The sequence below is a fragment of the Ursus arctos genome, unplaced genomic scaffold (genome assembly GCF_023065955.2).
Source record: "Ursus arctos isolate Adak ecotype North America unplaced genomic scaffold, UrsArc2.0 scaffold_25, whole genome shotgun sequence".
Lineage (NCBI taxonomy): Eukaryota > Metazoa > Chordata > Mammalia > Carnivora > Ursidae > Ursus > Ursus arctos.
In genome coordinates, this window is record NW_026622930.1 from 17,054,685 (window position 1) to 17,198,863 (window position 144,179).

At 40.5% G+C, this 144,179-nt stretch overlaps 1 protein-coding gene across 2 annotated transcripts; it reads right to left on the minus strand.

The window, feature by feature from the left end:
* Positions 1 to 7,803: 7,803 nt before the first annotated feature.
* On the minus strand, positions 7,804 to 105,266 carry FLRT2 (fibronectin leucine rich transmembrane protein 2). Of its 2 annotated transcripts, none has more exons than XM_057318507.1 (2): positions 105,177 to 105,266; positions 7,804 to 15,329 (listed from the first exon to the last, which is right to left on the minus strand). In XM_057318507.1, the coding sequence occupies exon 2, from the start codon at positions 14,910 to 14,912 to the stop codon at positions 12,930 to 12,932; it is 1,983 nt and encodes a 660-aa protein (XP_057174490.1). In that variant the 5' UTR covers positions 14,913 to 15,329; positions 105,177 to 105,266; the 3' UTR covers positions 7,804 to 12,929. The 2 variants fall into 2 exon arrangements, with proteins under 2 accessions (XP_057174490.1, XP_026342958.3); XM_026487173.4 differs by lacking the exon at positions 105,177 to 105,266 and adding an exon at positions 101,753 to 102,933.
* Positions 105,267 to 144,179: the final 38,913 nt, after the last annotated feature.

A 144,179-nucleotide genomic window follows, 5' to 3' on the forward strand; every position in this document is an offset into this window, starting at 1 on the left:
TTCTACCAGGGATGATAGAAAAGGAAAGACACAGGAAATGACAGGAAGGAGTTGGATGGAGTTAACACAGCTAAGAAACCACTATGTACTGGGTGCTGTGCTGGTAACTTTTTTAAAAAATATTTTATTTATTTATGAGAGAGAAAGAGAGAGAGCATGAGTGGGAGGAGGAGCAGGGAGAGAGGGAGGGGGACAAGCAGGCTCTGAGTGTGAAGCCTGAGATATGGGGGGCCTTGATCCCAGGACCCTGAGATCATGACCTGAGCTGAAATCAAGAGTCGGATGCTTCTTAATGGGCTGAGCCACCCAGGCGCCCCTGCGCTGATAACTTTAAATGAATTCTCACACCAACACTATGGTAGGGGTTTTTATTATACCACTTTCAAGATAAGAAACCAAATATTAAAGAGGTTAGTTATTCAGCTAGGGACACAGCTGGCAAGTGAATGAATCAATATTTGACCTCCAAAGCCAATGTAATTTTCACCCTTTCATATGCCATGGATTCTTGAATAACTTTTAATAAAAGCCGTTCAAATTTCTAGTACTTGCATGATTAATATTTTGAACTACTTGCTAATTCTTTTGATAACTTCTTGGTCTAGCTATTTTTTTATTATTATATTTTCTAAACTAAACCTGATTAACTTGTACCCATGCCACAAATGATTTGCATATTTAAGTGTGTTTATTCATATCTCCACAAAACACGTTGCTTATTTTTCTGTAAAAAAGTACGTCACACCAAAGCGTATTTGCCCATCCTTTGATCACTCTTTCGTCAAACATATTTTCAATGTGTTTTTCGTTTGTTTTTTGTTCGCTTTTTGTTGTTGTTGTCATCGTTACTGCTGTTAACATGTTGGTAATCTTACATACACATTTTATTTATTTATTTATTATTTATTATTTTTTTTCTTATGCTGGTTTGTTTGTTGTTTACTTTTCAGGTTGCACTGGCTTTTTGAAACTGATTCACTTTATAGTAATTCTTTCATTAGTGAAACCTATCTTTGTTAAAATAAATTATTTCAAAAACATGCCTCTGAGGTTTTAAATTTCCTTCACTATTCAAAATTAGTTAAGATTAACAACAATGTGCTTTTCCCTCCAGATAACTTCATCTTTGATTTACTCGTAAGTTCCTAAACTGCCAGGTAGAATTTTAAAGTTTGGAAAAAAAAGTATTGTTAAATAATTTTGTAATATTTGCTTTGATAAATTCCTTTTAAAATGCTATTTCGGTAACTAACTTTTGAAAATAATTATTTTACTAACTTGGTTACATTTTATTCAATTCTCTTTATAGAATTAATAAACTTAAAAATTTCATAAAAAGGACCTGATGAATGAATGAGATTGTAAAATAAGTGAGTAGATAATGATACCTCAATTTACGTCCCAAGGATCACTTTCTATCGACACAGCTAAAACCATTCATTTAAAGTATCCATCACTAGACTGGAAAGTCTGAATTATATAAATACCTTTAATAAAGAAATGTTTCATTATTAAATTCAGGTGTATGATGTCATCAACTGAAGCTATTACGTTCTGGTAGGGATTCTTGGGCAACGACTCCAAGGCCAAATATTTAACATCCAGTGCTACCTGGTAAGCAGCAGTTTTATAAATGTATTGAATGTTCTGGAAAGAAGTATTTTCTGATTATTCTAAAAATTCATTCTTTATTTTTAAGGTCATAGTTGTATACTTTTTCAAGGTTCAAAGATAAGAAGTGGCACAGTCAGTGTTAAAATCTGTTCTATTTCATCAAAAATAAAGCACATTTATCATTCAACATTTTCCTGGGTATTCTTCTCATAATTTCTTTTCTGTTGAATATTTAAAGTTTAATAGCTATTACATAAAAGGCTTACAAAGATAGAAGATGCACTCAATATTTTAAGAAACAATCTTGCTTCATACAAGTTTTATTGTAGGGAAATCTATCTTTAATAATTTTTTATTGAAATAAAGTATTTTATAAATGTGTCTACTTAGTAACATAGTTTGAACTTCCCTCTTTTGAGGGAAAGACAATTGAGTTAATAAGAATGAGTTTTGTTTCCACTTGCTTCTCTTTCTATTCATTTGCAATTTTTCAGCCATGATGAGTTTGAAAGAATCCATCACTGCACCGAACACTTGACATAAGTTCTCGTGTTGACTCTTCACAAGTACTGTTACCCCATTTCACATATAAGGAGAGTGAGACTTAGAAACATTAAATGATAACACACAGGTACAAAGTGACAGTTCTTTGTGATTCCACGGCTCTTTTCGTAATTGTGCATCATGCTTCCCAAACATATTGACCTTACCGTTGCTCTCACTGATGGGGGCATGCTAGTCTTTGTAATAAAGTCAATGAAACCGAGTGTTTGCATGCTCCCTCTTTTCTCTCCTATACACATCTTCCTGAAATTTATAAAAAACATATGACAAAAATCAGCCCAACTCACTACAGCTAAAGTTCATGGAAAATTGATAAGGATGAAATGGAATTTAAGTCCAAAAAAAAAAATTAAGAAATCAACAAAAGTCTTCTGCTCTCAGACTAGAAGAAACAAGCCAGAGAGGAATGGTCTCATCCGTGACCCAAGGGAGAGCCAAGCCATGTAACCCAACTTTCTGGACATGAAGTCCGTGTATTTTCAGAAAGTACCCGGCACTGAGTGTGTGTTAGGCACTGTGCCGGATGGTTGCTGGTGAGGTAAGTATTGAAATTACCCCATGGACAAAAAAGGAAACTGAAGCATAAATGTGCTCAAGGCCCAAGGTTAGTATGGACTGGAGCAAAGGTAACTCTCGCTGTGGACAGCTTTGAACTCAGACTCGGAGGCATCCCTCATGTTCAGTAATTTAGCCCCCTTACAATAGTCTGTATAGAAACCGCTCTTCTCTATCAGAGGTGATGGGCCTCCATCGCAAAGCACTGGTTCCTGCTTAATCCAGATACACTAGCGGAGTGCCCTGTATTCCAAGTAATGACGGCCAATACGTAAAATATTTAACAACAGAAAGAGCTGGGGGGAAATCTAGCAAAACAGACACCGGCCCAAAGAGAAGAGAAATTGGCTCTAGACCATGGGAATGCCAGGATTGATTTATACTTGCCGAACAACTGCCCTGAAAACCGATTAAACTCAGCAGCCAAGAACTAGAAGAGAAAGTGTTTTTCCCCCTAGCATCTGAATATCTCACCTCCTGCATTTATTAAACGAGGACAGGCAGGATGAAAAGGAAAATAACGCTAATATGGACCCCAGTGAGTGAGCTGCTTTGAGACTATTTTCACTACCATTGACAGAAAGTGTACAGAAGGAACAAACATGATCTATCTGCAGAGGATGCATGACTGTTAATTACAAGTGGATTACAAAATTAAGAACGGCATTGATTAGGAAAAGTTAGCCGGGTGACTGCTGGTGGGCAATCGCATCTGCGTTGTAAAACCATTAAAATGCCCTTCCGGTTGGTTGCTACCCGCCCCGCTAGCGGCCAACCACGTGCAGCTGTAGATCCTATGGTTGGTCACAGATTAAAGGAGACGGAACTATGCCATTTAATGTTATAGATTCCTGAACAGAACGTTATTATCTTGGTTTTTTAGTGTTTCAATTTCCCCATGTTTTCGGAGCACTCCCTTCTAGAGCGCATTTGAGACTCCTGAATTAACTTTCAGCAATAATCTCGCGTACGTGTGTTCTAAAGATCAGAAAGGAAACGTGCTAGCGGCACTACAAAGAAGCCTATTCTTTTTTCCATTCAACAGCGCTGCTCAGTGGTCCCACCCACCATAGGACAGAGGATCTGGTAGGGTTCGGTGCTACCTGATGGCACCTTCCTTTCCCCAACTTTTCCAGGGAAAAGAAAAAAAGAATAGGAAAATGGAAAAACCCTTGTCAGACTTGTATTGATGGTTGTACGCAGTTACATGGAATTTGGGGTGCTAATTACTTTTGAGTAGATGACTCTTCTGTATAATTCTGATCTTAATTCTCGTGAAGTTTGGTTTCTTTATATAAAATTGGCAATATGTCACCCTGCGCTCGCAAATGAGGTTTGCCTGGAAAATACGTGGTGCTCGATGCCATGTATTCAGTGCTTGCCTGAGTCTGAGACACGGCCAACTGCTCTCTGTACCTGCAGTTCTGACATCCTCCACACGCGTCTGGCTTCACTGTCTCTATTTCAGGTCAAAGAAACTGATGACCATAAAGCATAAGTTATAAACAAGGCCAACGGGCAGAGACAGGTTTCGAAAATAAGTCAGCCTGTTTCAAGTCTGAGTTCTTAATAACTACCACCTCCCCTGCCTCCTTCTTTATGGGAATATCATTTCTAGAAGAGAACTATTTATTCTCGTAGCAAATAACCAAGATAATATGATGTGAACCTCTCAATAATATATGCCACATTTTAGATATAGGATATGACACAATGAATAATGAGTGTCTCATTTGATATTGTTGATGGAAAAAAAAATAATCTACTTCTGCTTTTTCCATGTGAAAAATTCATCTTGACTAGCAAACTGTCAAAATGTTTTACTCTGATTTTACACCTGCCCATACTTTGGGTACTTCTCACGACGATGACGTTTTGTTGTAAGACAGTTCTTTAAGATATCTCTTTATATGCCTTTCTGCAAGTTGGTTCAGAGCTTTTAGGTTATCTATAACATATAAAAAATATGTTCTTCAAATCATTTAAATAGTTCTCTCAGCCCTCCTTATGGGTGTAGACATATCCTGATTTTGTAATAAAGCTTTCAAATCAGATAAATGTGTAGTCATGAAATAATGATGAAAACAATTTCTGTAGAAATTGTCATGGGTAAACAAGAGATTTTTTTCCTTTTTAGAAAATGTATGTTTTGCTTATTCTCGTAAAGTGCATATTGTGGCATTTGAACAAGGCTAATTCTACATATCCAGAATTCCACAGAACATTCTGAGGCTTTTTAAAAAGGCATCCAGCCATAGAAGATTGACAAGGTAGCTATTATTTGAGCTGCTGCTGTTCAGGGAAGCCTGGCCCCACAGGGAGCCTGATATCATGGCAGGTTCCCATGTGTTCTGTCCACATTTTACCCAAAAGCATGTACTGAACACCTGCCAAGGGCTGGACGCTATACTCAGCACTGGATGAGATGCAACGGACAGAGTATGTCTTCTGCCTCCAGGGGGCTCAGAGCATCAGCATGACACAGACCCATGAAAACTGCAACGTATAGATGCCATAAATAAAAGTATTCTAAAGTTATATTAGCTGCACAGAGGGGTCAGATAATTGACAGATGAGATTTGAGAAGCTTCCTGAAGATGAGGACACTTGAGTTGTATCTTGAGGAAGGAACAGGTCACTAAGCAAAGGAGAAAGTGAAAGTCATAGGATAAAGGACCTTGAGCAAAACTATAGCTGTCTGAAGGAGCTGGAGGTTCCTTGGAGATAGACTCTGTTCATGTCAAATATGGATCTAGTCTAGAGCACATAATGAATGAGGAGGACATACTGGTAAGGAATGTCAGAGAGCAATGTATATATGACATATACGTCATACAAAGAGTTTGAATTCTCTCTTAAAGTCATGGCAACGGAATATTTTGAAACCAAGACAGTGTCACAATCAGGCATTCTTTACAGATCATTGTCCTTTGTCCCATGGTGTGTAGGAAAGGTGGAAGTGGACTAGAGACTACGGGAAGGGTCTTAACCATGTCAAAGTTTGGAAACTGAGAGAAGAAAATACATTCACGAAATCTTACAAGTATCGGAAGTAGAAATGTTGCCAGATTATTGAAATGTAAGAGTGTGAGCACTTAAAGAAAGCAAATAAGTGGGAAAAACCTAGCCCATGTATTGAATACCAGTAACCTCCAAGGAAGATTTCAGTGATGCAAAGTATACTGTCCTAGAAAACTGGACAGCTTCAAAACTTACCAGGCCTCAGCAAATATTTGTGGAATGAAAACAAAATGAAACTAACAAAGGCCCTACAACCCAAATCAGGGAGTTTAGCAGACTCAACCAGCACAATTTTATATTTGGTTAGGAATAGATTGACCCAATATAGAAGTTGATTATGTCATTGAAATGATCAGAATCTCCTTAAGGATGGAATGAAATTTTCATCTAGTTTAAACTTCATACCAAGAAAATGGGTAAATGGGTTCATCAGTTGGTGTGTGTGCTAAAAGGGAATGTTTTATAGTGCACCATCACAAATTCTTTATCCTTAACTTTCAGTATAACTAATGAAAACAAAGCTCCTATAATATCCTCTAAAGCATACATTTTCTATTTGTGCTGTGAAAGGAAAAAAAAAAAAGCGTAAATCCAGAAGCCAGTTTGCTGAGGCCCTAATAGATTCTGACATATGAGCATCTTCAGCAAGATCTACAAAATACTTCGAGCAACCTCTCAAGTATGAAACAAATTCATTACTAAAAATAACCTGACTCAAGTCCTTTTAATACTTCTTTCAGCTCACCCTGTGGGTTTAGGCATATCTCGATTCCGTCTGAAGCTTTCAAATCAGATAAATGTGCAGCCACCCAATAATAATAAACACAGAATTTCTATTAAAAAAAAACAGGGATGGGTAACGAAGGGATTTAAAAGACAGATATTTTTAGGTTTTTAGAATGCTCCCTTGATTTGTCATGAACGATAATTAATAGATGTATCCGCTGGGTGAAGTCGTGATATCTCCATCATCACAAATTTTAACCTTTGACAAAGAAGTTGTCCTGAAGCCTAGTCAGTCTTAAAGCTAGTCAATTTATTAAGAGACAGGAAATAGTTAAAGAGCCTAAGAGTCATGTTTAGGGTTAATTCCGACTCTTGTTATTTACAGGTTTTGTGATCATGGACCAATCACTGTACTTCTCAGGAAGCTGAGTTTTACAATCTGAAAAATGACGATAAAGTACCTTACATGGTTTAAGACAAAATGTGACCACATGTATCAAAGCATTCTAAATATGGACTTACATAGGTGCTCAATGATTGTAAGGTGCCATTTTTCTTGTTTTAGATGAATTTATATTCAGGTGCCCAACGGAAAATTAAGGTTGCAAGTCTAATTACCAAACACAATTCCTAAATGTTCAATCACGTAGTATATGTTTGAAAATTTAATTCAAATCCAATTCTAATTTTATCAATGCACTATCACTTTGTGTCCTCTATTAAACACCAAGATCATCTAATATATACAGCAAATGCATCATCAAATTTACCAAAAAGTACATAAGTTTCTTTTGTCATCTTAGACACTCTGTTAGGTTTGAGAAAATGTAAAGTTATTACACGGTCTCTGAGGCTCTGGAATGTGTTAGAAAATGAGCTTATTGCATGATCTATGAGCTCCTTAGCAGCAGTCATATTTTTCTCCGAAACCCCAGAAGAATCTAACATAGTACTCTGTAGAAAGTAGATGAAGGGTAAATACTTCGGATGGACAGATTTCTTTAGGAACACAGGGAAGTAGAAGATATGATTGGTTTGCCTAAGACTGTATTTTATTCTTCTATGAAACTTCTGAACTCAGCCAGGTGCCTGGAACAAAGTAGAGGGAATTTAATAATTTTTTTTTTTTTTAATGAATTGTATTCCTTGACTAAGGATCAGTCTTCACAGAATAAGGTCTGTAATTCTGGGTAAAAGTAACTAAGAGTTGCCTGGACATTACTTGACATAAAATCTCCCAAGTATAATATCAATCACCCGTTACCATTGTCTTTCATACTTAATTTTCCAACAGAGAGTCTACAAATAATTAACACTACTTAACTGGAATGTCATGATTTTATTTCCTGATTTAATCTCTGTCAAATACATTATTAGTGAAGTGGCCAAGAAGAGTTAGAGAAAGGGCTCTGGCAAACCGTGAGACTAATTTGTTGAACTGGAGCATATGAATAGATACATTTTTATGAGCGCTCACGGGAAGTATGGGTGGATGAGCTCTAAACAAATCTGAAGTAGAAATGAACCATGAGACTTCGTAAGGAAAATTGACATTTAAAACCAATAGCTTATGTTTTGAAATAGGGAAAAAGACTATTCTGATTGGATAACTACATTGGTATTTATCTCTATCCTAAACACCACAGATTTCACAAATACAAAACAATACGTTTGATGTATGTGTGTATACTAAAAAGATATTCATAGAAACACACAATCTAGTTGGGAAATAGAAAAGAACATGAAGATGTCCTGTAAACCCGTCACACAAAAAGGGTCAAATGGCCTTAAAAAAACACAAGTTGTCTTCAAGGTAGGAGAAAAGGAAAAAGCCTATTACTTTCTTCATCCCTGCCACCCTCCTGCGTCATCAGGAAGCGTCCCGCACTTCTTTTTAACATTAACAACGCAAGTATTGGCTGTAACCCAATGAACTTACTCACATAAACACAATGTGGTTTTCTTTTAAAATAAGCCTTTACTGAATATATCAACAAGGTACTGTATAGTGTAGAGTGAAGTTTGGCGTCAACAAAGTGTGCGACATGGTAGGTCTCAGAGGATGTGTAATGCAGAATCTTCCAGCCCCTTGCAGTCCCTTGTCAGTGAGGACACACTAAACATAAACCAGAAGCAAATCAACATACGGTTCGAACAATAACAAATCATCAGGATTAACTTTCAGTGAATATATACGGGTCCTAGGAGGGACAGACAGTGGCAACACCTTCACCTTACATCCCATGGATATCTTTATAAATGTGTGTGTTTGTGTGTGTGCACACACGTGTGTGTTTCCTACTAGCTTAAAAGCGTCTGTTGCGATGGCCTTGCTTTGTGCTCTTCTGGTGGGTGTGCCGCTAGAAAAAGAAAAATGAAAACTCTAGCACAAGAATCTGATCCGTTTGTTATAACAACAGTATCATACACGTACAAATCTTTCTCCCCACAATCTGTGGCCAGCATCCCCATTGCCAGCAATTGTCTTTGGACCCTGCTGAAGAAATCAGAGAAGGATGTAAGCTACAGCTTTCTTCAGTAGTATTTTGACTTAAGAAAAAAACAAAACAAAACAAAACAAAAAAAACCCCGAAAAAACAAAACAAAACAAAAAAAAACCACATCAGGTCAGTTTTGACAAAGATTAAGAACCAGGAGAGAGTTTTGTTTTGTGTATCTCTTTCCCTTTGGGGCACAAAGAAACTGCTTTGCTTTCCCATGAACCTGGAAAATCATGGGCAAAACCATTCTCCTCATAGTCTAAAGTAATGTCTCCTTGTAGTACCTTCAAGAAAAATGCTAAAAACAAAGATGCCAATGGAAGTTAACCACTTCATAGTCAAAAGTTGCACCGAGCTCTCTAGCTGAGGTTCCCCGAACTAGAACAGCAACTGTTCTCTGTAACTTCCGTTTGGACTGGGTGTCCTGCTGGCCACCTGCAGAGCTGGTTCTCCCCAGAGGGGAAGGAAGTTGTGATCTTGTGAAATGACTAAGACCATCGGGATCTGCACTGATAGGAATTGGAGCCTTAGAATTAGCTACTTCATTAATAATTTTGCCAGACTCGTCACATTACGGAGTTTTTTTGGTGGTTGCTTTTGTTTTTACTTCAGGGAACATATCTAATATATTTTCAAGAAACATCCATATAATTAGAAATTGCATTATTTCTCATGCGATAGAGTGTTTTCCACGTCTCACACAGGGAAACTAGGCAGGGAAACACACTTTTTGTCTCTGCCTGTGGTTGTCTTTTGCGATGAGCTGTTAATGCGTTTGACAGTTTTGAGGGAAACCCGGTGGCTCTCTCTGTTCAAGCACACATCCCCAAACAAATAGGTATTAATGACAACCCATCGTATGAAGAACAATCAATAATATTGTGTGATCATGGCTATACCTTTTCCTTTTAGAATTGTCTCTGCACGGTGACACTTCCCTAGCTCTGAAAGTGGCTGTGTATGATCCGATCACCTTGTCTGGCCAAACGGCATCAAGCTCTTTATAAACCAGTCACTTATGTATGGCTTTGTTCACAGACTTGGTCTACACCTTTAACTGTGACTCTTGACTAATCTCAAAATACAAAACAATGACAGCAAAAGAGGCTCAAATACAGAGTAGAACACATTCCCGTGACTGAAAATGCCAATCAAAGCCTAATCCAACACCGATGGTTGGTTATTCAGCAGTTTTCCTAAGACATATCAGACATTACAAATTCCATGATGTGCTTTCTATCCTGGTGTAAGTGCGAGCCCCAGGTATGCTATGATGAATGGGAGATTGATCTCAGTTTTAGCAGTCTCTGCCTCATTGTGTGCAAGACCAAAGTGAAACCTATAACTACATTCTATCTCTTCAGGAACATCTTCTAGCAAAGGAACCACTTCAGGTGACTAGGTCTTCATTGTAGCAGTTAAGCCCCCAATTATTCTATGAATCCCATAAGACATCATAGAAACCTCTCCAACATTGGTATTCTTGACCCAAAGCAAAAACGTTTCAGCAGCCAAATATCGTGCTGGGGTTATACACACAACAGAAACAAATGAGAATGATTATTTTGTGGATAAGAGAGAAAAAAATCCTCAAAAGTCAAAGTACCATCATTTGAACACATAGTTTTATCTACACAGCCAAGGGGAAGAGGACAGTGGAAGGGAATTATCCAGTTAAGTACAGAAAACCCCATGTCATTGTCCTGAATGTTAATGGCTTACTGTTACACGGATCACCTTCGCAGACTGTCTTGTCCCTTCGCTGTGTGGAATTAGCTTTAAAAAAGCAACAGCCAAAATTTGCTAGCTAATAGACTAAAATGGAAACCTAAGTCACTTTAGAATTAATTCAAATTAATTCGTAGCTAATTTCAGCTCAACTGACTGCAGTTTTGATTCTTGCTTCTACAGCATTATAACTTCAGTTATATTTTCGGCTTACTCTGAGGGACAAAGGAGATTAAAACATATAAGTTGGGGGGTACATTATTAAAGAAAATAAAGCTCTTACTATAAAGAAAAACTTGCATAGCATTTTATACCTAAACTTTTACAAAGAAGACACATCACAGTTCTATTCTGTTAAAAGTGAGGAAGAGAGAGAGAAAGCAAAAATGATTGTGACATTAACTTCATAGTTCCCTAAAAAATGGCCACTGGTAAAGGAAATATGCAAAACAGGGCAAAATTTGATTTTAAAAGGAATTTTCCAAGGGTGTGTGTTTCTTAGACAATGTATGCGATCGATAGCCCTTCTACATCTCAGGGATGAAGAGGAGTAAATTATACGTACTTTGTGAAGACGGGCATTGCTTCGAAAATATCTAGAGTTAAGCACAGACATCCCTCCCTTCTCTATGCCCTCTGCTCTATGCCCCACTCTGCCAAGATTAGGGGAACAAGCCTGTGCTCCCTGACTTGTTCATTTTTCACTTATCCTGTTAATAAAAGGTTGATCATCCCTCCAAGATTCCCAAAGAAGAGGGATATCCGAGGCTGAAAAGGAATAAATGAAATTTCAAAAATGGAACAGGATCCAAGTCAGTCCAAGGTGGAGACTCAATATTGCTTTAAAAACAAATACATTATTTCAGCCAGCTTCGATGTGTCCTCATAGAATTATTAGCACTGAAAATTAGTATACATTTTAAAGTGTAGAAGTATATATGGATATTTTGTGCAACCAAGACTGGCATCTAAACTTTTCTTTCCAATTTTAAGCAGAGTGGGGAAAAAAAACAACCCAAACAAATGTAGCATAAACAGCTAATTACGAAAATATATGTGAGGTGATTGGAAGACAAATTTGCAAGGGGGTAAAGGTATTAATTCAAGCTATTTCAACATGATACTAACACAGTCATTGATAAAGTAAAGCAGAACCTCTGATCACTTGTTTTTGTCTAAATGGTATCAATAGTTTTTTAAATAACAAGTTCAGCATATTCCAAACACTAATCTCTTGTTGGTCTAAATATCATGTTGACATAGCTGCAGTGAATCTACCCAAATAATTCTCATTATCAAAAATAATTCCATTCAATATAATTCTTCCCGTTATTTTATTAGCCTCTTCTAAAAAAGTATTCTAGAATATATCTCTGTTGAATGTGATCAACCTGACATATAATTTGAATAGTAACACTTTTAAAGGGAGTTTTCTTACTGGAACATCCTATCTGTCCCTGAAGATGACCGAAATCAGACTAAAGTCTCTAACTCTGTTATCTCGTAGGGTCAGAGAAGCATGAGGAGGGATTTTTAAGCTCCCGGTCAGAAAGCCAACGCCCGGGTTTGAAGTTCTTTTCCAAACATGTCATTTGCTGGATTCCCCGGGTTGGGTTAACTTATCTTACAGGAACGGGCTTCCTCGTGATGCTTTTCTATATTTCCTGCTTTGGGTCAAATCAGGGTAACTATCTCCTTTCTTATATTTCAAGATTTTTAACTTCTCTTCCAGACCAGGAAATGCAGAAATAGCGTGAAGGTATCTGGGCCATTTCTTGTTTTACCCACAGCACTTAGCCTACCCTGATGAGTTCATTTGAATCTGCCCTTTCATCTGACCACGACTGTAAGAAAGGAATTTATTCTGACAGCTTCCACAGCAAAACGGTTAATGTGCGTCATGAGGAAGAATCACTCCGTCTTTTGCCTTGCGTTGGGTTCTCCTTGTACAACCCTGTACAGTACTTCAGCGACTATTTTTTTTTAAGATTTAAAAAGCAAAGAGTTACAAAACTGTTTGTAATTAACTTGAAATAGAAAAGATAGCACTTTTTTTTTAAATCCCATTATATAGTACACCGTATAAATTACAGAGTATTCAAATGCACAAATGCATCTGGGTAACATTTATCAAATGTAATTCGCGTGTCTCTATGTGCACACACGTGTGTGTTCTCGAGCGTCTTACTGTCCGCCTTCCTAACGCCGGGCCTCTGGCTGTCACGTGTGGCAGTGCTCCAGATCCGGCACGCTGCTGTTGCAGTATCGCATGTTGTTGGAGATATGGCAGTCTGTGTAATTAATGCCCCCATTTGGGGTGTAAATGGGCTGCAGTCTGAAATCTCCTTTAAGGAGCTGATCGTTATTTAAGGAGACGATCTGAAAGCTGGTTTCGGTCATCTCCAGGATGGAATTGTCCTTCTTGGTGCCCGCCTCGCAATAGTCATCTTTCCGCCGGCCCCGGTTGTACTTCCACTTCTGGGACGTGTAGCGCCCCTTTTTGTGCATGTGCCAGCAAAAGACACTGAGCAAGACCACGAGCACGAATATCACCGCGCCCCCGATCAGGCCCGCCAGCAGAAAAGGGGAGCCCATGCTGTGGGAAGTCGTCTGCTCGTGGCTGGAAGCAGTGTTGCTGCCATTGTTCAAATAGGAGGCGTGCGTGGTGGCCTCAGAACAGACGGTCTCTTCCACAGCTCGGTAGTTAAAAGCATCCAGTGGCACCAAACAAATCCGATAGGTGGATCTGGGCTCCAAGTTAACCAGGCTCAAGTGCTGCTTCTCGCCGCTGACTATGCGTTCCTGAACGATGCCGCCGACTAAACTGTGGCCCATTTTCACCCACGTGAGTTTGTACGCCATCACGGTAAAGAGAGAGAGCCAGCTGACTTGAATGGACGTGTCATTCACGAAATGGATGGAGAGTTGGATCCGTTCCGCGGTAGGCGGGGTCCCCCTTTCTCTGCCATCCCAGTCAGGAATCGTGGGCAGTCTGGCGGTGGTGGGAGTCAGGGGTGTATAGCTTCTGCTGGGGCTTGGGACAGAGAGGGTTGGAGGCTGCGTGGTTGGAGAGGCTGTACTTGGGGCCGGGGTAAAGACAGGCAGCCCGGGGGTGGTGGTGGGGCACGACAACAGATTCATATTCAGCTCCCTGACAGCCATCCCCCGGACTTGCTCGGGCCCTTGGCACATGAAACCTCGCACGTTGAGAGATGAAGGGATGTACTTGAGCCATTCCGTGACCCACTTAATGCTGCAGTCACAAAACCAGGGGTTATTCCGAGCAGTGAGCTGCTTCAGGTTGGAGAGATTATCAAAGACCCCTTGAGTCAACATGCGCAGTTGGTTGTTGGAGATGTCCAGCCGTTCCAGCTTGCGCAGATTGGAGAAGGCTGTCAAAGGGATGTGGTTGATCTGGTTGTCCTGCAGGTAGAGCCTGATCAGATGTGTACCTGGGAGATCGGGAGGGGGGCGGGAGAGTGAATTCCGAACAATGGAAAACTCCTTGAGCTTGGTGAGATGGCTGAAGGTGCCCTCGGCGATGCCCTTGTTGGTCAGGAGGTTGCCGTCCACGATCAGACGCTCCAAGCTCGTGAGGTTCTGAAAGGCCATGTCTGATATGACAGCAATTCGATTTTCATCCACTCTCAGCTCTTGCAAATCCATAGGAAGCCCCACAGGCACACTGCTCAGGTGATTCTTGGATAGAAACAACAGTTTGAGGCTAATAGCCTCCCGGAAGGCCCCGTCTTCCACCCCCACTGTGGATATCGAGTTGTCATCCAGGTGAAGCTCCTCGAGCTTCAAGAGCTGGGCCAGAGCAGCCCGGGAAATGGTCTGAATGTTGTTTTCCTGCAAATGGAGAACTCTGACGTTCTTGGGAAGGTTCATGGGGAATTCATCCAGTTGGTTGCCGTAAAGGTAGACCGTGTGCACGGACCGGACGTTGTGCAGTTCTGCAGGAAATCCAGCATTATTAATTTGGTTGTTGTGGAGGTAGAGTACGGTTACGCCCTCCGGGATCCCAAGAGGCACTGAGGTCAAGCTTCGTTCATTACAGTAGACAAAGTTCCTATCGCAGCGGCACACGCTAGGGCACGCCAAGATTTTTGACACTTGTGAGTACAGCCCCAGGGAGATGAGAAGCCAAGATTTCAGGAAAAAAGCCCCATGGCTGGGCCACTGTGTGGTCTGCAGGCCCATTTCTGAAGCACAGAAACAAAATACAAGGTGGTGGGGAAAGTAAAAAGAGAAAAAAAATAATATATATATATATATATATATATATATATAGCAAAACCAAAATGACTGGACAGGGTTCTGTTAAAGTCCAGAACTCCAACTAGAGGAAAAGTCTCGAAGGCCTGTGGTCTCTGGTCTTATCAACCTGTGTTGTCTTCTTTGTTACTGTCCTCCATGTGCAAAAAAAAAAAAAAAAAAAAAAAAAAAAAAAAAAATCAATAGGGAGATTTTTTTCTACACAGGCAATGAGTGAAGCCAAGTTATCAGCGGTCACCAGGGGCCCAAGTGGGCAGGCAGAACTAGAACTCCCTTCTCGTGTTGTAGATCAGGTCGGTGGTGATCAGACTCTGAACTTCTTGGTTAAGCTCAATCTGCAATCTGTTGTAGGAAAGCAAAGAGAAAAAAGTCAGTTAAGGGTTGGAATGGATGAAGTGCTGACCTGACTCTTCACCCTTCAAGAACAATGTGTCTGGGACCAAATGACCAGACGCAAGGAGTTGGTGTGAAGTGATGTTTTAAGTAACAATAATTTAGTTGAAAAGGTATTCAAGAAAGGAATATGATTCTATTATCTGATCTTCAAAGGAAAACCATACTGTTGCCTCTCACCCTCAGTGACCCTACTGAGACTTTTACATCCCAAGCAGTACCTTCTCTTAAATATCCATTTGCATATCCAAATAGAAAGTTGCAAGGCACACTGTTGAGTCCACTGAATCCATAATGATAATCACCTACAACTCCAACCGATCACATCTTGTCTCAAGATGACACAAGTGACTGAGTAAGAAATACAATTTGAGGGCACACTTGTGAAACCCTTTCTAGTTATAAATAAACAAATGCAAGATAGGGACTGATAAAGTCGTTTAAAAAGATATGTCCTTTTGGTACGATGCTAAGCGAAATTCAGTCAGTCAGAGAAAGAGAAATACCATACGATTTCACTCACATGTGGAACTTAAGAAACAAAATAGATGAACATTGGGGAAGCGAAGGAAAAATAAAACAAGAGGAAAATTGAGAAGGAGGCAAAGAATAAGAGATGCTGAACTCTAGGAAACAAACAAGGGTGCTGGAGGGGAGGTGGGTAGGGGGATGGGGTAACTGGGGGATGGCATTAAGGAGGGCATGTGAAGGAATGGGCACTGGGTGTTGTATGCAACTGATGAATCACTAAATTCTACCTCTGAAACTAACCAAAAAATAAATAAAATTTTTAAAAAAAGATGTGTCCTTTTGATCTGACACTGTGAGGAAGACGAATAAAAGTAATGCCCAGAAGCATGCATGAAGGCAGACAGAGGATTTCTCTTCCCCACTTTTCACCTCTATCTCATCTTTGTCTTTCTCCAAAATAGCTTATGCTCGATTTACCAAGGAGAACGACTAAACTCCAGTCCATGATACGTTTCTGTTTATTCCCTCGTTCGGGACCTCCAGGTACACATGAGATACACTCTTCTGACCCCCTTGAGAGCTGCCAAGCTCATGATTTGGAATCAGTTGTTTCTCAACTCTATTACCTTCCTCCCATCTGTGAGGATTTTTTTTTTTTTTCTTATTTTTCAAGAAGGACCTTCAGCAGACTGAAATGACAGAAGACCCAGTTAGGGAAGTAAAGGCAATCCACAGAGAGTAATCATGCCTCCTGTTCCAGAACGTGTCTGTCTGTTTTTAGATCAGAGAGGTAAAACAGTTAATTGAAAGGTGCCAGATTTGATTTCCTTACAAAATAAGCTAACATGACAGGACATGGCAAGCTATGAGTTTCTTAATTCTCACCAACAGACAGAAACTCAAAACAACTTATATCTAGAAGCACAGAGGAACTATTTGAAATTGTTCCCTTAGCTATCTTTAGAAACATAATTAAAAAAAGAAAAAAAAAACACTATAAATGCTTTTTAAGTGTCAAGGACATTGTAAATTTGTTCTACAACTTAAAAAAAAAAAAGTGAACCAACTAAAAAAATGCCTCTCATGACCTGAAACAGTAAAACGCATGTTTTATTGTCCAAAAACTTTAAAACGAAGGAGCAGGGATAGGGAATCTTTGTCTAGGAAAAAACAGACTGAGCTATGATATTTATTTATTAAGAATGAAACATTAATTTGTTAAAACTTACAAATATACATTTTAACACTAGACAGGAGCCATCTCCCCACTCCAGCAAAAATCCCCATATCTGCTTAAAAATAATTTATAATACAACTGAGATAGTATAGGAAAAATGAGTTTAATGTCATCAGCCTGATGTCATCCTTAGCTCAGATTTCAAATTTTTAAACCATCTCAGTGTTCCCTAACAGCTTCCTACTCAAGGGTCATCCTGGTCCAGGAGAGAGAGCTTGACCTGAGAAGTTGTTGGAAAGGTGGAATTTGCATGTTAGCAAGAACCTAGGGTGTGCGTGTGAAAATTTGAGAGGCATTGCCCTAAACACTGTAACATCTTATTGAATCATTCAGACGTTTTCCTTTATTAAATATAAAACAAATGCAAGAGCATGTCAGATGTCTCCTTAGGAAGAGTAAAAGCATAAGGCATACTGACCACTTTAGTCCCCGGGAGATAGTCTTAAATTACATCTTAGACATAAATGACATCTTGTAGGTGGAGTAGTGCGATGACTATACCACCCACTTGGCCTCAACAGATCCTTGAAAATGTATGCCTGAGTGACAAGCACTAATGCCCAGTAGGAGCTTAGAAAGTTATTTGTCACCAGGGGAGCCCACTTGATAAAGCAGGATTTATTTAAGAACAAACATTTGTTTGGTGCTATCCGCATTTACTCTCCACAGGAGGTAGGAAAGTGAGACCGAAGGAATAGAACGTAACACAGTTTCAGTATTCCACAGGCATCTTCAGCATGTGATACCAGCACACAATAAATAGAATTTCTGAAGAGAGAAAAACAGCTGCTCCAGGGTTCTCAGTTCCTAAATAAAAAGAATAGATGTTTCTTAACTGCGCTTTACAAGCCAAGTTTTAAGGCCCTGGAAACAATGAGCTAATACTTGAGGATGACAGAATTTACTTAGAAAGTTCATCAACTAACAACCTCAAAGCAATAATCGCTGGGAGCTAACAAAGTACTCAGGTGTTGGACCTGGAGACTGTCATGCTTCCAGGATACACATTTTCCATTTGCCTGCCCTGCCCTCTGTAAGGAGGAGAAAAGCCCCATCAGCCCATCCGTTGCCCCAGGCCTTGCTCTCTTGCTGATGTACCCTACTTAGGAGTGCTGTCCGTAATCATCTACGAAGAGGATGTGGTCCTGAAGAAATCCTCTAATAGGATTACATGGGACAAACTGTCACTGTTTATCCACCTTAACAGAAGAAAAGTCCCATTGAGATCACAATGTGCTGATCAGCTATGACAACGTCAATTCTGAATGAAAACAAACTCTCAGGGTTTGCTTTGAACTTCTTGAGAATGCCACAAAATGACAGCAAATAGCAGATTCGTTGTAATCCTTGGATCAACGACGGCCTATATGTGTCAGCCAATATACTGCGTCTTTATGCAAATTAGCGTAAGTGTAAAATCACAAACATGTAGGCAATAGTGACTCTATTTTTTTCATTTAAGCAGGCTAAAATTTCCTCTATATTTTCAGTGCTAATTCCTACTGAATACCGAGAGCAGAAATGCTTTCAGACCTTAAGCCGGAGACTCTATTCAGAAAGAAACCGATAGAGTGGAATGCTCAAAAGCATAGCCCCCGAGGTCTCCTCCTACCTCGGACATGGAGTAGCCACAGGATCTTGACCTTTCATACCTTCCTTCCCTCGCCTGAAAAATTAGGATAATAATAGTTCAACTCACAGTATTCATAAGAAAATTCAATAAGGTAGTATTTCTCATGATGCTTGACACAGGCAAGAACATAATAAATATAAACTGTTATTCTCTCCCTAATTATTTTTATGTTATCCAAAGAGGTAAACTCCAACGTGTACTCAAAAAAACCCACCAAGTTCTATACCTTTCCATATACTCCAGAATTTCTCAACCTCATCACTATTGACATTTTGGGCTGGATAATTCTGTGTGGGGCTGCCATAAGCATCCAAAAATGTTTTCAGACATTGTCATACATATGTCCTCTGGGGTGACAAAATCACCCCACGAACCACTGACCCACACCATTTTATGAGTACCTTAGAAGATTAGCATTATTATTCTAATTTTTTTTTAAATTATTTATTTATTTATTTACTTATTTATTTGACAGAGAGAGAGAGAGCCAGTGAGAGAGGGAACACAAGCAGGGGGAGTGGGAGAGGAAGAAGCAGGCTCCCAGCAGAGCAAGGAGCCCAATGTGGGGCTAGATCCCAGGACCCTGGGATCACGCCCTGAGCCGAAGGCAGATGTCCAATGACTGAGCCACCCAGGCGCCCCTATTATTCTAATTTTATAGAAGAAATTGAACATCGGTTTCTAATAAGCAGAACCTAAAAATGTTTCTTGCCACGGACACCAAAAAAGCATGAAAATGTAACATGTTTTTCATTCATTTATTCAACCAATATTTGTTGGGCACTAGAATGAGGATACAGTCTGAGGTAGAACTGATGTGGGTTTGGCTTCATGAGCTTGACGAAAGTCAGTGAGGGGAGAGAAATGAATAAGCAGGGAATTATGGTACTATGTAAAATGTTCTGATCTTAGGGTATCAGAGAATTACGTTACTGAGTGAGGAGCTCTAACCTAGTCCCTGGCGTATCAGGAAAAACACTGCAGGACAAAGATTGTCTATGTGATGATCTGAAGGGTAAAAAGGTGCAAGCAAGGGAAGAAATTCCAGAAGTGTTGCACACGGACCCAAGCTGGTTGTGATATGGATCAAGAGGTGAAACCCAGCCCTGCTGAGAGAAGAAATGAAACTTTGACAGCATAGCACATTCTCCCAACTCTGCCTGCTTCTCACTCAGGGAGTCCGGTTTCCAGAAGATAATAAACAAACCCATGTTTCAAGGTCACTAGCCATTTCCATTTGTAAGTCTCTAAATATTGCAAATAAAACATTTTGCTTTACAAGATGAGTTTCAAATATTGAGAGCAAAAGGTTTTCGTCCCCCCCCCCCCCTTTCCTAACTGTTTGAGTACTGCACTGAATATGCTTCCTTTCCGGGAAACTAGAGATTGTGAAGAATGGTTTAATGGAAGGTGCTACAGAAAAACAGGAATTTTCACTGAAAGTAGAAAACACAGTTTCCAGAGGCTGAGTATAAATCAACACGGAACAAATGCTCTTTGGAGACACCAAGAACCTGGCCCTGCCAGTCTGTGCAAGCGACTGTAAGGGCAGCAGCTATTCCGGGCTACTTTACTCTAATTTAACTCTTTTCATAGGAATGGAGACTCAGAGCATATAAATCATGTAAAAACTTTCAGCAAAGTGTTTCTGTCCCAGTGCCGTCTAAGAAGATTTTTTAAAAAATTAATTCCAGGAGCCTATATTTCAGGAGCGCTTAATAAACACGGACTATAAAAATCATAGTACAGAAAATAAGAATTGTCAATAAGCACCACCGATTGCATAATATAATGACCCCAGGACAAACCCAACAAAATCTTAATGGTCTCAGCATTGGCTGGATCGTCACAAGACAGCGCAGGGCATGAAATGCTATGAATGAGAAAGCTAACGCGAAGACGGATTCTCCACAAAAGCGTCCCTGGGTACCTGGGACTTAGCACTTCTGGAGTTAGACAATTTGTGCTTGAAATCAGACACATGGGTGCAGAATCCATAGGCCTAACTACACTACAAATGTCTCTGTTACAATCTGGAAACACTAAAACAATTTATAGATTGTGTGCACATTTCCACATTCCTGAAGACAGGTTATAAATACTGTTCTTACAACAGTCAGAAGAGTTCTATAGTTAGCGGGCCAAGATGGGGGGATTAGCAGAGGAATTTGGGGAAAAATAAAACAATAGCCACCCCCTAACTTGAAGCCATTTTTCCATCTCATTCACTGACCCTCAACCAAGCCCCTTGAAGTTTCTCATTAGACACATATTTTTCTTTGCTAAAACAAAGAGAAAGAAAGAAGGGAAGAGGGAGAGAAGGAGGAAAAGAGGGAAGGAAGGAAAGGAAACACTTTATATAAACAGTTGACAATTCCCCGGCTCCAGTCAGTCTAGAATTGAAAACACTAAAATTGGACCCCCCCCCAAAAGAAAGAGTTATTCTCCTGGCAAGCATAAAATTCTCTAACACATTTGAAGAGTTGTTCCCACAAGGTTTCCAATGCAGTTGGTTCAAATAATAATTTCAGACCAAGCAACCAATGTTAAAAATGCAAGTGCATAAACTTTGAGGACACACTCATGACTGTCACTGGCTGCTCTTCACCCATTAGGGAGCTCCCACTGACCACTCCGAGGTCCCATTAAAAATCTGCATACCTGGATGCAAGACTGGGCCTTCATGGTGTTTAAACTCGGGAGTGAGCAGACACTAATAGAGAAGAATTTTACTGAGATAGCACCAACAGGATTAAAGAAAAGAAATAAGTATACGGTCCACAAAGGATGGAAAAGGTAGTTCACTCAATTCTACATCCATTCATTTGGTCAAACAAACATATATTGAGCACCTCTTGTTTCAGGCATAGAAAATAGCTGGTTTCTCAGGCTCTTATCTCTGAGAGGGACTTTTTCCCATGATCTGATTCAGAGATTCTTCAACTCCAAGGGTCATCAAAAACACTAGGGGAAGAGGATGAGAAAAGAGGGTTTCTAGGTAGCACCCCACAGATTTTTGGTTTTACAGGTCATTGAAGGAGGCTGTGCACATGCATTCTGTCAACATTCCCCAGGCGGATCTGATGATCAACCCCTTCAGGGTTCAACTACATTGACACCCACTATAAGGGCACAGAGGCAACCGTTTTTTTGTGTTGTTTTTTTTTTTCTTTTTTTGGATCAAATTGACTTGTGAGAGGTGGAGCAATAGATGTGGCAAGAGCAAAGGGTTTAGGGTAACTTAGAGTTTGGTTTTGACCTCAGCTCAGCCACTCTTCAAAAGCATGACAATGGGCATTGGACTTAACCTCCCTCAGTCTCCTGGTTCATCTCAAGAGGGGATAATAAGCCATGCTCACAAAATTGTGGGGAAGACTAGAGGTAATGCATGTGAAGTAACTAAAAATACCAAATAGGCACTCAAGAAACTGGACTCTGGCGACAGGTGACCTGGATAGTTTTCTGATTTGCCAGTGGTGTTCACTTGGGCATATCACTTCCCCTCCCTTGGCCCCAGTTAACTGATTTGTCAAATGGAGAAAATGGTAGTATTAATCTCTCACAGTTGTTGTACGGCTGTAAATCATTTCGAGTGTTATCGAACATGTGGAAAACATCCACTCATGATGTGTTGGCCATTCCCATTTTTAGCTTTAAAAACCAGCAACAATAACAAAGAGCCTCAGGGAGCACAGGGAGCTTTTGTCCTGAATTTAGTAGAGAGTTGGTCCTTTTGAATCCATCAAATTTTACTTTCCTCTTTTGTTCATTGGTCACAGTTCTTTCCTTTGGAGATAGACACACACATCTTCCTATCCATCAACACTGCGAATATGTGGAGACATTCACTGGGTCTCTCAGATCTTCTCCTTTCCTATGTAAATGTCCCATTTCTTTCATTTGCTTCAGAATCTTAGTGATGCTGATGCCTCCATTTCTTGATATGTGCTGCCCAGAGTGGAAAACAAGACTCACATGGGGTGACCAGCACCATGTATAGCCTAGCAAACACGTGGGGAGTGCCCAGTCCCTGCCAGGTACAGACCTGGTTACTAGAAAGATATCTATGGCACAAGCCCCTTATTTGAGTATCAGTTCACGTCAGATCAAATAACTCTTTGCATAAAGCTCTTTACAATTCTAAAAGCATTTTAATATGTTTCATTTCATGTAATCCCACAACAACCCATAGGAGATACGTATGTCAACCTCAGACGGAGTCTACAGAGATGAAGTAATTTGCCTGAAGCCATACTGATGGTATGAACAGAGGATGGCATTATCAATTTTCCATAAGAAAATACTAGCTACTGGTATGATTTTATGAATGGTGTTAGTTATGATGGCATTAAAACCAACACGCATTTCCCTGCAAAAATGAAAGCCTCTCCCTACTGATTAAATCTACAAAACTATCAGTAGCCTGGCATCTGAAGTGAGTAAAACTTCCAAGATGGACTGGTGTATAAATAAAGGGTAATTATGCCAGAGAACCCATTGTCTGTTCTTCCCTGTGACTCCAGGGCTCAGCAGGAGTGGGAACCCGGGCTGCAGTTCAGCACAGGGGCAGCGTCAAGGTGCCAAGGATTGGAGGAGTCTGAAGGACTCGAGGCTACTGGTAGGCTGCTAGCAAAGCAGACAGCAGAGCTTCCTTGCCTACTTCATCTCCAAGAAGCCCAAGTTGGCCTCCACCAAATTCTACAGCTTGGGGAGGTCTTCATGTGGGGCCGCTGCAGCAAAAGCTGTTGAAGAAGTAAAGCCAGTCACCAATTGCCCAACACACGGCCAGCTTCTGTATATTAATAGCTTGAGATGAGATGTTGTAGGTATCAAGAATTTCTTGAATTCCAAGGGAAAAAAAACTATAGAAAGTGGGATCAGTAATCTAACAAAGAGTAATTTTAAGAAAGATCTTGCTAGATCTTTTTTTTTTTTCTTTTTCCTTCTGCAAGGGATCATTTCTAACTAATCCCATAAGAACACTTGACACCAAAAAGTCTGAAAGATTTCTTCTTCTATCTTCTCTACGAACCAAACATGCAGTGCTCACTCAATACTTGCGTCCCTCTCCATGCTGTCCGCCAGTCTGCCATGCCCCCAAGCATTCACCTAGAGTGGGGGGTGGGAGGAGAATGAAAAGTCATCTTCTTTTCTTCCCTTCTTCCCTCTCTCTCTTTTTTTTTTTTTTAGAGGCAAGCTATGTTGGGACAGGACAAGAAATTTGAGCTTGCTGCTTACACTGCCCTTAAAAACTCAACAGAAGAGGGGCACCTGTGTGGCTGAGTCATTAAGCGTCTGCCTTCGGCTCAGAGCGTGATCCCAGGGTCCTGGGATCGAGCCCCGCATCAGGCTCCCTGCTCCACTGGAGCTTGCTTCTGCCTCTCCCACCCACCCTGCTGTGTTCCCTCTCTTGCTGGCTGTCTCTCTCTGTCAAATAAATAAATAAAATCTTTAAAAAAATAAAAAGAAGAAAAAGGAAAAAAAAAGAGAAAACTCAACAAAAGAAATAAGCAAATTACTATAATCACATTATGCACCCCTAGGCTCTGGTGCATTTCCAAATTGAGTTCAAATTCAGCTAAATATTCAAATACCTATTAAATGCTAACCACTGCTAATATGGTACAATACGCACAGAGCCATGAGAAATAAGTCATTATTATACCAAATTTGCAAATGAGGAGACAAGCTTGGAGAAATCTGTGAACTTACTCAGGTTCAACTAGTAGCAATGCTTAGCCATAGAATCCCAGCTCAATTTTTCTGATAAAAAAGAAAAGAAAAAGTAAAAAACAATTTGGTGGTCTTCCCACCACATTCTCCTCCTATCTTATTAGTTTAGGGTGTACAATCTATTATTTCAAAAATTATTCTGCCCTCTGTTCTTTCATTGCACCTTAAATCAAGCAAACAAACCCACCCAGTCACAAGCCCAATCTCCTCTGCGAGTTTCAGATTCTCACCAGAGAAAGTCACGTAATAGCACAGATGAGGCCTACCTTAAATAAGAAATCACCAACCTACAGGGAGACCGCACTCCACCTAGCAACCCTGTTCTACTTCTCTGGAAAACTCCTCCCTCACTGTCCTCAAAGACGGAGTCAGTCTTCACTCTCCTTAGATTCCCTAACTTTTCCTCTCACTTTCAGTAGACAACCTGACTTTAATCTGAAGATCAGCAGAAGGCATCAGACAGGATCTCCCATGTCTTTCTGTTGCCAAACATTTGAGTCCATCTGCATCTGCACCCACTTTCTTTTCCTTAAAGGTTGACCACTCCATCCCTCCTGTGGAGCCCTTGCCCTACAGGGCTCTCTAGAATATACTTCTCTATGTTCTCCTCCCCCGTATATGCAACCTCTCTGTCTCAGACTGGATCTATTTTAAAAATTCTCTGGGGGTGCCTGGGTGCTTCTGTCAGTTGGGTGTCTGACTCTTGATTTCAGCTCAGGTCATGATCTCAGGGTCAGTGATCCAGTCCCGCGTGCAACTCTGTGCTCAGCGCAGAGTCTGCTTGTCCCTCTCTCTCTGCGCCTCCCCTGCTCACACTCTCTCTTGAAAATAAACACACAAATAACTAAATAAATATCTTTTTTCAAAAATTAACATTCTCTGGTATTTTCCACTTACAAAATAATCCCCCCCTCCAGCTGTTGCCCCATTTCTCTCCTGACATTTAGCCAAACTTCTAGAAAGAATGGTTCATAATCTGTTCAAAATCTGTTTTCTCACCTCCCACCCATCTCCCACCATCACTCTCCACACTGGTTCCTGTCCTTACTTTCACACCAGCATGTCTCACTGACGTCAACAATCAGCCCTGGGTTGGTAAATCCAAAGGGCTCTTGCCTCTCTTCTTTTTTCTTTATCTGGCAGCATCATTTCGACCTGCTGTGCATGCCCTTCCTGAAACATTCTCATTCTCTGGTCGCTATGACATCATAGTCTGCTGGTTTTCCTCCTGCTCCTCCTGTTTCCTATCTTGCAGGCTTCCCCTCCTCAGTCTAGGCATTCAGTGTGAGTCCAGTAAGCTTGAATCCAGGTGCTCTTCTTCTTCTCTTTCTGTAGGACTTGGCATCCAAGCCCTAAGTTGAAACTGTCTCCTGTATATGCAAATAAATCACACACTGTAGTCTCCATCCTAGCCTCTCCTCTTAGCTCCTTACCTGCACAGCCCAACATACACTTGACTCATCCATTTCAGTGTTTTAAGGGCATTTCTAACTTAGCATTTGCAGTTTCACATACTTTTTAAGAAACTTCCATGTACTGACTCATAATAAACCAATACATATGATCCTGTTATTACTCCCACAGAGAGAACGGAGCCCCGAGGTATGTAGCTTCTCCAAAGCCGATCATCAGAGAAGGGACAGGGAGGAACAGAATTTGAACTCAGGCATAAGCTGCGGAGCCTTGCTCCTAACCCCTTTCTTGCCTCCCTGTAAGCTCCACATGGACAGAGGTTGGACTGTTTTTGCTCAGTATTGTTTCCCCAGAGCCTACCATGGCAGATGGCAGACATTCAAGAAGCATTTGTAGAATAAATAGATGAATCCAAAAACAACCTTCAGATGATTACTTTGCTCGAAGAGGCAGTCTGCAAAAACTCTTCGACATCTTCAATCTGAGGTCCCATAAGGAGCCACCGAACTAATATTTCGGAAAAGGTTTCAAAGGTTTGAAGCAACACTAGCCTACCCGGAGAGACTGAGGGATAGATAGAGAGACGGATGAAGAATCTTCAGGTACAAAGAAACTAGATGACCTTAGGAAACAGCATAAAACACGCAACTAGAAAAATTTGTAATTGCCATAGCGCTATACTTGTTTTGCAAAATAACATCAAATTCTGTGCTCTTATCAACTGAAACAGGATCAGCCTGACCGATTATTACAAGCTTGGTTTGATGAAAGGCATGTCGGATCACCCTAGATACCCAAACTTCAGTTCTATGATGATTCTAACCCGAATTCAGAAAAGTCCTTATGGTCTGCTACAGAAACTCTGTGTTTCTTAAAAAAAGAAGAAGGAGAAGGAGAAGGAGAAGGAGAAGGAGGAGGAGGAGGAGGAGGAGGAGGAGGAGGAGGAGGAGGAGGAGGAGAAGAAGAAGAAGAAGAAGAAGAAGAAGAAGAAGAAGAAGAAGAAGAAAAAGAAGAAGAAAAAGAAGAAGAAAAAGAAGAAGAAAAAGAAGAAGAAAAAGAAGAAGAAAAAAAAAAAAACCCAAACAACAGTAAAAAACCCAAGTGCTTCTTCTCATATAATGCCAATAGCTTATAAATATTTACACAAATTTCAGTGTGACAGTTCAACTGTGCTTTAATTGCACACCCCTTTACCATTCTGCATAGTTAGAATCCATACAAAATAGGCCAGGAACTTTGAGAGCTATAAAAAAGCTCATGAAAAAAATAAACTGAATCCAAAAATATAAACATGACCCATTTTCCCACCAAAATATTGCACCACATATGTAATATGCATAATGAAACAGAAACTCTTGTTGTCTCCTTCACAAGGAGAATACAGATTTCAGTCAGTGATATTGATCAGGCACATGAAATGAAATTACATAGTGTGTATTTGCAGGTGAGTTATCTGGTTTTGAGTTTAAAAAATGAAAAATTCATTGCATAAGCCTATTTCGGTATCATAGGGATGGCTCTGAATGTAAATGGTACAAAATTTCCTCACTGAATAAACAGGTTTTACAGAGCGCCTCCTCGTCTTTGGAACACCTGTCACGCTGAAGTGTCAGGCTATGTTCAGGGGACTATTTCTGGATTTGAGACATAAGAGGGAAAAAGAAACAAAAGAAAGATGATTTCCTATCCTTGACCTTCTCCTTTTCTCAAGGGCATCTCCCCCAGCACGATCAGATATGGGGTAAGATAAAATCAAGTGATTTCCCAGACTGAAAATTAAACCCCAGATGAGAGCCATTAGTATCGTGTCCAGTGTAAGCTTTGCACTGCACAAAAGGAATCATGCAAAGCAAAATATTAAACATACACAGCAGATTTTAAAAGCTATCTTTGAAAAATCTACACTACCAGCTTTTCTCATTTGAACGAAATGTTAAGATATGTTTCCCAAACAAAGGAGAATTTAAACGTACGAGAGCAGATCGTTTTACAGGTTTCTACACAGTCAGAGCACTCGCTCCATTTAGGAACACTGCGGGCTTCAAACTTTATCCCCAATGCAGAAAGTTTGTATTTCCTTAATTATATGCTGTCAATCAATTTCAACCACTTAATTCTTTGTTTAAAAAAAAGAGCTTCTCCCCCCATTCCCGACAAACACGCGCACACACACACACACCAGAACATGATGACTTTTTCTTTCTTTTTATTAAGGAAAGCAAACTACAGTCTGACTCCGTGCCACCCAGTTCCATGTACATAAAGCCACCACCAGAGGGAAGCAACACAGCTACAAGGTGGTCCCAGTAACACACACACACACACACACACACACACACATCGCGCATAAAGACAGTTTAGACTGGTTTTTCCTTTGTTTCAGCTACTAGATATTTGTCCAGAAAAGCGTTCCAATCTTCACTTCTAAATAAAATTAAGAACTCAGGTATTAGGGAGTAACATGACGTTTGAGATGATAATGCAGTTTAAAATACTGAGATCGATGAGGGAGGCATCATATGTATGAAATGAGATCAGATTACTCATTGTTTCCTTAGCTACACCCTCATGCTTGACTAAAACTCGGGCTCCCCAGACCCTTGGGAGTATCATGATTGGTCTGACAAGGTTTATCTTCTAAAGGATTACATCTAGATGGCAGGTCTGCTCTCTGAGACAAAACATTCAAGACACAGGTCCAGGAAAAACACACTTTGAATGGGCAGCCACTTAACATGATATGGTTTCCTCAAAACCTTTCCTCACCAGGTCCCTGATGATGCTTAAAATTTTATAATTATATACCAATTCCTTTGGATTAGAATGCTACTCTCTCTAGAAATCCAAACATTCTTGGCAGACATTCTAAATCAAGTAAAGTATATCTGACCTTTTCCCTAAAGGTAATATTTATCACTCATTCATTCATCAAACAATTTTTGAGTGGCTACTTACTATGTGCCTGGCACAGGTGGGGTCTTTGTGATGTAAAGGTTAGAAAGATAGATAAAGTCCTTACAGTCAGGAAAGTAACATGTTTAGAAAGCAAGACAGAAAAGAAAAAAACAAAAAACAAAAAAACTACACACACGAGACAAGAATGATAAAGTTGTGAGCAACACCATGAAGGAAATAAGGATGGGTGGCAGAGATTATCACTGTGGGTGATAGGTGTGGTTTTAGATATGGTGGTCATGGATGACATCTTGGAGAGTGGGATTCCCAAAGAATGAGGAGTTGTAATGAATGGGGGATCTAGGACAAGGGAGAGCAGTGCATGGGAAGAGAGAGGCCAACACAACATCTGGGCATAATAAGAGCAGGTGTAAAGGTCCAAGGGAGGAAGAGTCTAACCTCTTCCTAGAACAAAAAGACCAATGTGGCTGACATTTATTTAGTGAGGAGTGGAGTGAACAAAGGGCCACTGATGGGCCTGGTCACACAAAGTCTCGTGGCTTTGGCAAGCCATTTGGATTTTATTCTAAGGGCAATGGGAAGCCCAAGATTAAATGGACTAGAAGAGGGAGGGTATGGTGAGAGAAAGTAAGGATCGAAAGAGACAACCTGAATCTGTGCAGCAAAGAGCTGAAAGAAGCTTTGGGGGAAGGGGCAAACTAGAACAGAAAATGCTATAGAGAAGAGGAGCTGGGGGAGGAAAAGTCAGCTCCATACTTCTGTCAGAATTTTCTCTTTCAATGTCCTGTTTCAGGGTAAATAACCCCCACATTTTTCAGCTGTCTTGAATTCTCTTTGGAAACAGATTAAGTATAAATAATAAATAAATAAAAGAAACACGGCTTTGACTAAACAAGAACTTTAAAGACAAAGTGAGGTACCCATGCTGGGTAAAGACAGCCACATAATTAATTAGAAGGGTCTCTCCCCTTCTATCCTGAGCACTGAAGCCAACCACCCTGTTTAGCATAATGTCCCTTTCACTGGGAAAGGCACAGACCACCTGCTGTTCCCTAGCAAGTAAATTGGTCCCTACTATAAATTATTCTGTGTGGTGAGGAAAAGCACTGACTTTTTAATTTTTTTTTTTTTTCTTCTGAAGCTATGAGCACGGCCTGGCAAACAACCCTAGATAATTTGAAAAAGCAGCTGTTAGTGGCCCTACTGACAAAAAATTTGCCAGTGCCGTCCAGGGTTGGGTGGGGCTGCATCATTCCAGAGAGGCTGTTGTGTCTCACCTGAGGGCGGGTGGGCATGGCTGCCTGGCTCCCTGTGGTGAGGATGGGCCCCACTCAAGGGGGGCAAGAAACTCGGTATTGTTTGCTTCCACCTGAAAACTCATGTGCTTCTAGACCCAAGTTGTGGTGGTGGTGGTGGTGGTGGTGGTGGTTTTTTTATTTTTTACAAAGGATGTGTTGGTCTTTTGTGGGACTTATGGGGCCAGAAACTGGAGACTTAGGGTCAGAACTTAAGGGAGAGATTCTCAGGTGAAACAACCACCTCCATTAGCTTCCTTTGGATGTTGCTAAGCCCTGACCCTAATGTTTCCTCAGAATTTCTGTCCCCTCTCTTGCTCACTCTTCAGGGAAGTCAGAGTATGGGAATAATCTCAAAATCAGTCAGAGTTCTTCAAACTGTGACTGACCACAGTACTACTGTTAGACCTGTGACTTGGACCCTCACATCAGGTCAAGATGTGCACTGGGCCAAAAGCTGTGACCATTTGAAGCCTACATGGCCCCTTCCAGGCTATGCTCTCAAGTAGTCAGGTTGCAGAAAACCTTCTCCCAGGGCCTTGACAGGCTTCTCGGCGGGGTCTGTCTTCCCAAGGTTATAGCACCTTAAGCCTGTTTGTCTGGGTGGGGAAGTGCAGAGCTGTGTGTGCGTGTGTGCAAGGCCCCTTGCGGTTCAGGATGGAACCCCTGAGCGAACAGAAGACGCTTAGTACCAGTTCTGTCCGTATTGTCCCTTTCCATGCGGAATGTGGTGGAGTTCGAGAATTCTAAAGTCAAACCTGACTGGCCTTCCAGGACATTCTAAAAGGCAGATCAGTCACAAAGGAGAGCGGTACACACTTTTTAAACAATTTGTTAACAAGATTTACAATTTTTGAGAGATTAACTCTGTGCTGGGCCTCTCTGTAACCCTTGCACAGGGCCCTGCAAATGTCTAGGGCAGGCCTGCTGGTGTCAGTGGCTCTTCAGGAGATAAGGGGGCCTGCCTCCATGGAGGGAGCAACTGTGCATAATTACTGAATAAATACAAATACCGCCATGGGATTTTATCTCTTTCAGGGTGAAAAAAATATAAAAATGTTAAGAAACTTATTAATAACTCACAAGTATTGATAGAATTGTTAATTCAAACTTGGCAAAACAAAATAAAAATAAAAATCCATTCATTCATTCATTCATTCATTCCCTGTTGAATGTCCACACATGACAGGTAGTGGATTGTTATGGACGCGGCATACCCCACAAAACTCATGTGTTAAAGTCCTAACCTCTTGAACCTCAAAATGTGCCCATATGTGGAGACAGGGTCGTTAAAGAAGTAACTAAGTTAAAATTAGGTCATTAGGTGGCCCTAATCCCATAGGACCACTGTCCCTCCAAGAAGAGGAGATCAGGACATGGTGACACAGAGAGGAACCATGTGAAACTTAGGAAGAAGTAGGCCATCGACAAGCCGAGGGGAGAGGCCACAGAATCCTGCTGACATCTTAATTTCAGACGTCCAGCCTCCAGGATTGTGAGAAGATAAATTTCTGTGGTTTAAGCCGCCCGGTCTGTGGGGGTTTGCTACGGCAGCCCTTAGAGACTGGCAGAGCTACCGCACTTCAATAGTTCACAGCACAGGGGAAGAGAAAGATATGCCAGAGCCGATCATAAAACAAGGTGATTAAGAAGCAGCTCACTTATGCTCCACTCTCCGAGCAGGACGGCAAAACAGTTTGTTTGTACACCGCTGGGAAGTCTTCCTTCTGGACCTCCACTCTGAACCGAATTTCAGCTTCTAGGCCTTAAGCATTTCTCACTCTTGGAGCTGAAAATCTTCTTTTCCTAAGTGCCATGGTCATATAACCCCAGCAGTTCCAAGAATCCATCCACCCCCTATTTTTCAGGCCAGCGAATAATGACTTCATACCTTTGATGACAATCCATTAATAAAAAATGAAAACTGCTAAGAGGTTATTAAGAAAAGTATATTGTCTAACTCTAATTGCTCTCTCAGGCTCTAAAAATCATTGACTTGCTTCAACCCTTTACCGGGTTCTCTGCATCAACAGCTCCCAAATCCAAGTGTCCATCTCAGGGCGGGGTTCATCGAGTGGGGAAGGGAGCGTGACTCCCGGGTCAACTTGCCCAGTCTCATAACGAGCAGGTCCCACTCTGACACAGTGCCCCGCAGCCATGGGTGGAGGGGAAGCACAGTCACCTGACATCCCATAGAACACGCATTCTCTACAAGGGTGATATCATCCCCAAGGTGGGTAAAAATTGGTTCTTGGAAAAAAGAGAAAAAACCTTAGATATTACGATAGTTTGTGGATTTTCAAGTGGCCACACGACACAAACAGACATACTATATATTCACAGTCTTAAAATGTCACAAGGGAAAGGGAGCTTTAGGAAAAGAAAATAGCTAGGCAACCTTCTTAGGGAAGCGATAAAAAAAAAGTTTGAGAGACACTTGTATGGACTGGAAGTAAGAAGACCAAGCATGGAAGTAAGAAGAAGAATAGCTAACATGTGCTGAGTGCCACGTTACACTGAAACGCACAATGCCACATGCTGGAGCTTTGTCCACTCATGTAATTCTCACGGCAACCCAAGAAGTAACTGTCATTATTATACTGCCATTCTAGTGATGTAGACATGGAGGCATTAAGTGTTTAATTTTGTGAAGGTTACACATCTTAGATCTAAAATGGCTGGGATATATGTAGCAGAAAGCTCCTTACCAATATGCCACTTAATCAATATATCTAAAAATACTATGCTCTCATACCCTCACTGACAACACCAACGGCATCCCGGGCGTTAGTGGGTGGGCATTAGTGGCTGCTCAGACAGTCTTCCAGCATCCCTACACTGCTCTTGACCTTTGAGCTCTATGCCTACCAGGAGTTCCAAACCACACTATGCTAGCTGGGCTTCCGTGCTGTAATTATACCATTAGAATAAAGATTTTGTAAATCAATAAAACAGAAGTATAAGAAGGGAGCTACTCATATGAAAACATGGTTGAATAGTTTAGAAAAACCAGGTTATTTTTTTTTTTTCTAATGGCAAGTCAGTTAAAGTTGCCAGCACATCAGGGAAGACAAAAATGGGGACAGCAGAATCTTAAAGATCTGTTACAATTCTACACTCAGATTACTCTCCTAGTGCCTAAATGTTTTAATTCCAATAAAAGAAAGGAAACTGGAAATCAGATCTGGTGCATTTGGGGAAGAAAACAGTATTAATCCAATCAGATGGAACCCTGGGGCCTACATCAAAAGCCTGGGAAATTAATGTCCACTTATATATGGTTTTGTTTTATTGTGTGTGTATGTTATTATTAAATATTTTTATGATTTCTTAATTAAAATGAAATACCTGTCCCGATTGTGTCTGATTAGATAACTTGTACACTATGCACATTTTCAAAAGCATACCATCATTCTATCAGCCCTAAAACCTAGAAAAGCTGTAATTTATTACTGAGGTAAAAACTTAAGCAAAACTGATAACCACCATCCAATAGCGACAGCTACCTTTGCCACAATGAATAATGCTCCTTATTTCCAACCAGAGCTGTGAGTTCTTGAAAGGCAGAATGTAGCTAAAAGAAAACAAAACACTGGGCTCCCTAAATGACCTTTGCCCCCCCCCCCCAAATGACCTTTCTTGATGAAAAAAGAAAAGAGAAAAAGAGAGGGAAAAAGGAAGGAAGGGAGGAAGGGAGGAGGGAGGAGGGGAGAAAGGAAAGAAGGAAGGAAGGGAGGAAGGAAAGGAAGACAATTGAAAGGAAGGTGTAAATTTAATTAAATCAGCCGGAAAGTCTGGGATGTTATTAAAGGAAAAGATGAAAAAGCACACTTCAAGCCTGGCCTACCCAGGCACTCTGGCCTACCTGAATTATTTATCAGGTGCACTGCAGTGGCTCCAAAAGGGCTATGAATTCTTAGTGGTGTTTTTTTGACCTGTGATGATTCTGAACCCTCCCTGTCAAAGCGTCCTGTCTTCGCTAACCAGCTCTGGCAGCCAGACCGAGGCTGGGAGGGCCACTGTGGTCTTCCCATTTGCTTTCCTAATCCCCCTGGTCCACCCCTCTGCACACACACACAGCAGGAAAGACTAATTTCTTTCCCATTTTCTAAACCTCCTTTGAAGGTATTTCTCTAGCACTGCTCTGAACTGCAGTGATTTAGAGCAATTTAGTTTATCTGCATCTTTTTATTTCCTCTGCCATTAGTCCAATTTCAAAAACAATTAGAACAAAAGGAAATCCTTCTCAGTTTTAAAAAACAATCCTTAGGCTTATTTATCTTGCTTCTGATTTTTTTTTTTTCCTTTTGGTGGAGTTTTCCAATTCTCTCTCAATTTCTTTATCCACAGCAATTTGTGCAAACAACTGCTGCCCACAGCCACCATTCATCCTGAAAGTGTGACTTACTGTGAAGAATAATGTTCAAAAACTCAGGCTTGCTTGTGCAAGGTCAAAAGAAGTCAAAGATACGATCCAAGTCCTTGAAAAGTTCACAAGTTGGTTGGGAAATAAATATGCACATTAGAGAAGATTATCAGACAACAGAAAAACATGGTGGAAAACACATGAAATAAAGTATAACTAAAGGAAAATCTGGGTAAGAGTTTGGAGATGTTGGGGCACCTGGGTGGCTCAGTCCTTAAGCGTCTGCCTTTGGCTCAGGGTGTGAGCCCAGCGTTCTGGGATCGAGCCCCACATCAGGCTCCTCCGCTGGGAGCCTGCTTCTTCCTCTCCCACTCCCCCTGCTTGTGTTCCCTCTCTCGCTGGCTCTCTCTCTCTCTGTCAAATAAATAAATAAAATCTTAAAAAAAGAAAAAAGAAGAAGAAAAAGAAAACAGTAAAACAGGGTGGTATTAATTTAAGTAAGGTAGCTTTTGAAGTTCTTGAGTTCACAGAAGTAATATTAATGAAAGCAATAATGTGAGCGTGAACAAAAGTAGGGTGCTTGAACAGTCAAAATGGTCCCGTCCAAAACAGTGGAGGCACTCTCTGTTACCCAGAAATCTGCACAATGTTCATCTCTGACCTTTTCTCCATTCTTAATCCAGGTCTCAATTACCTGCCAAGACCTGACAAAAAGACAAGAGAAGGAAAAATAAAGAGGAAACCCCTTCATCTTCTGTCAGAAGTTATTCATCTGGCTATGTCATGTCCTCAAGCAGAGGGCTTCACTCATCAATGAACAATAAGACGGGGTCATTCTTTATATGCTGGTTTTGAGTTTATCAGTTATTCGGTCAATGCCATTATTCTAGAAAGCATTATGACACAAGTCTTTTCTCCCCCCCTCTTAATAATTGATGCCCAGAACCTCAACTTTCGTCTTCCCTAAAGACACAAGCAAAGAGGCCTCCATCTACCGTCTCTGGGGTTTACCTCATTGGAACAGCTGCAGCAGCTACCAAGTGAGAGAAAGCTAAGTGGAGGGCTCTGTACTAAGTGCCTTCAGGGAATTCAGAAATAAATCAGTTCAAGTCCTTGCCTGCACGTTACTTAGGAGAGAAGAAGGCAAAGAAGATGGATAAATGAATAATTGAAGGCAGAAGGTCATAAATGCCATAAATAGAGGCATCAACAAAATTATATCCAGGCTGGTAAGAAAGAGAGATATTTCGGAATATCTGAAGGACTTAGAAAGAAAGTGGCATTTGACACTAGCTTTATTTCCAACTCCCCATCTAGTCGTAAAGAAGAAAATCACCTCAAGACCCCCCTCAAAATAAACCAAAGAACGGAGATGATCATTCATCTGGGGTTATGGCATATATATCTTCCAAATGGTTATTAGTTTCATTTTCAACAGAAATGAAGGATCTCCACACAGAATTCTCATACATCAAAGGATATGCCATCCATTTATGACATTGTAGCAACTCGTTTCCTAATAAATAAGTTGACAGATCCATTCCGCTACAGGGCAAATGAAGTCATTGATGTGAAGGTATGGTTCTTAAAGCAAAATGACGCTCACCCTTCCCATTTTACTTCTCATAATAATTGGAGCTTTTACCAAATCACAGTCTTCTGTACTGAATGCAGAGCCCCCTTAAGCTACTCTCACTTTGAAAACTCTAACTTGGCTTTGAACAAATCCTGATGAAGACAAAGAGAGAACAGAACGTAATCAATCCTGATTTCTCCAATTTGTTCTCTGAGCTACAGGGTGCTTTAATGAAATCGGAAGTGCCATCTAGCCTTCCAATAGAGGAGCTGGGCCGGGAGAAGAGCCAGGAGCATACCAGGAATCATTCTGCAGCAGTAACCCCAAATCCAAGGTTGTTATAGCAAGATGGTTACTTTGAGAAACTGGAATAAATGTATCATCATTTCAAACGACAGCTTTGTAGGCTAGAGCAAAGAAAATCAGGTAGGTATATGTATATTTTCGTGTAACAAACATGTAAAATTTTATATGCATTTATAGAGCCTGTGTGTATGTGTATATATATATATATATATATATATATATATGCAAATATATTTATACCCACAAAATATACTTCTCTATCCTTCACAATAAATAAATAAATAAATAAATAAATAAATAAATAAATAAAATTTATTTATGTTAAGCATGGGGCCTGATGTGGGGCTCAATCTCACAACCATGAGATCACGACCTGAGCTGAAATCAAGAGTCAGACACTTATCCAACTGCATCACCCAGGTGCCCCTAGAAGTCAGTATTTAATGATAAATTTTAGATATGGTTAAAAAATTCAAATGTCTATTGTGAAAAGAGGCTTTCCTCCCTATAGACCAAGAAGCACTATTTGTCGTAGACTCTAATGTCTTCTACTTGACTTCTAGGAACGACCATTTGTAGAGCCTCATTCATGCCATGGTGGACTTAAGGACAAGGACATTTCTGAGATACAGGGTAATCTTCCCGCTAGGACTGTCTCTTAGCCACCAACCACTCTGTGGCTTTTCCAATAATAACGATACTTATGAAAGAGATACTATTTACATAGAATTTGCAATTTATAATGTACTCCCCCACACATCTCATTTGATCGTCCCATCTCTAGAAGACAAGTCTTGGTTGGGCGATTTTATAAATGGCAAAACTGAGGCTCGGGCAGTTACAGGGATTTGTTCAACCTTATCTAGGTAGTGGGTGGCGGAGCTGGGATTTAAACCCAAGTGTTCTCATTCCAAGGTTATGTTCTTTCCTCTGGGGTGGAAAGATCTTCAGGGCTTTTCTCCCCAGGCCATCCATCCACTGCAGCTTGCCATTACCCAGCTGTTAGGGCAGCCTGCTGTCTTCCATTACCCAGAGGCCTGCAGTCTCTCTAGGGAACTGGTGATGTTGGGCATAATTTTAGTCTTGGCAGCCTGGCTGTGCTCCAGGACCTCTTTATTAGGATCACGCTGTGTCATTTAAAGTTCAAAGGGGCTTGTAAGCAACGCTGACAAAATGGCTCAACAATGGTCTAGGAGTCCAGGGCAAGTTCAACCCGGCCCTGATGGTCTGGGATTGTCAGTCCGCTGCCTGCCCTGGGCCACGTTCTGTCAGGTGGTCTTTTTCACATTTTGCTTGCTTTAAAGCTCATCGTGGGCTCCCTTCAGCACATCGGCCTCTGCCCCTGTCTCTTCACTGCCTTTCTGAGCTGTAGCCCCTGCCTGGCCATGCGGGAACCTTCTTCTTTCTGAACTTAACCTGGTTCTCTTCATCCAACCTTCCCCCTCCCTTCTGCCTACCAGAGGACATGGCTTCCATTTGTTTATATGATTCCATGCTGTTTTTAATAAATAAAATGAGTGTAATATCCATCTTTCTGGCTTTATAAAAGGCTAAGTGACACTATTCAACAAACATCTACTAAGCACCTGGAGTGGATAAGGCATTAGGCAGCTTGATGTTAAGACAAAGGCTTGACCTCCAACTAGCTCTTCTTTGATGCCAAAGCTGATCAGATCTTCGCTATTCCAAAACCTCTGTCCCAATACAAGCTCCCACTTTGCTTTTCTCTTTGCATTTATATAAACTTTATTATCTCTGTATCTTACCCTCTGGTTCCCAAAATCCAGCTTATGCTATTTGAAACTCACTCTAAAAAGTCCATAGTATGACTTCCAAATATAAAATCTAATCATCTCTTTCAGTCTTCCTTCCCCTTGACTTCTCTACAAGGATTGCTATTCCTGACCACGTTTGCTTTCCCCAAACTGTCCCCTCCATCAGTTTCTCTGATACCCTGTTAATCTTCTTCTTACTTTCCTGACAACATCTGTCTTCCTCCCAACCCCTAAATGTGGACAGTCCTTATAATTCTATCCTCATGAACCTTCTCTTCAATACATGATTAAATGTATAAAGCTGGATTCCAAATCTTCAACCGAGTTCCAACAGTGAAACATCCGAACTGATTCCCAAACCCACAGATATTAGCAGCCATACATTCATCTGGAACTTGAACCTCTCAAGCTTCTGACTTCTCCATTTCAACTAACAATATCAACATCCCCTCAGTTACCCACAGTAGTGGCACCCACTCTTTCTATTTCCTCCTAACTTACCACCCACATGAGTCACTAGTGAGGTCAATTCTTCCTTTACAACTCCCTCTTCATATATTGGCTGCTACCCCCATAAAGAACTAAACTACACTTGTCTCATATCTCCTTGTTCCCAGTCTCTCCTTTCCAGCCACTCTCTACTTATGTGAATAGCCTGAGAGTATCATTGTACTGACCCACTCAAAATGTTATTTCCACTGCTTATGAGGATACTATCATTTAGACTTTTTCATAGCTGAATGCAGCCTAACTTTTATTTGGGTCTTGGACTGAAATCCCAGATTTGCCACTTTCTGGCTGTTTGACCTTGGGGAAGTTACTTAATCTTTCCATGACCTGATTTTCTCACTTGTAAAATACACAGGCTTTTGTTAACTCACTGATGAGAGAGAGGAAAGATAGACGAACAAACGTTTAAACTGAACGTCCAAGGTGTAATTTAAGAAGCAGGAATTAATTTTGCTGTGAGTGGCATTGTTAGGCATACTTGATAATTCTTCAACATTAATTAACTTTAATTTTGCTAGGCCAATGTGGTACAGAGGGAAACATGTAAACTTTATAGTTAGAGAAACCAGTGTTCAACTCCTGAATATTCTAATGAGTAGCTGCCATGGATTCGAGACTTGGGTCTTTGTCTTAGTGCTGTCACTGACTAGATGTGTGGCCTTGAGGGGGGTCATTTAATTTCTCTTTTTGAATATTAAAACCATAATAGGAAGAAAATTTTTACAATGCCTAAGGTCTCTTCCAGCTTGAAAATTCCATGAGTCCCGGGGATGGAGTGCCACCTGTTGGGTCCAACTGAGAATTAGCTTTGAGATTAAAGACATTTCTCAGAGCATCTGAATGTTACCATCAGAAGTCAAGCCCCACAATACATAGAGCGAATATAATGTGTTGATGAGGGTGACAGACAAGACTTGTTTCCTGAATCTACTTCTAGTGCCTGGGTTCTGATAAGTATGGCTTGTACACTGCAATCTAAAATCACTTGAAAATCTAAGGAAGTTTAGAATTCCAGTAGAATGACTTTACTCAGTTAAGAAACATGTTTAATTCAAGGATGAATAAATAGAGTCACACAGACTTGGATGTCCAGACACTTTCTCTGCCATTAATGAGCGGTGGGTGAACATTTCAGCAAGTCATTTAATTCCTCGAATCCAAAAATTCCTTACAAGGTGGGTATAAAGATTAAACGAGGGGATCTATACAAATTCTTTACTTAGTAAATGGCCTCAATGGACTGAGAGTGCAAGAAATGATAATCATTACTTTCATGATCGGACGTAAGCTGTTCACGTGAACTAGAGTAAAAGAGTTTCAAAGGAAACAACTACAGTGAAATAGTAACAAGTAGAGAGCTACCACCACGAGTCTAAAACAGAGGAGATCAAAGGTTTCTTTCCCAACTGCAGAAATTATATTTAGACTGTAAATAAGTCAATTTTGTTGGTGTAAAAATGCCACCAGAGCATATCCTCCCTGCGATCCCATTCAGCTGTAACCCTCTATCAGTGTATAATCTGAAGCCACACATCTGACTGTATAATTCGCCAATATCTGTAGATTTCTGCAGAAGCAGAAGCGAGTGAACTGTAGAGAAGGGTGGTGTCTCCGTGAATCTGTGAACAGACGGGACTTCTCACGAGTTGTTTAAGCCCTGGAAACTCTTCAAAACTGACTGCATTTTATTTCCAGTATTAAGTTGAAACTATGACAATAGAAGAGTTTAAGAAAAAAATAACTTCCCAGATTTTTGTTAATTTAGCTGGGAACGGCAGTCAGTAAAATCTAGCAGAACAAATAAAGGAAGCAAACTCAGTAATGACACCGCCATGATGTTCTTCTTCCTGAAGAAAGCAAATATCTCCGAGTGGCTCATCTCATTTACTCACATATTTCTCTCGGTTAATAAGAGAATATGTACTGAGTACTATATATATAAATGTAGTTCATGCCTAAATAGCTAATATTTCTCTTCATCTTTCCTTCACGGCCTGAACGCATTTTCTCTCATTTTCCAGCTCCTTGAACTACATTTTTCCTTATTATATTTTAATTGACTTTTCATATTAAATTTTGCTTGAAAGGATGATTTGAGTTCAAAAGCACCAAAGGAGTCATACCTTTTGAGCAAAGCCTTATGTCATATTTAATTTGATCCAAACTTCGATAGCAAATTCTGGTTTTCCTCTTTATTTTTTCATATTAACACAATAAAATATAATAAAGGCACAGCTGAAAATAATAGAGAGGGAGGAAATAGATTCTGTCATTCACGCAGATTTCACCTTGACTTTTGCTAACAGGAAACTCTATCATTTTTAAATGTTTGCTTGCTTTCTTAGAATCAAATCGTTAAAGCCATATGCTATCTCCCAGCTCAGCATTCTCATTACCATTTAAAGTGTGCTTAAAATCAATTGAAAGTCAACACATCACATAACAAGCAAGGCACCGCTAGTGTGTTCTGATCTGTGCAGTTGCATGGTAACTGCTCGCCTATGAAATTTCCAAATTCTCCCAGGTACCCTGGTGATACACAGAAAGAGTTTAAATACTGAAAATGCTAAAAAAAAAAAAAAAAAAAAAAAAAAAAGAAGAAGAGTCTTTCAAAAGATGATGGGTTCAGTTACTTCAAAATTTTTAAGTCTGAAATTCTTTTATTTGTGCACTGGAAAAATCCAAAAACTAAATTCTTACATTGAAGTCCTTTTGCCACATTAAAAAAAGGAAAGAAAAAGAAGAAGAGGTTACTTCAAAAAACAGCCTGTCTTGTGTTTGTGTCTAATCTTCTGTCCCTGACTCTACAAGGCGGAGGCAGGACAAATAGCATACGTGCCACAGCATCTCAAAAAGAAGAAAACAAAAACAAACTTCATGAAAAGCGTGTGTCCAACTGTTTTACAAGTCACAGAGATGCCTGATTCACTTTCACTTTCTTGTGAAGATGAGGGCTGATGGTTCTTTAAGTGGCCCCACCTCACTCCCTGCGGACAGGTTCTCCATCACTCTCCAGATCTGGAAGACGAGCCAGCACGTGAAAACAAACCAGGGCAGGACTGTGGAGGAGCCCTTTCCTGGCCCCTGGGGGAGACACCATCTCCCTGACCTGGGCAGGGGGAGATGGTTTGTGTGCCGGACGCCAGTATTTTAAAAGGTCCTTCCTGGACCGTCAAAATATGAGCTGTAATTTCCTGAGAGATACAGGCCTAAAGCCTGTCTGAGAATGCATGAAAACGAGCCCAATCCCCCCTGCAGAATTCTCAAAGGCCCCCAAGCCCGCCCTTAGGGGACCTGTGGAAGTTGACTCTACACACCAGACCAAGCAAGGAACACGCTCCCCTCTTGCCAGTCAACTGAACCCCTCTGAACCTTCTTCATGGCACTGAGAGAACCTGTATGTAAAGACAGGGAAATACAGCGAATGAGAAATGGCCTAGTTTTCCCGCCGGGCTTGTTATTTGATATTAAGAAGTTATCCCCCTATAGAAATAGCTATGGGTTTCATTTCCAGGCCCTCCTGTATTAGGACTTCAAAGAAAATTCTGAATATTAATCCTATTGATGCTCTTTGAACATGGTAGGCACTTATACCTTGGATAAAAGAGGGACATTAATTCCTAAGCTCTTTTCATATAGACTTCAAAGGGTTCTTTCTTCTGTATCTTTGAAATCCACGATTTCTCGTAGCTGTGTGCATATACACAAACATGACATGAAGAAGCATACATATATGTACTCAGAATGTGTACCCACTACTGAGCACATTCTTAATGCCAAGCGCACCTTCTCAGTCATTGTTCTACATCCTACCACTAATCCTCACAGATCACTTGTAGGTCCTGATGACTAACCCAGTTTGGAGATTCAAAACAACACCACCACTTAATTTAAGACAAGTGAAATAATGTGCTCAGATTCACACAGATTGTAACCATCAGCCGTCAGCTCTTGAATCTAGGATTACGCAACCCCCAAAACCCAGGGTCGTTCTGACATATCACACACATCTCCTACTAACTTAGCGTGGGTGTGTATGGAACTATTAAAAAAAAAAAAACAACTTCAGTTTTTTCAGGATTACATGAAATGTAAATAAGAGAGGGGCTTAGAATCAAAAGTACCAAAATATAAAAACCTCATGTATCTTCCTCAAATGGAAATAACAGAGACTGGGGCAACTATAAAGGCGGAACTTCTTACAGAGCCCAGGGAGCAAATTCCCAACTGTTTATTGAGCGCCTACCAGAGTAAGAGGAATTGAGGGTGTGTGATGATGGGCTGAGTGGGTGCATTTTATTTTATGTTTTCAAGATTCATTTATTTATTTGGGAGACAGTGTGCTTGTGCGAGCCCCGGTGGGGGTGGGGTAGGAGGGGGTGGTGCAGAGGGAGAGGGGAAGAGAGAATCCTCAAGCAGACTCCCCGCTGAGCGTGGAGCCCAACATGCACTCCATCCCAGGACCCACCCTGAGATCATGACCTGAGCCAAAACGGAGTCAGAGTTGGACACTTAACCAACTGAGCCACCCAGGAGTCCTGGAGTCTGTGCATTTTCAACGGGACATCTGAGCTGAGACTCGCGGGTGGGAGGGAACTGGGCACAGGGATACCAGGGGAAGCAGTTCAAAGAAGCTCCACTTAGGCATACATCATACTCAAAAGACACACATGCACATACATTCCACATACAAGCCAAATCCCCAGTGTTAGTTATCACGGCCTACTCCCAGCCCTGAAGCAAACTTATAATACAAGTGGGACCTGAGCAAACCCTTGCCACCATCCATAGTCACTCAGTCTCGAACTGCGTTTCTAATTTCCTACTAACAGGTCACTTCCTTTTGCAGACTTGCAACTTTCCTTAGGGTCAAGCCTCTGCCTCTTGACATACATAGGATGTGTCTGTGGAATTTCTTCTCTTATTATTTCTTTGCTGTCTCTACAGGTCAGATGGATTGTTCCCAACTGGCCTCTCCTTTTTGCAGACACCGTTCCTGGACTTATTCTTGTTCTAAATTAGAAGCCAACATCATCCTAATTTAAGGGCTCTTTAGTATTAGAAGACCCTTTCTAATCAAGATAAATTTTTATTTTAGAGTGTATTCTTAGGGTGCCTGGGTGGCTCAGTCAGTTAAGCCTTCAGCTCAGGTCATGATCTCAGGGCCTGGGATCGAGCTCCACCTTGGGCTCCCTGCTCAGTGCGGAGTCTGTTTCTCCTTCTGCCCCTCCCCTTGCTTGTGCTCCCTCTCTCTCTCTCTCAAACAAATAAAATCTTTAAAAAATTTTTAAAAAATAAAGTGTATTCTTATTTGTTGGAGATCCAACCACAGGAAGCCATGCTAACAGCTATCAGACAGTGGAGCTGGTGTTTGGGGCAGGGCATTCAGCCTTATGTGTCTCCTCCCACCAGCCCAAGTTTCGTGTTCTCAGCCATAGGAAGAGGCTCGTCATGGTTACACCAAGACAGAACTTAGTCTACGTTTCACGTGGCTGCTGGATTACATGGGTCCATCAACTGCAATATGAATTTTCTTGACAAAGTAGATCGAGGAACTTGAGTCTAGAGTCTATTCTCAGAAGACCACAGTTTGAGTGGATTTAAAATCTCATTACTGTTGAAAATATAAATTGTAGCTAATTGTTTTAGGTAAAAAATACTTATGGTCATTCACTTACTATCAGTTAAAGCTTTAATCACTTGTTTGTTTCATATAATTTAAATAATTTTTAAATATTATATACTCCATATTGACTAATACTGTTTTTAGATAACTTTGGAAACAAATGATTAAGAAATACTTGTGATCTGAATAGTCTAAATAATCAGAGAAACGATGGGATCTCCAGGATATAAGGTGAATAGGGATGATATATAAAGTATAATTGTTAAAAATCAGATGCTGAGTACCTTTAATGCTCAGATTGAGGTATAAAATTAACTCAGTTTCAGGAAAAATAAAAATAAAAAAGGTAACTAAGAGCCATGTAAATAATGCTGAATAACCAAAAGAAATAGCTGAAGGTGGGCAATGGTGTAAGGAGCCCAAAATCTATAAAGCATTATTGATTAGTTCCCAGGTAGATTATAAGCATTCAGCTATATCCCTTCAAAATTGCCAATCCCCAGAAAGTACACGACATATTTAAAGATCTGCTGGAACCTACTGTTTTTGGCTCAACATGTTTCAATCTTATCAAATCAACAGGGCTCCAATTGTATTTAAAAACAAAATCATATGAAAGGTTTAGTAACCCTTAAATTAACCTACCAGCTATGCAGCCAGGACATGAGGTACAGAAACGGAGTTTGAATATCATGAGGAAGAGGCAGCTGTTAGCTTCACGGAATTTCAAAGGCAACACAGAGTAGAGCTGCACTGGCATTACCAAAAAAAAAAAAAAAAAAATAGAAGTTTCGAGAAAAGTCTAAAAACTCATTAGTTAACCATTTGAAAGCTATGCTCAAATAAATGAAAACTTGATCTAGATATTTTATATAGACATCTAATCGAATTATCTTTTCCTCCTATCTTCTGAAGTTAACGTCAATGTTCTTCACAAATCACAGTATAAGCCAGTGGCGGTTGCATAGCAGCCCAGGAAAAGAAAATGTTACCCACATCATCCAGATGTAAACTGACCTGTAATATATATAGCAGATGAAGACATATTTTGTGTATTTTCCAACCACTGATTTGAAAATGTTATGCAAAATATTTATGTAATTTAAAAATATTATGGATTGACTGCAAAGAAAGCCCTGAGCTCAGGGAACTGGCTAAGCAGCATATTCTCCAAGTCCAGATCCCCCAGGGCACTCTGCGTGGCATCCTGCGTGGACAGGTGCAGAATTCATGTGGTTGTTTTTTTTTTTTTTTAAAGATTTTATTTATTTATTTGACAGAGATAGAGACGGCCAGCGAGAGAGGGAACACAAGCAGGGGGAGTGGGAGAGGAAGAAGCGGGCTCATAGCAGAGGAGCCTGATGTGGGGCTCGATCCCACAACGCCTCCCACAACGCCGGGATCACGCCCTGAGCCGAAGGCAGACGCTTAACCGCTGTGCCACCAAGGCGCCCCATGTGGTTGGTTTTTGACTGAGCAACTAATGCCAATACTTCCTTCGACATACCAGACTCCATTTATTCTGAGTTGACGCACTTTTATCACCGAAGGGGAAACGGTGTACCAATACTTCTTACCTCTTAAAGATGGAAGGAAGGGTGGAGGTCACTATATACTGTGTGTCCCACAGTTTGCAGCTCACCTGCTACCTGACGGGGGAGAAAGCGGGGATGTGGCCCCAGGATGATGTAAAAGGCAGAACAAAAGTGGAGCTGCCTCCTTCCTTCTCTACTGTCATTTCCTTTTTCTATTTTTTCTTCCGTCGTCACAAGGTATATTGATTAACATTAAGAAATAAGAAAGCCATCTTTATCCTATCACGTGTTTTCTTTTAAAAAAAATCGTATAAAAGAGTTTTGTTTTCTTCCTGTCCCATCTATTTTAATGGCCCATTTCAGGCAGGGTGAAATCAACTATGTAGACAAATATTTAATTTGACACTTAAAAAATCAATTTGTAATTTACTTTGTTATTTCAATTTAGTGGAGTGAGTCATTCATTTCTTGACTGTTATATGTGTTTAAAACAACAAGATAAATGTATATTAAATTTATATTGCATTCTATGTAAGCATAATGCCCCTTTATTCCTCACATCCATAAGAGTCAGGGCTTAGCTCAAGAAATATTTATTAAGCAATAAAAATGCTATATATTTAGTAGACAAAACTGAATCTCATTTATAAATTAGGTACTCCTATACACCTGCCACTCAATAAATCAAAAGCAATTAAGAAGAACCATTTAGTCGCCTACTAACCTAGGTATATAAAGATTTGTTTTATTCTCAGCTATTTTATATGCTAATTGACAAGAACAATTTGATGGGCTTTGCAGGCTAAAGGTGATGGGATTTCTGGTCACCTAAGCATTCACCTAAGTTACGTTTCAAGTGCTAACAAGCAGCTGTTTCACCTACCAAGCAACAGGCAGGGCTGGGGTCCCTCCCCTGCCCATGCATCTTCTGATTCTCAGAGTTCAGACTCTTTTTCACGGCAGACTCTCTGTGGAGAATGAACTCCCACAAGACAATGCACTTCAAACACACTTACACTGGAAGAGGGCAAGATATGTCCTCAGCTTCTGTGAAATAAACAGATGACACCTGCATCAAGACACCACCGATGTGTGCTTTCATTCCATTTTTTTCAAAATGATATTTATTTGTCCAAATCCTCAGTGACCATAAAGCCTGAAAAACTGTCTAATCCTGAGAAAACTGAAAGCAAGCTGAGGATAGCTTGGGAGAGCCACGTGTCGCTACCTTCTGCCTTTCTTTGACTTTATATATCGATGGCGGACAAATGGACCACTTCATCTTGAAAATCAATTCCACTCAATAATGATTTGTCTTTCAAACATTACATTTAGTTTTCAATAAATTGGATGCCTCATAATTCTTTTCAAAGCGTTTTGCACTTAACATTGCACCGCTCTCCAAAGTCAAAGGTAAGAGGCATTATGATAGAAGGAAGGTTCTCATTTCTGTCAAAACAACAACAAAAAAGGAGGAAACATGGATGACTCCGTGACTTGCTCAAGGCCACTCGGCAATTCATAGGAAACTGATTAGAAGTCTACTGCACAAACACATGATTACTACATAACCCAAGCGCATACTGAGCAAGGCAAGTGAGATGAAATGGTCACATATGTTTCTTCATGCACGCTGCTCTACGCGTGCTATTGTCTCCACGAAGTGTAGACCCCTACACCTTTTTTAACTGACTACACCCAAAGAGTTTAGGAAGGTATTTATCACTGCACTTAGCCCATCATTGAGATGAATAAGCAGACACAGTGACCACTTACTAAGAACCGAAATCTAAGTTCAGAAGAAAAGAAAGGGCAGGGAAGAGAAAGAGGCAGGAAGAGATGAGAGCTGTAGCTATGTGCTACGTGAACAGAGAGAAGCAATACAATGGAGGAGCTAAGAAGCAGGGAATTAACCCAAGACATTCCCAAGCCCTGCCACATAACCAGTACAGTGGTTCTCAACAGGGGCCATTTTGACCCTCTCCCCTGGAGGATATTTGACAATGTTGGAGACGTTTTCAATAGTCATGACTGGGAGTACTACTGGCATTTGGTGGGTAGGGTCCATGGACACTGCTCTATCTCCTGCAGAATGCAGCACCGCACCCCACAACAAAGAGCTCTTCGGTTCAAACTGTCGATTGCACTGCTGTGAGGAAACCCTGAACTAGTCATAGGACACTGAACAAGTCAGTGACCTTCTGGAAACCCAGGTCTCCTGAACTGCGTAAAGATAATAGTAATGCAACAGAACCTATCTTGAAAGGTGGGTGAAGATATTGTAAGACATAATCCAAGCAAAGCACTTCATCCAATTACTGGACGGCTGATTGGACTGGAAGTATTTTTTTCATTAATTTGTATTAATAACAGTGTTTGTGTCTTTCATTTAACAACGCATGAAGACAGAAAACGTAAGAGGCCACAAAAGGAATCACTCATTTCAAGTTGTAATAGTACTACAAAATAAAACTCAGTATTCAAACAGTCAAATTTGGTTCATTCCAGAATATTTTAATCTAACCCCATCACCAAAAAATAAAAAAGGAAGCTAAAATAAAAGCAGTCCCCTAGGACGTTTCCTCATCATTCACCACGCAAGGGTTCCAGAGATCTCACTAAAAGGACGATGAAGACAATACAGCCTTGTGGGTAGTGTTTAATCAGGAAAAATTTATGCTAAAAGGGATATTAAGAATTATTATCATTTTAATTTCATCTTTGAAATATGAGCTCTTCTTCCAAGGATGAGTCTTTGTTTCAGGTCTTAAAGTGTTTTGATTTCATTCTTTTGAACTGTCAACTGTGACCACATCTAAAGAGACAGCTTGCATTTGTCTGCTGGCCCCGTGGTAGGGTTTGAGTAACAGCAAACTGTTGAGTTAAAAAAAAAAAAAATTCCAGTCAAGTCCTTTAATTTGTTGAAAGAGTCAGGACAAGAGCAAGTTCCAATTAAAATGACCTAAGAATCAAATATGTTTTTCTGCTCTAGATGGCGAAGGGGGACAGAAACCACAAGATTATACATCAAATGAGCTAACAAAGCAAATCAGGAAAATCTTGGACAGCAGAAGTAGCTCTTCCACAGGAATTCTTTGGAACTGTTGGCACACTGGTGTCTGCTGTCGGGGTCAATTAGAGTGACCAAGATGAACTCGCTTTTTTTTTTTTTTCTCTTTAGCCATCTACAAACTGGATGACCAAGCAGTTTCAAGCTCATCTACTTCTGCCCATTTTCTGAAATGCTGGAAGAATGCAAATGTGTTTTTTTAATATCACTTTGAAAACAGTAGAAAACTGAGCTTCCTCATTTGATGATGAAACTGGAAATTGTAACACCTTATCAAAGGCATAACCAAAGGCCAAATATCAAATAAGATATTGGTTATAGTAAATAGTGAGATTCCCCTGTAGCCAAACTGGAGAATACTGATTTATAAAGGAAAGCCAACTCCAAAAAAAAATTTAAAAAAATCTCTGCTATCTTTAATATTTACACACTACCTGGGAATTATTTCAATTCACCGGATTCCATAAGAACCAGCTTACCTTCCTGTGTTGACCTTTAGGATGTGAACTTCTTCCTTCTGACTTTGAGAATTATCATGGCCCCTTTGTACAAATGACAGTATCATTACTAAATCGATTCCATGTCTACCATCCCCCGGAGAATTTGCCTGACTTGCGTTCTAACTTCAACTATTAAAAAAAAAATTAAACAAAGACCCCTTTTTATCTTTCACCTTTTACTTTGAAATAAATAGAACAAAACATCATATTTTCAATTGGCACCGGAAGAACTGGCACATAAGTCGAGGTGAGTTTTATCAGGATTATGAAACACCAATTTGGGGCATTGTTTCTTTTCTTTTTTTAAAAAAAATTCATTTTATTATGGTAAGAAAAATGAATAAGACCTCTCTCAACAAAATTTTAAGTGTATCATACTCTATTATCAACTATCGGCACAAAGTCATACAGCAGGTCTCTAGAACTTATTCATCTTGCAGAACGGAAAATTCATGCCCTTTGATTGAACATTATATCTGACATCAGCATTTTCAATGAGGCCAGTGGGTCTGATAAAAGCTCAAGTTGCACAGCCTCCTGTGATTGAAGCCTGGCTCCAGTGTTCACTGGCTGTGTGACTTGTGGGCAAGTTCCTTAACCTCTCTGTGCCTTACTTACCTCTTCTATAAAAAGAATTGTATATGAAGCATATGTATGTGTGTATACATATTATATAAATGTGTGACAAGTAGAACCAATGCCCAAGAGGTAAATGATATGAAAATATTTGCTATCATTATTGTTGACTAGCAGCAGAGTTGAAACAATGGTATTCCTGAAGAACATTAAGAAAGGAAAAAGTATAGGAGTGCCTGGGTGGCTCAGTCAGTTAAGTGTCTGCCTTCGGCCCAGGTCCTGGTCCCAGTGTCCTGGGATCGAGCCCCGCATCGGGCTCCCTGCTCAGCGGAGACTCTGCTTCCCCCTCACCTTCCCCCGTTGCTTGTAATCGCTCTTTCTCTCTGTGAAATAAATAAAAATCTAAAAAAAGAAAAAAAAGAAAAGAAGAAGTATAGACAATTGTATTCATCAATTATTCCTCAATAAAGTTGGGCAAAGAAAAGAAAAGAAAATGCAACTGCCCGTCCTTGGTTTCCCAGCTCTTCAGCTAAACCTTGCCTGGTTCCAGGAGCAGATGGCACTGCCAAATCTCTGACAATTCAGACACATCTAAATATGAAGAAAATAAAATTCGTCCATCCTTAATCTCAACAAACTTAATTTTGTGGAATCTAGAACTCCAAAGAACACATTAAGTAATGTCATACTTAATAAAATGCCAACCGTGTATACCCTCCTGCATATATAATGCACACAAACACAGACACACACACACGTGGGCACTCACACACACACACGTGCACGCACACGCACACACACATGCACACAAACACACACGTGGGCGCGTGCACACACACACACACACACACACAATGATTCTCTGTACTGAGATTGCAACTGTTGGTTATTTTACTCTTTCACTCTGGATGTATTTATGTAACTGCAAATAAATTTGTCTAATATTTGTGATCAGAAATAAGTTTCGTGTTTTTAAAACAAGGGTAATTTTAGTATTTCTATTACAAGTGAACACTGTTGAGACCCCTTGGAGTGGGGAACGCAGGAGTAGTGCACCAATAATATAAATACTGTCCTGAAAAATGATAGTCTGGGATGAACCAAATCTGAAAAATATTAGTAAGCAAAATGAAACATTTGAACAAGCAGTATTGCTCTTTCAACCCAGACGGGAGGTACTGAACTCAGTCAGACCTGCAGAGGGATGGCTTCCGAAGGCTCGGGGACTGGAGACACTGAGCGCTGATGACAGATGACTCGACAAGTATCCTCTCTCCCTTCATCTCACCTCCACCTTGCTGGTAGCTATTGAGACCACCATCTTACAAATAAGGAAACCAGGGTTCAAGGTCACACGGCCAGTCAGTGCAGCGGTAGAAGGCCGACCACATTTCCTGGCTCTAAGTTAAATATCTTTTCACGCTGCCACAGAAGCTCTCGCCTGTCTCTTGCCTTTCCTCAGTCCTCTCATCTCTTTATTCACTGCCTCTCCCTTGCCCCCCCCCTCCAGCCCACCCTGTCCATGCTTTTTGGATGATGCCCCATTTGCAATGAAAAGTGACAGGGGGCACAAAAGCCTCCTATAGCTCCCACACAGAGGGCCTGACGAAGGTAGGGCCAGCGCTGCCCGAACACACCAGTCTTCTCACAGACGTGCAGCTGCAGACATGCACACCGACTCTGCAAGGCTCATCCAGCAGCTTCCAGTGCCACTTAGAGCCCTGTGTTAGCGGGCATCTGCGGCCGGCTCCTGCACAGTGAGCGATTCTCTGCGGGCCCCGGGCGGGCCTGCCTTGTGAGCAGAAGAGCGGCCACAGCAGCCCGGAGAAGAATGTGTGTCCTCTGTGGCTCTGGAGGGCATATTGTCAGGTCCCGAAGGACAGGAAGGGAAGAAAGAGCCGCAGAAACGGCGAAGGCAGACCTTCAAGTCTGACCGTGACCGTGTCCAGTCACCCAACCTAGGCACTCGATGTCGACTGCTTTACCCAAGTACAGAATGATGACACCAGTAAAAAAGGCCTTTCAGGACTTTCACTGACCCCGTGTTTTCCCACATATACCTTCCAGTGTTTCTTTTCCGTGTCATTTCTTCTGCGAATTATTGAAACAGGGAGATCAGCACAATGCCGCCGGTCCATACCGTACAGCTTGGTACGCACACGTCCCGTTCATACAAGACATTCCCTAGTGCTGTGCAAATACTAATCAGCTCTTGCATTTTGTAAGGTAGGTAGCTAAGGAGCCCTAGCTCACCAGCGCTTCAACAGAGAGGTTAAGACAAGAGAGCAATATGATTGTGGAGGCTTCCCTAGATTGGAAGCTCACAGGTTCCAGAGAACCGGGGGGGGGGGGGGGGGGGGGGGCTTATCCTCAGAGGGATAAATAAGTAAATCCTAGTGCAGGGATAAAGACAGTCCAGTGCACGGCAGGAGCTAATCAATACCAACAAACTAGCTCCAATCACTGCCTGTTCTTCAAACCTCCATCTGTCTAGTGTCAGATTCTGCTTAGCTTAAGAAAGGCCCATTTCCTCTTCCTTCTGTCCTTGATTTTTCAGGAGGTTCCAGCTTTTGCACTGTCCAGGGCGCTGCAATCCACATGCAGTGCTCATGTTAAATAAAGGAAGTGGTATTTCTTCTTTGCATGATGCCTTGAAGAAATACCCCTTAAGCGGACCTGGATTCTGATCTTGCCTTCGTCCTGGAGGAGTTCTGGGATGGGCTTGGAGGGTCTCCCTATGGCATCCACCGCCTTCTTCTGGGTGTATCTGGAGCTTCAAGTAACTGCTGCCAAACTGGGAGTGTTCCGCTCCCAAAATTCATTTTTTTAACCCACATTTGAATTCTGTTCATGGGAAAGAGTGCCCATCAGTCACTCAACGGATTAATTCCTTGATTGCTACTATTTGGGAAATCTGCCCATTCCAGCTCACCAACAGCAAGGATTCTGAAAGGGTTAAAAGTGTTTCCTAATTTTCCAATTTAACAAAATGCATGGACCTCATATATTTTTTCTCATTACCTCTCCTTCTTTAAGTATTAGAGTATAGTATTAACATTATATGAATTAAAATTAATTTATCATACACAAACAAATGTCCCTCAAGTATATATTTTTGGAAAAATTGGGAGAGGCAGTCTCACCTTTGGGGTCAGTCTCCCCAACCCCTTCCCCTCACCCACCCCGCCGAGTAATTTCAGCATCTTGTGGAGATTATCTTTCAACGGTTTTCCATGTACAGGTGCTAGAGCCCTAACCCTTCACAAGGACAATCTCACTTCTCGCATGGGAATTTTCTGAAGGTTCTTTTCTTTCAGATGGCTTTCTATTTTCGATAAGTCACAGGAGGCGGGTGTGCAGCAAGCTTAGCTTTAACCTCCAAAGTTGTGCAGTGAAACAATGTACAACTTTTATTCTGAAAAAATTATACAGAATATTGTAGAAATATATTAAACAATTAAAATATATCTAACATACACAGAACCCTTTAAAACAGTGTTCTTTTCCATAGCCATTACTTAACAGCTCTCAAAATTAGGTGCTTTTATCCTGAGTTAATAATAAAAATGGCTAGACTTTACTGAGCACTTTCTTTGGAGCACAAGTCAATGCATGAATATCTCATGTAATCCTCGGATTACATGACTGCATATGATCGGATTGTTGTCCCCATCATACCATCATAGTAATGATCACAACAACAGTAGCTATGACTGCATATGATCGGATTGCTGTCCCCATCATACCATCATAGTAATGATCACAACAACAGTAGCTATGATTTATTTCTTGAATGCCTACCTATGTGCTAGACACTGCACTTCAGATGTCTTCATTTAATCGGTGCAAAAGCGTTATAAAGTTGATTCTCTATTATCCCCATTATGCCAATGAAGAAACTGAGCCTACAGTGGATAAGTCACTGACTCAAGATAAATATTAATAAATGTCAGAATTTCAACCCAGATTGGCCTGATTCTAGACTTCTTAACCACTCCACTCTACTGTCTCAAGCAAACACCAAGTACAAATGAAAATCAATGAGTGGGGCTGAAAAAGATTTCCAAGAATAACTGAGCAAATCATTTCTACTTCTTTCTTAGTTTCCCCAACTCAAGCTTTCTATCACTTTAATAGAGGCTCCTAAATCAAAAGAAACCATCACCCCCCACCGCCGTCTCTCACACCCGCACACACACATCATGTAATTGTAAGGATATATTACATCAAAGAAATGCTCATCTCGCTATTGAACAGAATGATGTCAAAGCTCCATTCATTTTGCCTCCCCGCCGCCTGCACATCTAGGAGCAGGACCCGAGCACACCTCAAGCCTGGTATATCACACAGGGTATGGGGTGGTAGCCTTTAGTAAGTAAATATCTTCCATTGTTAGAGGCGCTGCTCCCTATAAATATCCTCTCATTTAAACTTCCTAAGAATATTCCAGAAGGACTTTTTATTTACAGTTTAGAGATTCAAAAAAATAATGGTCAAATAAATATTTAGAATTAGTTCTTCCTCCAAAGCCTGTGCTCTTTCCACTGATAGACTGCACTGAGGATACTCTCCATTTGTCAACCCCCCAAGAAAGAAAACACAAAAACCAAACCAACAAACAAAAAAACCCAGTCAGTGTAAATTAGGAACTCCACAAAAAGAAAACCATGCCCTCACTTTAGGGAAACACATAAATTAATGCCAGATCGCATCCACGCTCACAGGTACAGATGTCCTCCACAGACAAGCCTTCATTCCTTCGAAGGCTAAGACCCAAGTTGAAATGAAATGACAGAATCATTTTTGTCACACGTCCTAATTGTGGATGGTATACAACGAAGAAATAACCCTGCAAAATGACCCCGAGTACTGGATCTTTCTTTTCATTCCAGTGAAATGTGGCAAAGGAACTCTGGGCACCATCAGCACGATCCCCATAAAGACGCACACTTGTTTCCTGAATTAAAATAAATAATTGTATTATTGAAATCGATTTCTATAAATTTAAAAATAATTGATACCATAAAAAAACACTTTATCACCATTGCAAAGGGAGAATTTAACCTTTTATTGTAGAAGAAAATGAAAGTCTTCATCCTGCATCAATCTCCAATGCTAACATTACTGCACTCATCACTATGATGTCCATGAGGACCAGGGCTTTGAACCAAAGGAAGCGAACAACCATCAATTTGTTCTGAGAAGTGGAGACGTGGTAGAATTTTCTAAACTGTTTAAACTGGGACTCAATGGCACTGTCAAACTATTGTTTTCTTTTCTTTGACCACTAAATATAGAGGCCGGTCTTCTCTCGGTAAGTGGCATCCTGTAATGAGCCATGTGAAGCCGCAGGCTTGTCATTCAGAGCACTGCTTGCTCTGTTCTAGAATCCTGGAATACTCCATGACTGCCGCTGCCCCGGACCATCCCCAAACAAATGGGAAACTAATTTGCATAAGCCTCATTTCCATTTTATTCATCCTCTGCCCAAATCTAGACCAGGATGTTTAATATCAACCCGCTGTGGGAGGTCACAGGAATTTAAAGGGCATTCCTGGTCAAGGATTAGAAAGCATAGGTTCCAGAGTTGAGTTTCTATTTGAAATCCAAAGCTGAAACAAGAGAAAGCCTGTTGCAAGACACAGAGTAAGAAAAACAAAAAGACCAACTAAAATATAAGCAGGGAAGAAACCAGAACCATCACTGGGTTCTTCTCTCTCTGTGGATGAGCCAGAAAGCCACCATCGAGGGAGTAGCTATGATGGACACCAGCTACTCAACTCACGTTTCCATATTTAGTCTTTTTTGATTCCCTGATACATTAGAAAAGACCCAGAGGAAAAGAAAGTCAAAAGGCAGGTGGTTTTCTCCATGTTAAACATCCTCTACAAGCAGAAGCAAGACTGAAACACAGTAGTCCCTGGCTGTAACTCCATTCCCTTCACCCAGGGGACCGCCCTTCTTCTGACCCGTTGTTTTCTGACACTGCTCTTCCTACAACAGGAACGCGTCCTAATAAGTGTAAACAAAAATTTAGGGGTTCACTCAGCACTTGAGTGTTTTCTTCTTGAACATTAAACAGTAAGAGACAAACTGTTAAGTGAAACTCAACTCTCTTGAGGTTTATAAGCCCAATTTTTAGGTGTGTGCATCAAGGTTACTTCCCAAGTAAACATATAGACACACAACACGCACACGCGCGGGCATAGACGCGGACACAGATGTCTTGAGCAAACATGATCCCATTAAAAGGAGAAAACAAAATTACTTCTGAAAACTCTGCAAAAATCCTGCAACACCAACAGCACCTTCTCTGGCTCATTAATTCTGGCCTAAATTTGCTACTGTCAGGCAAATCGGGTGCACTGTCCAGCAGACACCCACCTGCTATTAGGCTGAATGTGCCTGGCATCTTGACATTCTATTGATTCCAATCCAAGGCTTATGTAAAAAAGGCAGCCTCAGAGTCCAAAAGGAATTTTAGCCACAAATACTTTGGGAGAAATCCAAACAACTAAAAACAGAAAGAAAGACAAGATGCAAATCTAAGTGACAAAATTGAGACAACCCGAACCAGACTGCTGAGCGTTCAAGGACAAATCTACAAATGACCCAGGCACCCCCTTTTGAGAAATACTTATTTTAGGAAATTCCAATAGCCTGGGCATTGGATGACCACCCCCTCCTCGTCTGGACTATTGGCGTATAGATTCACAAGAGTATTCATTATTATTCCAATGGTGTTGCTTTTAAGGAAGACCTTGTCAATTCTTGCCCTCTAGATCCCTATACATATTCAGTAAAAATATGCTGCACTATAAACACGGTCCTGGTAATGACAAAGGATTCAGGTTCTTAAGCTGTTAAGAAAAACCAGAAACTACGTAAAGGGCTTTAAAAGACTGTGTCCTTTAGTCTTCCAAACAGCCCTTTGAGCTAAGAGTTTGATTTCCAGTTTACAGATAAAGAATATTGAGGTTCTGAGAGGTAAAGTCATCTTCTCCAGGTAGTTGGAAAAGGAGATACTGGGGAAAAGAGAGCATCAGGATGCATTTGTAAATTTTCTGACACCTCCCAGCCCTTGTCCACCCCCCAAACAACCTACGCCTAAGTAAACAGGGTCTACATCCGATTTCCAAATCCTGGCACTGATAACTTTGGTGGCAGGTGCTTGTCACAGTCAACTATGCATAAACTGGATGGCTCTGGGGGTGCTCTTTAATACCAGACCAACTCTCTCTTACTTTAGCCAAGAGAAGGCATACATTTCAAAATAAAAGTAAATATATATATTAAAAGAGGGAGAGAGAGAGAGAATGAGAAACCTGTAATCCCACCGAGCAGCATGAATTTCAGCTGGCTCCCACTCCGCCCCTCTGGCCCCCCACGCCCACCAGCCACTGTACTTCAAAGACAGCTCTGGAGGGAGGGGAGCATGAAGTCCATCAGGGCCAGCTGGACGAAGGACCTCATGCTTAGGGAAGAGGAGAAGAGTAGAGATTCAGTGCAGATGTCAGTCATCTCAAAAAAAGAATTCAAAGTCCTTTCCAAAAGCTGATTTCTATCAGGGCTGCCGGGAGGATCAGAGGATACGAGGTTTCAACTGGAAGGGATGTATGACTGATGCACAGATATTTCCAAGGTTTATAAGATGGTTGCAGGTTTCTGAGTGCCAGTCTGGGTTTAAGGAGCAGAGCCAGACATTGAGATTTCAATGAGACTCGATTTACCCTTTTGACCATGACAAGACAGGAGTATTTTACCCCGTAAGAGAGCATCTTTGTGTGACTCCAGCATCCCTTCTGTGAGTTTGTGCATGTCTATAATTTGAAGCAATACTGTTTTTTGTAAAAGAATACTCCTACATTGAGCTGCAATTTACTGCTCCTACAGTAAATACGTGAAATAACCAGAAGGTTCCTTAAGAAGGCTTGTTACATTCCCCGATCCGCCTCTGCCCGGCTCTGCGGTGGCATCTATTTTTCCTGCTGGTGTCAGGGGTAGGTGGCTCTGCCTGCAAGTCCGGCCAATGCATCCTTCCTGCCGCTCTGCCTCTGATTTACAAGGTGACTTCTCAGAGACAGCCACTTAGCCATCTCGGTCTGGGTTTATCATCCATCAGTTATCATTGTTACTGCTGCCATTATTATTCAAAATGGTTACAGACTTATAAAGATGTTCTCATCTGATAATAATGTTTGCAATATGCTTTTACACTGCCTAGTTAACAAAGCGCGCCTGTGATTTTCGGGCCGGCACAAGTCACAAAATCCACTGCCTTGGAATGGTTCGCAGCTTTCTGAACGGTTACACATAGAAATGGGGGGGGGGGGAGGGGAAGGCATTAATGTATTAAAAAAGAAAGGAAAGAAAAGAAAAAAAAGACTGGGTATCCTTTTATGCATGGTTGACAACAAAAAAGGCAGCACCCCAGGCAATATTAAAAATATCTGGCTCTTTCCTCCTCAACTCAGAGCTTGACAAACTCTCCAAAGGCAGTGATTGCCATTAGCAAGTCTGTCCTTGACCTTCTCGCTCAAGTCCTATTGACAGTGGAGGAAGTAGAACACACACATTGAAGGCAGGGCCTGGTCCTCGGAGGCTAATAAGCTCACTGATAAAGAGCATACTGCCTAGAAAGCAGAATATCGAAGGGGAGCACGGACGCAGGGAATTAATAAAAATCCATGCACCTCCTTTTTAATGATGGCAACAGTGGGCTTGTGCCTAGAATTCTCCTCTTCCGTGATGCACTCAGCTCTCCTGAATGTCAACAGGAGTTCTGTAACAGCACTGCAGGAGAAAATGGATTCATACGTCATTTCAAATGAATCATTTCACTTCCTCTCCTCCGTTTTTACATATACAGACAAAATATAAAAACACATTTTAAAAAATCGATTCGGCTTTGTAGTCTTCTATTCCGACAGCAAATGCAGACATCAGAATTATAAGAGTTGATAGCCTTTGCATAATTATTTAAATGGGGTCACCCACAGTGGAATCCCACGGGCCTCCGATTTGCCAACCCAAAATGAAAAATGCAAGTGGCAATGTGTTACAAATCGCTCCTTATTTAATTGTGAGATTTGAGCTTCCACTTTGTTTTTAACAAGAGCGTTACAGCTCACGGACAAGTGTCCTGAGCTATATTTGGAGGAATAACAATATTTAAGATCATGGGTAGAACTGGCATTTCACTTTTTCTGAACAGAAATACGAACCACGCGCTCATGTCACGCGCTCACGTTGTGACTTTCAGGTCGAGGGTTTGGGGTGGCCCTCAGAGCTTTTGCTGCCTTTTCAGCACAGTGTAACCAAGCTCTCGGGACCCGGAGTGCCTTCAAGGTGCATCTGTAAGGCCCTTCCTCCACTACAATAGAATATAATCACCATCAAGTAAGCGGTTGGTTTTACTATTACGGAGAACTGTAAATCTGAATGAGTTTGATAACAAAAAAGACAAATGGATTGTTAACTTACCCCCAAAAAGGTACAAGCAGTTTGTACTGCCATTGCTTTAGGGATTAGATTCTCAGATATTGGAAAACACAATCTTTGGCTTTCCTTGAAAGAATGCTAGAGGCAATATGCTGATTATTTTTCAAAGGAGGAAAAGAAGGTGTTGAAAGCTCTTAACAACATGTAAAGTTCTGAGTTTGCAAGCACCAAACACAAAACAATGATAATGTTTTAGCACTTTATAAATGTAAGTCACTCTGTCTACTCTTTGGAGACAATAAATACTTTTAGACAAAGTACAGCATCCCTGCCTCTATGCCCAAATAGAGGAAAACAGCCAAATACTTTAAAGCATCCGAAGATAACCATGGTGATGAAAATACATAGCTCTTGTCCTGAAAGGAAAGTAAGAAAACACATGTAATTAAAATAGCAGTGAATCTGAAAGAAACCCCAAAAAATACGGTTTTGGTCATGAGTTTCTGAGACTGCCACTGACAGCCAGAATTCCAGTAACGGCACAAATAGTAAGGAAAGGAAGACCATTTTAGCTCAAGCTTGGTCACCGGTGAACCCAATGGTAGCTCAGTAATCAAAGAAAGTGCAGACGATAAATAAACAAGGTCGTGCATAATCTCTTGAAGAGTTACTGCAATAAGTGTTCTTCCCAATTCTAGAATATACCCTCACAAATGGGTTTTACAGGCAAGAGGGAAAACAGTGTGGAGGTCCCTTAAAAACTTAAAAATTGAGCTACCCTATGATCCAGCCATTGCACTACTGGGTATTTACCCCAAAGATACAGACGTAGTGAAGAGAAGGGCCATATGCACCCCAATATTCATAGCAGCATTGTCCACAATAGCTAAATCGTGGAAGGAGCCGAGATGCCCTTCAACAGAAGAATGGATAAAGAAGATGTGGTCCATATATACAATGGAATATTACTCAGCCATCAGAAAGAACGATTACACAACATTTGCAGCAACATGGACAGGACTGGAGGAGATAATGCTAAGTGAAATAAGTCAAGCAGAGAAAGACAATTATCACATGGTTTCAGTCATTTATGGAACATAAGAAATAGGAAGATCGGTAGGAGAAGGAAGGGAAGAATGAAGGGGGGGTAAACAGAAGGGGGAATGAAGCATGAGAGACTGTGGACTCTGGGAAACACACTGAGGGCTTCAGAGGGAAGGGGGGTGGGGGAATGGGATAGGCCGGTGATGGGTATTAAGGAGGGCACATATTGTATGGTGCACTGGGTGTTATATGCAAATAATGAATCATGGAACATTGCATCAAAAACTGGGGATGTACTGTATGGTGACTAATATAACAAAATAAAAATAAAAAAAAAAAGAGGGATTAAGGCTTACTGAACTCCTTAAAACCTATGTCTCTCCCAGACACCATGCGAAGCACTTCATGAATATGATTTGCTTTAATCTTCTGGATAGCCCAGCCAAGTACATAGTATGAGCACCTCTTTACAGATGAACAATTCGACACGAGTAAATGGAGGCTCTGAGCAATGGAAGTAGTGCTACAAGGTGACTGAGGTGAAACAAAGGCAGGCCCCATTCTGCCTCCCTTGTGCCCACAGTCACCGGGGCTGGGCATTCCTGCTGTGGTTGGCTCCTGCAACAGTCCTTTGCCGCAGGGGGAGAAGGACAGTCCGAGGCAGGGTTTTCAATACTTGCTGTAAGCATTGTTGGTTGGGGGTCTCAGAATCCAAACTGTTCCTCTCCCATAATCCAGTTAGCAGCCCTTTGGATGGGATTTCGACTGGGGAGGCCCGTGTGCCTGCCCCAAAGCAGAGAACTATCTCAGTTCCTTAGTTCTAACCTAACCTATACTTAACAAAAATGGTGAGTCAATTTGGGGATGCCCATCTTTTCTTTCTTGAGCTGCAGAAACAATCCATTCTAAAACAATATATTTTTTTTTAATAATGATTTTTTATTATATTATGTTAGTCACCATACAGTACATCCCCGGTTTTCGATGTAAAGCTCGATGATTCATTAGTTGTGTATAACACCCAGTGCACCATGCAATATGTGCCCTCCTTACTATCATATGATTTCTCTCATCTATGGAACATAAGAACTAGAATGATCAGTAGGGGAAGAAAGGGATAAAGAAAGGGGGGGGTAGTCAGAAGGGGGAATGAAACATGAGAGACTATGGACTATAAAACAATATTTTGAGGAAGAGACGGAAGTACTAGCAGATATTGCGTGAGTTTGAAGAAATATTTATGTAAGACCTTAATCAAATTGCCATCAGCTCCAGTAAATGAGAAATGGGGTTGTAAGTCACAAAGTCCCTTGCTCCACCCACCCATATTCCACTCCAAGGCACCCAGAAGTATCAGATCTAGACATACAATATTTACCTACAGTACAACATTGGGCCTGTTTCACACACAAGGACTGTGTGGGATGATCTGGGTCCAGGTTTCAAGATCTCAGCGAGATGGCAAAAGCCCAGGAGCAAAGGTTGGGAATTAACCACCTTCAGGGTGATGATAAGATTGGGTCTAGCCAGCTGAACTATTTCCTTGGCAATCACAATCACCCATTACATGCTCTGTGCTAGTATCTGCCATTTTCACAAGATAAGTGCACCCACTAAGTGCATAGAAAATCGCATCTAAAAGCCAAAGGGAAAATATTTGCTTACCCAGTGACTACAGGCCTTTCCTGCTGAGTCAGTCTATAATCAGGTGGGCAGTACCGAGAGATCAATTTTAGTGGAAATGAATCTTAGTGGTGTTGGCAATGACCTGGTCTCCTCTTGAATGGGGGCCAATGCCTTTTTGTTAACGACCCCGCCCAGTTATCTCCTGGGTAAATTTTTTCCAAAGGCGAGTAAAGAGATGCAATTCGATGACAGTGGAAAATACTCCATATGGAAGAATAACTATCTGGGAAGACAACAAATCGGTCAACGGGGAGGTCTTACGTTCCTCATAAGCCTCGCATCAAAATAGAGCTCTGTAATTTAGGAGAAGGTGGTTGTACCCACATGAGAGGCCTTGGAACAAATTTCCACATGAAGTGATGGCTTAATAGGAGCCATGTGGCTAAATTCTTTTGCACTCTAAAAAACCCTTCAATTTATTTAAGAAATAAAAGTGAATGCAACACTGGCAAAATGCAGCATAAAGCATGAAAATGAATAAAAGATAAAAAAGGCATCTTCAAATTTCTTTCTAATATAACACTCCTCAAAAGGATCAAGATACAAGTTAACAGGCAGCACCAAAGCCTCCACACACCTCTTTTTGTATCAGGATCCTTTCTGACCTCTCAGTACTGACAGTTGTGAAAGAAGCAAGACTGCCTTGAATTTCTATAGCATCAAAGGTTGCCAGGTAAAATAAAATAAGATACAAGCAGAACATAGGACATATGTATGCCAAAAGAAAAAAAAATCACTGTTTATCAAGAATTCAAATTTAACTGGGCATCCTGCATTTTTATTTATTAAATCTATTAATCTTATGATCAAGCAGTCATGAGCAAATTTTGAATGAACTGTTTTTGAGATGGTGAATGGTGCAACCAGAGGTCCTTAATCACTAGTGTGCTTTGTGGTTTCCTGAGAAGCTCTTTGAAAATGCTGACTCCTGAGACTTTTCCCTACAGAGTCACTCTCCAATTGGCCAAACAGCACTACGTTTACCTGCTCCCAGGTGAGTCCTGATGCACACACATTTGAGAATGACTGTTTTCACCCAGACTAATAAAAAGAAATGAGGAAGACACAATAAGCTTGATTTCTCTAATGGTTCAAATCACTCCATTAAGCCTTTAGAGGTGGGTCAGACATCTGAAATCTTAAGACAGTTTTAACTTGAGAATGTCAAAAAGAGCTCATGGAAACCCGAATATTGCTTAAGAAAATATCAGCATGGACCTCTTTACTACCCAGATGAAGATGCTGCAGGAAAATCACTCACTTTAAATTAGCAGTCCAGAAGCACAACCAAGAATAGCATCTCTGATACCTGATGCCAGAATTCACCCCATGCTGTCATTTCTAAACAATTCCTCCTTCCATCCTTTCTGGAACAGCTGAAAGAGCTGGCACGCCCAACAGAAGGAGCTGAGATATTTTTCTATCCTTAGCTAATGTGTAAACTCCTTAGCCACAAACTAACTATCCAATCACAATATAACATAAAGAAATCCACATCTGAATCAGGAATTATCTCAACAGATGTAAGCTGTCTCTTCATTGTATCAGTAAATGTTAACATAGCATTGACAGTGAGTAAAGAAAAATCTAATTGCACTTTACTGAATATAAAACTCAATTACTTTTTGCTTCCACGGATATGAGGTGTGTGTGTGTGTGTGTGTGTGTGTGTGTGTGTGTGTTGTGTCTGTGGTAAGATGGTGGAGGAGAAAGTATTTCCTTCTCTTACTACTGGCAGAATTTCTTTCCTGTGATATTCTGGCCATTTACTACAACGACCCAACACCCCTCCATTTACAATTAATGAGAACTCACCTCGCATGGAGGCGTGTTTGACAATGCTGGGTGGCTAACTACGAAGTTCAAAATGTCTTAAGACATGCCCAGCCATGGAAAGATGTTAACATAAACCTATGGCTAAGCAGTTGTCAGAGTGGAGAGCTGGAAGCCACAACTGCAGCACGGCCTATGGGCAACAGATGTTCAGTGGAGTGGAAAGTGGGGACAAAAGCTTTCTCTTGAGAGTTACTCAGACCTCAGTTCAAGTTCAAGTCCAAGTTCCACCCTGACTGACCACGAGACCTGGAGCAGGTTATTCAAACCCTCTGAACCCCTTCATCATCTGTAAAATGTAAATAATTGCATCTAGCTAAAAATGTTAGTGTTTTAGTTAAAAAATCCCACCAGGAGGATTACTTACATTAATAGGTGTGAAGTACCTACCGCAGGCCAGGGCACAGGGCCCACGACATGGTGAGAATGAGAAGCACGAGTGTGTGTCTCTGTGGGTCCGTTGGGTCACCCTGTACGAGCTCGTACTAAGGTACGAACCAGCTCTGTGCCTGGCTAAGTGCAGAACCAATGAGCAATAAAAGGATATCAAGACCTACTCACTGTTCACAGACAACTGTCTTATAATCACTTAACCAATACAAGCTTCCTAACCCCTGCCATGAACATCGGACCTGATGAATTAATGCCGATAATACAAAAATGTCAAGACATGCTTCCTTGGCTCCTCAGGTCTCGGTTAAGGAGGTGACCCGTACCTGCATGAGAAGGGAACGAACACGACGCCAGTTAAATACCACCAAAGGACAACATAGAAGTACAAGTGATAGTTGATGAAGAGCTGATGGATAGAGGGGGAAGTGGTATAACCAGTAAGGCCTATGAGCTCAGGGGAAAAGGGAATGGCCACAGTTGAAGCAGTCGGGAATTCTTCGTGGAAGATAAACCACTTGAGACTGGCCTTGAAAGAGAAGTGGGATTTAGATAAGCAGAGAAGAGGAAATCCTTGGGTTCTGATACAAGGAAAGCTGCAGAAATGAGAAAACGCAGGGCTAAGTGATGACTTATTGCTAGATAGTCATTACCCAGGTCATTAGCAGCACTGAATGCCAGGCACGAAAGTTGGACCATTGCTATCCAGGCCCGTGCTTCTCAAGATTTTAGTGTTTGTTCTCAGCACTATACAACTGCCAGATAATCACAGTGACCATTTTCAAGACTCCACCCAAAAATATTTGGGGTTGCTTAGAAAAGATTGGCTGTAGAGTATCTACAATCTTAGTAAGCTGGCACTAGCACCTCCCTCCCCCAACACACACACACATTTCCATTTCATGGACTACAAAACACTGGTGTCCCTTGACAAATGGTTTACACCATGGGAAGCAGGAGCCACGAAGAGCTTTGGAAAACCCCAATCAAAAGACACCTGATAGAGGAAGAAGGTGCTAACTGTATTCTTCAGATGTCAAATGCAGAGTCAGAGAAGAGTCCTACTACAGCTCTGCCTCAGGGCCTCGCCTCAGCCCACATTGTTACTCCACCATCTTGTTACTCGCTTCCCATTCCACCATGGTAAGAAATTTAATGAAGCACCGGGCAAATAATGATTATCTTTGATTCCCTTTTTCTGGCATCAATCTTTGGTATAGCCTTTGGACATGTCAGTGGAAGGGACAAGCTCAGAGTTTAGACAAACTATTTCTTCCTCCTTACGCCCACATCAAACAGCCCATCCACTGGGTTACACTCTTCAATGGCCAATTAGGCACCATCAAATGAAAATGCCATAGTATGCACTGTCCAGCCCCCTAATAATTTAATATTCTCCCTATCCTATAACATTCCTTTTGCTTATAGTTTGTAAAAGTTTCTGAAAATATTCTGAAAATATATGAGCGTGATAATTTCCATTATAAAAGGAATTCTAGAATATAAAAATATTATAGCAAATCCAAATATAAAAACATTATAGCCAACCCTGAACTAATACCATGGTGACTGTTAAAATGATGTACTTTTCTAAACAACAACAACAACAAAACGTTAGCAGATAGCATGCCATACTGAAATACGGTATATCCATTTTAAACCACTTGGGCTTGAGCAAAAGAGATGAAGAAAAGCTCTGGGTTCCGAATCCCTAGGATGTCACCGGGGCCCAAGATACACCACTACCACCTTATGCCACCCAAACAAAACACACTGAGAAACCCGAACAGACACTTTCTTAAGAGATACGTCTACAAACACTTGAAGAAATAAGGCTTTAAAATCTAAATCTTGACTCAGTATAGAATGCAATGGAAAAACATTTTAAAAGTAAAATGGAATATATTAAGCTACCAGAGTTGTTTTCAAAGAAATAATGAGAATTTAAGGGAAAACACAAACATAAAGAATTCATTAAAACCATACACTTCACTCTTTGCTCTTTCATTAAGAGTACAAATTAAAGCACATCCATTCAACGTTTTAAAAAATAATTGACCTCTAAATGTGAATTCATTTAGCTGCTTCCAATGCTGTGGTCCGTTTGAGGTAAGGAAGTACAACGATGAATCCTAATGTCTAAAATGAAAAAGGAGTTGAATTATTACATGTTCAATTTTCATATCTACTGAGTTATTTACAATAACCTCACATAGATTCTAATCTAGAGTTGAAATGTGAAACCTATGAAAACCAAGGACTTTCACTTTTAATGGTCAATGCAAAGTTGGCAAAAGAGCAAGAGAATATCTTTAAAGGAGCCAAGGTATAATTTATGTGTCAAAGTGACAACTCTCCCCTCTTGGACGATGGCTGTCAATACCGGAAGCTGGTATTGCAAGAAGTGGGGACGGTAGAGATAAAGAGTCTTATTTGGTGTGAAGGCAGCTTGTCACGTCCTGTGCTTGATTTTTTTCTCATGTTGAAAGACGATATGCCCATTTGGAGAAAGCCTATTTGAAGAATACTGTGGTAGATGAAATGGACATACCAACATTTTATAAAAGCCACTAAGATTCACTGTCACATTTAATTAGCATGATCCCCAAATGGTACTGACTGAAACTTTTAAGAGAAAACATCTTGGTAAGGACAGCATTTGTGATCATTTTTATTGCCAATGCAAAATCCCTCCAAAAGCACAGAAAAAGAATAGTTTCAGAACATTACTTTACAATTGGTATTTTGCCATTGGCTCATCAGTGTTTAGCAAGAGAAATGTATTTTTCAGTAGCTCTGATAAACCAAAACAAACCATGGTAACCAAAGGGCTTGGGGACAAAATAAACCTCATCTGAAATTCTTAAAACACATTTCCTACTGTGACTGTCCGCAGACTTTTATTAGAACTCTCAAGTGCCCTCTCAATGTCCTGGCTCCTCATGTCTCCTTGTCTCTACCATCCCTCCCTAAGGGCCCCGCTGAATGCCTCCAGAGCGGTGTTGGGTGCAGGAAATGATCTCTTGCCCGTGCTGTCCTGGCCCTGCCCTGGTTCCACAGTCCCGGCACGGAGGACTCCACGCTGGGTTCTGCACTCCTGCCTGTTCCTTGTGCCATTTCCTGGTCAGCCCAGGGAACCAGGGGGGTTCACATTTCCCCTTCACCCCATCCCAGGCTAGAAAAAGGAAGCCTGTATTGACACTGGATAGCCTTAACAATAGATGGTCAGCTGCCAAGGATGTGTGGTAATAATGACAGAGCTGCTTTAGGCAGAGCTCTTTTCTTTCTAGAAATCCCAAAGTAGAGCTCAAAGCCAGAACGGTAATCACCAGTACTGGCTAAGGTGCCCTCTTTCTGCCCCACGGGGTCTTCTCCAGTTTGCTACAGGCCCCAAAGGTCCATCATTATACAGTCCTTCTGTTTCAGGGAAGGAGTGCTGCTGCCAGGAAATTACTGTTAAAATGTTAACTATTTCTCATGAAAGGGTTTACTGATGAGTTTGCATTATAGTTGCAATTTTTTTTTAAAGATTTTATTTATTTATTCGACAGGATAGAGACAGCCAGTGAGAGAGGGAACACAAGCAGGGGGAGCGGGAGAGGAAGAAGGAGGCTCATAGCAGAGGAGCCTGATGTGGGGCTCGATCCCATAACGCCGGGATCACGCCCTGAGCCGAAGGCAGATGCTTAACCGCTGTGCCACCCAGGCACCCCTATAGTTGCAATTTTAAAAAAGACAGACTGACCTGCAAATCTGTAACAGAATTAAGAGGCAGGGAGAGGCGGCTAAAATACGCCAGGCACTTACATACCATGTCCGTGAAACTCTGAAGTCGATAAAGGTTGCTCCATTTTACAGGCCATGGAACTGGGTTTCAAAAGATTATAGGAGAAAGGTAAGTATCCCAAGAATAAGAGGAGGGAGCAGCCAAGGTGAGGGTCCACAAGGCGGTGTCCTCATTCACGGCGAGGCAGGGGAGGCAGGATTGGGTCCCCGGGCCCCAGACAAGGTTCACGGAAATTTAGAAGAAAAGACAAAAGAAACAGCGGGTAAACTGGGTGTGAAGTTCAATCACCATGTTTCTGTGCCCCTCTGCTCCAGAGCTGCTCCAAGCTTCCCAAACGTAAGCATGTGGTTAAGGACAATCCCCATTTCCCTTATATATAATGCCAGGAAAGTTCAATTAATTAGGAGATACACCTAGCAATGACCATTATCTTGGTATATTAGTGCCTCACACATGGTCATTAAGGTTTTCCAATCATCTTTTAATTTCAGTGTTCATTCATACAATAGCCCTTTTGATTGCCCAAGCAGGGAGCTCCTACTCAGTGAGAAATTGAGTGACTTGCCCAGGACAGAAGGAGAACAAAGCTCTGTGCCTGGACCCACGGTCCGTGTTCTTCCTCCAGCACTGCCTTCTCCCAAGTCAACACGGTTCTGCTTTCACTACCTCATCTTTATTTGTCCCATTGTTAAACAAGGAAGGGGCCAAATTCTCAAGGGACTAATCACAAGAACAGAGATGACTAATTTCCAAATAAGTGGTAAGACTCCTTGCTTAGGGGCTCTGTACAAGCCTTCTGTAACGCACCTGCTGGGGGAGTGTAAACCATGCTGTTCGTTGAAGATAATCACGCTAAGCATTCCCCTGATCTCTACAGGAAAACAGAACTCACACCATCAAGTTATTTACCTTGTGCTAGGCTCCCTTCTAGGCCCTTTCCAGATACTATCTCATTCAACGCTTACAACAACTCCGCGAGTAGCAGTAGTAATTATCTGCATTGTGCAGGGCAGGATACTGAGGCAGAGTGATAAAGGAACTTGTCCAGTGGCCTACATAAGTAAATGGCAGAGCTGAGGTCTGAGTTCAGACAGTCTGGCTCCAGAATTCATGCTCTTAATCCATACATTATGGCCAGAGGGCAAACACACACAGGGCATACAGAGACAGTGCCTGTTTTCCTAGAAAGCTCCATTTTTGTCTAACAGGAACCGTATGGAAGGAAGCTTAGAGGTTCTAAATCTTTTTGGAGTTTCTGTTATGTGCAGGCACCATGCCAGTGATGGGAAAACTGTGATGTTCACAGCACGCCCAGGTGCCCACAGAGTTCTGAGTGGACATGCCAATGTGTCGGCTGAACTAGGATGGTTCTACCACTTCTGTAAAGCTCGAATCCAAAATCCTGCTCCCAATTTATGGATGTATTTGCACACACCTTCCCCAGCCCAGCTGCTCTGAGGACAGGGGAAAAAAAAAAAAAAAAAAAAAAAAAACCCTGAGCACAAGCCTAGTTACATCTTTCATTTAAGTAAGTTCCAATAGATGTGTCCTTCCGCCAACTTTCAAAGACACTGGTTGAATCATGAAAAGCTCTGTGTGACCTGTGGAAACTATTTTCATTACTTTTTAGTCACAACACAAATATTGGTACTGTTTGAGAGTCCTGCACTGTATTACCCTTCATCTGGCAGAAACGGACTGTTTTTTCATCATGACTAACTCACAAACGAGCAAACTGAAAAGTATTTACGCTTGCTTCATTCCCAGGAAGCTGATACATGGAAGGGATATATTCCCTTTTATTCATGCCAAAGATTTGCTAGGACCCAATACTGAAATTATCTTTCAGCCACCAGATGACATTTTCTTTTGCTGCAACTAGGCCAGGAATATAAATCCTGTATATTCTACCATACATATTTGGATCAACTACTGAATAATACCAAATACTGCATTTTCCAAAATGCTTTCACCAAAATAGAAGCAGAAATTTACATCTTTCCAACACACACACACACACACACACACACACACACACACACCCATAGAGTGGTAAGAATGGCTCCTTTAGGATTAGCCTTGAGAATTTATGAAGTGTTATCTTACAGGCTGAAAAATCAAGATGATTCCCTGGATTCCTTTACAAAGCCATTTTATTCTTGGAGAGCAAAGGCTGATTTCAGTCTTGAATGGAGTAAAAGTCTGTTACATTTATCTCTCAATGAAACTTTCCCTTGTAAGTTTCTACAATCAGACCCAGTCATCATCCGCTGAATACCATCTCCCCTGACCCATGCATGCGTGGCTTGTCAGGGTACTCAGTCCACAAGGCTGACTTTTCCCCCACTAACACATCTAGGAACTATTGTTGGCCATGTGCCCTCTTTAAGGCCTTCAACCAGGGGGAATTAGTCAAATGCCAATATGGAAGTAGATCTCTATCCAATTTTACCTTCCCTTGTCCTCCAATCTCACCTGTATCAATAATCAGGATACGTCATCAGAAAACTACTGGCACAGAAGTGGTTTGTAAATTTCCCTCTATTTGTGGTTTTCCTACTCTGGTTCACTTGTCAGCATGGCCTAGATTTGGCAGGAGGGCAAAGGCCCATCTTTCCTATTCTAACGGTTGGGGATGGAGGAAAATCTTACAAGGATTGGTGCATTTTGCTTATTCATCCTCTATTAAAAGCATTCCACAAGCAGTGAAGTTTCTGTCTGGAGGACTAACAAAGAAAGGACTTTTTCCCCCCTAAGATATGGCCTGTTGGTTGGCATTTTGTAATAAATTCCATTATAGATTCTAAACCTTCCCAAGGACCCATGGATTCAATAAGTATGAATACATGAGTGTCATGTCAAGCGCATTTTCCCTCATGACTTGCCACAGCTCTTTCAATGTAGGAGTCTTTTTTATGTTATTTCCAAATGTCTTTTAAGCATGACAACCCAAAATAGCAACTTTTTAAGAAGCTAACTACCTGTATTTTAAAACCAACAACCTGAACACAAGAACTCTCAAGCATATACATCTTAATGCATCCCCATGTATATGGTTCCTGAAATGACTTGAAAATTTTACAGATAAAGAAATTTTGTCATTGGTCATGAACGTACTGGAGAGCTGGTAATATTCCTATTAATAAGATTAAGAAACTACTGGGGTTCCAGACACTGCATAATACTCAGAATAGCTCCATCGAGGTCATTATTTTTACACCCAACCCATTAAAACAACTTGTCTCATATTCACATTTTAACTTAAAATGAATTTGACAGATTTCTTATGAGAAAAGGAACAGCACACTAGAGATATTATGACAAAAGCTATTTTTATGATGCAATACATACTGGAAGTATTAATATCACTCTTCCTATGCAAAAACAATATATGACACCCCAGATTCCAGGTCATTTGGATCAGGAAGATTTTCATTTTCCTCATCCTGCCCCTGCACTCCCTCCCCCCCCAAAAAAAAACCAGAAACAAAAAAAGAGCAGTTTTTAAAACAGGATGTTTCATTCACATCTTTCTAAGATCCCTGAAAAGAACAGAAGCAACAGAAATGGAAGTCTAGTTTAAAATAAAACTCGGGGCAGGGGGGTGGTGGCTGGCTCTGTCAGTAGTGCATGTGACTCTTGATCTCGGGGTCATGAGTTCAAGCCCCATGTTGGGGTAGAGTTTACTTAAAAAAAAAAAAATAAAACCTCTAGGGTTTCTATGGCTTTGTACGTTGACTGCTGTATATAATAACTTATCAATTCTGTTTCTACAACGTATAGTTCATAACTCCACTACTGTTTTCTTACTGTCATAGGAATGGTAAGACAGAGACAAGATAAAACCAGTGATCACACGATTAATTTATCTGCTTCTTACTATGAAATGACCAGTGTATGTTCAACAGCTTCCTTTTTAATATTATATAAATTATGTGCAACCCATCAATTCAGGAGTTTGAATTCTCTTTAATATGGAGGAAGCAGCATTTTGAAATCTCCAAGCCCTGATTGAATTACAAAACTAAATTGTTTGCTTTTGGGTAAGGCCAGGATTGCATGTGAGAACTAACTCATGGTTATACAGGAAATATGAGACAGTAAATTAGTGAAACCAAAGGAAATAGATTTAAATTGGGCATTATTATACAAACTTCTTATGACAAGGCAGGCCACATGAAATATGGCTTAATGTACGAACAACCCTGTAGAATCAGAGTCATAATCACCACGAGGACTTACACATGAATAGTACCCTTCAACTGGCAAATCACTTTTATATGGAGTCTCACATCCGATCACTACAAAAAATCTTTTGAAATCAGCACTATTATAATCCTTATCATATAGATGAAGAAGCTGATCGGCAGGACGATGCAGAACTGAACAGTTTAAGAACTATTACATTAAATTACATATCATTTGTTTCAATCATGATAGGTATTTTTCTGTAATAGTGTTACCTCCGTCTACAAAAGACATAGAAAATGGTTTTCTATGGTCCACAAAAGACATAGAAAATGACAGAACCCTACTTTCAAATACTTTATTTTTATATTACCTATGAGTCCGATGGCACACTCGGAATCCCAGCCCTTTTTGCCAAAGACAAAATGTCTTAACGCAGATCTTCCACAAATACCTTTGGATTGGCCTTGGTTGGCCCAAAGGAGATGTAATGATTCAGGCTTCTAATTACCTAAATATGTTTCTAACTCAGGTTGTCAGTGATGGATATTGTTTGTTCAATGTTTTATTATCCTCTATTTCTCTAAGTTAATCCATTTGCCTTAAATGAAGGAAAACAGTGTTATTTTTAACATGCCCGAATTGCTACTCACTGTGAGTTTAAAAAAAAAGTCACTGAAGTTTCTAAACGTGTCCATCCAACTCAAGTAAGACATAGTCATTGACCAAATTAATTCATGAGACATTAAAAAAATGCCATTTGGCTACAATATTCTGCATGTACAAGCAGAGAAGAGTAAGTGTCCAAGTGCCATTTGGGTTTTTCTGCCACATAAATACTGAAAACAGAGCCACCGAAGAGCTCATGCTTGTCCTTTACTTCCCTTGATAAAGATCATCTTTTGAAGGAGTGTCAATGCCCTGATTTCTGGCTGTCCACTCAAGTGCCACAAGAAGGACTGCTTTTTTTAAGGAATTTATTTTTTTTGCTATGATTTTTGCATGTGTCAACACCATCTCCCTTTCAACTTCAGTATCTTTATTGACATTTAGAGTCAATTATCATTCTGCTAAGTTATGCACAAATAAATACCAGACACATCCATTCTCTCCACCTAGAATATTTCACATTTTTTTGCAAGAGAAGTCCACTGTTTTTGTTTTTCTTTTCTAAGATCACGTTAAGTACTGAAGTTTGGAGATTACAGAAGATCTGAACCAAGTCAGTCACAAAACGTGGGACTTGGGGTGGGGTGCCATTCAATAAAACTGCCATTTGTGAAATAGCATAGACTGTGGAGTCAGATACAGCTGGTCCCACTCCAGTTTCATCACTTCCTGGTTGTGTGGCCCTGGTGACAGAAGTAACTGCTGTGATGTTATTTGGGCATGACCGTGACAATTCATACTTCATAAGCCTTCTGTAGTGATTCAATTGAGCAGGACAACAGTGTCCAGAAAACTGTAATTCTCAAAAATTGATATGTGCTACAGATGCTTCTGGATGTCTGATTTTATGTAAGAAAAAACAGATTTAAAATACATGTATTTATTATTTATCTTTCCATTTAACAGTGTGAAAACAGTCTTAAGACAGTAAACCAAGAAGCCCTGGCTCCTCTAGTCTGCACAGCTTCTCTGGGTCTCTGGGACTCAAAAGCTCTGTCCCTTCATGTAGGGTTCTTTTACAACCCATTGATTTTTCCTCACAGTATAAAATTTCCTTTGTTTAATTTCACTGGGCTGTTTCCCCTGGGTCATTCTGACCAATTACGTTCCTTGTTGTTTACACTGTTCAACCATCAATAGATTTCATTTTGAAGAACACGATGCAATCATGTGATGGCCGTCTTTCCTGTTATTGAACTGCTGTTGCCTAAAGAATGTCCTAAAGAACAGGAAAATAATTGATGCCCACGAGCACCACAGTCTTCAAGGCAATTATGAAATAAATTAGAGATCTTGTATCTGGATTAAAAAAAAAAAAAGGTAGGACAGGGGTCAAGTTGGAACCAGCTATAACTACCTGATGTTTCATGCCCATGTACTCTCTCTCCACTACTTAGTATCATCTCATCTGATCTTCAGAACAAGTCTATGGGTGGGCATTATGAACCCTAGTTAACAGAGGAGGAGACCACCCTGCTGGAAAATCAAATAACCTGCATTATGTTCTCAGAGCCAAAAAGTGGTAGAGACTGTACTCAATCCTGGCTTTCTTGACACCAACTGCCAGACATTTTCCCTGGGAAACACAGGGAGCATTAAAGGAGTTTAACTTTTTTAACATAACATTCGAATTACTTTGGGTTTGAATTTCAGAAATGTCTATGTCTATGTGAAATGAAATATCCTTTTGAAAACCTGAGTGAGTCCAATGGATTTAAGAAGCTGACCTGGTGTCCAGGGAGCTTTTCAGAAGGAAACGATGCCTTTCCTCCTGTGAACCCTCTTCCCCGTTAGCTCTTCAGTAGCTGCCAAACATTCCATTTCAGAAACTACTTGCATTTAGCCCAAGGCTTTACTCATAGTTTTTAAAATGTAAATACTTTTTAAAAAAGTAACCTTTAGCAGTGGTGGCAGTTATATTTCTTGTAGTGGGAATGAGTTATCAACTCATCTTGAGACTGGTTTTATTGGTAGGAGCTTGAGGACCAAAAAAAAAAAAAAAAAAAAAAAATGATGACCAACGTGTCCCACAGGAGTAAAATTGGAGAGCTCTGGAATTTTAAGGGCACTAAAGGCAGACAACAACAAAATACAAAGACAGCAATAACAACCACCTCCACGATTTCATAATTTTACCAAAGGCTGACGCTGTCTAAAGAACTAATGATTTTCTACATCAGTAGAAATTTAATAATTTGCTAAATTATTTAGATATATGTAAATACATAAATATCTAAAATATTTAGAATTTTATAATTTATAATATAATGCTACATCATTATACATTTTATTTTTTTTCATTTTTAAAAAATGTTATTATGTTATGTTAGTCACCATACAGTACATCATTAGTTTTTGATGTAGTGTTCCGTGATTCATTGTTTGCGTATAACACCCAGTGCTCATTGCAATACATGCCCTCCTTAATACCCATCCCTGGGCTAACCCATCCCCCTCCCCTCTGAAACCCTCAGTTTTTTTCCTGGAGTCCATAGTCTCTCATGGCTCATCTCCCCCTCTAATTTACCCCCCTTCAGTTTTCCCTTCCTTCTTCTAATATCCTCCGTGCTATTCCTTATATTTCACATATGAGTGAAACCATATAATTGTCTTTCTCTGCTTGACTTATTTCACTTAGCATAATCCCCTCCAGTTCCGTCCATGTCAATGAAAATAGTGGGTATTCATCCTTTTTGATAGCTGAGTGATACTCTATTGTATCAATGAACCATATCTTCTTTATCCATTCGTCTGTTGAAGGGCATCTCAGCTCCTTCCACAGTTTGGCTATTGTGGACATTGCTGCTATGAACACTGGGGTGCATGTGCCCCTTCTTTTCACTACATCTGTATCTTTGGGGTAAATACCTAGTAGTGCAATTGCTGAGTTGTAGGGTAGCTCTATTCTTAACATCTTGAGGAAACTCCATACTGTTTTCCAGAGTGGCTGTACCAACTTTCATTTCCACCAACAGTGTAAGAGGGTTCCCCTTTTTCCACATCCTCACCAGCATTTGTTGTTTCCTTTTTTGTTAATTTTTGCCATTCTAACCGATGTAAGGTGGTATCTCATTGTGGTTTTGATTTGTATTTCCCTGATGGTTAGTGATATTGAGCATTTTTGCATGTGTTTGTTAGCCATTTGTATGTCTTTTTTGGAGAAGTGTCTGTTCACGTCCTCTGCCCATTTTTGACTGGGCTATTAGTTTTTTAAGTGTTGAGTTTGAGAAGTTCTTTATAGATCTTGGGTATCAGCCCTTTATCTGTAATACCATTTGCAAATATCTTCTCCCATTCTGTGGGCTGCCTCTTAGTTTTGTTGACTGTTTCCTTCGCTGTGCAGAGCTTTTTATCTTAATAAGGGAAATTTACCATTCTGCTTGGAAGGACTTCTGATACGATTCTATTTTATCTCATCCCTACATTAGTATTATAAACCAGGCAGCCATTCTACAAGTTTATTGACTGTCAGCAATATCATCTGTTGTAATAATGCAGGGAGAATTTCCATGCAGGCAAGACTCATACATCAGGATGCCTCGTTGTCTACCTGCCAGGGTTCTGTGAGTGTTCGCGTCGAATCCCAGCACTCACTCTGCACAATTCACAATCTAACAGGTGGCACCATCAAGCAAGTGTCCCTGGTAGTCCGTCTCTTTGAAAACGAGGACAAAGAAGCACAGACTAAAATTAAGTTGACTAGAAGAATGCATGTCCCTATTCCTTACAGTATGTTGACAATGGCTGACAAATTTCTAGCGGATACAATCTCACAGAACATGCACAGCAACGTTTTACAACATAAACTGAGATTGTAAGATACCTTGATAAATAGCTACTTTTCACCCCAGGCTGGGCGCTCCTCTCTCCAGATACAGGCACAGCTTCCGTCACCGTCAAACAGCCACGGGAGAAATACAGACTGCTCCAGAGATAGCTTTGGAAGCTGTTGAGAAGCTGTTAAAAAGTTGCATTCAAATCATGGGGTGGTGGAACTCAAACGTGTTCTACAGAATGAAACATCATTTTTGGAGGCAAAAAAAAAAAAAAAAAAAAATAGACACCACGCTACCAAAAGGTAATGAGAAAAAAAAAATGAAGGTTCTACACACTGACAGTGAGCTGTTAACAAGGTAAAATTACCAAATATTGGTGCAATTTGGAGCTTGCATTTTCTGTTTGGGGAATTATGATAATGTGACAAGGTTATCGTTATAATTAGGAGAGTAATTAAAGTAACGGAGTAATTGCTCTCCTGCATTTTTTTTCTTAGTCAAAAAGATCTTAATTGTAGGGGAAAAAAAGAGAGAAAAGAATATTCTTTTTTTTTTTTTTTCTAATTTCTCACAAGCGTCACAGAATCCAAAATCAGGCCGACTAGTCACATTGCTACATATAGCATCTTTCAACTTTCTTTTTATGAGCAACTTATTTTTTTCAGCTGTTACAAATTCCTTGTTACAGGATTCTACATGTGAAGACTGTCTTTATTAGGAAGCAGTCCCTTCTTGTGTGATATCACTTTTAATTTTTATAGGTTATGGGGTTTTTCTCCTCCATGCTTCCTGATTCCAGACTTAGTTTCAATTAATGATATGGTCCCACGGCTGCACCCGTACAAATGAGGAAAACCAAAATCATTCCTCCCGGGTAGGTGTGAGTCCGCAGGTAGTAGACAAGTAACAATTTAAAAAAAGAAGAAGAAGAAGAAAAGAAAGAAACCTACCCATCCCTGAAGCGTCAGCACTAGAACAGACAAAGTCTGTCTGGCAGAAATACTTTGATGTGCGGAAATCAGGATGCAGCATTAAGAGATTTGTTTAAATTCCTGGGGGGAGAAGGGAAGCGGACCTGGCAGAGCTACGAGAAAGTCAACATTCTTGCTCAAATCCTGTGGGCTTCCCAGAACAGATAAAGAGCCTTGCCAATTTTGCATGAAGTGAGAGCTATTGAGACAGGCCCACTGACTCATGCTAACTAGCCATCCATCACTAGTGACTGATGATGACTGAATGCTGCCAACGTGGGGGATCCTGGGGTCCTAGATCTAACCTGGAATTCGCCATCCCCCTCAGGGTGGAAAGAGCAGCGCAGACACGGGTCCCAGCGGTGAGTCCCAGGAACATCACTGGAGGGAAACTGAACCACATAACCTTGTGCAAATGATACCACTTTCGCGAGCCTCCCTTTCCTGACCTGAAAAACAATAATCCAATTCATCTAACTTGCTGAACTACTGTGAGGTAAAAATAAAATACTACTACTACTACTACTAATAATAATAATAAAATAAAAGAACTTTATAAAGGGCTTTGTTTATTCCATATAGACGTATATATACATGGAGTGCATATTGCATATAATCTTTACTACAAGCAACTGTGGTTTGGCTCCCTGACTCCCCTTCTTCTGGGCAGTGAGAACAATGTACTCAAAGAACATCTAAATTATTTGGAAACAAAAGAGCTTATATTCATTTTGGTGTCAATTTAACCCTGCAGTGATTATGTACTGCTCCTGGGAGACCTCTTTCTGCTTCTCTGCTTAGCGGTTCCTTCATCAAAGATCAGCTCAAAGGTCCCTTCCTCCTGGAGCCCTCCCAAGGTCCCAGAGGGGAAATGAAGCTCACTTTTACTTGCTTAAGCCGCTGCATATACCCCCACCACCACCATCGCAGGTTATGATACTTGATCACTTACCTGGCTACCTCCAGCCATGAGCAACTTGAGGCAGCGGCTGAGTCCTCTGAACCTCTGCCATCCTCGGCTGAGCCCACGATCAGAGCACTTACAGTCCGGCCTTGAATCACAAATTCTTCAGCCGGAGTAACTATGACCCTTATAATTGCATGACTCTGCATGCATTTGAGTAGGTAAGTAGAGACCTGTGTGTATACATGTGCTTCTATGTGTATTCATCTGCTCATATCTAGATCTAGATCTATCTTTTAAATACGGGCTCCTTGCATTAGGATACTAAACTCTTAGGAAGTCACTAGCCACCCACATTACCCGATCCCGAGGAGACCATGGGAATAAACGGTGCCTTTATATCAGGAAACGTTATTTCCTGAAGGTTATTATCTGCTCTGGCAATAGCAATATCCTAGCAATTACTCCAAAGAAACGTTGTGTCCGATATGCACGATACAAAAGCATTCCAAAAACAAAATGTTGATCCCTCAAGGAATCATGCCCTGGGAACTCCCCGGTGAATAGACACCTTGAGGCTGATGCTGCGGCTGCCAGCTACCGCTCATCAGAGCAGCCGCATCTTCCCCTCTCTTCCGTGATGTGATTTTAAACTGAAAGCATTAGGTAGCAAGAAGCACTGTAATTAAAGCTTCAAACAGAAAATGATTGAAGAAACACTGAAAGAGATGTCTCCTTTGAAAGTGCATTTCAATTCTTCCTGTGTCTCCAGAAAAAAAATGCCTCTGACAGTCTATATTTTACCACTGTTTCACTTAATAATGCATATCGACATTTACCCAGGAAGATCGGCCGTTGCTTTGCTTCTCATTAAAATCAGCTAAGCACCTGCCCATGACTCTGATTCTCCCCCCACGACCTCCCCACTTTGTTTTCTCTGTTTGTCCTCATTTCCTTGTTTTGAAAATTAACTTTTGAAGCAAGGATCAATGTGGCAGGGTGGAAACATAGTTTCCCTGGAAAACTTGAGGATAACTCAGGGGGGAAACCAGAGCCCTTTGTCTCTTGTTCTGTTTGCAAAATGACAATTTCATCACCCACATGAAAACACAAACATGCACAGGACATATATACTCCAAGAGCAAAACAGACCACATGGAACGTTCATTATCCTTATGCTCTGTGCTTAGAACATCCTAAGAAGCACTTTTTACAGCTGCCCATTACCTGCTTTACTTTCTAAAAAGGGTCCCAGATTAACTATTTGTACAATCACCACTTTCTTGCTAATGTGAACTAGTGGTATACAAAACACCGTCGTGAGAAAAGTCTTTCTGTTTGCCTTTGTTTTTATCTCCTCTGGCTCTCTAGAGGGACACCACCTGGTTTATCTACAATTTACCTCGGAAAATTAAGGTATTCTACTCGTCGAACCTAAAATCCGTAATATAAACTTAGAGAAGAAGTAGTTCAGGCAGATTTTTTCATCACCTCATTCAATACTTGGTTAGGATCTGTGGAGGTATGACAAGACGAATATGATATGCACATTGCTCTCAAGGTATCTGCAAGCTAATAATGCAGCTAGCTAATTAAAACAGGCTTTACATAAGAACACTGTAAATTACTCATGACTCTAGCTTCCAAGAGAGTAACAGGGTCCGTGTGTTTTTAAGTTGATCACTTAGAAAACAAGAAGAGTTCACAAAGTCGATTACTAGACGATTACGATGGTGCAGAGATGATGATAGGGGAGCACTGGTTAGAGCTAATCTAAATAGCTAAGACTTCTGTGCACATCTACGTGCTGGCCCCTGTTCGGAGCACATCGTACGTACCAACTCACTAAATCTCAACAACTTTATAAGGTAGCCATTATCTCCTTGCTGTAGATAAGAAAACAAAGGCACAGAGATGTGGTAACTTGTCCAAGGCACCAAGTAACAAGGACGAGATGGGATTGGAACCCAAGGAGCCTGGCCCCAGGATGAGCTTTTCTACAAGTCTGTCTAGGTACAGGTGCACCCCTGCACAGGGAAGCAGGTGCAACATTACTGGGCTGAAAATAAGATTCTCTCCAAGGAACGTGTGGTTCTCAGACCAGGCTCCGGCTACAATTCCATTTTTAAAGCTAAAACATTTTCCCAGTAGAATTTTACCACCAGCTTTTTGACACGAGTGGAGGTCCACTTGTAGGTAAAATTTAGGGAAAGAAAGCAGGGTGTTTGAGATGTAGGCTAGAGCTTGTCAAAAGGTTAAGCTAAATATCTCCAATAAAGCTCCTACCAATGAAATTGCTGTGCCTTGCACATACTTCTGTATGCTTAACTTTCAACAACCCAGTGGGCATTCTCACAAACGGCAAATATTGCAGATAAAAATCTATACAACTGTCTCTAGAATACCAGACTTTGAAGATATTTTAAATATCCAAATAGCACTGCCTATTACTACTGCTTTGATTGAATTTTAAGAGACTCATCTGCATATTTCAGACAGTCTTAAGTACAACATACCTATATTCACAAGACTGAATTTATCAGCTTAATAGTAACTTTCTTACTTATAAGCCTTCTATCCGTATTGTATTAACATCTCTGCTAGAAAATAGGAACATGTATACATCTTAACGCTTATTTTCTTCCTCTAAACATTAAAAGTTCAAACAGCTATTTCTTCTCTAGTTTTCAATAGTTGGCTTTCTTCCCTTTTGTTCTCTCCTCCCCAGATTCATTTTAAGATTTTCACAGAGGGGAAAAAAGGTTATGTTGCCGACCTGTAGCGTCTTATAGGAATCTGGGCATATTCTAATACACTGACCAGTTCATTTCTGAAGGCACAGCAAATTATGAGGGCTGCCAACCTCCTTTGGCCCCTTACATCAGGACCTGAATCTAGGGTGACATTTCATGTGAAAAGCCTTCAATACCTTGTCACCTGTACCCTTTCCATCTCTCCGTTTCAATAAAGATAGCTCTTACAGGAGGAGTAAAATCAAATTTCTAACTTGCAAGTGTCTAAGGACCACAATTACATTACCAGAATGAGGCCTATCTCCATCAGACAGGCATTATTAGACGATGCTATAGGTCTTTAATCCACACCAGTGCCTCTGCAGGGGGTGAGGGCCTGTGAGGCTGGCTCATGACTACGCCCCCCTGACTCCGCCATACAGCAAGCCACCTTCAGAGGAAAAGAACCTCAGAATCACCTTACCAGTGCCCTGTTGTGATACAGTACTCTTCTCTTAACCAGGCCAAATTTATTGAAATTCAGAGCAGCAGCTCTCTGTTTTTACATTCAAAAAGAAATGGCTACAAAGACATAACCATTCCTTGGATCAGGTTAAACACGACACTCCTATTCACAATGCTGACTGTTTGGTCAAAGCCAATGGATTGAATTTTACAAATAATGAATCGAGTAGAAATATCGCATTTTTAAGAGGGAGGGATTCTTTGCTCTATTGAGTTGAATTGATTGTCAGCTTTAATTAGAATGTCAGCTTTCGGTTTAAGGACAGGGATGGAGGATTCAAAATAGGTATTCAAGCAGCAAAGACAAGGTCTGATGGGACTTCAGAATCATCTGTATGGCCCTGGAAAGCTTCAAAAAAAAAAAATGAAAATGTTGTGCATCCTGGACTGTATTTCTTAGCTGGACTAATATTTCAGGAAATAAAGCACATAATACTTCCATTCTGTAGAAAGCGCATTTGCAGCCTGTGACCACTCACTGACAATGTTTGTCCTCTGCAGTGATTTTTTTTTTTCTTTTTGCAAGACGACAGTTTATTAAATCCCTCAAGAAGACCACTAAACTGGCACTTGGAATTTTCTGGCATTTGGGACTTCAATAAATAGCTGTTGATTGCTGGTTCAATCATGCGTCTTTCTTTAAATTTTTGTAGTGTCCTGCAGAGCATAATGAAGCCCTTTAATAGGTAAGTTAAGTGCTTTGAAAAAGGATAAAATAAAATGTGTTCTCCTTTCTTCTATATGAGAATGGAAAGAGAAAGGAGGCTTGACTTTCTACTCCTGATGAGACTTTCTTTCCAATTTGAACCCTCAAAATCATGTTTGAAAAGTATGTGCCCTACCCTACAAGCTGATGAATATAAAACTAAATTTATTATTTGTATAGTAATTTGGATAACCGTGTCAAGCACACAGGCAGGGCTGCATTTCAATGCACTCCAAAAGTCATCTGCTGGGCTAATTCTTCAATAGGACAAAAAGGCTCTGTCCCTTTCCAAAATTATAGTGCAGAACCACCACCAACAACAAAATTATTTATAATCACCTGTTGGAGGTAAGCTGAAATCCATTTTTTTTCCCCTTCCTCCTCTATCTTTCCTTCTTTCCCCCTTCTCCTGTGATTCCTTCTTGCCTTCCACAAGTATGTGTTGAATCCCTAACTGTGTACCAGATCGGTGTGGGAACTGGGGACAAAATATGAATTAGACAGCTGTCATTCCAAGGGGTTCAACAAGGAGAATGACTCTTGGATGATTCCATTGGTATCACCGAGAGAGACTGAGAGAGAGAGAGCGCGCATGTGGAATATTGGGGGCAAGCATTTAAAAGTCGGCCACTACTAAATACCCTGTTTGCATTCTAAGGAGATTTGACCATCACATTTTGTCCTGATTTCATGTGTCTTGGCCAATAAACTTTTATGGCCGCATTATCCATTGCATCCTTTTTCTGTCTGAAGGCTGCAAAGAAGAGCGGGTGTGCATTTCATAACAATGACTAAGGCAGATATCCGTACAACCTTACTTGAATCAAAAGAAAAGAGCCACCAGGTGGAAGGGGCTGCTCTCTAAGTCTTCTCTACCTTATTTTCTGTATGTGTGGAGGCTGAACGTCTTTAATTTGAAAAAAATCCCATAGTCAAAATCAAATGCGAGAGTCACATCCTGCCTGGCATCAAAAAATGCTGTTACCTCTGCAGTCTTCTGAAACTAGATCCGAGTGGTTAGGCTGGTAAATGTCCAGAGATTTAATGCATGGCAGAAGCATCAGATATAAGAGAAACAAGACTTGTTAGTTACAGCAGTTTAGGCTTCTTGGCAGGATTTCTGAAATAGCTCGCTCACACCAAAGGTTTCACAATCAGCCGTGCAAATCCTGCCAGAAACCAAAAGGTCCCCATGTCTTACTGGTCTGTAACAGCAAACTCCCAGCTATGACAATCAACAACATTATCGTCGTCAAACATTTACTGAACTTCTAGGGGGAGCTAGAGGGACTGTACCTCTCATTGAAGAGGCTGGTGGGATGTTCCTCTCTGATCATCTGCCTTTGGTAGCTTTGAAGGGCATGACCGAGGCTGGGGGCAGTAATGCAGGGACACATTAATGTCTGCTGCTTTTTGAAGACATCAGAGATACTTACCATACCTTTTTTTTGAGTAAGCCATGTTGCAAAACCTGTCAATATCTATTGAGCACATAATTCAACCAGGTACTATGCTAAACACTCTCCATATATTACCTCATTGAATCCTAAGGCGACTCTTTAAGGAGGTTTTAATTTGGCTATTTCCACTGCACTCATGAGAAAAGTGAGGCTTATATAGATTAAGTTCTTTGCCAAGGTGCCAGAGCTGTCAAGTAAGGAAAGCGGCTCCAAGCCCTAGCAGACAAAATCCAGAGCCAAGCTCCTAATCACTAATGTTAGCTCCCTAGATTCTGATAATTAGTGATTACTGAAAATGCCCAGGGTTGAACAGATGAAGAAACCGAGGTTCAAGAATGTTGAGTAATTTGACGAAAGCAAAGATTTTTTTTTAGAGACAGCACAAAAACTGGAACTCAGACCTTCTGCCCACCCACCTCACGATCTTTTGAGTACCCCACACTACGTGTCCCATTCAATCCATGGCAATGACTGTTGATAGGATGACTGCTTAGTACACAGAGACACAAAACAGAAAGGGGCATGCCCTTCAGCATTTCATTTTCCTCTGGGTGATGCTATGAGGAAGGGATAATGACACACGCCCTGCCTGCTACAGGAGACAGGGAAGTAAGACCAAATGCGTGCTTTAAGACTTAAATATAAGTTACAACAATGACAAGGAATTCAAAGCATGGTTCCCATCTCCAAGTGTCTCATTCCATACCGTACTTTCTCTCTGGCGATGATTCAATCACATCTTCAGGTATTTCAGTAGGGTCCACTGCAATCTTAAATAAAACGAATCTTTTAGACATTTCAGGGAAGAACCTCTACACATATTCAACCAGCCCATGCATTTCTCCACCTATTTTTTTCAAAGACCTTAGGCTCCAGTGGTAATTCATGAAACACAGAAAACCAACAATAATACACTAAGATCCTATTGTGCACAATGCTTTTCATCTCTTGCATCACTTAATCTTTATAAGAACACTAAAAAAATACTAGTATCTTGATTTTACAGATGAGGCTTCGATAAGATGTATAATTTGCCCCAATTTCACAGTCAATAGTACAGCTTGGATTCAAATTCCGGTCCACCTAAATTCCACGCTGAACCACTATGCTGTACGTGAGATCCCCTCTGTGTGTGCTGGTTCATGGATGTTGTGCCCATGACCACAAGGCCCTTCGCAGCCCTTCCTATTAAACAGGACAAGTGGAGACGGCACTGGAACCTCTCTTGCTGTCACTTGGGCTTTGCAGTTCGATTATAGAGTGACGTGAAAAAAGATATGTTTCATGTTTTTATGAATTCCCAGGAACTATCCATTGGAGAAGGGTAAGAGTTACTGTATGCAGAAAAAGAGATTCTGGGAGGTTCTCTCTACCAGCCATGTGCCTGGATCTTTCTTAAGCTTCTGTTCCCTGGACCCCATTTCCTAACTTTTCCAAACAATCCTATTCCTTATACCAATTATGACCTAAGGGCCCTGTTCACTACAGCTCACAGATACCAACTACCACTCCTTCCTGTGCAACGTGCTCTTAATTTTGAAGAAAGAAGGACATGGGGCTTGAAGTTCAATCTCTTCATCTTCTTGTCAGGAGTCCCAGTAACAAGGTGGAGTCAGAATCAAACCCAAACCACCAGGTAAATGAAATTAGAGATCTCCTCTGGATCTCATTGTTTACAAGTCTCTCCGTCGCTTAAAGACAAAGAATTATCTGAATACTCTTTTTTTTTTTTTTTCCAGGAAGATATTTGCTATATATTTTCACAGAAATTCTGGTAATGATTTAGAAATGCAAAATCACAGAACAGGAGGGGCAATGTCAAGTCAGCTTATTTCCATGCTTATCACGAAAAGACCAAACTTAAGCTAAACCACCAGGATAATTATTCTTGTTATTCCCATCACTAATAAAGGGAATCCTACAATTCTCCCATGAACCCCTTCCAGATTTCCAGAGTATTTTGCATAAGGAGATCAATATCTCCACACAAAGAAAAGTATAATTGAGGGTAAGTTTCAATCTCTGTTTATTAAAGGTTAAAAATACCATGCCGTATAGTGTAGATCTCTCTTAATCTTCTAACATTATGTTTCCAGACTATGGATAAGCCTTCAAACGGAAATCTACGTAAAAGCTAAAACAACACTGGTTTTTCACCAGGAAAGAAGTCGATAAATATAATTTTGCACGGCTGTGGTGTTTTGATAGGGAAAACACCTTCATAACTGTGGATGACACTAATATTATGCAGAAAAAGAAAAAAATATTCATTAGCCAGTTATAATTACATTGGTCATTCAGGCTAAATGAACTGTGTCTCTATCACATCGTATTTTCCACAATGTGGTCTGCAATGAAATTATTTACTTAATTTGCCTTTTTCTTCCCTCTTTGTCATGGCTTTTCGTTTTGTTGTTTACCTGTTTCCTAATAGACATTCCCTGGGGTTCTCAGAGAGTTCATGTTCATTCTTAGAAGCTGTTACTTCAGAATTTCACCTAGTGGAAACATTCACAGCACTGTCCCCAAAGAATGTATTATGAATGTTGCTATTTTCATGTTGTAGTGACAAGCTGAAATTTAGTAGAAAAAACTCCTTTTCTTGCCTGTTGATAAGCCAGACTCCTCTGCAGGCAGCTGTTTTTAAGAGCACTTTCTTTGGATAATTCCTTTCTAATAATGCATGATACCTACTGTTTTTGAGGCGATGAGACTGCTGGGAAGATTTTTTTTTTCCACAAAAAGATGTGACTTTAAGAGTTTTTCATCAGTGAGTGTCTTAAGTCAGACAGAGTAATGACTATTTCTAGGGTATCGTATCCTCTTCTGGGCCCTAGAAATAAATAGTGTTGTGGAGAAACTGGGTAGGAAGAACCGTGTCCCTACAGAGTTCCTTCGGGGAAAAAGTGACACAGTATTACAGAACTTCCTTATCTGTGCAGGAAAAAATAGCTACTTATAAGCCACAGCATTCATATTATTTCAAGTCAGAGGGCAAGGGGGGAAGGGAGCTAACACTTACTAGTACTTGATGGTGCCAAGCATGACCTGCTCTATTTGCCCCAGTGATCCTAGGAGATGCATATCATTTTTTCCTTATTTAAAAATCGAGAAAGTAGATACAAAGATAAAAAACAAAAGCAGGAACAAAACATGCTCTAGTTACCCTAGCTGGCTGGGGCAGAACCAGGATTCAAATTCATCTATCTGAATCCAAACCCCATGGCCTTCCATTACCCCTGCCCTACGTCTTTCTGCAGCTCCCTTTTAAAAAGAATACAATTATGGAGATAATAAAAACCATGTGATTGCTGTATTTTTCAAAACATCCAGATGTCGTCAACGATTCCAGCAAGCTGAAGTCTATGGTTTTGCAATAACGCAAGCATCTCTTTCAGTATAAACTAGCACACCACTAATTTTGGCTATCAAGCCTCAGTTATAAGAATCCAATTCAACATAATCAAGTTCTAATGCCTCTGATTAGGTCTATTTGCTCTTGCCTAGAGGCCTGGAAAGACTACAGGTTTTAGAAATATAAACAGAGGGTTCATGATGCTGTTGGAATGTTCTACCTTCCTGTTTTCAAAGCAAGAGGGCACTGCTTTGACAAAGAATTCCACAGATGGAACAAAGGGAGCTTATTCCATTAAATAACTTTAAAACTCCAATACATAAGAGTTTTCTGTGCAAACTTTGTTAATATTAATTGGCCCCATATTTAAAATCTGCTGGGAAGCAGTACAGCTAGAGGGAGACGGAGACTTGTGCTGTATGGGAATTTCACAGAGGTAGGTTGGGGTCAGCTACCTGAGGTCAATTTAGCACTTCAAACATTTATTGGGCATGACCTTTGCCCTAGGTGAGCTCACCGATAGTGGAGACAAAGCACTTGGTAAAATTTTACACAGCAACAAGACTACTACAAAGATAAAAGTAGGGACATACTCTAAATTCAGTTCAGAAGAGAAGATAAACTTCCTCCGGGAAGATCTGGGAGAGCTACAGAAGGAACAGCCTTGAGTAGCAAGCTAAGAAGTATAGCCTTGACCTTGTATGTAATGGAAGGTAATGTCATTAGCACTGGAATGAGGAAGAGTAAGGTAACTATGGTGGGCAAGTTGGGAGGAAAGACATACATGGGCCACAATGGAACCAAAGTGCGAGGGTAAGAAGGACAGCATTTTGAAAAGATGCATAAAACTAGAGATAGCATACTTGAAAATGAATGAATGGCAGTAATCAAATACGGCTCAAAGAAGTGGTTCTAGACAACATAGCTTGTTTAATAAAGAAATATGAATTAAGTTCTTTGTTGGGACTTTGTTCCAAACAATCAGCTCCCGCTGACTCACACCCACACTGAAGTCCAGCAGAAAATCCAATTAGGTAAGCACTCCGAGTGGAGGGGGAAGAGTGGCTTGGGGTCATAGGCTGATCTGTTACAGACGCACGTGGTCCAGACAAGCCAAGCAGCCATTCCTGGTAGGAGCGACACTGGTTTGTTTACATTTCTTTCACATGGCCTGATCATTTCTCAGTTGTAAACTGTGATAGCAAATGTTTGGTTCCACCTGATTCAGGCAAATTCAGACTGTCACAGACACAATTTCCCGAAGGGCCAAACAGAGCCAGTGTTTTCATGTGGTCATGGAGCTGGCTGGCCACTGGGCCATTCACCAAACTGCTCCCACGACTGGGCAAAGCCTGCTTTCATAACTCCATCAATGAGCTCATCTAGACTGACTCTAGTATGCCACCCATCCAGAGTTGCCTCATGACAGATAGCGGCCTTATGGAGACAGAAGGACCCAGAAACACCGGTAGACGTGGTCTAGCTGTCTATAGGGAAACGGAGGAATTAAGGAGCGGGAAATAAGGAATTAAGGCAGCATGGATAATATTCACATGGAATTAGGAAGGACAGATAACTGGAAGGTCTTTACGAATTTCTGAATTCATAAAACAACTTTGCTACATGCAGAAATGAGTGCATTGGTACAAAATGCAGAAAGGGAGGGATGGCAAAAAAGAAAGGAAAAGAAAGAGAGAAAGGGAAAGAAAGAAAGAAAGAAAGAAAGAAAGAAAGAAAGAAAGAAAGAAAGAAAGAAAGAAAGAAAGAAAGGCCAAACATCACATTCAACAGGGTGAAGACTTTCAAACACATGTGTGCTTCTTTTCAAACCACCAATGGAGAACAGCCTTTTCCAACCCATCTCAGGGTCATTCTTTTTCCCCAATAAAGTCTACAGCCTGAGCAATTACACAGATCTAGAAAAGGAGAGAATATGACCTATTTATAACACAGTCAATTCTCCATTATTTCCAGGCTCTCTCAGAGGTCACTACCTTTATGCTATTTTCTGCCCTTTGGTCATTCCATCGTCCATTATCACCTCCACAGGGAGAAAGGGGTGAAAATCAATTCATTTAACTATTTATTAGTAGTGCTGGTAAAGGAAAGAGTGGAGAGTGTCCTCTGTTAATACACACCCCCCACAATCTGACACTCCTCTATAGACTTTCATTAGCACGGAAAATAGGATCACAAGTGTCATACTTTATTTTCAAACTAGTGATTCTTCTCTCTTCCCATTTTACAGAAACACCTTGAGAGACTCAAGAACCTTTTTCACTCAAAAATGGCAAAGAGCAAATAATAACTTCTTACATAGTTATTTACTAAAAAAAATCAAATACGAAAGACTGTGTCACAGATTACCTACTGAACCATGAACAATCACCTCTGAATTCAATTTTCAAGGTATGGAAAAATAAATGCAGAGTTAATTCCGGGAATTACTCAGGGCTCACCTATCTTATAACAATAATTGGTAGCTACGAAATAAGGTAAGCAACCCGAGGTAATTCTCTCTACTTCAGTTTCTCTGTGTGTAAAGTTGGGTTATGAGCAGTATTGCTAAACAGAACCACTTTATAGGGTTTCATGAAAATTTAAATGTGATAACATACATGAACTGTTTAAGCAGCACTCTAAATAAACCTTACCTATGATCCATACCTTTATGGATGTTTTATGTAGTGTTGTTTATTATTATTATTATTATTATTATTATTATTATTATTATTATTACTATTAATCCCCTAGATGAGAATATGGCCTTCCTGATACTCAGTGTGATTCCAGGAAAAAGGAGAGCAAACTGTTTCTAAACAGTCCCATAAATTAACATTATAAGATCTTCTGGGTGGTGTTCTAAGCCTCTTATATGAAAGCACAGTGGCTTGTCACTCCATGTATCATCTCAGGTGTCATTCCATGTATTTCCTATTGGCATAGAATGTGTTGCCAACATACAGACAGCCCAGAGGGAACCAAGGGTAAAGGCAGGAGCATATCAAAATATGCTCCACTATCTTCTACCTATTTAGCCCCTGGAAATTTTGCTGAAATTTTGCATACACCCGCCCACATGCATACAAGTCATCTGTGTTCATCAATTGACAATTCACCGTGAAAGTAGCACACTGTTGTTAGAATTAGGATTAGAGGACTGAAAGGTCCAACTTTTGTCACCATTACGAAACAATGTAAGTTTAGAATGTATTGTACCCTCCAAATAGTCTTCAAAGTGCACACCGTGAAGACTAAGGCGGATCCTGCCTTGCCGAGACAGAGTGATTAGCAAGTTACGATTTCTAGTCTTCTGTTCTCTCAGAAGAGCCCTGGCTCCTCAGATATCTCCATCAGGAAATAATGTGCCTACGATAAAATCAACAACATAAAAGCAAAGGGTAAAAAAATGAAAAGAGTGCAAATGCACAAAACTTTTCATAAGCTCTTTGCTTTGCTCTCTTCAATTATGCCAAGAAGGATACACAGAGTTGATACTATGAGTTAAACTTCTCATCCTATGGTTGACCACATCTGCGTACACAACTACTTAACCGATGGTTTCACTAGGTGCCAAGAAAGATACATCATCAAGTGGAATTATTTCTTCTTTAAACAGATCTTCCAGTGTGGCATCTGAATTGCCTCATGTGTGGTTTGGAGTGCTTGCTGCTGGTCAGGGTTGGGTTAACCAGCTAGACATTTACCTGACAAACCTGTTTAGAGGGAGGCAGAAAGGGGAGGTCGTATTTTTTCCCCATTGGGCAACCGATCTATGGGATTGGAGGAAGGAGTCCCTATCACTAGATTATGAATCTTCTGTCTTCCAGGATTGGCCAGCCCAATTGTGCACGTATTCATTCAATTGTATTTATGCACTGGGCATTATTGTCAATGAATGGGCCAAGGTTCTTGGGGTCCAATGGAAAAGACAGATATTAGAACAGACACATTACAACACAAGCAGGGAAATAATAAAGGTACAAACAAAATTCTGTAGAAGCCCAGAGAGGAATGAGTAATTTTGACTAGGAGGGAAGGTGACATTCATGTGCGTCTTAAAGGAAAATAATTTGCCAAATGGAGAGTGAGAGGTCATATTTTACATGAAGGAAAGGAGTGTGGGAGAGGCTAAGCACTAAAAAAGCATGCCTTATCATGAACGTGGGTGCAGGAGATGGGTGCTTGGGGGGCTTGAGTGACGGTTTGAGATCCACATGGTCATGGATCTCACATGTCCTGATAACAAGTTTGGATGGGCTTTATCCAGAGGGACATGGAATCTGCGTGATAGATGACTAAAGTAATATATTTTGGTTTTTAGGAGAGTAACAGTGGAGATACCAAACCAGTACAGTGACAAGTACAAGGGACACAGATGCCTGGTGGTGCCATTACACAGGAGACTGTGGCTACCGAGAGAGAAGCCAGCCCTGATGTCTGGCCCCTCAGATGGTTCTTTGTGAGAACAGTTGGGTTAAATCAAGCAATATTTACTATGTGATAAAACACAGAAAAAAAAAATACTGTCAGAAATTCACAAATGACTATAAACCAGATGATTATAAGACTTCTGAGTCTCTGGGTGAGAAAAAATTCTAAATACTATGGAGGTCAGTAAACTCCAAACCTGGAGGGTTTTGTGCATCCACATTCCAGGCTTCATCATGGGCTTAACAAACCAGAACCTCCAGGCCTAGGGCCCAGGAACCTGGGTTTTGAACCAACTTCTCCAGTTAGTTCAGACGGATGAGTCAGGTTTGGAAGAGGGCATCTCCAGGTCGACTCATCAGATTTCTTGATGAGCAGGATGAGGTCTTCTTTGAAAGAATATCTCAAATGCCAAAACAGCATGGTGCTTGGCACACGGCAAGGATTCAACTTTGGTCAAATGCCCGGTTACAAGCGCGTGACTAGAACGGATGTGTGCCGTGCATTCCTTCTGGACTCAGAGATTATTAGACTTCAGTTTTAAATTCCACTGCTGTCAGCACTATTGGACTTGTTCCTTACCTATTTGAGTAAAAGAAATTTTTTTAACCATTTTCCGAAGAATTTTAATCTCTCTTGCATGTTCTAAAGTAGCAAAACAAGGTCTTTTTGTTTTACGCTGGGTGGAATGTTGGGTCGGAAGCTACTTACTAAGATGCTAACACCTTAAAAATATACTCTATGCCTGCTTCTCTCTGCTCCAATTTCATTAATTATACGTGTATATATTACATTATATATTATATGATCTTACCAGGAAAAGTTTCTGCGCTTCTGGACTTGGAGGTCTGGGACATGCCTAACATCTTGTTAAGTATAACTTTCTTATAGCAATAAATTTACAGATTCATAGTGGGAAAAAAAAAACCCACATTTTAATTGTTGGGTAGAAAGCAAAAAAATTATACTATGAATTCATCCAATTACAGAGACAAATGAAAAATAACCCCAGCATTGTGTATTTTGACCAGTGACTTTGAGTTCTGTATTTGTTCAGAGTATCTTCCATAGAAGCCGTTAGAAGTTCCTTTACTTAAATTAACTGAAAATTCCTGTCTGAAAGAAATAATTCCACGTTAAACTGATAATCCAATAGCATCATTCTGATTTGGACATCTATCATTATACCAGCAAGGTGCAATCATTCTATAAGTACAAACTAAGCATTATATAAATATAACCATGATTTACATGTTAATCTTCGACAATAAAATACTTGCATGACTCTGCCAAGAGTCATCTGTGAGACGAACTGCATGAAGCAAGTATTTGAAATTCACTCTGATAAAAATCTCGGCACATTGGCAAAGACATAATAACCACGGTTCAGTGCACCCAGTGTCATAGTCTAGACACAGGACCTGTTGCAAACCTACAGGTATTGGTCACCCATGGAAGGCTGCATAGATTGGGGGGGTGCATGGAGAAGCACTCCTCAACTGTCGAAGCCTATGCTTTCAATGAACAACAATAACAACAACGATGACAACTCCAAGTTAGACGCCACTTTCTGATTCCCCAAACTGAGATGAGTCCTCTTTTCTGTTCTCCCCCTGCTTCTCCAGCCCCTAACACACCAGCAGGCTGCACTATATACCACTAGCTCTGAGCTCATTCTGTCACCAGACGAAGTGCTTATTTCCCTTGCTGTCCTTTCCACGCTCTGTTACACGCATAAATGTTGAAATTTTATTCTGCAGAAGAGGCTGTATCCTGTCGGGGAAGAGGTTCAAGGGGTCCAAAGCCTTTTTGGGGATTCCAGAGAAACGGCAAAGATATTTGTTGAAGGGGAAAGTAACATAATGGAATCATTATCATTTCGGAGAGAGAAGGATCTGCAGTCAGCATTTATTAAGCCTCTACTGTGTGCCAGACAGGCAGACATTTTACATAATTATCTCAGCCCTCAGAAGAACAGCTCCATGAGTATAGAATGTTTTCTCCCATTTTAGAGTAGACACAGAGATTAAAAGACATTTAAAAATTTGCCCAAGTTTATCAAATTAACAAGTGACACAGCCAGCATGAGAACCTCCACACATAAAGCTTTCTTCATTAATATTATGGATTCCTGGCACACTTATTAGTATTGACTGTCTTTAGTCATGTACAAAGCACATGCAATTAGGTTTTGTGTCTCCCTCTCGCCTCCCCAGCCTAGGCAGCCTCAAGTGGAGGGATCCTGCATTACGTACTTGCCTCTCCGATCTTCCTCTGTGCCTGGAATACAGCAAGTGCTAAAAATCACCCCTTGGGATGAATGGAAGAGCTTTCTTTATCATCTGGCGTATACCCTCTGCCTCTAAAAGAATCATATCTCCTTCTTGAGTACCAAGCCATTCACACAAAAATAAATTCCCTCGTTGCATGTTGTGCTTTTCTTTATTTAGAGTTTCCTTAGGACCTATTTGGAAAAGAAAATGTCCAATTAAAAATAACTTGGGCTATCTCATTCTTCTATTCTGTTAGGAACACACGGGCTAAATTAGCACCACCAAGCTGAAGAATATAATAAGCACCCCTTCCCCATGGTATCTAAGACTTAGATCTTTTTGTGCCTTTCTAACTCCCCACACATATACCTCCAGACTCTTCTCGTTTTATTAACAGAGCTCTTCAGAGTAGAGGCAAATATTTTTCTTCTTCAAATATTATTATTGTATCATTCAGCACTGCCAGAACAAAAGGCACTCAGATTAATTTTGCCAAACTACAAAAGCAATTTGTCATGTAAAAATAGAGTTATATGGCCAGGTATTTTACAATGTACTGCTAAAATTCTCATCAACTTAAATAAAAGGGGAGGGGGGCCAAGTGTCAGAACTTTGGCAACTAGTAAGTCAGAAACGGAAAAGAACATTGTTAGATACACACTGTCATGCATCCAAATAACGGATAAAAACATTCCTTCTGATCAAAAATCACAACCTAATCATACATTTTATAAATATACTTCACATATGCATGTGTTTTCTACAAGCTTCATTTAAGCAACCATAAAATGATTAAAAATTAACCTTTACAAAGGCCTACATGTATACAAATCAGGAAAGTAAAATAAACATACTCACTCTTGGAACGTTTAAAATTGAAACTGTCTCAGATTGGGCAATTATAAAAATGCAACTGAACAAAGTATGGAAAAATAAGTTGTAAAAAACTGTCCCACAAGGGTTTTATGATACTAACAATGCCAAAATAAGGCCAAGCTTTGGGGAGCATGTTGGTATCGTAATAAATCAAGTCTTTCCATTCCTGGAGAATGAGCTCAGGAGGCATGCCCTACCAAAAAGGCAATCTTTTGCACCAGCTTGCCTCATGTTGCAAAACCAAAGTTTTAAACATCATCATATATTCTATTAATGGCTTACGTTTTTGCGAAAGGTAACTTGGATGACTCAAGTATAAACCCAGCCAAAAAGAGAAACAACCTTACTGCAGGGAATGTGGATGGTTTCTTCCCAAAAGAGCCCCAGTGAAATCCATTTGTGATAAATTCAGTTTCCAACATCCAGCCAGCCTGTCGAGGATGGAAAGTTTGGCCTTTGCACCGATGTCACCTTAATGACCTTTGATCCTTGAAAAAACTACTTTCATCAAAACAGAGGAAACTTACAAAAGAAGACAAGGCCCCATTAAATGAATGAAGAAATGACGTAGAGGGCCATCAGACACTTGACTGCTTGGGTGATATCCCATTACATTCACAAAAGCCAAAGCTCCTGGAGGGCAGGTCACTCTGTTTTAGTATAAGACCCAGTCCTGGCATATGACAGTCCTGCAGGGATAAATGTTATCAATTTGAATAATGCATCTTTATAGGAATATAACACTGTATGATTATCAAGGTATTTTTCCCACACATTACTCTCATCTGACCCTGCCATAACCCTATTGAATTCTGCAGAAAGGAAATTAAGTCTCCAGGAGATTAAGTAATTTGTCCAAGGTCATAAATGTACAAAGGAGTGTGCTGACATGAGAATGCAGGTTTTCTTTATATAAACATATATTTTCTTTCCTCCAAAACAACCTCCCTACTGCTCACTCCCCACCACAGTTAAGGTCCCAGATCACAAAGCCTACACCATAAAGTTATACTCATCCATAACAGGAAAACTTGTATCTACTATAAGGGTGGAGAGACAATGAAATGCTATTTTTTTTTTACAACTACATATTTATGTGATTGAAATAATTGTTACTCTTTTAATAAGAAATCCAACTGAGCATTTTGGATAGGTTGGTAAAGGAAGAAACTTATAAACTGTATCTGGAGAATTCAACATCTATGTGATTAAATGTAACATTCATCATTTTGTGCAAAGCAAATGGTCTCAGGGAGAACTCTGTGCAGCCGTGGGTAGCCTTCAATTTGTTTGGCTCCCGTTACCCAGTGAGAGGCCAGGCTACTAGGGCTTTCTCAGACCAGCTCACAGAGACAGTTGTGAGCCATAGAATCCCGCATGTGATGATTGGGAAAGGTAGGAGAGGAGGGGGTAAAGGCCCCTAAACAGAATTTCCTGGCACCTCTATGGCAAATGCTTATCCAGTCTAGTCCCATAGTCGTCCTCTCCTCTTTATCTATGAGGGATATTAGAATTCCCAGCATTATTTCCTTTTTCAAAAATATTTCAGTCCAAGTTCTGGAGCAAAGTGGGAGATGAAACTATCGCAGAGGCTATTTTGACACTGGATTTCATCAAAAGTGACGCCCATAGGCAGCTGGGGATAAGTGACACCAGCACATGGACCTATTTCGGGACTGATATGAGTCTAATGTTTCCCATTCAGCTCATGACCTCTGTTGACTTCAAGAGACACTATATTTGTGAACAGACTTTGGGAGCCACTGTTCTTTTACTCCCTGTTGAAGCGGGTTTCAATATCCAAGGACGTAATAGCCATCTATGAACTTTGAGACACGATGGTTTTTGGTGGGTTTAAATCCAAAAGCCCTCAGGTTCTTAAAAGGTTCAGATGGAAGATTCTTTTATCTATGTCTTGAAAGCGCTAATAAAAAGAACTGAAATATAACACATGACCCGTGAACTGAGGGGGACAGAGGACCTTTTGCCAAGTTTCCTGCACATTCCCTTAAAAGCAACCTGGGGAGAAAGTGAGAAAAACTGCTCAGCTCTAATGAGTACCTAATGGGTAGGAGCACCAGAGATTTATTTTGTGAATGCTTCAAAAAATGGCTCAGGTCTTTAACCACTAAACTGCCAGAAAATGTGTGGCTTTATTAAGCATCAGCCGAATAACTGACCAGTGTTTGAGAATCATGAATGTGGCCTTTCTGACTTCCCAAAGTATACAAGGATATTTTCTTTGACTTTCCCTTATTACAGATCCATAAAAACGACGCTGCTTTGTTCAGGAGACTCGGGACACATGGTGCTGCATGCTTCTGCAGAAACACATCCCACATTAAATTAAGTTAGAGGTGGTATTTGAAAAATACATAAATAACGGAGTTCCAATTCACTGCAAATGGTACAGGAGGCCAGTAAGTGGGAAGCCTACAAGAAAAGGACTTCTTTTAGAAAGATGTTTTACAGGACTTTTTCTGCATCATTAACTCTTCTGGAATCCTGAATATAACATGATGAATTTCCCTAAAAAAAGTAGCTACTGTTTAATTTTGAATCACTTCAAAGAGCCTCAGTAGAAGGAATCAAAGAAAACCAAAAAGACCAGTAGATGTGAAATTTGCCAAGGGAAAAAAAAAAGCCATGAAGGTTCTAACAGATTTTGACCATGTACTGAAAATACCACTGATTATTTTGCTAATACAGTGTTTTACTGTTCCATGTGGCTGAAATAAGTCTCTGTATTCATCGGAACACAGGATATTTTTATTACAATATTTGTGTCATAGCTCTTTGAAAGGAAACATATTTAAAACCTTGAAAAGAATCTCTGTCTTAAAATGGTTCTTGATGTGTAGGTGAGTACATGTGTTTTACTATAAACAGATACTTAATTGGAGTTCACGTTGCTAAAAAGAGTAAAAAGATACTGGTGGTCTTGGTCCTATCCCCAACATGTAGTTCTAGAAAAAAAGACATAATTTTTGAGGGCGCCTGGGTGGCACAGCAGTTAAGCCTCTGCCTTGGCTCAGGGCGTGATCCCGGCGTTATGGGATCGAGCCCCACATCAGGCTCCTCTGCTGGGAGCCTGCTTCTTCCTCTCCCACTCCCCCTGCTTGTGTTCCCTCTCTCGCTGGCTGTCTCTCTCTCTGTCAAATAAATAAATAAAATCTTTAAAAAAAAAAGACACAATTTTTAAAAAGCAAAGCAATTTGGAAGGTGGGGAAAGGAAAGAAAGTTGGCTGGGGTATTATAATGGTTGTTTGATTATCATCATTGGTCTTTAAAAACGTCTTTTACATAAAACCTGCCCAAGGGAAAAAGAAAGAAAACCTCCTAAAAATTCCACATCCCTGAACACCACTACATCAAAAACCATCTGGAAAATGTCAGATAATGGTATCCGCCCACCTAAGAAATTCGGTAAACTTTGTCTTCAATTACCATTTAGAATAATCAACTCAAATTGAAATTTCGATTTGAAAACCCTCAGAAGACAAAGCTGGGATTAGGAATCAGATTTTAAAAGTCTCCTTAAAAGACCATCTGTTTATAGACACCCTTCTCATATCCCACCTCGTCCTTGATCTGTACCATAAGTTCACAGCAGAAGCACAGCTGAATTTAAAGCCATATACACACTGCTACTATGAAGTCTAGTTATCACATGTACGTCCTGAGCTTGTCTCTCAAGTTTCCCTTGTTATGTAAGCACTTAGGGGCAATAAAATTTCACTTATATTCAGCAGCATTGTGAGTCTCAAAACATTAGTCTACCTAACTGTACAGTCCTTTTACTGGCGGTGGATAGCCCTGGTATTTTATTTATATTGATCATATTGTCGATGCTATATGGAATAACCATTTAGTAGCCTATTAGCCTGTAACGTTTTATTACTGGTGTTAAATATCATTACCCATACTGAACTCCAGATTAGAAAAATCAGGTCGGAAAATCTAAATATTCAGAAAGAACTACAAGACTGTTGGGTTCTCGAACACCCCCCCCCCACCCATAATCTGCAGACTGATGAGAAGAAAGAAAAACAATGAGTATCCACTTCTCACAGATAGAGGTCACTAATGGACTGAATTTGAATCACTGTGGCAGAAACCACAAAGTTATTAAAGTAATCTAGTGAAAAATGAACTTGAATCGAAATTAAAGTAAAAATACCAAAAGATGATTCTTCAGAAAGGTCTGACCTGAATAGAAATAAAATTGCATCATCTTGCCCCTTTTTGAATCTTCTGAACAGAGAGCAAAACCGAGAGCCCCCCTACCCTTTGCTGTTTTTTAACTTCAGACACTGCCGGTCACAGGAGCAGTAATTCTTCCTTGTAGGGTACAAGACTGAAGAGTCAAACTAGATCAGATGTTCACACTGAGTGTCTATAGAATAAGGCTCCTGGACATACATACTTGAGCGTTTCTTGAAACCACAGCTTCAAACTAGGAAGATATAAGGTTGCTTCAGGGAGATATGTCTAAATCCTAAATCAAACTCTCCGGCAGGCCAGAATATACATGTAACGGGCATCAGAGGAGGTTCAAATTAGATCCAGCCGGTCAAAGTCAAACTCGGATAAGATCACATCATCTGAAACCTGGCATACAGGGAAAACCCATGACTGCCTAGGGGACCTCAAGGCAGCCCAGCATGGTGTCATTTGGGAATCTACTTTCTTCTGTTAAAAGCATCCCCTGGAATTTCTAAAACTGCAATGAAACTACTGAAGTGTTAAGACATGGGCATTTTTTTAAACCAGTATTCTTCCCATGCTCGGTTTCTAATAGGTCCTGCTACACAGCTAGCCCCCTTCTTACAGTGTCTTGTATCTACTGGCAGAAACATGGAATAATGCTTGAAATTTCATCTTCCAACCTCTTCCACTCAGATATTTGCAACTCGACAGGACAGTATGGTGCTGCCCCTCCATAGGTGATTATTAAAAATTCTTAAACGGTTTAACCCTATCCTGTTTGGGGCTTTTGAGGAGGGGAGGGGAAAAAGTTGTATTTGGAGGGGCAATAACATCATAGGGAAATAAGCAACTTTTCATGGCATGTGTATCAGCCAAAGATTTATTCTCTTCCAATATGGTGGCCTGTCCACCTTTGATTCTGGTGCATACTGCTTAGTAATTAAAAAAAAAAAAAAAAAAAGTCCAGTTCTAACACTTTAGATACTGACCTAAAATCTTACATTCATACTGCAACAACCAAATACATCCCTGGATGAATGCCAACCTGCATTCTATTACCTCAAAATGTTTCGGGGATCCTTTCATTGGAGACTTAGGAAGGTCATATCACTTAAATCCGTAGACAATATGGGCTCCTATATGGAAGCTAGCCTACATATTAGCTTTTGGCTAGGAGAAGTTAGACATAATAAATTTAGCAATAAGCCTGTGAGCTAGGGAATATGCCCCAAAGCTCCCTGAAACCCTGTGTGATTTAAGAGCCTCCCAGCTGAGTGGTAAGCAATAGCTCCCATTTAGATGGGGCTTTGCATAGCAAATGCAGCATGTCAAGAAATCTAATCAGCACCTTGCACTCCTGCGTGAGCATTTACACGGATTTGTGCCTTGCACTTGATCAGCTTACTGCAAGCTTTACAAGAGATTCCCTCCACTACAATTAATCAAAAGCTCTTGGAGACTGCTTTCCATTTACAAGAGAAGTCAAGATGAGCTTCCAGGTGAATAAATAATGATCATAATAATGATGACAGCAGCAGTAAACCTCGAGCTGCTTTGAAACTGGGCTGGGGGAAAGGGGACGGTGGAGAGTTGGGGCTGGAATCTTTCTGTAGCTCTCTGAGGGACAATCAGGAGCTATTTTCTTAGTTAACCTAAGTAAGGTTGCTGTTTAGGAAACGTGACCATATTCTCTCTCCACTGCCCCTGGCCCCAAGTGCACACACACCACGGTCTATCAGTCCGCTGAGGAACTACCGGCCTCTCCACAGCACCACTAACCACCCCCCAATACATACATACACACACACACACACACACACACACACACATACCCCCCCACACACACAGGACAATCACTGTAAATTCATGTCGCCAATGGCTAATGCGTTCCATCTCATACTGCAATAAAAATGTGACTTCTAAAGTTTTTATTTTATGACGCCAGAAGGTGAATGGAAGGAGGGGGGAAGGGAAGGCTCCGGGGATGTCAAAGGGGGAAAACGTAATTTTTTCCCTTTACTTGATATTCAGTCTCTCTCTCTCTCTGTCTCTCTCTCTCTCTCTCTCACACACACACACACACACACACACACACACACACACACAGATTTGCTTTTCTGCACCAGCTAAATGAGGTGGGCGAATGGGAGTAGGCTCCCATCATTTTTAAAAGATGCTAAATAGGGCTGAGAGTGAGAGGGTGAAGGTGAGGAGGTGAGGGTGGGAGTGAGTGAAATCCATGCATCATTTCCCCGGACTGAAGAACACTAGAAGCCCCTGAATTCACATTCTCAATTTCCAACCAGCTACAAGATGAGGCCCCAGCTGGGGCCGAGGGTTCTCATCCATCCTAGTGGAGCCTCACCTCCCTGCACCGCTGCCCAGCGAGGGCAGAGAAGCGCCGCGGGCCCCTCTAACCTGACCATAGATCTCCCCGAGCTGGGTGCCCATCCCCGGGATCTTGAACTTCGCCTCCCTCTTACTTTCACTCAGATCTGGCGAGTGTCAGTAAAGGCGCTGTGAAGGAGCAGAGCTCAGCGGCGGGGCATGGAAGGAGAGGGTTGGGGGTGCGCGTTACCTGCGAAGGTTCTCGAGGTCTCCTTCCAGCCCCGGTGGTAATCTTGGTCAGCGCTGCCTCCTCTCCCAGATCCAAACTTTTGCTGGGTCCTCCGGGCGGCGGCGGCGGCGGCGGTGGCGGCTGCCGAAGCCCAGCCCTGTCGCCCGCAGCGTCGGGGCGCGGGGGTGCGGAGGCCGGAGCCTCAGAGCGGCGCGCGCCTCCCCGCAGCCGGCCGGAGCCCGGGCGCCCCGCTCGCCTAGCTCGCTCTCGCCTTTCTCCTCTACGGAGCCGCGGCATCGTCTTCCCCCGTCCTCCGCCACCTCCGCCTCCAGGGCTCGGGCATGCCACTTTCTCTCGGCGCCGGCCGCCGCGGCCCCCGCCTCCTTTCCACCTCTGCCTCCCCCCTCCGCCTCCACCAAGCCGCGAGTCCCGAAAGAAGCAGGACGAGCGGGGAAGGCAGCGGAAAAAGGTCCCGCAGCGCCGGGGCTCCTCGGAGGCGGAGGACCTCGGGGGGCGGCCGGAGAGCCGGGCGGGCGCGCCTGGGGCGCCTGGGAGCCGACCGCGCAGAGCCCGGAGCACAGAGCCGCGCGGGGCGGCGCGGGGGCGGGCGCGGGGCTCGCTCCAAGTGCTGCGCCGGCCCGGCGTGGGTCCCGAGGCTGCTCCGACCTCACTGCTGCCTCGATCGGATGCGGCGGGGCTAATGTAGACGCCGCGGCCCCCACCCCCACCCCTCCTGACACCCCCGGGAGATGTTTACAGTAATGAATTCGAGGGATCGCCTGCGCCGCTCCCGCGCTCCTCCTCTCCCTCCGTCCCTTGCGCTCTGGCGCGCTCCCCTTCTCGAGCCCTCTTTCTCTGCCCCCCTCCTTTACGCCCTCCCTTTCGGAGTCCCTCCCACATTTCTGGTTTAAAGAATGCTTGGGAGGCGCGGCTGCAACCCTAAGCTTTCCAAGAGGCAAAGTCGGACTCAGTGTTTAACCCTCTCCTCCCCGAACAGAGTTGCAGAGCGCCTGGACCAACACCATGGGTGCCACCCTGACCGAGCACGCCTTCTCCTCTCTCTAGCCACCACCATCCCACCCCCCAACTCTTAGTGATAATGCCACCGTCTGAGCGCTGAAAGTCTATTTCCCCCCTGCCCGCCTGGGCTATACTTCCAAGCCAGAGGATCTATTCCTTAGACATTGAGAAATGATCGAAACGTGAGATTAGAGGGTAAAAGATAACAAGTCTCTCAAACAAGATGGCGTTATTTCAAATGAAGGCAACCCTGGTGATTTGCGCCCCCCACCCCCACCCCACCACCAGTTAACTCCCTGATCCCGGATCTTATTAAATAACTTTAATTGGAAAAATAATCCGAAGTTTAACATGATTATTTTGAACACCTATTTTCTGCCTTCACTCTGGCTGCTGGAAAAAAGGGTTGTTCACTTTCCCCATAGATTACAACGGACAACTAAATTCAGCCTCAAAGATTGAGGAAACAGACTTGACAGCAAAAGGAGCCTGATTTGTATACGGGCAACGTATCCACTTCGCAATTTCTTTGCAAAGGTTAAAGAGTAATGTAAGAAAACCAGGTGCACCTCTCTTTCTTGGAAAACGTATTTTAAAAGGTTCTGGTTTTCTCCTCTCATTTCACTGTCGCTCCTCCTGCCTCCAGTAAGTTGCTGTCATGTTTTAACAAGTCTGTGGAGAGGCTGAATGTGAACAGAAGAGGGAGAGCGAGCTCGCGCCAAGCGCCAGGCTGCGCCGAGACGCGCCGTCGGTGGGGCCACGCGTGAAGCAAACAGCGAGCTTGAAACTAGCTCAGAACCAACTCCCTAGGGATCCGCGGGGCTGTCTCGGACGAAAGGTTGGGCAGGGGCGGTGGCCTCGACTGGCTCAGGAGGATTTCCCCGTCCTCAGTTCAAAGTCTGAGTCACTTGGCACCACTTTCCCAATTGTTTTTATTTCCTTCGCATCCCTGTTGTGTCTACCGCCTTCACTTATTTGAGTGCCTCAGTCGTGTTAAGAGGACTTGGAGAAACGCCCCATTTGCCTCCCAAGCACAAGACACGCATGGATCCACCCAGACGCACGGCCGAGACGCACGCTGGCACACGCTCTCACACGCGCGCACACAAGCACACACGACCTGGGTTTGTGCCCGCGGATCGCTGCTCCTGTTGCATTATGCAAAGTGGTCAGGAAAATACTTTGATTTACATACATAACCGCTCTTCTCCCCCAACTCAGTGTGTGACTAACAAATATCCAGAGGAGGAGGGGGCACGGCGGGGGGAGTTAATTGGACTAGGACAGACAGTGAGTGCCATCTTGCTGGGAGGTTCAGGAGCGGAGCAAGGCGCCAGTGTCGACAGCCGCGGTGGCCTCCACCTCCACCAGCAGCTGCCGCTGGCCGGAGCCCCAAGCAATCCAGGAGAATCCCGGGCATCAGTGAGTCCAGTTGGCCCCAGTCACCCTCTTCCCCGATACTTAATTTCCCTGGTTAATGCCCCAACCTCAACTGACAATCTTGATTAGAAATGAGAAGTGACCGCGCCGGCGCTGAAGGCGCAGAGACGAACCCCGGACTGGTCAGCGAGGCGGAGGGATCTTTCCAGGCGACTCCGAGCCCGCGCGGGGACACGGTGGCAGCTGGCGAGGCTCTGCTCCCTCCCTCCTCGCCGCCGCCTGGCCCTGGCACTTAGCGCCAGTGGGGGGCCCGGCGCTTTCCGCCCCCTCTCCGCGTCCCACGCACGCGGCTCAGAGAACGCAACCCCAGGTCAGACTGGGGTGCTGCCTGCGCCTTCATCGCCCCCGCTGGCGCGCCGGCTGAGCTCAGGGCCGGGCCACTGAATACCAGCAGAGCTGGAGAAAGACTTGGTTTTGGAAAAAGAGAACCCTCTCTCCAACTCCAAGGAAAATGCACTGGCATCCTCCGCATCTTCTTAGCCACGAATCAATCCCGAATTGCGGGCAGGAGGCGGGCTGGTGGCTTTAGATGTAACCGCTTGATAACATCGGTGACATTATCAGCAGATGGAGTGGGCGCGGGGGTAGAGGAGTAGGGGGTGTTACTCCTAGAAGTTATCCTACCATTCTGGGGAACTGAGAGCCTGGATCACAGCAAGCTTAATGGCTCTAGAACCCCAATTTGGGATCTATCCTCCCAGACTGTAGACTGGCAAATGTGTGTTTTGACCTATGGCTCAGTTACAAAACTCTTTCGAGGAGGTGAATTCTACTTGCAAATAGACCTCCCTAAAGTGGGGGGGGGGGGGGGGAGTTAAGCAGCCTGTGCTCTCTCTGAAGGAAAGAAAAAGCCAAAAATATCCCATCCCGTTGACCGCCCTACGCTGGTTCAAAAAAAAAAAAAAAAAAAGTGTATCTCCCCCCAACCGCGGAGCAGCAGCGCCGGCGGTACTGGAAACTCCACCAGGCACCTCTGTCCCTTTACCTGGCGGCCACCGTGTCTCCTCGCAGTGGGCTCATCCGAATCCGACCGGGTCGGGGAGGTGGAAAGGGAAGAAGCTGGCGCGGCAGCAGCGGGGCTCCCGGGGCATGGTATTGTTTTAGGGGTCACCGCAAAGGTCCCTCCTGCCCATCGTTGAGAACCGCCAACCTGATCCCGGGTCTGCGTGGACACCGCGGCAGGCGCAGTGCTGCCGCCTCGCAGCTGCTAGACACCCGGAACCGAGGGCCAAAGACGCACCCCGGGCGGAAGCAGCGCAGCGCCTTGGCGCGGAGCTTGTGGCCGCCGATGTTATCTCCAAGCGCTAGTTCTTCTGCGGTGACAATGGAAGATGCCAAACTCGCAAGTGACAGCGACAGGTTTCGAACGTACAACTAACTACAAGGTACCCAGCCTGAGACAGTATGCTGCTTCCCCCTCCCCCTTCTCTCCCTCCTACTGGGGAGGGAACTAATTTAACCCTGTGTGCGCCCTACGCTCCCTGGCGAAGCTGGAATGGACTCGGAAACCGCAAGCGGCGGCTCCCGGGGCGAGAGCTTTGTTCACGTGCGTTTTCAGTGGGTGTGTTACTGTCTGGGGGCATTCGCGTGGCAAGACGCCAGTGGCAGGCTTCCAGCGCCAGACTCCGGCATGGGAAGGAGCCCTAGCGTTTCATCCGGACCAGACCCAGCCCTCGGAATCTATTTTTTGCCTTCAGTTACCAGATTTATTGAAGTTGCCAGCAAAGTTGGGTTTTATTCCTTTATTTCTTCCTCTCTCCCGCCCCCCGTATTATTTCCTTTCCTAGCGGTGCTTCGAAGATGTGGAACTCTCCGCGCATTCTAATTCTAGCTTATAACTGTTTTGCGCGTGCGAGACGAATGGTGGAGGGTACCCATCCACCCACGCAAAATTTAAATGAAGCCGAAGGGAAAGCTGTCTCCCACCCACTCACCCAGTGTGGGCAATGGCAAATGACCACATATTCAAATAAGACCAAGACACCGCCGGAAGATGGGGAAAGGGCAGGTTTGAGGAAGTTTAAGCTGAGAATGGGGAGATGGAAGGGAGAGAGAGAGAACGCGCCTGAGAATGGAATCAATGGGGAAAACACAGACAAGAATGATGATGCAGAAAATGTATCTGAGTCCCAACACTGAAAACAGCAGATCAGCTTGAAGTGCCTAGATTTTGATCGGCAATATTTCCCCAGCTCCTTTGGAAGCTGAATGAATGAATGAATGAATGAATGAATGAGTGAATGAATGAATGAATGAATGAATTTGGGGTTTTTCGTTTTGTTCTGTTCTGCTTTGTTTTGTTTTGTTAATGAGAGAGAGAAAGTGAGTACGTGAGGCTCAGCCTTGGCTGCCCAGATGCTTTTCCTTTTGTAAACAGCTTTGTCTAGGTGCTCCAGACTCCCAAAAAGTAAAGTGCAGTTGGAGGCAAGTCATCCTCTAGAGATGGAATGGGAAGCTTAGACAAGAGAAACTGACAGTTCAACGCCTCTGCTGTCACCGTCACACCCAAATGAGCCAGAACATCGCCCACAGCGCAAACCCAGACAATCTTCAACAGATTCCCTTTTTCTCCATCTCCATTCTGGACTAAAGAAAGACAGAAAGACTGAGTTTTTAAAAAAACATTTAGAGGGTAACACGTGGATCTTGCGAAAACTGAGTTATTTTTAAAAGAAAAAAATGTGTTTCTCCATGGGATAGATGTTCTAAGTCCTCTCTGCAACATACCCAAGCCAATGGGAATCTGTAATAGCCATTTGAAATGCCTCCGGAGCCGGGCCTGCCCACGGAGGCAATGGGAAACAGCTTCCAGCCGGCCTGGTGCAGAATTTCGTTGTAAATCCTTCTAGTTTGCCAAGGTGGCAGCAAAGCATAGGGAGAGCTTGTCAGGCTGCAGAAGCAACCCGGAAGACCACATTTTAGGACAAATCCTCATCCGCCTGCTTTTAAACACTCATCTTCAGGTGTATGAGTGTACATAACTATCCACATGGGGTTCTTGCTTTGAAACCTTCATCTGAGATAACAGTGCAATGATTTCATCTTCAAGAATACGTTTTTGTTTAAAAGAAAATGGAACTCCGTACAGGTTTTACTTTCTGATTTATGCTGCCAGAAAATGAGTAAGACCGAAAAGATGAGACGAGGTGGCTGCAGATATACAGAACTTGTATTTTAGATTATTGCTGTTTGCAAATTATAAGGGAACACTATCACCTGGCTGTGCTCCCTACTGGAGACTATCGATGGGATGACTGTAGTCAGGACAAGGAAAATTAAGTACAGAAAAACATCACATCAAATGTATGAACAGAATAACTGTTACAAATTGCTTAACCACATGACCTATAAGTCAGCTTTAGAAATGTGTGATGGTGGAGCCACAGGAAGTGAAAGAGTAGTAAATGTGGTTCAGGGTCTCCAGAGGGTAATAATTTTGCAGACTCACAAAACTGGGATAATTAGGTTACTTTATTTTCATTAAGAAACCATCGCTAATACAGTAGAGTAGAAGAGTAGAGAAAAAAAAAAGCAAATCTGTGAGCCTCAAAAAATGGAAAGTCATGGGGTGCCTGGGTGGTTTACTCAGTTAAGTGTCTGACTCTTAATTTCAGCTCTGGTCAGGATCTCAGGGTCCTGAGATCAAGCCCCCTGTGGGGAGTCTGCTTGAAGATTCTCTGTCCCTCTCCCTCTGCCCCTCCCCCCACCTGTGCACTCTCTCTGGGGCGCACAAGCGCTCTCTCTCTCTCTCTCTTAAATAAATAAATAAATAAATAAATAAATAAATAAATAAATAAATCCTTTAAAAAAAAAACCCCGGAAAGTTAGCTCATTCGTTATTCTTTGGACTTCCATTTCCTCGATGGAGTTTTTAGGTCAGCTGAAACTTGACTGCCATCCCAAATCTTTCCGTGCCCCTTTCCATGTTTTTTTGTACACTCCCCCATCTATACAATGAACATGTACATTGGCCTGTGTTTCTAATACTTTGTGGAAGGGGGCCTGGGTGGCTCAGTTGGTTAAGCGTCTACCTTTGGCTCAGGTTGTGATCCCAGGGTCCTGGGATCAAGTCCCCACATCTGACTTGGCTCCCTGCTCTTTAGGGAGCCTGCTTCTCCCTCTGTCTCTCATGAATAAATAAATAAAATCTTTAAAAAATAATAATAATACTTTGCAGAAGTCAAGATAACACAGGATTTGGATTTGTAAGATCATGGTTTAAGCCCAAGGCTCTGAAAATTCTGATCTTGGATAAGGTTGGCTCTGAGCCACTGTTTACTCATTAATAAAATGGACATAAAAATACCTGTCCTACCAGCCTCACAATATTGTCACATCGTGAGTCAGTGCATGGGAAAGTGCTTTAGAAGTTTCAGTTGTTATTCAGTTATTGGTAACAATATTATCATTACATCACACTCCCAGCCTTCAAAACATTGGAAAGTTACATCAACCTGAACAGCTTCCCCTAATGTTATCATCTTACATTACCTTGGAACATTTATCAAAACAAAGAAACCAACACTGCTATGTTGCTATTAACTAAACTCCAGGCTTTATTGGTATATCATCAGTTTTTCCACTAATATCCCTTTTCTGTTTCAGGATCCCATCTAGGCTACCACATTGCTTTTAGTCATCAGATCTCCTGTGCTCTGTGACAGTTCTTCAGTCTTTCCTTGTTTTTAATGACCCTGGGAGTTTTGAGGAATAGTGGTCATGTATTTTGTCTTTCCATTTGAGTTTGTCTTATTTGATTATAGTTCTGGGTTTGGGGGGGGGGGAAATACCAGGGAGGTGGAGTGCTATTCTCATTTCATCATAGCAGGTGGTGCATGGTATCAGCATGATGTCACTGATGATAACATCATCACTCTCTAAGGTATTGTGGCAAGGTTTCTCCACTATAAAGTTATCTGTCCTTTTCTATACTCTGTTCTTTGGAAGTGAGTCACTAAGTCCTGCCGACCCTCATGGATTTAGAATTTATAAATGCACAAACTAAACATTTAGTGCAACTCTTAAACACCCTAAATATTGAATCCACCTAGGAATAATCTCCCAGGAAATTCTTCCTGTAATCTACATCCTTAGAAAAGTGTTCAACTATCTCCTCTTGGCCATGTATTTTGAACCCATCTTCACTACTCCATGCTTTACAATCCCCAAACCCAGTCTCCAAGTCCTGTTGATTCTTTTCTGAAATGTCTCCTACCTTCCTAGTTCTCATTGTCACATCTGGTTGGTTTAGAATTCCAACTTTCCTACAAAACAATGGCATCCACGACCTCTTATCCCTTTCTCCCTTTCATGATTTTCTGACAGTTTGGTGTTCATTTCATTCTCCCTCCAAGGGACCATAGCAATCTACTAGTTTGTCTCTGGATAGTCTAAGGGTCTCAAAGAATTTAGTTGGTCTTAGCTTTCTTTTATTCTGGTAAATATTGAAACATGCCTGTTGGCTTCATGAATAAGCTTCAGTAGCAAGTAGAGAGAAGGCCAACCTTTCTTCTAAGATGAGAGCCACTGTAAGAAAATCCATGGTTAACACACTGTGGATAGGTGGCTTTTCATTTCTCTCATGAGTAGAAAACACTCTTTATGCATTTTTTTTTTTTTTTTTTTGCGAGTGTGGCATTATTCCTGTGAAACTGTGACATTGAAATGCATACTCTTCTGGTTTTGAAACACCATGATACAGTTTATGGTTCGTCCATTTATCCAACAAACATTTGTAGAAAACACAAAGCATGTAGCAGAACTTTGATGAATAGACTTAGTCCCTATTCTATCAGAACTCTCAGTGTAGTAGAGATACACTGTTAAATAATTACACACTCATTAGGTAAATAAAACAATTTGGGTACATGCAAAGCATATCAGTGCCCTGAAACAGATTCTCTGATGAGGAAAGGCCTCATCCAAGTGGTATGTGCTGATTACAGGGGACTTGTGACGTCACTTCCAGCCTTCTGCATACGCCAACTCCGGGAACCAACCGTAGTCCCCTGTCTCCGGGAAATCGCTTTGGGCCAAGAATTGGAAAATCAGTGTGGAAGTAATTGCTTGACTATCCATTTCCCCTAAGCCTTGGTTTCTTTGCTTCTCCATGCAGGTTATAAGACGATTATGCGTGAACAAAAACAGAAGGTCCACACTGACAGGAAACAAAAGCGCGTTAAACCATGGAGATTTCCTCATACATAAACCTGCCATTTGTCAAGTACTTGCTCTCTGTTCCAAAGGGAAGCTGGCAAAAACTTGAAGCAAACATTCTCCAACAGCACTGGAGAAGAGTAAGTGAAGGAAATGCCCCTTTAAAAAAGGGTATATGTTTGATATAAAGCAGGAAGCCATTTTAAGAAGAGATGGAAGATCTACCCAGAGACTGATTTGAATTGTAGCAAATGTTACTGAGCCTTCTGTATCTGACTACAGTTCCAATGAAGAGGGAAGTGCCATTTTAATCAGAGAAAACATACGTCACTGCGTGAGTAAAAAAGATTCTGAATTAGAATATATATCTAATACATATATATATATATATATATATATATATATATATTACTTCCCACTGTACTACATATCTATCTATCTATCTATCTATCTATCTATCTATCTATCTACGAACAAAGACACATATACACTTCCCAATATCTATTGATAATTAGAAAAATAAAATGGCATTCTTTAGAAGGTCAGAGATAGTTTTCAAGCCTGACTCTTATTATAAGGACAAATACTACATCAGTTAAGCTATGTGTAGTTGCAAGAGGCCTGAACTTGGACTTGGATGGTGGGACTTCAAGTCTCTACCATTTTATCAGGGAAGTCACTTAACAGCCCAAGGCCTCAGTTTCTCTTTTATCCAAAAAGGAAAAACAAAATGATCTGTCAGGGTAAATACATAAACAGTAAGTGAAGTGGGTTATTTTGAAGCTCAAGTTAAGAACAAACTATTATTATTTATGTAATGACTGTGTTTTACAGAACATAATTTAATGTGAGGTCTGTTTTACTCTGTATAATGTTAAGATGTGGGGTTTACTTGTGTTGCCATTCCTGGCTTTCTGGTAACCTGTTTTACACAAAGTGTCAGAGCTTCAAAGATACAGAGTTGCTAAGTTCCTGCAGTGCTGCTCCAAACAATACTTTCTAAGGTTTGAACTATAATAAACTTGCCCGACATAAGGAATTCTTAGCTATCTTCTCCCTGTATCATTGAAAAACTCATATAAATTGCTGTTGGCTAATTTTCTTTTGCAGTTCCTCCACTTAGCTAATAGAAGTAACTAAAGTTTTCCAAGTGATTGATTGATTGATTGATTATTGTTAGATTTTTTTCATGCTTGAATTTTCTGGATTTAGTCATCTCCTTTGCTTATTCAGTTGGAACAACTTGGATTTCATGTTTCTCCTCTCTCCACTTGAAACATTTTACATTTTTGAAAAATTAAATTGTCACTAACACTTGTTGGTAAAAAGTTTAGAGAGTTAGCTCCTCACAGATAGTGTCTCTTCCTCGGTCTCTCTGTGTCACCTTTGGAAGTTCCCACGAGTACCATATTTTGTTGACACACTAGAAAGTCATATGCTATGAATGAAGTGGGCTTATTTGTGTTTGATTTCTGCTCTTCATCGATAGTACGAGGGCACGAATTAAATTCTTCCTCCTAAATACTAAATGCTCTTTGTTGATCACAATCTGGTGTATAGGCTGGCAAAGGCCACGGTATTCTCTTCTCTGAAAAGGCATTAAAAGCTTGATTTCCAAAGGCTTTCCCTTTTTCCTTCATGTTTTGAAGAGATAGCTAATGAATCTCAAACATAATATGAAACGGTGAATATATCTGAATCATTCTGTCCTTGGATTATGTGTTTATTTTTGTTCCTAGAGATTCTGCTGCAGTTTTGAGTTTCAATAGTATAGTTTCCTCTTCCTTTTACTTTAATGCTTTATAAATGAAATCACGTCAGATTATTAAGTGCAGCACATACAAGAATATGGATTACCGAACAGAGTTAGTAGAAAGACAAGAAGTTAACCTTCAAAATACCTTCATTTGTAGGGCGTTTATCCCACCATTCCCAAATCGATGACTGTGTCATCCGTTCTCCACCCACATGTCATGGGTCACAGTAACAGGGAAGCAGCTGGTAGTAGATGGCAGATCTCCAGAAACCTGTCCAGAGTTCGTCACATTGTATTCTCTCATCAGCAGGAAATATTTCCTCTTATCATTATGTATAAAACCAAAGTTATTCAAATTTATTTCTAAATCTCTATAAATTAAAAGACAGTTTCCTTAAAAGACATCTTGTATTTCTCGTATGTCTGTCCTAAGCAGACAGACTTAAAGATTATAGAAGGAAGCCTGTGAAAGCTAAGGGAGGCTTAACATCATTAGGGAAACAAAACCACAGTAAGAAACCAGTTCACTCCCACTAGAATGGCTATTAAAAGAAAAAAAAAAAAAAGACAGAAAATAACCAGTGTTGGTAAGCAAGTAGAAAAATTGGAATCCACCTACATTAGTGATGGGATTGTAAAATAGTACAGCCACTTTGGTGTGAAGGTTACTTAAAAAGTTAAACGTAAGTTTACCATACAACCCAGAAATTTCACCTTTCGGTATATCTACCTCCCAAAAAATGGAAACGTATGTCCGCACCAACACTTCTGCATGAACGCTCTTAGCAGCATGCTTCACAGTAGCCCCAGACTGGAAAGAGCCTCCATGTCCATCAGCTGCTGAGCACATAGACATAATGTGGTGTATCCATGCAATGGACTGCTGTTCGAACAAAGTAAGGATATATGATAAAGCATGGGTGAACCTCAAAATTATTTCACTCCATAAAAGAAGTCATACTCAAGAGACCACATATTGTGTGACTTAATTCATAGAAATTAAAGAAAAAGCAAAGTGTTTGAAGGCTGCAAAGCAGCAGCTGCCAAGGGAAGAAGAAACAGAGATTTACCGCAAATGTGCCTAAGAGATCATAATGCAGTGATTAAAATGTTTTCAAATTGATTCATGGTGATGTATGCCTAACTTGGCAAATTTAGGAAAAATAAGAATTGAATTGTACACTCGAAAGGAGTGAATTATATGTTATGCAAAATACATCTAAATAAAATTATTTTTTAAAAGCTAAGAGGATTGATGTCAACATCTATGAATATTTAATCTTGGTAATATTCTGGCTAGATCCTCTTACATCACCAATAAATAAGGCTTGAATTATCTTAAGACTAATAGATAAAGAATATGGAGAGTAGAAATAATAAACTAATATAAATGTCTACACATTACTCTTGTGAACCTACTTTTTCAAAAGAGCAGATCATTTGCAATCTGATTCAATCCACCCATGTGATCTGTAAAAATTCAGAAGTAAAATAAACAGAATATAGGGTGACATATCCTTTCCACTCCATTGTCTGGAAAAAAAAAAAGTACCATCTAAAAAATGTCTATGAGTCAATATGGGAAAACAAATTCTCTGCTTTTGTATTAAGTTCTCTGCTCACCAGACCCCTCTGCCAAAAAGATTCTTCTATTTTTACAACACATAGTACATTTGTTTACCATGGCTCAAGGAAACATCATGTTTTACTAATAAAAATCCATTTTTGATAAAAGAATGATCAATTATTTTAACATAACCTTCGAACAGCTTACTTCCTTTATATAGTCATCAATCAGGAATCTTCTTTCTTTCTGTCCAGTTAGGGCAATATAAATATCATTTTGTGAGGATGTCACATTTTTCTTTTTTTCTGGCAAAACAAGAAAGCATAAGACAGATGGGTTAAGAAGAAAGTCAGACAGAGTATCAGTTGCCAAAGGGAAAAAAAAATAAAGACAACATCGTGTCCATCAAGGAGCTCAGATCAAGGGTCTTTCTTTTCTCCAATGATGACAGCTCTAGAGCTATGAGCAACCAGAAAATAAATAAAGCAAAACCACCAAAGGCGTTTCTCCACAGTTTCCACTGTAATGCCTAGAATAGGTAAACATGTCATGTTTCTAGGAGGATTACCTGAAAAAAAAATTAGCTAACTCCGACAGGAAAAAAGAAGAAAATAGAATAAGGGTGTGTCATGTCTATTACCGAGGGATGAACTTCATCATGCTTTTCTGGGTCCTGCTGATGAAAGTGTCTAGGAAGAATAACCCACATCTACCTTCAACAGTATAAAAGGATCCAAAGTAAGATTTGTAATTCTCACATGAGGAGCTTCAGGACAACTGACGTAGTTGTTCTCCGTTGAAAGTGGGCCCTGGCTGGTATTCTGCTTGCACACTAGATATGGTGAAATCGAGTTTATGTGCTCTTTAATAATCTTTCTCCAGCCAGGAAGACCTTGTTTTTCAGGCCTCCGGAAATTGGTGATAGAATAAAGGAGGTTGGAAGTGGGGCTAGATCTCCTGGACCTGTGAGCCATCCATCACGCATTCACAGCAGCATCCCAGATGGAAGAGAGATGAGGGGGAGCACGTTTAATGAGGTGTGAGCTTGGAACAGGCAGAAAAACACAATTTTAAAGGTTCTGAGATCAATGTCTTGAATCGACACAATGAAAAATCTTTTAATATAGATAGAAAAATCACATTTTAAAAAATATTTAAACATTACCCTCAGGCTTTAAGAAAAGAGTAGATACTAGGTTTGAAGATATTAAGAAAATTTGCTAATTGGCCAAGTTCCTCGTCAATGCCTTATAGGATGTGCTTATGTATAAAAGCATGTCGCAGTCTATTTGGAAGGGAAGCAGGCTGAGTTCTGGTATCAAATATGTTCCCAGCTAGCTGAAGATTTAGGAAAGCCACTCAATTTTCTCAGGCCCCAGATGTCTCTTCTCAAAGGTGATAATAATAATTTCTGGCAAACTTGCTTTGCGTCGTTTTGTAAGCATAGAATAAAATGGTAAATGTAGAAATATCTACGAGAAAAGCATTTCCCTAAGCAAAAGTGTCATTCTTACTAAAAATGTGAATGTCTCCTTTTTAACCCCTTAGCTTACTTGTGGATGAAAACCAGCGTAACTCGTCTAGGAAATGATCAGGTTCTGGTTTACATTTCTTCTGTGATGAGGGTGACAAAGGGCTGATCTTTAGATATGATAAGTACAATGTTCCATGCTTGGGCCAGAGTTTGGAGAGACTCATTAATCACGTTCCATTGTGTTAGAGGTTCTGTAAACATTGCAAAAGCATAAAGTACAGTCCTTCTATTAGTGACATCTTTCCAACCTAACTCCAGGAAGCCTTTGAGATTTTCTTAACTGACTGGATTTCATTTCAGTCATTAGTTAACCCTGCTTAGTGGGTGACTCTGAATCCCACCAGGCAGAAGTAAGGGGATATGTATTCAAACAGTACAAACATGGCTTGTCCCAGTCACATAACCATTAAGAACAGTAGGGGGGATTTCCTTTCTCAGGATGAGTCAAATCCTTTATGTGAATCCCATAATATTCCTTTTTTTTTTTTTTTCCGCCTTTGGAAACTGATGCTATAAAGTTATCGTTAAAAAAGAATGTTGACAATCCTTCCTATGGATACTTTGGGTGAGATGAAAAGACAAGTGTTATTGCTTACAGATTTGTACATCCTGTTGGCAAAGTTTTTTTATGTATGAATGGGCCACTTGAGACAACTAAGAAGCCAGGCCACCTCTGGGATATGGGTCGGAGTACATTTGGTATTTACTAAGACTAATCTGCTCCATGTTCCTTTTGATATTTTGATTACTTTTAGTTTCCAAAGTCTGTAAAATCCTCATTTGTAAATATTTTATTATTTATTTATTAATATTTTCCTTCATGGAAATGTTTTCACGCATATCCATCTGTTGGAATGTAGTTCTTTTTAGCTACAATAGCAAAGATCCCAACAGAATTAGTGCAAACAAGACCATTTAAATAACTGTTGGGTGAGATTTGTGCAGAAATATATCAATACATATTTTAATATTATTAATTTTACAGTTTAGTTGAAGAACATAATATTAATTCCCAGTTTCAAAGTTTTTTGGGGAAGTTCTAGATATGATAAATTGAATGAAAACATTAATTTCTTGGCTGCTTTTTTTTTTTGCCGTCGACCCCCTCCATTTGTTGTTTACACCTTAGGAAAAGCCATGGCTCTGATGGTTAGACATTGGCCTAATAAGGCAAATGTTGCAGTTTATATAAAAGCAAGCTATCTTCCTTCTGTACAGATAGAATGGAAAACTTGATGAGTCTCACGGCAGGATGACATTTATACACAGAGAAAGAGCATATGGCTGGATCAGAGACAATCCCTAACCATCTATATGTAAACAACTCAAGTTATAGAACATACTGACAATGGGTGACAATTAATACAATGTTTGTGGATAAGGAAACATGCATCTCCTATTCCTACAACAGTAATTTTCTTCAGATTCATCTTTGATCCCACCGTCTCTCTTTTTACCTCCTAAAAGTTTGCTCCTCTCATGCTAGTATTTTATACATACTTCAAAATAAGGGAGATTCAAACTAAGCAATTGCTAAGCATAATAATAATTAATCACAATGCATATCTAAATAATTACAGGAGGTGAGTTAGAATCATTAATAACAAGGTAATATGGATGTGATAATATCAACACACTTACAATAAGGGACCAAGCAGTATAAAGTACAGCTATGGGACTGTTTCCTGGCACTTCCGTATCACACTCCAGTTAATAGGTTTGGTTATTGCCCCATGCTTTCAATAGTTAGACCATATAACCTACTCAAATTCAGCTAATTTTCCAACAAATCCATGTTCTTTCTACCACTCTTGAGCCTTGTCTACCTCTCTCTAAATTTTGTTTGTTCTCTTTGTACTTTTATAAATATCACATGGTTGGTTTTTTTCCTCTTAGTATGTGCATGGCATCCATGTTTTATTGTTTACATAATTAACATTCCTGAAGCTCTATGATATATATGCCAGACACTGTGTCAGCAGGAAATAGATTATTGCAGAGTATTCAGACAAGTAAATGAAACTAAATTTGATTGTAGCAAGTGCTAGATTAGGAGAAATATAACATTTTATTAAGAAACAGAAGAGGCACCTAACTCAGTCTTTTGGAATCAAGAGTCCTTTCTGGTAGGGTAAGGAATATTACAGAAACTTAAAGTTGTTCCTTTTGCCTGGAATATGTTATCGAGGAGGGGGAAAAGAGAAGAGATGTAGGTAGTAATAGGGCTTGAAAGTTGTATTTTGAAAGTTGAGCTTGATCCTCAAAGAAAGGAATCTTGGAAAGTTTTTAAAATGTGGGAGTGATAAGAACCAATTTGTGCTTTTGCTACTTAGCTCTGCCATAGAGAATACATAAACAAATGAGTGCGGGTGTGTTCTAATAAAACTCTTATTTGGAAAACAAGGCAGCTGGCAGGAATTGACCCCCCAGGCCACAGTTTTCAAAACAACAAAGCTGGGATGAGGTAATATTGCAAAGGTTTGGTCACTGGCTAGAAGGAAGGAAGAGGGAAATGTCAAGTTTCTGATTCTGTCTATATGAGAGAGGTAACTACAATGGATGACCCTAAGTCTGGTTAAAGGTATACGTATTCATGCGTCATGTAGAAGATTGTAGAAGATGGCAATGACACTGTAAGAGGAGTGATTATAACCTGGAGGATGTCTTTCAATGGCCATAGGAACACAAGTTAGATTAAGCACTGTAGAATCAGTGGGAGCTAGTCATCTCTCTCTCTCTCTCTCTTTTTTTTTTTGTTACAAATTATGACACGGTTTTATACCTCTAAAATGAATAATCACTTTTTAAAACATAGTAATTATGAAGACAGTATTTGTTTGAACACCACTGAGTTCTAAGAAAAGAAGGTGCTAGATACAGGCAATGTATTACGACGTGGTAACATGTAATATTTTGAAATGCTTAACAAAGAGTCACACATAAGCTGCAGAGAGAGAGGGTAAATATGGAAGCATTTAAAGAAAGGATGTGACTCACAGGAAGAGAGCCAATCTGAAAATTCAGAGAAACATAGGGAGGAGACCAAGGAGAAATCCAGAGTGAAGTGGAATAACTGTGTGGGGAGCAGATGGTGCAAGAGCTCATTCTTAAGAGATAAGACGAGTGAAGAATCTGCTTTTTCTCCTCAAAAAGTTACAATGGTTATATTTTGTATTCTGTTTCTTGCCTTTTTGGAGTGGTTTCATCATAATTTATCTTTATTCAAGGGGGAATTTTACTAATTTCCCGTGCAATGTCACTGCTGTCATGTTAAAGACCTAGGTTCTCATGCCATGTTTTCCCTTACCTTCTCCATGTCCATATTTGCTCCCATCCTTCCTGTTCTGCAGATGAACATGAAGTCAGTGAGTTTGCACCATAATGTGATGTTAAAATACTTCGGCAACTCCTAATTATTGGTTTCTGCAAGACATTTGGGAGATATTATATACTCTGAGTAAAGGAAATCCCTTCACCGCTCCTTTTTGGCATGCTTCTCTCGGGCTATCACAGTTAGGCCATCAATGAGAGAAGATGTAGCTTTTAAATTCTTGGCAAATATAACTTGGACCTTCAACCTTTCATTGGTTTTAGCATCTTAAATCCAGATATCCTGCCCATGCCCCTCCCTCTTGCCACTTCGCCAATCCCCATTCTCTGAAAACATGGTGTCAGTGTCCTGAGTGTCTGGAAACTTTTGGCATGGAAACCACCATGAAACATGTACATAGAGTCACGTCAGTGTGCTTTAGATCTCGAGAACCCCTCCTAGAACTGTCTAAAATGCCCCATTTTAAAGGAGGGCATTGATACAAATGTCAAAAACCAATGACAGCAAGGTTGATGCCATCCCAAGTTCTTAATCCCAACATGACAAGCCCTGAGTATGTCCAGATGTATGTGGATAAGGTTTTGTTTAACTTATTTAGAAAAAAGAACTTGGAAGAATACAATTGAAGACTGTTTATTTAGGGGAAATATATATATGTGTGTGTATATATATATATATATATATGTATTTGTGACTGTATATATATTTTATATATATATATATATATATATATATATAATAAAAAAGAACTTGGAAGAATACAATTGAAGACTGTTTATTTAGGGGAAATATATATATATATGTATATATATATATGTATATATATATATATATATATATATGTATGTATGTATTTGTGACTGTATATATATTATATATAGTGGTTTACATTTCCAGAGGGAAAAAAAATCCGTTGTCCAGAAAGTAAAGTAAAACGCATGGATTCTTTATGTCCCAAAAAGCAGATCCTAAGGTTTACTATTTTTAAAACTTTTATCAACTTCAAAAGATCCTCCTGGTTATACTATCTGTCATGTGGAAACAAGAACAGAGGTCTAACAACAAATCCTTGAGCATTTCTATTTGAAGAAATGGTTCTTTTTAAAGAAAAAGTGCATAGGTTAAAAATAAAAATGAAAGAAAAGATGCTAGCTTTCTATCAAGTATAATGTTAGCATGAGGCAAAGTCTATCCAGGTATAACTCCAAGTTCCAAGTTCCCCTAAAGGTGGTTCACTGTATTCAAAGTGTAAGGAAAATTTCCATTCTCCCACATCTAAAACATAACGAAAAAGAATCTCACATATGTTTCTTTTGAAAAATTCTGAAGATTCATATATAACAATGTTTTATTGTCTTAAGTTATGTTAATATATCCATTACTCTGACTAAGTAATGAGGGTTAATATGGCTTAATCCTAATTTAATTTTCTCACAGCTAAGTGCCTGCAGAGAGCAGGCAAATTACCATATCTCTTTATTAGGTTCATTAAAACCACTGAAAGGTGATATTTACAATTAGTTGTAAAAACGTATTACTTTGGTTGAAACAAATCCAGAGAAGGTGATCAAGATTGTAACTCGTCAACATTTCATAGCCACAGTTCATGGAATACATTTTAGATAACTCAAAACACAAAGCTTAAAAAAAAAATAGAACACTTTAAAGTCCTATCTCAGGAAGTAAGTACTCAAGTCATTGGAAGATGTTTAGAGATTCACTGCTTAAAATATTCTTATTAATATGTTTCTAACCCATACGCTGCGATTTTTAATGCAGCAGAATTACCCCGTACATGTCAACTTTGCTAAGTATACCAGTGTATTGATGGAAACACATTTCTAGCAACGGTAGCCCCATTGCTGAAAAAACTGGCAGAAAGCAGAGTCCACATGTACCCCAGACTTTGCATCTGCTCAAACATCTTATGCCCTCAGAGATACTTGCAAGGCCTCCAAAATGAAGACTTGAGTTTTTCAGCCTCCTTTTGTTCAAGTCTCTCCTAAGTAACATGCCTGTTGCTATTTCACGTGATCTAGGTAGATACTCAGAAAGCAAGACCTTTAGGTTGGCGAATAGTAACTGGGAACTTACGTGCCGCACGTCTATATTACGTACTGGGGATGCGAAGCTGAGTGGGAAACTCTCCTAGCTGTGATCATCAGAGTTTATTTGATTGAAAGTGGAAGAGAGGACACTAAGTTGCTTTAGTTGACAAGAATAGTATGTATGTATCAGATAAAACCCATCAATTAATGTCCAACTACAGAGTATTGGTTTGCTTTTGTTCCAGATCTAATATTTTTAAAAGAGGTATCTGGCAATTTCATTGGCTCTCTGAAGATTGTCAAAGTGACAAATTATTCTTGCAATACTCCTCTGCTGATTCCAAGACAAAATATCATTTTAAAATATGTTTCCTTGTTCTGCACTTTGCTGTAAGTTTACAGGACAAAACCATTAAGTTAACAACTGGCACTGCAAAGAAACCATTCTCTGGTAATTAAATAAATCTCAAAACCTCTAAAGTTCAACAAGGGTAATTGCCAGGGAGAGGAGATGGTGGACTCTGCCTGTCACAGAGACATCTTTCTCTTAGGTTTTCCCCACTTTCCATTACTGCTGCCAATGTATTCCCCAATGTCCACTGGGTCTCTCGGCTGTAAACTCTTTTCCCTGAATGTTTACTGTGTGAACTGAAAAGCCTTCCTTTTGATTGTCCACTGAGAAAACTGAATTAATTTGGAAGTTCACAAATCTTTACTGAATATTAATAGAGAATCAGTGGGAACTCAATTACAAAAATAAAAGAAAACAAGAAGTATTTTCTCTGAGAAAGTGTTTTACCACAGCCAGCTTCCCTTAGCATCTGCTGGCCTTATCTTGTTCAATGAGTTGATTAGCTCTAGAAGCTATCATTCACAGCTAGTTATGTCCATGAGGAGGAAGACCCAGAGGGAGAGTAGTGGAGCTTCTAGACCTTACTTAGACAGTGTTGCTTTTTTTCTGTTCTGTTTCTTTACATTTCTAGAAGAGGTTCCCTTTGAAGAAAATTTTCATGAACTAAGAATATTTAAAACCAATACATCGTCCATGTTAAAATAGCTACTTTCTGGTCCATGTGTGATCAACATATGACATGAGTACTGGGTATTATGTTCCTCACCTCCATGGAAGGCATCGTTCTACTCCTACAATCCCTCATTGATTACTAATAAAGCTTGAGAATCCTTCTCAATCCAGCACTTCAGACAGCTACAGTAATTGGATGATAATCGGCACATTAGCTTAATCCAATGCATCATCATCTCCCTTCTAGCCCTTTCTTAGAATTTCTTACTTCCAGCTCCAGGCCTATCATGATATGTGTGCAGGAATGTCTTCTTGCCTAATAGTCTTCCTTAGGATATCACTCTCTGTCCAATGTCTTAAACTGGAAGTCTGAAAGTCAGTTCCACTAGCTCAATAGATTTTATATTAACCCAGTCTCAACAATTTTTTTTTCTGAATTTTCACTTACAATTCTTATGAAGTGTTCTTTGGAACATGATCCTATTGTATATGCCATGAAAAATATTCCTGAGGCAGATACACTTGGAAAATGCTACATATTATATAGTCCCTTGTGAAGAGTAACAATGTGTAAAAGCTAAGGAAAGAGTCCAAGAAGTGCTGAATTAGAGAAACCTGTCTGATTTAGTTTAATCAAGAATTTCCCGAACTTATTTGACTGTAGAAAACGTTTATTTAATGACACTTTTTTACAGGTCCAGGAACACGTTTTGGAAAGAGCTCCAATAACTTGACCAATTTCTTTATTCAAACTTCTCCCTTCAATCCATCTTACTTCTGCCACCAGAATTATTTTTCTATAATTGTATGTCTGATCATATCATTCCTGTGTTCAAAAGCTTTTAATGGCTTCACAGTAGTGATCGAATAAATTCAAACTCTTGACTATGGTATTCAAAACTTGAGGTTTCTTCTGCAATTCATCTTTATCAGCTGTACTGACAAGATAGAGAACAATTCTTTGCACACTGTAGGTGCTTTATGAATGAATCTGCCTCTCCTCAGCCCCAGGTCTTCCTGATTGCCAGTCAGCAGGTGTTAACATTTTCACTCACTTTTATGTCTTTCTGCTTTGGATCAGTCCATTCCCTCAGCTGGAATAACCTTTTTCTTTACCTCTGTCCACCAAAATTTTTAATGTGTATCTTCACGAACACTATAGGTGTGAAAATTTCCTTCGCTTTCTCCATATCGCTGAAGAAACTAATCTCAATGTTAGATATGTTCTCATCATACTCTGAATATCGTTCTCCACCTATTTTACTCCATGTACATAGATGGAAACATCTTTAAAGGACGGGCCCAGGGCTTCTCAGTCTTGGCACTCTTGTCATTTTGCACCACATGAACCTTTGTTGCATAACGGTTCCGTGCATGGTACATGAACGGTGCATTTAGGACCATCGCTGGCCTCTACCCACCAGATGCTAGTAGCACCCCTCTCCCCAGATATTGCCAAATGTCTTCTGGGGGGAGGGTGCAAAATTGCCACAATCAAGAACCACTGTTCTAGACTAAACTTTTGCATCTCCCCAGCCTTAGACCAGTTCTCGCCAAATAGTCACTGAATTCAACATAACTGAATGTTCTTATTTGCTCCTTGAGGGCTTAATTATGCTTGACAAGAAAAAAAAAAAAAAGACAAGGAAATAAGATAATCCAAAAATGTTGTCATTAGGGAACCGTGTGAGCATCACTATTTTCTAATTTTGAATTTCTCAAAATCGAAACTGAGAGGATGCGGGACTCGTTCTCCCCATTCAAAGAGTACCTAGACTTTCGAAGTCTGCTTCTCATTTCGAGGATTTTGTTATTCAAGATTCATCTTTTGTTTTGTGCTCTCTCAAGTGTTCGGTTTTGGTGAACTGAATACACAATTCAGCCATTAAGACTCGTTAACTGCATTGATTTGTCTTCTTCGTTCTGTTTCTCTCTCATTAATGATACATAGCGATTTGTCTCCAGAGACTTTTTTTTTATCCTTTAGGAAAAAATCTCATATTTTATTTCTTACAAAGACTTGTGGCATGAAGACTCATCAAAGTCATAATTACATTGCATTTGTCTGCACTGAACTGTCTGTCATCTGTAAGCATTTGACCCTGGCATGCATCTTTCTGCATTTATACCACATTTTGTCCAAGTTACTTACCAATCTGAGATGATTTGTTAGTGAATATAAGATACTTTTGGCACTCCCTGCCTTTAATTTTTCCTGGCTGCATAACAAGGTTGTTTATAATCTTCTAGCTGTCCCCAGGCCAAAATAATAATGATGCTATTTGTAATTTTATTTATAAAAATTGCTAAAAGATATTGTTTGTCATTAACCTTGATGTTTGTGTTCATACTCCATCTGCACTGTCAATTTCTATGCTTCAGTCACAAATACCCATCTCCCACTTTAGGTGGAGATGATGAGTTTTAAAGGCTCACCTGCTTCCATATATTAGGTTTTTTTATCTGAACCTTATCTGAATGATCTGGGCTTTCTGAAACCCTGAAATTCTGAGCTGGAAATTAAAGAGCAACCTTTCTCACTAGGCTTCTCACTTTCAAGAAAACTCAGTAATTCAGAGGGACTCGGTACCTGCATGGAAATTCTGTATATCAGCCGCTGGTATTTGATTAGAATTACAACACTTTATCACGTGGCTTTGTTTAGCATGACCTATTATTTGGACCCAGAAAGAATCATCACTGAGGATCCCTTTGAGAGTTTTCAATCTGTACATGAGGAAACGCTGGTCAGGAAGTCTTAAATAGTTTGCACTTTTAAAAGAAAGATAAAAATCAAGTTTAAAGGGAAAAAAAGTTTAAAAATATTTTCTACCTCTCTAACGTGACTCTCTAAGTTCACGGTGAAATTTGACAACCTGCAGCAGACACTTTTCATTTTATCTGATTTTATCTCAACAGATGTACCGATGTAATTTTAACCTAAACACAAATGGCAAGAGAATAGGCAAAGAGTCAATTTCTCCCCTCCCTTGTCTTGTTTCTGCTTTTACTTCAATTTTATATTGTCCATTAATTCCATTTATAAAGACAACTGAATATATTTTCCTAGGCGTCCCCAGTCCTCTTGGCTCTTACATTCCCTGGAAGAAGAAAGCATTACTTATAATCACTCCATGGTTGTCACTGTATATTTTTCTCCATCTTAGAATTAAAATGCAATATTTGCCTCAAGATTTTCATTGGCTTTTTCTAGTGTAATTGCTTTTCCTCCAAGAGCACTAAAAATTTTGAAAATGTTCACGCTTCTAGAGCAGGGTTTCTTGAAGGATAGTTGTTTTATAGATCATATGGGCCTGATTTATCTAAAATGCCTGCCAAAACTATACATTTCCGAAAAGGCTCACCCCAGATTTACTGAATGAAAATCTCTGAGCATAGGAACCAGGTCTCTGCATTTTAACGGGGTCCCTCCTGGGAGCGCCGCTGTTAACTAACTGAGGTGACTGCCTCGGAAAGAGACTTCTAGATGCTAACTGTTGCACTACATGACTTGTGCACATTCTTCTGGATACCTTTCTTTTGGACTCCCCATCCAGATCTGTCAGTATATTCAAAATAGATCCAGTCTGAGTCTTTCGCTCTTTCTGCTCTACAAGTCAGGCCAAGTCATCATCATCTCCTGCTGCAAGAGATACAAGTCCTCCTAGCTGGTCTCCTGCTTCCATCCTTGCTCTACTTCAGTCTGTATCAACATAGCAGAGAGAATGTTTTCATTTAGAGTAAGTTAAGTCATATCCCTCACCGCTCATAGCCCTTCAGGGGCTTCCTGTCTCTCAGAGCGGAGGTCAAAGTCATTACAATGGCCCACAAGACCCTTGTGTTTTGGACTCTGTGAACTCCCACCTCCCATCCCCTGCTGCTTGCCCTTTGCCCATCGCTCTCCCCCCATTCCACCGCTTCCCTGCTCTTCTGGACATGTTGGACTAGCTTTCACCTCCTGGTCCCCAAGCCCAACTGCCCTTCTCAGCACGGCCTGCTCAGCTTGCTCCCTTACTTTCCCCAGATCTTTGTTTAAACTCTCAGCAAGGCTTTTCCCAGCAATCTTATTTAAAATGGAATGGCTGTACTTCTGGACACTTCTTATCCATCTACTCCAGTCGGGGGCTCACCCAAAGATACCACCATCTGCTATTCTGGACATCTTACATGTTTTGTTTATTGGAGCCCCTCCCCCAACTATAATCCATAAGGGCTAGACAATTTTTTTTTTAAACTGGTTGTGTTTAGTGCCGTAGTCCAGCCCCTAGAACAGTGGACTATGCCACAGACTTAATAAATATCCATTGAATGAAGTGAAGAAACCATCTCATCTTAAGGGCTCTGGACCACAGGAGCTATTCTCATTATTGACAGACAAGAAAAGCAAGGCTCATAAAAGAGAAATCAATGACTCCCCCAAAGTAACACGGCCTGTGCAGAGCTGGGCAGAGCCTTACTCTATGCCAAAGTGTCCATTCTGTCCGTGAATCCTTAGTGCTTCTTAAGGGTCCTCTTGTTCAGTTTCTTCGTTCTTCAGATAAAAGAATGCTTTCAGCCTAAATGCCACATTTTCAGAGTGAAGGAGAGAACCAGACAGCACGTGGTGCTAAGTGTCAAGGACAAAGTGCTTCCCTATGTCCTGACCCTTCTCACACTTCATGCCCACCCACAGTCCCTCTCCGGTGTTCCTTATTGTGTCAGTCCACACAAATCTAGCTGAATCTAAAACACATTTTATTTGATTAATTAATTAATTAATTAATTTGTTTGTTTTTTGCTCGTGTTTTTCAGGGGCTGAAATTTGAGTTAATCAAACTTACCCATTTGTGCCATACTATCATTGTGAATTCAAGCAAGTGTTTCTCTTACTTCACTTACCTGCAATTTTCCCCCTTCATCCCTGCCCTCTACCCCCATTCCTTTCACCCTGTAGACATTTACTACAGTGTTTGATATATGTCTTTAAATACATATGTATCCTTGTAAGAAAAATGAATATGGTGCTCTTGTTGTGTATGTGTTAAATTTACATAAAGGGTATTGTGCTATAAATATTATTTCTCACTTGTTTTAACTAAGTATTGTGTTTCTGAGATATGTCTGTTTATTGTTTCCAATATATAGTATCCCATAGCTACATCCTTGACATTTTGTTATTCATTTCCTCCGTTCTATCTTTCAACGCCATGAGGATTATTTATATACCTGGACCCTTACAGACCTCTATGAACAAGGTGCCTGCAGATCATAGGGAACGTGCTCAATTTATTTCACTAAGTATTAACAGGCTGCTTTCCATATGGACTGTTCTGGTTTACATACTTACGAGTGTATCTCTACACATCCTCTCTAATACTGTTTTGTGATTTAAATAAATATAGAATAGCATCATTAAAATATGAATTTATCTGATTACTCACTAATGAGTTGATACTCTTCATCATAGAATTACTATTGGAACTTTCTTTTTTTGTGAATTGCTTATTTTAATATTGTTGACCACTTAAAAATTTTGGATTTATGTCTTTCTTTAAAATGTGGAGTTCTTTGTCAATTTGCCGATAGTCACAGTATTTTTATTTTAGACATTTCCAATGTATTTCTCTCATTTGTCTGTTAACTTCATGTATGTTGTCCTTGATTAGATAGAAATTCTTCTTGTTTAAGAAGTTTTTCTCATCTTTGCTAAGAGATATTTACAAAGATATTCTTAAATATTTTACTTTGTTAGCATAATGGTATTGCCTTAATTATTTTTTATAATCTTAATGGGGTATGCTTTTGCATTTTGTGGAAGGTAGAGAACTGGTCTGATTATTCTCTAGAGAAGGAGCCTATTTTCCCAACACCATATATTGAGCAATCCATCTTATCCTCTTTGTTTTGAAGCATCATTTTATCACACATTTTTTGTATAACATAAGTTTATTTGTAAAAATAGGTGTGTTTATAAGCTATGTATTCTGTTTCATTGACATTTTGGTTCCTGCATATATGCCATACTGCTTGTCTTATAATCATATAACATATTTTATTATGAGGTAAAGTAATTCAAACTAAGTCAATCTTGTTTCTTTCACTTGCAGACCATCATTATTCTATATTAATTACACAATGAGTTTTATAAATTTTCTATAAACATCTGCTGAATTTTTTATTGTAATTATTTTGAATTTGTTGAACAATTTGGGAAGAATTGATGTTATCATGATATATTGCCTCATCCACATCAATGGTTTATCATTGTTTATTCAAATTTTCTCCTATGACTTTGTAAATGCCTTCTTCTTTGTATAGTTAGTAGCTTAAAGTGTTGGTGCTATTAAGAGAGAATTTATCTTCCAGTTGGTTACTGCTGGGAATAGCTAGTTCTTGAAGGGTGGGCAGGACTTGGAATGTTAGAGTTAGGCAAAGAACGTTTCAGTCAGAGGGTGGGCTTTAGTGAAAATCCACAGCCTGCAAAGATTAGAATATATTAGGGATGGAAAAGACTGTCGGGGCATCTGGGTGGCTCAGTCAGTTGAACGTCTGCCTTTGGCTCCAGTCATGATCCCAGGGTCCTGGTCCTAGGATCGAGTCCCGCATCGGGCTCCCTGCTCAGTGGGGAACCTGCTTCTCCCTCTCCTCCCTGCTCGTGCTCTCTTTCACTATATCTGTCTGTCTCTCTTTCAAATAAATAATAAATAAAATCTTTATATTAAAAAAAGAGTGCCATTTCTCTGGAGTCACATGTATCTGGAGAGCTTTTGAAGAATAAAAATAAAGCAAGTGGTTGAAGGATATACAGGCACAATGGGAGCTAGGTTTCAAAGAGTGAAGCCTAGTGGTTGGAAACACAGATTCTGGAGTCCAACTGCCCATATCTTGGCTCTGCCTCTGATTAGTTGGATGACCTTGGGTCTTTCTGTCCTTCAATTTCATCATTAGTAAAGGAAGATGAAGATATTATTAGCATGTAGTAAAGATTAAGATATGTAGCACCTGGCCACCTGGCCATGGAATAAGTTAAAATGTTAACTTTTACTGTTGTTATTGCTATTATTGCCATAAAATGGTAAACCATTAAAATCGTTTATTGATTTGCCTGAAGTCAGAAAACAGGTCAGAGATGTAGCTGCAAATAAAGACTTGGTCTCCAGATTTCTGCTTTTAAGATTTGAGACAAGTTAAAAACAGAGATAAAGCTGCTTTTAAAGTTTGTGGAAACAAACGACTTAATATTTTTTTTGAAAAAATGGCTATTTTGTGCAATTTTTTAAAGGGTCCACTAATGTCAAAACTATAAACAGTGTAGTGCTCTCAATAAATGAAATGGCATAATATGCCCAAACACTGTCTACAGACATTTTTAATGTACTTTTAAAGTTTTATTTATTTTAGAGAGAGAGAGAGGGAGTGAGAGAGAGCACACAGGAGCCTGGAGGGGAGGGGCAGAGGGAGCAGGAGAAAGAGAATCTCAAGCAGACTCCCTGCTGAGCGTGCAGTCTGACAAGGGGCTCCATCTCAGCACCCCAAGATCATGTCCTGAGCTGAAATCAAGAGTCAGACCATTCACCGGCTGAGTGACCCAGGCGCCCCAAGTTTATGTACATGTTAAGACACAAATGATGTTTATGAACTTAAGAACTGAATTTACATAAAATACCACAAAAATAATTTAGAACTTCCTTGTTCTGACAAGTAAAGATGATGCAGATATACTTTTAAAAACCTATTTAAATATGCCACCATGTATTATATTATGAAGAAAAGAAATTCTTAATCAAATATTTACTTTAGTAAAGATTTCAGTGGTATCTTTAGGAGTTGAGGGCCTCTTGGAAACTGAGAACAGAGTAGTAAGGAAGGATTCAACATGTGGTTTCTTCACCCTGAACAAAATGACCATGTCATCAAAATTAAACTCAAATTGGAGACCTTTATAGAGGATGGCGTTTCAAGGAAAGCTGGCCAGCACTACTGGCTATAGAACAGGTTTTAGCTTCTTTTTCAAATTTAAAAAAACATTTAAATTATTTTAGCTTTCCTAATGAGTACTGTAAACATGAACAAGATTAGCTTATTATTATATTATGTTATTATTGTATTATATTATTATCATAACACCCCATATCCACTTATGTAGGAATTATTTCTGAATTGACGAATTGATAGTAAGGAAATAACTTTTGCTTTTTTAAGTCAGCATTACAGTTTGCTTCACACACACACACACACACACACACACACACACACACACACACAATGTTATTTCTTGTGTTTTACATCTGTGTCCTTGGAGCCTGTAGATGACAGGCTTCTTTGAGGACAGGGAACATGCCTTACAGACATTGGATCTTCCAGAAGGCTCTGCACAGGAGAGTTACATGGTAAATTCTCAACAAAAAAATAGTGGCTTGTGCCAGAGAGGGCCAAGATGATTTGTGCTCAGTGAGAAATGACTGACGTTTTTGACTGAAGAGGCTTTAATTTAGTTCAAGATCCAGAGAGCTTGGGGACCCATGGAATATTATGTCCTATGGAGGGTCACAGAAAATGTGTGGGTCGGTATAGAGAGTGGTTAGTGACAACTGATATGCAGATTTACCAGACAAGGTTTGGAGTTGTATAAACTAGATGATACAACATCTCACTAGGTCTAACATGTTCTCTAAACACAACCCCGTGACATGACAAACGGAGTCATCAATTCATCAGGACCTCTCTTGTAAACTGAGTAGTGACCCTCCCTCCCAAAAAATCATATTCTGAAGCCCTATACCACCAATGTATCTTTCTGCTTTGTCTTCAGACCACTAAAATTCCAACTACCCTACCCCCTCTCTCCGTCATGCACACACAATCTTAATCCTTTTTTTTTTTTCCTTCCTTTTTTGGTTGTTCCCTCCGAAACACAGATAAAATCAAGTGTTGAAAGCCTGAATGGTTTGCTTTGTACAGAACAGCACAAATTCATACACAAAAGCTGTTTTCCCTGAATTCCCTCTGGGCCTGATTCTAGGACCTCTAGTCTTTGCGTAATAACTCTAATTTGGTTAATAACTAGGATAGAAATAGAAAGAAAGGGGAAAAAAAAACAATTCAGATAAAACAACTACCTCCTTACAATCTATCTTCTAATGGATTTCAAATCTGAAGTCCTAGGACAACATTTTTTTATCCATTCTTTTTTATATTTTACTTCTTTTGTTACTCTCAACAGGAAATGTAAACCACGTGTACACAAAAATATGTATCAATTTGGTCTTTATAGAAAACTTGTTTCTCTTGGTCTAATACTCATTTAAATTTTAACTCAAGGTAACAACAAGTGTGTCAAATTTTCCAAACAGCACACCATACTCTTCCAAAGATATATAGAATAAATACTACTGATCACATTTTAAAAAATATCAACTAGCAAATTTATACCCCAAGCTTTAGAGATTTTAATTACCAGGGTTTTAAAAATGACTCATGTCAAAACCCAAACTGACAAAAAAATACAAAAAGCAATTTTGAAGACATGAGTATCGTCCATTGATAAGTGCCTTTGTTGCAAATGGAGAAAATAGACCTTTCGTTTGCCTTGGCTCTAGTATTTAACAGTTGGCATCTAATTAATGAGTTATCAGGGGTGGAATCACACAGCGTGGCAATTCCCTTTTCTCCTGATTATGGATTGCATTTTGATGGTAAAATTGTTGGTTGTGTCCCTCTTTAGTGACAGATTTTGTGTGATTAATGTCTCTCGTGTCTATTTTTCTTTGTTCCCTTCATACAAAAGATGCCAGGAAAATCAGCATCACCAAAGACAATGTAGTTTCTATCCCCTTAAAAAAAATCGCCTTCCACCTTCTCTTGTTATGGTTGATCTTTCGCTTAGTGCATTTGAACACAAGGAGCAGAATGAAAGACCACAAAGTGGCTCTACCTGTTACTGCCAGTTCAATGTAAATTATGGCTGCATAGTTCCGAGCTTCACTAGATGTTCTACACAGATGAGATCATTTGTAAAGCATAGTTCATTAAAGGTTTAACAAAAATGCCGTTCAACAACACATTGTTTTCTGCCATTGACCTAAACATGTAGTCATTTAACCATGATTCTGTACATTGTTGTTTGTTCACACCCGCGGGCAGATACACCTGATTTCACAAGCGTGTGCTCAAATGCATGAGTAAGATAATTTTTTTACATAGTTAATATATATATAGCCTCATTGTGCACTTAGCTAATGATTTTGTTATACTAGCTTATTTGCAAGGAAGAGAGATCTATTCAAGTTACCTTAAAAGCAGTGATTTACAGACAGATTGGTGTGTTTAGGAAGCAAGACTCTCTAGGGACCTTGTTTTATTATCCAGCTTCTGTGCTCTTCTCCTGCTTCAGTTTCATTTCCCTGTGAATTAATTTCCTGTGAACATTGTGGTGTACCAACCCCCCTCCCCCATTGGCTGTCCCCATGGACCTTCATTGTCATCTCTAAGTCATTCTCTGTCTTAACCTCTATCAGGTGGCTTCAACTCTCAGCTTCCCCAAACCAAATGCTTACGAGAGGACTCTTCCTGGTGCATCTCACTTCCTTAGGTGAGGCCCCACTGATGTCATGACTATGGATTTCTTTGCCCTGGAGTTGTGGCTCATTCCTGGTCTAATCATGCCCAGAAGGAACATTATCATGTGGAATACAATATTGCTTTTGTAGCCAACTCTTTAAAGTTGTGTGGGTAAGAGATGTCCCCTTGGAAGAGGGATCCTATATGAACGATGCTATCTACTAAATGTTTGTGTTCCCCCACCCTTGCAAACTTACATATTGTTTTTTTTTTTTTTTTTTTAAAGATTTTATTTATTTATTCGACAGAGATAGAGACAGCCAGCGAGAGAGGGAACACAAGCAGGGGGAGTGGGAGAGGAAGAAGCAGGCTCATGGCAGAAGAGCCTGATGTGGGGCTCGATCCCAGATCGCCGGGATCACGCCCTGAGCCGAAGGCAGACGCTTAACCGCTGTGCCACCCAGGAGCCCCCAAACTTACATATTGAAACCTAATTCCCAGTGTGATGATATTTGGAGGTGGAGCCTTTGGGATGTGATTAGACCAAAAAGGTGAAGTCCTCATGAATGGGATTAGTACCTCATGAGAAGAGACCCTAGAGCACTTGCTTCTTATCTCTCTCTCTGCCATGTGAAAATACGATGAGAAAATGGCCATCTATAAACCAAGAAGGGGGACTCCCCAAGCACTTAGAGAACCAACAGGAAATGAAACTGAAGCAACAGCTGATGGATAGGATCTGAGATGGGAGTAAAATACGATTATTTTGGCATCAGCAGAATTGAGTTTTTATTAACCGAGATAGGAAAACTGCAGGAGAGGTAGGTTAGTTGATGAGTGGTGGTTTATCAGAAGGCCGGTTTGGAATATGTTAAATCTGAGGTGCCTGTTAAACACTCAGGTGAAAATATCTTGCCGGAAGGTGGGTATATATTTTAGGTCTGGAGCTCAACAGAGAGTTACAGGTTGATGATATAAATTTGGTAGTCATCAGCATCCACATGGTAACTAAAGCCAGGAGACCAGATGAGATTACCTAGGGAATGCGTTACTTAGTAAAGAGAATGGGTTACTTGATATGGATGACATCAACATTTAGAAGTAGAGAAATGAGTTAGACATGGACACTGACAAAGAGTTAGTAGAAAGATAAAAACTAAAAAAAAAAAAAAAACGAAAAAAGAAAAAAGAAAAGAAAAGAAAGAAAAAGAGGAAGATAAAAGCTTGTTAATTGTGGTGTCCTAAGAGACACAATTTAAGAGAATGTTAAACTGTATAAAATGTTCCTGATAGGCGAAGTAAGATACTGACACAGAGAAACAAAAACAAAAACAAAAAAACCCTGATGATTGGATTTAATAACACGGAGGTTGTATCAGTCAGCTCGGCCTGCTATAAGAAAATACCACAGACTAGGTATGTTAATAACAGGGTTTTTTTCTTTTTTTTCTCATAGTTCTGGAGGCTGAAGTCTTATTCAAACTTCTGGCCAGGTTTGATTCTCCTGAGCCTTCTTGCCTTTGCTTGTAGATGCTTCCTTCTTGCTTGTCCTCATATGGCCTTCCCTCTGTGCTCCCATACTCCCTTTCTCATACAGACACCGGTCCTGTTGGACTGGGGCCCCACCCTTATGCATTTAGCCTCCATTTCTGGCTTTAAGTTTTATCACCAGATGCAATCACAGTGGGGACTAGGGCTTTAGAATATGATTTTTTGGGAGGGAGGGTCACTACTCAGCTCAATAAGAGAGGTCATTGATGAATTGACAACTACAATTTTGTTGTTACAGGGTTGTGTTAGGGAGAATGTGACTTGAGTGGCTTCAGAAAAGAATGGGAGGAGAGAATTAGAGGCAGTGGATATAGAGAACAACTGTAAGGCATTTTGTTATTAAGGGAGGGCAAGAAGTGGTGATGGACATGAGGAGAGAAGACAAAGGATATATTAATTAATTTTCTTTCCTTCCTTCCTTCCTTCCTTCCTTCCTTCCTTCCTTCCTTCCTTCCTTCCTTTTTACTAGATGGAAAAGATACAGCTTAATGTTTGATTATCTCAAGAGTAAGCTGCTCTTGCATTGGAGAATTTTCTGCATTTCCTTTGTGTTGACATTGGAGTGACCTGCAGATCTGCTGGAGGCTACAGAGCGGAGCTGGGGCTTGAGAGATGGGTGGAGGGTAATTGATGGGTTTCATAATTCTTTTGAGTATTTCAAATTTTAGTTATTTACAGGACATTTTAAGATATTATAATGTATACTTCTGTTAGTTGGTTTATATAAATATAGTGTAGCATTTATTCCTATAAACATGGTCTTGTTGTTGTCTTATTGAAGATCCCAAAGGGTGAATGTTTTTGAAATGCTTGTACACTTTGTCCCCTATAGACCCTTCAACTCAAATGTACATAACATAACCACCGTATGTTTAGTTGCTTACATTGCATTTGTTTTTGATTGGTAATGAGTACATCAATACTCGATTAACTATATATCCTCAGAAAATTCCAAAGTATTAGTACTGTGTGTTCCATTTATTTATTTATATTATTTTTTAAAAAGATTTTATTTATGTATCGGACAGAGAGAGAGAGAACACAAGCAGGGGGAGGAGCAGAGGGAGAGGGAGAAGCAGGCTTCCTGCTGAGCACAGAGTGAGGGCCCAGTGCAGGGCTCCATCTCAGGACCCTGGTATCATGACCGGAGCCAAAGGCAAACACTCAACCCGCCCAGCCACCCAGGTGCCCCTGTGTGTTTCTTTCTGTGCTCAGAGGAGAAGGGAAGTCTCTGCTTACCTGTGTTACATACTGACTGTTCCCCAGGAGTGTTTCTCTCATGTTGCTTTGCAACATGGTTTATTAAAAAGGCCATGGAATTCGGTGTCAGCAAACCCAGATGCATGCATTACTAGCCTTCTAAGCTGGCCTGTCTTATTTCATTTCTTCTCTTCAGGGTCTTCGCATGCACAACGGAGATAGTATTACACGTTACTGTACATACTGTTTGAAACTGCGCTTGTCTGCTCCACGCTTATACCAACTTTTTCCTGAAATGAAACCCAACTTAATATATATGGTCCTTAGTATTTTAGGTCCATTTGTCAATAATATGGTCTGAGATTTCCTGTGAGCTGCTGCTCATTTTAGGAATGTAAACCAGGGTTCTCAAGATCGAAGTTGTCATTGAAAAGAAAAAACAGAAAACAAAATTTCAGTGGTAACTTTAGGAACAGGGATCTAATGGGGATCAGAGATTTTAACTGGGGAGTGACAATAAGGAAACGTGGAAAGACCAGCCCTAAAATAGACGGTAGACCTATAAAGACAAAGTGAGCTGAAGGCTTCTGCTAATTCTACCACCATAAGACAGCAAATCTGGATGGTTTCGCCCTTGGTTTTCCCATGTTATAGAACTACAATGGTAGATTTAGAAGACATTGAATATAGTCAATTTCGTTCTTTGCTTTTACAGACAAAGAGATGCTTGGCAGGGGGAAAAAAAAACCTGGGAAAATATATATTACAAAGAAAACTCCTGCATTGTGATTTATCCCTCCTTTAGTTTTTGGATATAGACAAAGGTCACTATAGAGAAAAAGGCAGAATATAAATTAAAGTTCTTTTGAGAAATGACATTATTCAGGTTTTCTATTATTCCATCGTTATTTTTAGATACTTGCAATGTATCAAGTTTCTTAATTATTCAGGTAGTGCAAATATATGCTTTATTCTCATATACAGAATAAACTTCTTTCTACAAATGATAGGCAAAGCTAATTAACAACTTAGCACTCTTATTTAGGCCAGAAGCCACTTCTATTGAACTCTCTACCTTGGGAATATAACCTAGCTCTAGGAGTGTTAATTAATCTGTTCTTTCAATAGCCATGCACTTTTAAAAGGTAAGGTTAGTGTATTGTCACAGAGCCTAAGGCTTCTTGTTCCTCTTTCTCAAAAGGGTTGGAAGCATTGTATTTTATTTCTTTATAGGGTTTTGTTAAAGAACAACTATGACTTTGAAAGCTGAGAAATTTGGGATGTTTTGAACAACTGAGAAATCTAGAGGTTTCTGGCTTATATGTGAATGACAAGGAAAGAAAATGCCAAATGTTGATGAAAGAATCTCATGACATAACTAGATAAGTAATTCATCTATGTTGTATTTGTGGAACACAATTTGTGCCAGCCACTTGGAGGTATGATGACTATAGTGAATATAATTAGTAAAGTGGCATCCATTAGAGCAATGGTCTTCAAACCCGTTTCCATGTACAGTGGAGACTTGCACACTTACAGCATAGATAAGACAGACTGGAAATTTCTACAGATACTCATGTCTAGACAGTCTACTTAATGCTCACACTTTCCTAAAATTAATCTGCCTGAGATGGAACTTTCCCACCTCTCCCTTCCCTGTAGCCCCTCTTCTTACGAAACTGTCTCTTAGGTTCTGCCTGAAGAGTTAAGACTTCCCTGACGGAACAATGATAATAAGAAAATGAATCTAAGGACTTTGTTACAGATTTCTTTACAAGTCTGGTGGTTTTCAATTATTTGCTTAAAAACACGGACATCTGACTGCGTTGCAGACTAATGGATTGTAAATATTTTTAGATGGTAGATCACTATGTAATTTTTGCTGTAAAACTCAAAGGATGGGTCTGTAAGTCGAGTCTCCCAAATCTCTCTCATTTCCAACTACTTATTTATGGTAATAAGGTTTCTCAGTGCCACAGCTAAAATCAAACATAATAATGAAAAATAAGGGGAAAAGCTCAATGCTGAGCCCTGAGTTATTCTATGCATTCATGACATGAGAACCTAGGGAAATAATAGATGAAAATCTCCCAGTCCATCTCATTATTGATCTTTTTACAATAAAGTTTTTCTTTTTATTAAAAACATTTAATGTTAAAAATATTTATTTATAAAAAAATGCAGTGGGCCAAGTTTATGCTGAGAAATGCAGCAATAAATACAGTTGAAGAAAACAGAGCAACTCTGCATTGATATATTGGCACAAACAGGAAGAGCAAACACATCACCTGGACCTAAATGTCTGCACGCTGATTTTGTTTATGTTCCTTTAGAAACACCACCCCGAAAATATCTTGTCAGTTTAGGTAAGAGAATGAGTACGCGTGTAATCACAAATGCACACTGATCATGACTGTGTTCAAAATTAAGCAGACAATACCATAGAGACATTGATATGTAAATTTCTAAAATGCTGCATCTTAAATTTAGTTGGCAAAGACCACATTTAGCTGTAAGCATGAATTTAGTCTTCCATGTAGAAACCAGATACTAAACTCTTAAACAAACAAACAAACAAACAAACAAAAAAACCCCTCCTATTGGTTGAAAATCCCTGTTTAAGTAGGTGGTAAAAATGCATAGGTCTTTAATCAGAGGACTAGCTGTACAAGAATACTTCCCTGTCGCAGTATTTCTTTTTACTATGTATGTGAGTTATTGCTTATGCTGTCGTATTCAACTGCTGCAGCTAAAAAGCAACTATTTTGGGAAGAGGCAGAAAAAGGAAAATGGAATAAAAAAATAAAAAAATTATTAATTAGTCACACTTGTAGTCAATTGAACATTAATGATAATTGTAATAATACCTCATTCCAGAAGAAAAATATGTAATATTTGTAAATTTACAATTATTGGAAATTTTAAAATAAATCTTAATCCATCTATGTATTTTTATTGTAGGTTAGCATTATTGAGCAATGAATAAAAGAATTTCATTCATAAAGCATATGACATTAGGATCAAATTCTGCAAGAGAAGAGAAATGGAACTTAAAGGATGAATGAGTAAATGATTTACGATGAATGATGGGGGTTTTCCAATTGCTGTTATTTAGTTCCAGTGGATACACTTAAAATAGACATTATAATACACACATGATACATTTTGCAATTCTTTAAATTCATGGTTGTAATTTTAGATGCCATTTAAAAATTGTGTGAGGTTTATATGGCTTTACAGATTATTTGATGGGGTTCAAGAGCGAAAGATTAGAAGACCACTGCAGGATAGAGAACAGAGGCCAATGAATGATCAATTTCCAAATGTGCAGTGGAGTTTAGGGGTAGGGAATGAGGTGCAGTGAATATGGGGTGCGTTGGCATGAAGTCCAGTTTCCAGGCTAAGAGATGTTCTCCTAAAAGGGGTGGTGAGCAGGATTTAGCTGATAAGACGATGAGTGTGGAGGGGAGGGGAAAGTGCTCCAGGGAGGCAACAGCATGACTAGACACTCAATATCGAGGGACATTATGTTCTAGGGTCCAAAAATGACCGAGTGTAACCAAGATTGAGAATGCTAGGTGCTAAAGAAGAAATAGATCCCTGGAAATGGGAGGATTTTCTCCATCAATTTGAAAGTTGAAGTTTAGTCAGTTACCACCAGGATCTACCTTTCAGGAGTTATGAATGATTGTCTTGAATTATGATTTTCTATTTTTCATTGAAAGTGAGGGTTACAAATATTTTCTGTAAAGGGCAAGATAGTACATATTTTAGACGTTGAAGTCTCTGCCACAACTATTTAACTCTGTTGTTGTAGCATGAAAGCAGCCGTAGGCAGTAGATAAATGAATGAACATAACATGGTTCTAATAAAACTTTATACAAAGACATTGAATTTTCAATTTTATATAATATTCTCATGAAATAAAATATTATTTTTGTGTGTGTTTGTTTTTATCCCAAGCATTTAACAATGTAAAAACCATTCTTAGTTCATAGATTGTAGGGGGGAAAAAGGCAGTGGACAGGACTCAGTCCATGGGCTTTGTTTGCCCACCACTGATTCAGAGTATTTCAAGGATTTTTGTCATCCTCTAACTCTGTTCTTGAAATCAAATCACCATGAATCCGCTTCTTTTTTTTCCCTCTTGACACCAGAATTGCACAAAAACCAGGATTCCTTAGTACATAGGTTTGCTTTGCATTTTTAAAGAGTTTAATCTTATTTATTTACTGATATTTCTATATAGGAAAAACGTTAGCAATACTGAAGTCCTTTATTTTAGCAAAAATCTACTAAAAGTATTTATTCTCCTTAACCACTTGCATTTTGAATTGAATGACTTTTAGTCTTGTGTAGTCAGCATCTAATGTTTTATCTGAGGGTTAAAAAATGCATTTGAACACTCTTGTATAGTGGAAAGACCACTGACTTCAAAATAGATGACCTAAGTTTGATTCTTTTTTCTTATTTGTACTGCCTTGTACTTGAGCAAATTACATCACATCACTGGGCCTCAGTTTCCTTGTATGTAATAATAGATGTGATTATAACGGGCTTTTGTTGTTGTTGGGTTGTTTTGAGAGTTGAGCTAATGAATGTAAAATGTACAGCATATGCCACATAAAGTACATATTATATTTCAATTATTAATATATGAATATTTTTACTTTTTACTTTAAATCTACAGAGAGCTCTGGCTAAGTAACAATAGATCTGTAATAAATTCTCTATGCTTTATTATTATTTTTGATCCGTAGACTAGAAGGCCAAATAACCTAGCTATTTGAAACTCCCTGGTGACCTCCACCCTGATCACTATTGTCTGGTGAGAGGAAAATTATTCCCCTGGGTCGTGAGTCTTTTCCTCTTACTTGATCGAATCAAATAGCCAAGGAATTCCTGAACGCAGTTCTAGCTGATATCAGATCCTGCCTGATTCTCTAGTCTCTGCAGCCTCTCCCTCCTCCTCACTGGGGCTTCTTCATCCCAGTCTTATAAGTTAGTCCTTTCCCCACTTCCAGGATCAATTGGAAACTGAAGTTGAATAAATTTGAAGCCATTCCAAGCTATTTCCTTGTTCTTGGCCTGGAGTAGTCCAATTATTTTTTGATATCCCCAGAGCCTTTCCCCAGAAGACCCTATTCACTTCCATCATATTTACAATGCATGCCCACTGTGGTTCTCCTCCTTATTTCTCTTTCTGGGAACTTCTCTAAGTGCCCCATTTCCCTCTTGGAACTGAGGTTCTGATTCTTGGAAGATTCCTTTCCAGAGTATTTGTATCTTGCTCATGAATTCCAGGGATGTTGGCTAGAATCCTGCCAGGTGCTAATAGGGTTCCTGTCTCTACAGGCTATTAGGCCTCTCCTTCTGGGGAGTATGGACTTCCCCAAATTTCTTCACGGCTGTGCTTCAATTGTGTGGGCTGTCACAATGCTCTGGATATTTGTTGTGGGCATTTTTGCCAGGACTGATATTTGATGTTGTATCCCGCTGTCTAAGTTTGCTCATCTGCAAAATGAAATCAATAATAGTACTTACCTCATGGCATTGATGTGAGATTGAAACGAATCAAAGCACATAAATACTTAGTGGAACACCTGACCAGTCATAGGTCGGTAGTGCTCAATAAATAACAGCCATTCTTGCTAAAGCTCTTGGATCAGTGTTTCCAAACTTGTCATTTGAGTCATATAATTATTTTACCCCATTGGCATACTACCTGCACTACTATTTAATGTATTTTTCATAGACTTTTAAAAAATTAAGTAAATATAGCCTTCTCCTAAACAGCTATTAAATCCAGGTTGCTTTGATATACTGTCTTATTTCATTCGATCTAAGATGTCACTAATTATAAAATACCATTATTTTTTGTAACATGAAAAAAAAAAAACACTGTCAATTAATCTAGGATCTTCCATTAATTTCCAAAGGCATTCTGATATCAGAGATGCTAAAATGCCAATATCTATCTTTGGAATCGAGTTATCAGATTTTCCTTAGAATCAAGCCCCAGCAACTTTTTTCAACACTATACCTACTGTCTCAAGGAGTACTTAATAACTCCTGCAATTTAATAATCACTTGCACACTGATGACTCCCAGTTCCACAAGTCTGGGATGACCTCCGTCTTGAACTTCAGAAGAGCTCTGTTTATCAACCCGCTTGACATCTCTGTGTGCACACCACAAAGGTACACCAGACTCAGTGTGTGCGAAATTAATTCCCTCTCTTTGCCCTCATCTGCTTCTTGGTCTCTATTCCTTATCTTGATAAATAGCAGCACCAGTGAATAACTGCTCCGACCTGAACGCTGGGGCTGGTCTCTGACCCTGTCTCATTGGTCTGCAGGTACTGTGATGTCATCTCCTCTGCTTGTCTCTGAATCACTCCCTTCGTGTTCTTATGAGGACAACTTCGGTTTTGCTCCCCCTCTTCCTTTTCTGGTATATCTGGGTCCACCTCCTGCCAGAACTCCCTGCCTTCAATGTAACTGCCCTCTCCTATCATGTGTCCCACACTACTGCCAGCTAGCCTTCCCTACCCAAGTCGCACATGTGCTCCATTAGGTCTTTTTAGAGAGATGCCGTGGCTCCCCATTACCTTAAGCATAAAGCCTGACACCCTCTGCATGCCATCCCCTTATGACCTTACTTAGGCCTCCTGTAACCCAGCCCCCCTCGTAATTATCAACCCCCCACCCTCACCTCTCCCCCAACCCATGAATAAGAATACCCACCACACTCTTTTCTTAGCCAAGCTATCCTCCTCCTCCACCTGTTCTGGAATGAGCCAGGGCCTCTCTTGCACTCCTTTGCAGTAGCTGCTTCTCTCTCCTTCCTTCCTGTCCCTCCCTTTCTCTCCCATCCCTCTTCCTATCATCTGTTCCCCCCTTCCTTTTTCCTACTTCTTCCTTCTTCCCCTTTAACTTTCTTGGCTGTTGTCACTTCTAAGGAGCCTTTGCCACCTCCATGTCTGAGGTAGATACTGCTCCTTTGGACTTCCAGAATCTCTCTTGTTTATTATAACTATAACATACACTGAATTTCTAGGTTGTATTTGATTACCATGTGACTATCTCCCAATAGAGCTGCTTGCAGGTGAATATTTTAGTTTTATAGGGCTGTATAACAAATCATTCCAAATTTAGTGGTTTAAAACAAGCAAGCATTTATTATTATTTCTCATGGTTCTGTGGGCTGGGCTCAGCTGGGACTTTCTCACTTGGCATCTCATTTGGATGACTCAAATGACAGTTGGGGCTGGAGTCATCTGGTGTCCATTCTGGGCTCATTCCCATCTCTGGTTGGTTGATGCTGGCTACTTGGCTGTGAGCTCAGCTGGGTTTGCCTACCAGAGAACCTACTAATATTTTGCCCATATGGCGTGGACTTGTCTCAGCAAGGCAGCAGGTTCTTAGAGGGCCCCAAGAGTGAGCATTCCAATAGGCCCTGGCAAGAGCTTCCTAACATCTGGATTTGGAAGTTCAAAGTTCCAGACCTTCTGTTATATTCTATTGGTCAAGGCAGTCACAGAGACTACCCGAGTCCCAGGGCAAAAGAACAGACTCCAAACATTGATGAGTGTGGCAAGAATACATTGCTACTGGATGGGAGGTGGTTCTGTGACCACCTGTGGAAATGCCATATGCCATGGTGGGACATTAACTTTGAGCCTTGTCTTTTCAGAGTCAAGTACTGTGCCTGGTACAAAGTTAGTGCTAGCAGTCCCCTAAACAGAACAACATACTGGTTAAAGGCGTGGCTTCTGGAGCCAGGTGTGCCTGGGGTTGGTATCCTGGTTGTTCCACTTTCCTAGTCCTGAGATCTTTGATGAGGTGTGCCTCAGTGATCACAGTGGCAAAATGCAGGTAGGCTCTTCTCATAGTGCAGTGCTAAGGTATGACCAGATTAACAAATGTAAAGGCCTTAGACAGTTCATGGCACGTAAACTCCAAAATTAGCTGCTGTGACATGGAGGAGGGAGAGGAGAGAGAGCAGTGCTTTCCCTTCCTCAATCCTTATTCCATACCTTCCACATCTCTTCTGTCCTGTTGTAGGCCACTGGGCAATACTTGGCGGAGCCCTCAAGTTTCCATGGTAATTAAGTCCCTATGTGTGACACCCCATTTTGGCAACCTAACCCATACTGAATATTCCTCCAGTGCATACATAATAGTGCCAAATATCTCGAGATTTGTTTGGTGTGTGCTGTATTCTCATTAGTTATGCTCTTGTTTCAAAGTTTATCTAGTACTCTCAAACAGCTTTGAACTTCTTCAAGAACTAAGATTCTGCTTTATGGAGCCTGAGTATGACTTCCTTAGAGTCCAATACAGTGCCAGAGATATAGCAGACACACAGGAAATTCTAGTGATTGATATATCATATTATTGACATACTGATAAAGAACATTTATAAAGAAAATTCTACTTAGCACAATTTAATGAAGAGATAGTTTCTGGGATTTTCGGAGAGAAAAAGAGGTCATGGGATATCACCCCAGAGTCACACATTCAGCTCTATTTCCATGGCTTTCAAGTGAATAATCGTATTGCTGGTACACCTGCTCACATCTGAGCTCTTGTGCTGGCTCTTTACCAAGAGAGTCACTGAGTAGAAACATGTAGCATTTGGCAAGAAGGGTTGCCTCCTGGAATGGCACTCAACCTTAACTGGAAATCGTTTACATAATTAGTGTGTGAGCCTTTTTTCTAAAACTCAGTTTCTTCAGGAGTTCTGAACACCCTGAAATTATATGCCAGATTTTATGTGCATGTGTAAAAACATATTTTTTTCAGAGAAAACCTATGCTTTTCATGAGGTTCTTTGAGTGATCCCTAAGAAAGGAAATGTTAAGAACCACTGGTTATGAAAACTTGGGCAGAATTCACTGATCCTTGACACATCCTGGAAGTTGTTTACATCTGACCAAAACTTTAATGGTGTATTTACTTAATACTTCCCTCACTTTTAGCATAAAACTGAAGGGTAGCATTTACAAAAATCCCATAAAATCCGTTAGTGGTATTTCCCCATCTTAGTGGTCTGGACTGTGGTAAACAGGAATTTATTGCAGCGTAATATTGGTTTAAAATTTGGACCATGGGAATTTATGGGCGGAGTGCATGTCTCTGATTATACACTTCTCTTTAAAATAATTTGAGGACATAAAAAACATCAAGAGAGACAACTCCAGACCATATCAATTAAAAAAAAAAAATCTTACCGTTTTTCTAATACAAACGTGAATACACACACAGACTTCCTTGTTT

Coding starts and splice junctions, on each gene's coding strand:
- FLRT2 (XM_057318507.1), bottom strand. CDS start 14,912: ATGGGCCTGCAGACCACACAGTGGCCCAGCCATGGGGCTTTTTTCCTG.